A 121,896-nucleotide genomic window follows, 5' to 3' on the forward strand; every position below is an offset into this window, starting at 1 on the left:
AGTGTGTTCAAGATGTGGATGCACATGGTACTGAACCTAGTAATGGAGCTTAGAAAAAGTGTGAGGTATTTGATTCAGTTGAAAAGGTATTTGAATTCAGTCCCTGTGGGTCAGATGGACTTGGTTCAGTGAAGAAAGGGTTAATCTTGGTAATAGTGGGAAGTGAGAATTCCCAGTTGTTTGTGTTCGAACGTGTGTTAAAAGTTGGTGAGGAGATGAAAGGTGGTGATGTGGATATTATTATTGAAGGAAAAGGGAAAAGTGTAGTTCCTAAATTGAATGAAGAAAATTTAAAGTCTGGATTGGTGTCAGAAGCAGAGACAATGGCTTGGTAACACGGTGCCTGCGAATCAATTACAGGTTGATTTGGAATGTAAAGGTGCCTCACATGCTGTTGTTATTCAAGAGAGTGCTGTGAAGAGGCAGAATTTGAAATGCTGTTTGGACAAAGACTGATCGCTTGCAGAGTTTAAACTGAAAACTAATAGCATGAAGGGTCCTGAACATAAAACTAACAACTTGCTTAAAATTAAAGAATTGTGTGTAAATTCGGAAAATGGTCCAAGTTTGGAACACATTGTTGATAAAATAATTCCTATGAAAGGAGCATGCAACAGCCTATTCCCCACTGGAGAACAAGCTCACCACGTGGGAGTTAAGTGGAAAAGGGGCGAGGGTTGACAGGATGTCATTTTAAATAACAGGATCTGGTTTTAAGGGATTTTGACAAAGCATGTGAATATAAAGACAACCCCCATGGGAGATTGACTGTTAAGTTTGAAAGTAAAATAAAGATTAGTATTTGCATGAACTTTTGTAATATACAAGTAAGCTAAGATCACAACTCTTTAGTTTTTGTTTGCTGAAGAAAAGGGAATAAAAATAGGTGGTTATTAAATTGGAGTCTGATGCTACAAGAATTTAGTAAGGTACAAGATGTTAAGATATTAAAGGAAGTGACAATGTAATCGCTAACTGTTTAGATGCTGAATTGAATGTATAACTGTTTTACTCTGTAGTGAAAAAAAAAGACTCTTTTGTATTGTGTTAGATTCTGAAATCCTTTAAGACTCTGTATTAATTAATTTTTACCTGTTGGTAAAAATCTTAGAAGGAGGGGGGTGTTATGAATTTGCCACAGCTCTGAGGGGCTGAAGGGTACTATGTCGCCCCCTCCTTTTTGAGAATCGCAACATCGCTATTAATTCGGGTCTGGGACCCAGGAAATGAGAGAGAATCCACAATGTTTGGAATGTGTCCTGGCCTCAGCGAAACAAAACCACTGATAACGGCTATTGTCTCTTGGAGACGGAATTGTGTATTGACTACTGTACTATTCATTGAAACCCCTCAGGGGACAACCAGAGTGGGCTGGTTGAGGGATTGCATCATCCCAGCCTGATTGACATCTGAGACTCCGTGAGTAAGGATAAAAGAGGGTCTGGTTAACAACCCCTTCAGACGCACCAGGAGAAACGCTAGAAATCCCGTGACAGCATTTTATAGCGACAGCCGGTGGTGGGGGGCTCATGTGCGTCCTCCCTTGCCAGGGAATTGGCAGGCTCACCGTGGAAGAACGGCTTTAGCTAAAGGAGAGGCCACAAGTGAACGGCCACACCAACGAGGCTACGACAGATCGAAATAATAAAAGGAAAGCTGGCAAGTTTTTCTTCCAAATCTCTCTCTCTCTCTCTCTCTCTCTCTCTCTCCAACTTTTGCAAACCCAGCAGTTCCCAAAAGGCTGCAGCCTGCATGAACTGAGTGAACTTCATATTTCCATCGGACAATACGTTATCCCCTAGACAATGATAGAGCTTATTTCTTATTATTATTATACCTGCACTTTTAGATTTATTATTGACGATGTATATTATCTGTATATTTGCATTGATATTATTTGTGTGTATTTTTACTAATAAATACTGTTAAAAATAGTATCATCAGACGTCAACGGATCTCTCTATCTTTGCTGGTAAGTGACCCAGTTACGGGGTTCGTAACAACTGGTAAGAATGATACAGACACATATTGAATCAAGATGCACAAGATTTGATTGGTTAAAGAGACCTGTTGAGTTATGATGCAGCAGATTTGGATGGTGAGAGTGGGGGAGACATATTTTGTTTCAAAATCATCCCAGTTTGACTGGTAAGAGTGTCAGAGACACCTATTGATACAAGATGCAACAGTTGAAGGTGTAAGCATGTCAAAGACATCTATTGATTCAAGATGAATCAGATTTGACAGGTAAGAGTTAAGATACTGTTGATTCAAGATGTACTGGATTTAACTGGTAAGAGAATGGACCATATTGATTCAAGTTACACATGATTTGAATACTAAGAGTGTCAGAGACACCAATTGACGCAGCATGCAGCAGATTTATCTAGTAGGTGTCAGAGGCATTGATGATTCTTCATGAACCAGATTTGATTTATAAGAGTGTCAGAGACACATATTACCTCATGGTGCACTAGTCTTCACTGGTAGGAAAGTCAGCCACACGTATTCATTTAGGATAAACCTGAGTTATTGGTAAGAGGGTCGAGATACCTATTGACTCAAGATGCTCCAGATTTGACAGGTAAGAGAGCCAGACACCCCTATTGATTCAAGATGCACAACATTTGACTGGTAAGATTGTTAGAAACACATACTGAATCTAGAAGCACACACACAAAATGCTGGTGGAACACAGCAGGCCAGGCAGCATCTACAAGGAGAAGCACTATCGATGTTTTGGGCCGAGACCCTTCGTCAGGACTAACTGAAAGGAAAGATAGTAAGAGATTTGAAAGTAGTGGGGGGAGGGAAAAATGCAAAATGATAGGAGAAGACCAGAGGGGTGGTGTGAAGCTAAGAGCTGGAAAGGTGATTGGCAAAAGTGATACAGAGCCGGAGAAGGGAAAGGATCATGGGACAGGAGGCCTAGGGAGAAAGACGGGGGGCAGGGGGGGAATCTAGAAGCATCAGATATGACTTGTCAGAGTGGTAGAGATGACTACTGATTAAATCTGCACCAGATTTGGCAGGTAAAGTGAGTCAGAGACACCTATTGATTAATGATGCACCAGATGTGATTAGTAAGAGGATCACAGACATCTATTGATTCAAGGTGCACTGGATTAGACTGGTAAGAGAATAAAACACATATTGATTTAAATTACACAGGATTTGACTTCTACAAGTATCTGAAACACCTATTGATATGACTGTAAGAGTGACGGAAACAAATATTGTTTCAATATGCACCAGATTTGATTGGTAAGAGTGTCAGAGTGTCAATGTCTATTGATTCATGATTCACCAAATTAGACGTGATAGAATCAGAGATATCTAATCATTACAGCTGAACCAGATTTGACTGGAACAGTGTCAAATACACTTATTGATTCAAGCTGCAACAGTTGGGTGTGAAAGCATGTCCGAGACACATATTGATTCATCGTGCACCAGGTTTGATTGCTTTGAGTATTATAGATACCTATTTAATCAAGATGCAAAAGATTTAATTGTTAACAGTGTCAAAGAGACCTGTTGAGTTTTGATTCAGCAGATTTGGATGGTAAGAGTGGCAGAGACATTTATTTGTTCAAGATACATCACTTACTCATAAGAGCATCAATGACACCTAGTAATTCAAGATGCACCAAATTAGACTGCTAAGACAGTCTGGAATACCTATTTATTTGAGATGCAGCAGTTCTGTCTGGTAAGAGTATCAGAGACACCTCTTGACTCAGGATGCACCAGATTAATCTGGTAAGTGTCAGAGGTACCTATTGATTCATCATGAACTAGATTTGATTTGTAAGAGGGTCAGAGACACCTATTAACTCAAGATGCACCAGTTTTCACTGGTAGGACAGTCAGACACACATATTCACTTTGGATGCACCTGAGTCGAAAGGTAAGAGTTTCGAGATATCCATTGAGTCAATATGCTCCAGATTTGACATGTAATAGAATCAGATACTGCTATTGATTCAAGATGCACAACATTTGACTGCTAAGTTTGGCAGAGACACATATTGATTTTAGATGCATCAGATTTGACTCGATCAGAGCAGTAGAGATGACTACTGATTAAATCTGCACCAAATTTGACAGGCAACTGTGTCAGGGATACTTATTGATTCAATATGCACCAGATTTGGCAGGTAAGTGAGTTGGAGAGACCTATTGATTCATGATGCAGCAGATGTGATTAGTGTTACATATTCAGGCAACAATAAATATATGAGTTCGGCAAGGGGTTTTTATAACAAACAACACGTTTATTAAACACAGAAAACAAACACTAATGTAACTGGAAATCAACTGCGGTGTGGCAGCTCAAACAGTTCTTGAAGCGATATTGCAAAAACAGTTCTTTAAAGTGGTATTGCCAAAAGTTCGATATGCTCACAGTCCATTTAAAAGGAGAGACTTTATAAGACGATTTAAATTCTCTTTCACGTCACTTTGCTTCGATCCCCGACGTTGAACTTCCCACGAAGAATTTACGAAACAGAACGGCTTAAAGGCACTGACCTTTCCTTCCTCACTATCCTCAATCCTTTCTGGTAATCCCAGGGATTAACACGAAGATAGTCAACGAAATCCTTCCAAATAAGGATCAAACAAAGGTCGCCCCCGTTTCACCGTAGAAATCGATTCTCCTCGATCTTTAACTCGTATCTTCACTCTCCACTGATTTCTCGAACTAGCAGAATCGTAAAGAACCTGCTGGCAATGACCTTTTAAACTTTAGGCATTAGATAAAACTTCATCTTTCAACTAAACTGCGTCATCACATTAAATCACACAGTGGCATGAAGTCAACTTGGCAAATCCAACCACGAACTGCCCCCTCCTCACAGGGTGGGGTCTTCCTTTTAAAAAACCTGTCACATGATCTCTACTGGCGGGAAAATGACATCACTCCACCATCACAAGACCATCATCTCAAGTCCAGTATAACTTCAACCTCAGTCAGGTGACAAGGGCACCACTGTCGTGTCACGAGTACTTAACATTAGTAAGAAGATCACAGACATCTGTTGATTCAAGATGCACCAGATTTGACTGCTAGGTTTGTCAGAGACACCTATTGATTCTTCATGCACCAGATTTGATTACTAAAGAGTGTCAGAAGTACATATTGTCTCAAGATACACCAGATTTGATGCCTATTTATTTGAGATGCACCAGATTTGACTGGTAAGAGTTTCGAAGTCACCTATTGATTGATCATCCACCAGATTTGATTGCTAAGAGTGTCAGAAGTACGTATTGATTCAAGATGCAGCAGATTTGACACGTAAGAATATCAGAGACGCATACTGATTCAAAGTGCACCAGATTTGACTGGTAGGAGAGACAGAAAGACACATTGTTTCAAGATTCACCAGATTTAACTGCTAAGATTGTCAGTGATGCCGATTTATTCAAGATACACCAGATCTGACTGGTAGCACTCTCAGAGACACGTATTGATTCATCATGCACCAGATTTCACTGGTAAGAGTGTCAAAGAGACCTGTTATGTAATGATGCAGCAGATTTGGACAGTGAGAGTGGCAGAGACACCTTTTGATACAAAATCATCCCGATTTGATGGGAAGGAAGTGTCAGAGACACCCATTGATATAAGGTGCAACAATTAGACATGTAAGCATGTCAGAGAGACCTATTCATTCAGGATGCATCAGAGTTGATTGGTAAGAGTGTCAGAGACACCAATTGATTCTTAATGTACCAGATTTGACTGCTAAACTTATCAGGGACACCCATTGTTTCGAGATACACTAGATTAAACTCCTAAGAGCATCAGAGACACCTATTAATTCAAGATGCACCAGAGCTGACTGACAACAGTATCAGAGATACCAATTGATTCAAGGTGCACTGGGTTAGACTGGTAAGAGAAACAGGATTTGACTTCTAACAGTGTCAGAGACTCTGATTCAATCAAGATGCACCAGATATGACTGCAAGAGTGTCAGAGACAACTATTGATTCACGTTTCACCAGATTTTACTGATAAGAGTGCCAGAGATACCTAATGATTCCAGATGCACCAGATTTGGCAGGTAATTGTGTCAGAGACACCCGTTGATTCAAGGTGCACTGGATTTGACTGCTAACAGAATGAGACACATATTGATTCAAGTTAAACAGGAGCTGACTGGTAAGACTGCAGTGACACCTAATCAATCAAGTTGCACCAGATACGACTGTAAGAATGTCAGAGATACCTATTGTTTGAAGATGCAACATATTCCACCGGTAAGCGTGTCAGAAACACCAATTGATTTATCACACACCAGATTTGACTGGTAAGAGAATCAATCACACCTATTGATTCAAGATACAGTTGATTTCACTGGTAAGAGTGACAGAGACACCGATTGAATCAGGATGCAGCAGGTTTTCCTAGTAAGAATGTCAGAGGCACCTATTGATTCATCATGCACAAGATTTGATTCTTAAAAGTGTCAGAGACACCTATTGACTCAACATGCACCGGTTTCACTGGAAGGAGGGTCAAACACATTTAACTAGTAAGATTGTCAAAACACATATTGATTCTAGAAGCATCAGATTTGACTCATCAGAACAGTGGAGATGACTACTGATTTGATCTGCACCAAATTTCATATGCAAGAGTGTCAGGGACCCTTATTGATTCAATATACACCAGATTTGACTGATAAGGGTGCCAGAGACGCCTATTGATTCATCATGCATCACATTTGACTGTTATGAGTGTTGGCAACACTTATTGATCCATATGCACCAGAGCTGACTGTTAAGATTGCCAGTGAGATGTATTGATTCCAAAAGCAGCATATATATGATTGTCAGAGACACCTGAAGATTCAATATGAAATGAATCTGACTTGTAAATGTATCAGTGACACCTATTAATTTGACATGCACCAGATATGTCTAGAAAGAGTGTTAGAGATGCCTAGGGTTAAAGATGCATCAAATTTGAGTGGTAAGAGCATCAGAGACACCTATTGATTCAAGATTAACCCAATTTGACTTGTAAGAGTGTCAGAGACACCTATTGATTCAAGATGCACTGGATTAGACTGTTAAGAGAGTCAGAGACACTTACTGATTTAAGATGCACCAGCTTTGACTGCTAAAAGTGTCAGAGACACCTATTGATTCTAGATGCATCAGATTTGATTCGTAAGAGTGGTAGAGATGTCTATTGATTTGAGATGCAACATTTTTGACAGGCAAGAGTGTCGGGGCACCTAGTGATACAAAATACGCCAGATTTGACTGGCTATTGATTCTAGTGTGATGGGATCCTAAGGTTTATTCATTATGGACTGTGCCTTTAAAAAGGTGCTATTGATTGACAGAGAGAGAGGCACCAAGCTGCTCGTGAGTCGCTATGATGATGGTAGGGTGGAGCTATATATTGGACATGTTTGGATATATATAGGTCTTCTATACTGACTTCGCTTATATACCATTGTAGTACTGTATCACTTACCACATCAGCTTGAAGAAGTTTGTATTTTATATTTTCCACACTTATATCTGCACAAACTCAGGTAAATTGTTTGATTTATCTGGTTTTGTATTACAATATTATGTAGTTCCTAACAAAATATTGTTTGTTAACAGTGAAACCGGACTCCAAGTGTGTTCCATTTTGGCCAGTTCTTTTACCCGTTATGGGGTATGTAACACTAGATGCACCAGGTTTGACTGGTAAGAGGAATTATCATGGTGGTGCTCATGGAGTGAGGTTCAATTTGGCTTTGCTCTATTCCCTTTACTTCTATTACCTGTAGCCACCCTTATTAACTCTCTTTTATGCCTACACGAAAAGGCTTATGTTATAGACATCTTTTTGGACTTTGACTTTAGTTCGCTGGAAATGAATACCAGATCATGAGAAGCAAAAAACAGGAAAGATTCAGATCCTAATAGAAAAAAAGATAGTGATTCTAAACAATCTAAGTGGCCTCCATTAACTGTTGAAGCAATGAGGAAACATATATGATAAACTTACTCAAAAATTTGCCATGTTTGAAGGAGTTTTGAAGACAGTTGTGGATAATTTTAGATCACTTAAACATGAATTTGAACTGTAGCAGGCAACAATTTCAGAACTTGACAAAGGTGCTTGGAAAAGAGACCAAAAGATTACAACTCTGGAACAAAATTTAGCTTCAATGTCTCAACAGCTGGATTGTTATAAATTTAAAGTTACCAACCTTTAAAGGTGATCTGGAAGTCAGAATCTACGGATAATCGGCCTCCCTGAAGATGTTGAGGAAGGTGATCCTATCAAGTTCTTTTCTCAATCTTTATTTGATGTGTCTGGCACAGAAATTCTGGACAACCCTCCATTAATCAACCACGTTCATCGCTCATTAGATCCGAAATCTAATAAACCACGGCCAGTAATTATTCATCTCCATTAATGTTCATATCAAAGAACATTTGATTTACTTTGCTTGGCAGAAAGGCAAGTTTGAATTTAAATGTTTCATATTCCGCTTCACTGAAGATTTCAGCACTGAGGTTCTGAAAGAACGAATGGCGTATAAGCCTCTGATGTCAGAATTCTTTCAAATGGGTCTCAAACCAGCCCTGCTGTTTCCTCCTGGGGAATTGTCCTCTCTGATAATTCCTGTTGTCTCTTTAAGTTGTTAAATGAAGCTCAAAAATTTTTCAACCAGCAAACATCCTCTGCTACGGTCTCATTAAGGTTCCATTTTTCTTTGGCTTTCACTTAAATTTTTAAGCTATTTTCCGGCTTACTGATCAGGTCAGTTAGAATGAGAGGTTCTCTTTTTTGGTTTGTTCTGTAAATATTTTTAATATTTCTGATTAACTTTTCTGTCCCCTTTTGGGATTCTGTTTTTAAAAAATTTTTTGGAACTATTTAGTAATGTTTTGGTGGTCGATTTCTTTATTTTGAACAAAGACACATTTGCTCTCAGATTTTACATTTTAAGACATCATCCTGCCTTTTTCTTCCCATAAGACCTTATTTTCTTGCTGCGGCATTTTTAATTGTTTATGCATGAAAATAATCAACAACATGAACTGGCACTTGTATTCTCTTTTTTTCTGAAATGCTAGTATAATGTGCTCTGTTTTATTATTTAAACCTTTCTTTAAAAAAATTGCAGTAGTTTTTTTCTTGCTCTTTTTGATAATTTTCGTCATACATTTTTTGGATTATGGGTGGCTTTTCCTTAAAAACTATCTGTTGGGCTGCCATCAGGAGAGATGGGGGTAGAATTAGCTTTAGCTTATCTCTTGGCCAATCTCTGGCTTATTTCTGGGTCTTTGTGGGTGGGGGGAGGGGGTATCTCTCTTTTTAGATTAGATTTTTTCACCTGGGCTAATTCAAAACTGCTAAAATGTCCAATATACCATGACTTCTGGTTCCTCTGTGAACCTGTTTTACTCTTATAAGTTCATGAGTTTGTATTCTGGTTAAGCCTTTATGTAACATATTCCTGGTTTTACTATGATGGATAAAATTATTAACTTTATTTCATGGAATACGAACAGTTTAAACTATCCCATTAAATGGAAAAAATTTTCAAGGTATTCCATAGAATGAATGCCCATATTATCTTTACACAAGAAACTCATGTGAGGAAAGAGGATAATCAGCATTTTTTTAGGTTTTGGTAAGGTCAACAATACCATTTGGATTCCCAGGCTAAAGTGAAAGGAGTTTATATTTTTATAGATTCTTCAATTTCATTTGTTCATTACAAAACAATTTTGGATCCGAATAGTACTTTTGTTAATTATTGGCCTACTCTGTAATTTAAAAAATGGTTATAGTTAATGTTTATGCTCTGAATGTTAACTATACTGAATTTTTAAAACACTTATTTACATCCCTTCCCAATTTAAATGACTATTTGTTGATAATGGGAGAAGATTTTAATTGCTGTTTAAATCCTTCAATGGATAGATCTAAGTCTAATCAGGCACTTCCGAATAAATCGGCTACCTTTATTAATTCCTTTATCCTTGAGTTTGGAATTTCAGAAACTTGGAGGTTTTTACATCCATAGGAAAAAGTGTTTTCATTCTTTTCCCATGTTTATCACAATTATTCTAGAATTGACTACTTTTTTATTGACTCTAGTTTAATTCCCTGTGTTACTGACTGCAATTATGATTCCATTGCCATGTATGACCATGTGCTCCTGAAACTCTCCATTAAATTAATGGATACACCTTCTAGTTTAGGACAATAGTGATTCAATTCTGTATTACTACAAGACTCAGACTTTGTGAATTTCATTAAGAAACAGATTGATTTCTTCTTTAACAAACTCTACAGAAGAAATTTCCAGTGGGGTTTTATGGGATACTTTTAAAGCAACATCCATGGACAGATTATCTCATATTCTGCTGGACTGAAAAAATGAATTAATAGATTTGTATGTTGGTTGATAAGATTAAAGCAATTGACAAGATATACTCTATTGCTCCTAGTCAGGAGCTTTATAAAAAAAAGGGTCAAACTTCAGATGGAGCATAGTTTACTTTTAACATCCTCAATTGAAAATCAATTAATTAAGTTTAGGAGTCAATTTTAAATACATGATGATAAATCTGGTAAACTATTGACTCGTGAATTGAAATCTGCTTTGGTTAAACATCAGATTATTAAAATTTATAAATGAGATGGAACTATGACAGTTGATCACGATGACATAAACAAATCTTTTCAAAATTTGACACCTCCTTATATCAATCAGTATCTCCTAATGACCCCACTATAATGCACAAGTTCTTAAGGATATCACTTAATGAACATTTAGTATTAGATGCTCCTATTATGGAACAAGGAATAAAAGATGCTATTTCTTTGATGAATTTAGGTAAAGCACCTGGCTCAGATGGTTATACAGTAGAATTTTTTAAATCTCTACTATACTTTCTCCCTGGTTATGGATGTTATCTCCTTGGATTTTATCTTTAAGGATGCATTATTTATAGGTAAATTACCACAATCTTTTTATGGTACCTCTATTTCCTTAATTCTTAAAAAAGATAAAGATCCCACTGAATGCACATCATATAGTTCTATATCCTTACTGAATGCAGATTCTAAGATCTTTTATAAATAGTGGCAACTAGATTGGAAAATGTATTGCCTCAAATTACTTCAGTTGATCAGACCAGATTTATTAAAATCCACTATTTATCCTTTAATATTGGGATATTAATGAATATTGTTTATACTCCCTCATCTAGAACTCCAGAATGTGGCATCTCTTTGGATGCCGAGAAAGCATTCAATAGAATTGAATGGCCGTACTTATTTAGTATCCTTGAGAAATTTAATTTTAGCTCGCAATTTATATCTTGGGTTAAATTGATATATTACGCCCCTACTGCTTCGGTACTTACCAATATTATAAGATTGTAGCGGTGTGCTAAACGCAGCGCTAAAATTACGACACGGAGTCGGTAACTGCAGTCGAAGGAAAAAACTTTATTCGAAATCTTCAGCCTCACTTTTAACCCTCCCTCAACCTGCCCCCCCCGTGGCGCAGAGGCTCCAAAGCAAACCCCCGTAGGCTATCTAATTGTGAGCTGGTTCGGATGTGCCAGGAAATGGGTCGCCACATAACCCCCCCCCCCCAGAACCGGCGATACACCCCCCAATGTCCACAGTCTAGGCCAGATCCTGTTTGGGAGGTCGGCCTCTGCGCCGAGGCGCCGGAAACTCGGCCGGTTGCGCCAGGTCCACATGGGCCGGTTTGAGGTGGTCCACCGTGAAAACCTCCTCTTTCCCCCCAACGTCCAGCACGAACGTGGACCCGTTGTTCCGGAGCACCGTAAACGGCCCCTCGTATGGCCGCTGCAGCGGTGGCCGATGCCCGCCCCTTCGTACAAACACAAACTTACAGTTCTGTAGGTCTTTGGGTACGCAGGTCGGGTGCCGCCCATGCTGTGAAGTGGGTATGGGGGCCAGGTTACCGAGCTCGCGAAGTCTGCCCAGGACTGCTGCGGGATCTTCCTCTTGCCCCCTTGGGGCTGGTAGGAACTCCCCGGGGACGACCAGGGGCGCGCCGTATACCAACTCGGCCTACGAGGCATGCAGGTCGTCCTTGGGCGCTGTGCGGATGCCGAGTAGGACCCAGGGAAGCTCGTCCGCCCAGTTGGCTCCTCGCAGGCGGGCCATGAGGGCCGACTTCAGGTGATGGTGGAAACGCTCCACTAGCCCGTTCGACTGTGGGTGGTAGGCAGTTGTGTGGTGCAGCTGAGTCCCCAAAAGGCTGGCCATAGCTGACCACAGGCTGGAGGTGAACTGGGCGCCTCTTTCAGAGGTAATGTGGGCCGGTACACCAAAGCGAGATACCCAGGTGGCGATCAGTGCCTGGGCACAAGATTCGGAGGTGGTGTCGGTGAGCGGGATCGCCTCTGACCATCTTGTGAACCGGTCCACGATAGTCAGGAGGTGCTGCGCTCTGCGCGACACTGGCAGGGGGCCCACGATATCCACATGAATGTGGTCGAAACGCCGGTGGGCGGGATGGAACTGCTGCGGTGGGGCTTTGGTGTGCCGCTGCACCTTGGCTGTCTGGCAGTGCATGCACGTTTTGGCCCATTCACTGACCTGTTTGCGGAGTCCGTGCCAAACGAACCTGCTGGAAACCATCCGGACAGTTGTCCGGATGGAGGGATGCGCCAAGTTATGAATGGAGTCGAAAACACGGCGCCGCCAGGCTGTCGGGACGACCGGACGGGGCTGGCCGGTGGCGACGTCACAGAGTAGGGTCCGCTCACCCGGGCCTACGGGGAGGTCCTGGAGCTGCAAACCGGAGACTGCAGTCCTGTAACTCGGAATCTCCTCATCTGCCTGCTGCGCCTCTGCCAGTGCCTCAGTCTACCCCTTGGGAAAGGGCATGAACGGTAGGGCGAGAGAGCGCATCCGCCACGACATTGTCCTTACCTGAGACGTGCCGGACATCCGTTGTGTATTCAGAGATGTAGGACAGGTGGCGTTGCTGGCGGGAGGACCAGGGGTCGGACGCTTTCGTAAACGCAAAGGTAAGTGGTTTGTGGTCCGTGAACGCGGTGAAGGGCCGGCCTTCTAGGAAATACCTGAAATGCCGGATTGCCAGGTAGAGCGCCAACAGTTCCCGGTCGAAAGCACTGTACTTGAGCTCGGGTGGCCACAGGTGTTTGCTGAAAAACGCCAGGGGTTGCCAGCGACCTGCGATGAGTTGCTCCAGCACCCCACCAACTGCCGTGTTTGATGCGTCCACTGTGAGGGCGGTAGGGGCGTCCATTCTGGGATGTACTAGCATTGCGGCGTCAGCCAAAGCTTCCTTCGTTTGAACGAAAGCGGCGGCGGACTCCTCGTCCCAGGTAATGTCCTTGCTCGGACCCGACATCAGGGCGAACAGGGGGCGCATGATCCGGGCAGCTGAAGGGAGGAAGCGGCGGTAGAAATTGACCATACCTACGAATTCCTGAAGGCCTTTGATCGTGGTGGGTCGGGGGAAGTGGCGGACCGCATCTACCTTAGCGGGCAGAGCGTTTGCCCCGTCTTTAGTAATCATGTGGCCCAGGAAGTCAATGGTATCGAGTCCGAACTGGCATTTGGCGGGGTTGATTGTTAGACCGTACTCACTCAGTCGGGCGCAGAGTTGACGGAGGTGGGACAGATGCTCCTGATGACTGCTGCTGGCTATGAGGATGTCGTCCAAATAGATGAGTGCAAAGTCCAGGTCCCGTCCCACCGCTGGAACGTCTGTGCGGCATTCTTCAGGCCGAACGGCATGAGGAGGAACTCGAAAAGGCCAAACGGGGTGATGAGAGCCGTTTTGGGGACGTCGTCAGGATGCATCGGGATTTGATGGTACCCTCGGACGAGGTCTACCTTGGAGAAGATCCGTGCGCCGTGCAGGTTTGCTGCAAAGTCCTGAATGTGCGGCACAGGGTAGCGGTCCGGTGTGGTAGCCTCGTTCAGCCTGCGGTAGTCGCCGCATGGTCTCCAGCCCCCCGTCGCTTTGGGCACCATGTGCAGGGGGGAAGCCCATGGGCTGTCGGACCGCCGGATGATCCCCAATTCCTCCATCCTCTGGAACTCCTCCTTCGCCAGTCGGAGCTTGTCCGGGGGAAGCCACCGAGCGCGGGCGTGGTGGGGTGGTCCCTGGGTCGGGATGTGGTGCTGTACGCCGTGCCTGGGCATGGCTGCTGTGAACTGCGGTGCCAGAACCGATGGGAACTCCGCCAGGACCCTGGTGAAGTCGTTGTCGGACAGCGTGATGGAGCCGAGGTGAGGGGCTGGCAACTGGGCTGCACCCAGGGAGAACGTCTGAAAGGTCTCGGCGTGTACCAGTCTCTTCCTGGGCAGGTCGACCAGTAGGCTGTGAGCTCGCAAAAAATCCGCACCCAGAAGCGGTTGGGCTACGGCGGCCAGTGTGAAGTCCCACGTGAACTGGCTGGAGCCGAACTGTAGCTGCACCTGACGGGTGCCATAGGTCCTTACGGTGCTGCCATTCACGGCCCTCAGGGGGGGACCCGGTGCCCTGCTGCGGGTGTCGTAACTCGTCGGAGGTAAAACGCTGATCTCAGCCCCAGTGTCGACCAAAAACCGGCGTCCCGACCTTCTATCCCACACATACAGGAGGCTATCCCGATGGCCAGCCGCCGTAGCCATCAGCCATCAATTGTAGCGGTGTGCTACAAACAGCGCTAAAATTACGACACGGAGTCGGTAACTGCAGTCGAAGGAAAAAACTTTATTCGAAATCCTCAGCCTCACTTTTAAGCCTCCCTCAACCTGCCCCCCATGGCGCAGAGGCTCCAAAGCTCTGTGCTCGCAAACCCCCGTAGGCTATCTAATTGTGAGTCGGTTCGGATGTGCCAGGAAATGGGTCGCCACAAGATCTCCTTTTTTTCAATTGTTTTGTGGCAAGGTTGTACTCTTAGCCCATTGTTATTTAATATTGTCCTGGAACCATTAGCTATTGCTATTCGTGACTCACCTTCTATATTTGGCATTTCCTGCGGGAATGTGATACATAAGTTATCATTATATACAGATGATTTGTTACTATATATTTCGAATCCTGAGAAATCCATTCCTGCTGTTACATCCTTGTTCACTCAGTTTAGTAACTTTTCCGGTAACAAACTGAATCTTAATAAGAGTGAACTTTTCCCTTTAAATATGCAAGTTCTAATTTATAGACGTTTACCATTTAGATTGGTTATGGATTAGTTCACTTATTTAGGTGTGAAGATTACTGAAAAACATAAGGATTTATTAAACGCCAATTTTTTACCTTTAATAGACCAGGTCAAACAATCGCTTACTAAATGGTCTATATCACTGATTGGTTGAATTAATGCTATTAATATGATTATTTTACCTTAATTTTTATATCTTTTCCAAGTTGTACCAATCTTTATTCCTAACTTCTTTTTTGATACCATTGACTCTAAAATTTCATCTTATGTATGGCAGAATAAAAATCCTAGGTTAAATAAAAAATACTTACAGAAATCCAAAAAGAACTGTGGCTTGGCACTGCTGAATTTAAGATTTTATTACTGGGCAATTAATATTTGATATTAATTCAGTATTAATATTATTTTGGACACAAGATGTGGACAATAATGTCAGTCCACAATGGGTCAGCCTTGAATGTAATTCTGCACAAGGATTTTCATTGGTTTTCATCTTAGGGACTTTGCTTCCCTGGGTTCTTTCTAAATTGAATAAACAAATGGTTAATCCAATAATTAAATATATATTATGAATATGGTTTCAGTTTCATACATTTTTGGCTTGAATCAATTTGTTTTATCAAGTCCTATTATATCTAAATTTTTCTTTCAACTCTCTGTCATGGTTCAAGCCTTTTTGGAAAACGAAGGGTATAATATGTTTTCGTGATTTATTTTTGGATAACTGTTTCATGTCTTTTGAACAGTTGTCTAATAAATATAATTTTCCCGGATCCTATTTTTACAGATCAGAGAATTTTTGAATATGATGTTACTTACTTTTCCAATTTCATATCCAACTGATATCATGGAAAAAATTTTAGGCTTAAACCCTTACCAAAGGGATTTAATAGCAATAATTTATGATATGGTTATGGATATACAATCAAATATATCTGATAAAATTAAAAATGAATAGGAGAAGGACCTTCAACTTTCTTTACCTATAGAGAAATAAGAGAAAATATTACTCAATTAGTTAACTTTTCTTCTATTTGTGCTAAACATACGTTGATTCAATTTAAAATGGTACATAGGGCTCGTATGTCTAAAGATAAATTAGCTCATTTTTACTCTGATATAAATCCGATTTGTGATAGATGTCACTCTGAGGTAGCCTCTCTGACTCATATGTTTTGGTCCTGCTCTCTTTCAGAAAAATTTTGGAAAGATATTTTTGACACATTCTCCACAGTTTTTCACATTGATTTACAACCTCACCCTATCACTGCAATTTTTGGCTTACCAATGATTGATCTGCCCTCTGCAGCTTGGTGGATGACTGCATTTGCTACTTTAGTGGCTAGAAGATCTATTTTCTTGAATTGGAAAGAGATAAATCCTCCAATTTTATCTCAATGGTTTTCCCAAACCATATCCTGTTTAAACTTAGAAAAAATTAGAAGTGGTACCTTTGATCCCTCGGTTAAATTTGGAGAAACCTGGAGGCCTTTTATTCAATACTTTAATAGAATGTAATTTGACCTTTTCTGATTCCTTTATATTATTCACTAATTTGAGTAGAGGAGCAGCAATGTTGACGACACTAATGATTTTATTTGATATAATAGAATAGCCCAGGTTTGTTTAGTTCAGTTCTTAGTTTTGTTTAGTTTAGTTTACTTTGTTTTTGACTTTTCAATTTGGGTATTTTTTCATCTTTTTATTTCCTTGTATCTTGTTTATATTAAGGGTTTGGAAGGTCAATTATATTGGTGTTACCTATAGTTTTTACTCACATGTGTTAATTGCCAACAATGTAATCCCACTCCCTTTGTATCATTATGACCGCTAAGTATTCGTTTTTGAAAAATTCAATAAAAAGATTGAAAAAGAGAAGGATTTGACTGGGAAGAGGGTCAGAGGCATCTTTTGATTCAAGATGCACCAGATTTGACTGGTAAGAGTGTAAAAGGACTCCTGTTACATGAGGGGTGTATGAGATATGTCTAATAAGAATATCAGAGATACCTATTGCATCAGGGCACCATACATTTGAAAGCTAAACATGTCCTGGACAACTATTGCATTGGGATGCACCAGATATGACTGCCAATTTAGCAGAGATATTTATTTTATCATGATTACACCAGATTCGACTGGTAAGAGTGTCAGAGACATCTTTTACCAGATTTGACCATTAAAGGTGACATGGACAACTATTCTATCAGCGATCTACCAGATTTGACCAGTAAGCATGTTAGAGGTGTCTTTTACATCGGGATTGCAGCAGATTTGATCAGTAAGTGTGCCAGAGATACAATTTTGTATCAGCGATTTAACAGATTTAAGCAGTAAGAGATATTTATTACTTTAGTGCTGCAACATATTTGACCGGTAAAATGACAGGACGCCTGCTATATTTGGAATGCACTGGATTTGACCAATATATGCAGCACAGTCACTTATTCCATTAGTGATATTCCAGATTTGACCACTGTTTAAATTTTTTTAAAGTTAATACCTCTCTTGTGTGTTAGTCTTCCCCTGTAGAAAGTAAAGTAATCATGCTAATGATTGATCTGCTGAGTTAATTCTTGTTTTCACTTCACAGTTCAACATGTGTGTTCAGGGATGCTCTTTTGCGCATGACTATGTGATTATTTGAGTTACTCTCAGTCCTTGTCAACTTGAAATAGTCTGTCCATTCCCCATTGATCTCTTCAATCAATAAAGTGTGTTTACCCATAAAACTCATTGGAATTTTTTTATTTTACACTATTTTCTGTAAACTATTGTACACTATTTCCCTGACCCATTTGTCAGGAATCAACATTTTTTGAGATTATCAAACCTTCTCTTCTGGCACCAACAGTCATTCCAATGTCAGAATCATTTAGATGTTTAGTCTGAACAACAAGTGAGCCTCTTGACCATGACTATATGCTTTTATGCATTGAATTTCTGCCACAGGATCAGCTGATTAGATATGTGCATTAATGATGTACCTAATGACTGTATCCCTATTTTGATAATATATTTGACTTTGAGCCTACATTATGTGGAAACTATTTCTTAACCAGAAGATGAAAAATTGAAGATCTTGGCAGACAGGATAAGTAAAATTCCAAGGCATTCTACAAATATGTGAAGGGCAAGAGGACAAGATGTGAGAGAATAGAACCAATCAAATGTGACAATGGAAAGATACGTATGGAACCAGAGGAGACAGCAGAAATACTTAATGAATACTTTGCTTCAGTATTCACTACAGAAAAGCTTCTTAGTGATTGCAGAGGTGACTTACAGTGGACCAAAAAGCTTGAGCATAGAGAGTAACAGGATGTGCTGGAGCTTTTGGAAAGCATCAAGTTGGATCAGTCTCCGGGACCAGACAAGATATATCACAGGCTACTGTGGAAGGCAAGGGATGAGACAGCTTTGCATCATCAATGGGAACGGGAGAGGTTCCAGAGATTTGGAAGATTGCAGATGCTGTTCCTTTATTCAAGAAAGGGAGTAGGGATAGCCCAGGAAATTAGCCTAGAGTCTGACTTCAATGGTTGGTAAGTTGATGGAAAAGATCCTGAGAGGCAGGAGTTATGAACATTTGGAGAGGAATAATATAATTAGGAAAAGTCAGCATGGCTTTGTCAAAGGCAGGTTGTGCCTTACTAGCCTGATTAAAATTCCTTCCCCAACTAAACACTTTGAGGAAGGAATAGCAGTAGATGTAGTGTACATGGATTTCAGCAAAGCATTTGATAAGGTATCCCATGCAAGGGTTATTGGGAAAAGGAGGAAGCATGGGATCCAAAGGGATGTTGCTTTGTGGATCCAGAATTGGCTTGCCCACAGAAGGAAGGAGTAGTTGTAGACAGATCATAGGCTGTTGACCAGTGGAGTGCCTCAGGGATCTGTTCTGAGACCCCTACTCTTTGTGATTTTCATAAATGACCTGGATGAGGAAGTGGGGGGATGAGTTACTAAATTTGATAATGACACAAAGGTTGGGGGTGTTGTGGATAGTATGCAGGGCTGTCAGAGGTTACAGCAGGACATCCATAAGTTGCAAAATTGGGCTGAGAAATGGCATGTGGAGTTCAACCCAGATAAGTGTGAGGTGGTTCATTTTGGTAGGTCAAATATGATGACAGAATATAGTATTAATGGTAACACTTTTGGCAGTGTGGTTCAGAGGATCTTGGGGTCTGAGTCCAAAGGACACTCAAAGCTGCTGTGCAGGTCGACTCTGGTTTAGAAAGCATATGGTGTATTGGCCTACATTAATAATGGGATTGATTTTAGGAGTCAAGAGGTAATGTTGCAGCTGTACGGAACCCTGGTCAGACTCCACTTGGAGTACTGTGCTCAGTTCAGGTCGCCTCACTACAGGAAGGATGTGGAAACCATAGAAAGGGTGCAGAGGAGATTTACAAGGATGTTGCCTGGATTGGGGAGCATGCCTTATGAGAATAGGTTGAGTGAACTCAGCCTTTTCTTCATGAAGAGACCTGATAGATGAACAAGATGATGAGAGGCATTGATCATGTGGATAGTCAGAGGCTTTTTCGCAGGGCTTAAATAGCTAACGTGAGAGGGCACAGTTTTAAGGTGCTTTGAAGTAGGTACAGAGGAGATGTCAGGGAAATTTTTATGCAGAGAGTGGTGAGTGCATGGAATGGGATGCTGGCAACAGTGGTGGATGTTTTAAGATAGATACTTGGAACTTAGAAAAATAGAGGACAATTTCGGCACAGTATTAGTGTTAATTATAGTACATGACAGAAAGCAGAAGGTGGGAATAAGAGTCCCTTTCTGGGGTCAGAGAGTGTGGGGAAACTATATGGATTTTTTACCAGGATCCCACAATCTACATGAATAACTCGGATTAGTGAATTAAATGCTATAAATCTATGATTTGATAATAAGAGAAACTGAATGTGTTTGAGGAAGATGAATAGAGGGTTTAGGGGATATGTTCAGGGGTATTAAATTTCTATGTGTTATGCATTCAAAGATGTTTTTCTGCACATCAGTCTCTACTTATGTGCTGTTATACTGCCAAAAAAGGCATGAAATTAAAGAATTTATGATGTGGTGGGTTTGACTGATAAGAATGGATTAAGATAAATGGATCCATACCATAGAACATGCACCCGCTTGGTACAGGAGGTATCTAATAAAGTCATCACTAAGTGTATTTCTGTATATTTATGCTCCTAGACTGCCGTAGGCTATTCACTTTAAGGTTTTATGTGTTGTGTATTCAGAAATACTTTTCTACACACCACTATTGTGTGCCTTCAGATTTCTGTAAGTTCTTCCTGATGGTAGCAATTTTAACAAAGCATGACCTCAATGACGTGAGTCCTTAATAATGGACACTTCCTTTTCAGGCACCGCTTCTTGAATATATCCTAGATACTATTGTAGCTAGTGCTCATGAAGGTACTAACTCTCTGCAGCTTACTTCCATCCTGTGCAGTAACTTACTACCCTCACCGCATATCAGATGGTGATACAGCCAGTTAGAATACTCCACGTGGTATATCTGTACACTTTGCTTTTCTTGGACTCTGGTATAATTGCTGTCCTTTTGAAGTAGGTGGGAACTTGCTACTACAGCAATAAGAGATGGAAAATATCTTAAAATGCCCCCACCAGTTCGATGGCACAGGTTTTCAAAGTCCTATCAGGTACCCCATTGACACCTGTCATCTTGAAGATCAGCTTGATGTCAGCCTCTGAAACAGAAATCATAGGGTGCTGCAGGGATTCACATTGCTGTAGTCTTATTCCTCCTTTCAAAGCGAATATAAAAGATGTTGAGCTCATCTGGGAATGAAGCATCACTACTATTTATGATGTTAGTATTTGCTTTGTTGGAAGTAATGGCCAGCAGACCCTGCCAATGCTAGCTCTGAAGGCTAACTGGAAGGTGTTAGGTGAACACAAAGTACACTGCAGATGCTATGGTCAGATCAACATGTACAAACAAGCTGGATGAACCCAGCAGGTCGGGCAGCATCCATGGAAATAAGCAGCCAACATTTCCGGCAGAGACCCTTCGTCAGGAGTGAAGGGGGGGGGGGCAGCGGCCCTTTATGTATGTATGTATTTATCTATCTCTCTCTCTATCTATCTATCTATCTATCTATCTATCTATCTATCTATCTATCTATCTATCTATCTATCTATCTATCTATCTATCTATCTATCTATCTATCTATCTATCTATCTATCTATCTATCTATCTATCTATCTATCTATCTATCTATCTATCTATCTATCTATCTATCTATCTATCTATCTATCTATCTATCTATCTATCTATCTATCTATCTATCTATCTATCTATCTATCTATTTATTTATTAATTAAATTAGTTTTTCAAAACATCTTACAAATTAAAAACCCCAAATTCCAATGAGGAACATTAAAACAGTGCAAAATTAAGCATACAATAACAATATACTACAAAGGAAGAGAATTTAGCAAAAAAAAAAGCACCTGAATTAAAGACAAGTAAGCTTAGTGTCCTCCCCAAGCCCCACAACACAAGAAAAAACAACAGCAACTCCAGACCAACCACAACACAATATAGAGAGTATAAGTCAGGACAGCCAAACTCCCAGACTGTGAATACACTTAGCAACAGAGGGTAATAATGCCTTCTATCAGAGAAAAAAAGGAACTGAAAGCAAGGGACCGAAGAGAAAAAAACCCTAGTCAAGAGGAAGGTTATGAAAGTACTCGATAAAAGGTCCCCAGACCTTATGGAACTTTAGATCCGAATTGAGAACTGAATAATGAATTTTTTCGAGGTCCAAGCAGGCCATGATGTCGTTAAGCCATTGAGCATGAGTGGGCCGGGCAACATCTCTCCATCTGAGGAGGATCAAGCGTCTAGCCAGGAGAGAGGCAAAGGATAATATTCGGCATTTGGTCGGACTCAGACGTAAATCTGTCTCGCCCCAGAAACTGAACAAAGCAATTAAGGGGTTTGGTTCTAGGTGCTGATTCAGAATACACGATAATGTAGTGAAGACATCTTTCCAGAATTTCTCCAAGTTAGGACAGAACCAGTACATATGGATGAGAGAGGCCACGCCCCTCTTGCATTTATCACAGAGCGGACTAACGCTAGGGTAGAATCGAGTTAATTTAGATTTAGACAAATGAGCTCTATGAACAATCTTAAACTGTAAAAGGCAGTGGCGAGCACAAAGAGAGGTTGAGTTAACTGATTTGAGAACTGAATCCCAGCTCTCCTCAGATAAGGAGATATTTAAATCCTTCTCCCAGGCCATTTTGATTTTATCCACAGGGGCCCGTCGTAAGGCTGCTAGTTTATCTCGGATGATTGATATTAAGCCTTTACCTAGTGGATTCATGGAAAGAAATAAGTCCATAGCATTTTTTGCAGGCATTTCAGGAAAGTTAGGAATTAAAGGAGCAATAAAGTGTCGGATTTGGAGATATCTGAAAAAATGAGCATTGGGCAGATTGAACTTAACAGAGAGCTGCTGAAAAGAAGCGAAGCGATTATCAATGAAAAGATCTTCAAAACGTCTAATGCCCTTCCTATACCAAACCTGGAATGCTGAATCGTATGTAGTAGGTAAAAAAAGGTGATTATGAGCAACAGGGCTGGAAACGGAAAACCCCTGGAAACCATAGCATTTCCTGATCTGAGCCCATATACGCAATGTGTGTCTAACAAGAGGATTAGCTATTGATCTGGGCAGACTACTAGGGAGTGCAGAGCCAAGAAGTGCAGAGATAGATAATTCTTTAGTGGAGCTCAGCTCCATCGCCACCCAGTTAGGGCACTCGGGTTGGCCATGGAAGAAAGACCAGAAGGTAGCACAACGTATATTAGCTGCCCAATAATATAAACGAAAGTTAGGTAAAGCCATGCCACCCTCTTTTTTAGATTTTTGGAGATGGATTTTATTAACTCTAGTGCGCTTATTCTGCCACAGATATGACAAAATAATAGAGTCTAAGGAATCAAAAAAAGATTTAGGAATAAAAATTGGGATAGATTGAAATAGGTATAAAAATTTGGGGAGAACATACATTTTAACAACATTAATACGACCTATCAAAGACATAGATAGAGGTGACCATTGTACCAGACTCTGTTTTATAGCATATGAAAGATTGGCAAAGTTTTCACGAAAGAGATCTTTAAACTTCCTTGTGACTGTAATTCCAAGATAAGTAAATTGATTATGGACTACTTTAAAAGGGAGATCATGAAATGTTAGTTCTTGTGCTTCTTTATTAATTGGGAGAAGTTCATTCTTATGTAAATTAAGTTTATAGCCAGAGATCTGGCTAAACTGGTCAAGAAGTGAAAACATTGGAGGTAAGGATGTAGACGGATTTGAGCGAAAGAGTAATAAGTCATCAGCATAGAGAGAAACTTTATGCTCAACACCCCCTCTCCAAATCCCAGTCAATTCAGGGCAGTTTCGAAATGCTATCGCCAGAGGTTCCATAGCCAAATCAAAGAGAAAGGGACTTAAGGAGCATCCCTGGCGGGTGCCACGTTTGAGATTAAATACTTGGGATTTCTGAAAATTGGTTAAAACAGAAGCAGTAGGACACAGGTACAGCAATTGGATCCAAGAGATGAAACTTTGGCCAAGGTCAAATTTTTCTAAAACTGCAAAAAGGTAGTTCCACTCTATACGATCAAATGCTTTCTCCACATCGAGGGAAATAACACATTCAGGAATCCCAGTTGGAGGTGAGTATAAGATATTAAATAAACGCCGAATGTTAAAAAAAGGGAAACGGTTTTTAATAAAGCCTGTTTGGTCATCAGAGATAATGGAGGGAATGACGGTTTCTAATCTATGAGCCAAAACTTTAGCTAAGATCTTTACATCAACATTGAGCAGAGATCGGCCTATACGAGGAACACTCTGTTGGGTCTTTGCCCTTTTTTAAAAGAAGAATAATAGATGCCTCATTGAAAGAGGGTGGCAATTTGCCGTAATTAAACGAGTCAGATAATACTGAAAGTAACTGAGGAGAAAGAAGAGAAGAGAATGATTTATAAAATTCTACAGGGAACCCATCAGGTCCAGGAGATTTCCCTGAGGACAGTGCAGAAATTGCAGTAGATATTTCTTCTAGTGACATAGGCGCATTGAGTTTGGGTTTGAAATCAGATGAAAGTGAGGGGATATTCAGATTCTGTAAAAATTGATCAACAGAGATATTGTCATTCAGAGATTCAGAGGAATAAAGCCGAGAATAAAAATTTTTAAATGCGTCATTGATTTCTAAATGATCCGATGTAAAGTCTCTGTTCTCCTTCGGGATCTTTGTAATATGTTGTTTGGCTTTGGAACGCCTCAGCTGATTGGCTAGAAATTTACCAGACTTATCCCCATGAATGTAAAAGCGACTCTTGCTTTCGAGAAGTTGGTGTTCAACAGGTTGAGTAGACAGTAGATTAAATTTAGTTTGGAGTTCAACGCGCTTCTTGCATAATTCAGGGTTCTTAGTTTGGGCATATATTTGATCCAGTTCTTTAATCTAGTTAATGAGGTCTAATCGATCTGCACGGGATCTTCTGTTGAGATTTGCTGTGTAAGAGATTATTTGCCCCCTCAGATATGCTTTCATGGCATCCCAGACAATCTGGGATGGCACTTCAGGTGATGTATTAGTGTTAAAATAAAAGGTTATCTTGTAGCGGTGTGCTACACGCAGCGCTAAAATTACGACACGGAGTTGGTAACTGCAGTCGAAGGAAAAAAAACTTTATTCGAAATCTTCAGCCTCACTTTTAAGCCTCCCTCAACCTGCCCCCCATGGCGCAGAGGTTCCAAAGCTCTGTGCTCGCAAACCCCCGTAGGCTATCTAATTGTGAGTTGGTTCGGATGTGCCAGGAAATGGGTCGCCACATAACCCCCCACCCCCCCAGAACCGGCAATACACCCCCCAATGTTCACAGTCTGGGCCAGAACCTGCTTGGGAGGTTGACCTCTGCGCCGAGGTGCCAGAAACTCGGCCGGTTGCGCCAAGTCCACATGGGCCGGTTTGAGGCGGTCCACCGTGAAAACCTCCTCTTTCCCCCCAACGTCCAGCACGAATGTGGACCCGTTGTTCCGGAGCACCATAAACCGTATGGCCGCTGCAGCGGTGGCCGATGCCCGCCCCTTCGTACAAACACAAACTTATAATTCTGCAGGTCTTTGGGTATGCAGATCGGGTTCCGCCCGTGCTGTGAAGTGGGTATGGGGGCCAGGTTACCGAGCTTCTCGCGAAGTCTGCCCAGGACTGCTGCGGGATCTTCCTCTTGCCCCCTTGGGGCTGGTAGGAACTCCCCAGGGACGACCAGGGGCGCGCCGTACACCAACTCGGCCGACGAGGCATGCAGGTCGTCCTTGGGCGCTGTGCGGATGCCGAGTAGGACCCAGGGAAGCTCGTCCGCACAGTTGGCTCCTCGCAGGCGGGCCATGAGGGCCGACTTCAGGTGACGGTGGAAACGCTCCACTAGCCCGTTTGACTGTGGGTGGTAGGCAGTGGTGTGGTGCAGCTGAGTCCCCAGAAGGCTGTCCATAGCTGACCACAGGCTGGAGGTGAACTGGGCACCTCTGTCGGAGGTAATGTGGGCCAGTACACCAAAGCGAGATATCCAGGTGGCGATCAGGGCTCGGGCGCAAGATTCAGAGGTGGTGTCGGTGAGCGGGACCGCCTCTGGCCATCTTGTGAACCGGTCCACGATAGTCAGGAAGTAACGCGCTCCGCGCGACACTGGCAGGGGGCCCACGATATCCACATGAATGTGGTCGAAACGCCGGTGGGCGGGATGGAACTGCTGCGGTGGGGCTTTGGTGTGCCGCTGCACCTTGGCCGTCTGGCAGTGCATGCACGTTTTGGCCCATTCACTGACCTGTTTGCGGAGTCCGTGCCAAACGAACCTGCTGGAAACCATCCGGACGGTTGTCCGGATGGAGGGATGCGCCAAGTTATGAATGGAGTCGAAAACATGGTGCCGCCAGGCTGTCGGGACGACTGGACGGGGCTGGCCGGTGGCGACATCACAGAGTAGGGTCCTCTCACCCGGGCCCACGGGGAGGTCCTGGAGCTGCAAACTGGAGACTGCGGTTCTGTAACTCAGAATCTCCTCATCTGCCTGCTGTGCCTCTGCCAGTGCCTCAAAGTCTACCCCTTGGGAAAGGGCATGAACGGTAGGGCGAGAGAGCGCATCCGCCACGACATTGTCCTTACCCGAGACGTGCCGGACATCCGTCGTGTATTCAGAGATGTAGGACAGGTGGCGTTGCTGGCGGGACGACCAGGGGTCGGACGCTTTCGTAAACGCAAAGGTAAGTGGTTTGTGGTCCGTGAACGCGGTGAAGGGCCGACCTTCTAGGAAGTACCTGAAATGCCGGATTGCCAGGTAGAGCGCCAACAGTTCCCGGTCGAAAGCACTGTACTTGAGCTCGGGTGGTCGCAGGTGTTTGCTGAAAAACGCCAGGGGTTGCCAGCGACCTGCGATGAGCTGCTCCAGCACCCCACCGACTGCCGTGTTTGATGCGTCCACTGTGAGGGCGGTAGGGGCGTCCATTTTGGTATGTACTAGCATTGCGGCGTTCGCTAAAGCTTCCTTCGTTTGAACGAAAGCGGTGGCGGACTCCTCATCCCAGGTAATGTCCTTGCTCGGACCCGACATCAGGGCGAACAGGGGGCGCATGATCCGGGCAGCTGAAGGGAGGAAGCAGTGGTAGAAATTGACCATACCTACGAATTCCTGAAGGCCTTTGATCGTGGTGGGTCGGGGGAAACGGCAGACTGCATCTACCTTAGCGGGCAGAGGGGTTGCCCCGTCTTTAGTAATCCTGTGGCCCAGGAAGTCAATGGTATCGAGTCCGAACTGGCATTTGGCGGGGTTGATTGTAAGACCGTACTCACTCAGTCGGGCGCAGAGTTGACGGAGGTGGGACAGATGCTCCTGACGACTGCTGCTGGCTATGAGGATGTCGTCCAAATAGATGAACGCGAAGTCCAGGTCCCGTCCCACCGCGTCCATTAACCGCTGGAACGTCTGTGCGGCATTCTTCAGGCCGAACGGCATGCGGAGGAACTCGAAAAGGTCAAACGGGGTGATGAGAGCCGTTTTGGGGACGTCGTCAGGATGCATCGGGATTTGATGGTACCCTCGGACGAGGTCTACCTTGGAGAAGATCCGTGCGCCGTGCAGGTTTGCTGCAAAGTCCTGAATGTGCGGCACAGGGTAGCGGTCCGATGTTGTAGCCTCGTTCAGCCTGCGGTAGTCACCGCATGGTCTCCAGCCCCCCGTCGCTTTGGGCACCATGTGCAGGGGGGAGGCCCATGGGCTTTCGGACCGCCAGATGATCCCCAATTCCTCCATCCTCTTGAACTCCTCCTTCGCCAGTCGGAGCTTGTCCGGGGGAAGCCACCGAGGGCGGGCATGGAGGGGTGGTCCCTGGGTCGGGATGTACGCCGTGCCTGGGCATGGCCGCTGTGAACTGCAGTGCCAGAACCGATGGGAAATCCGCCAGGACCCTGGTGAAGTCGTTGTCGGACAGCGTGATGGAGCCGAGGTGAGGGGCTGGCAACTGGGCTGCACCCAGGGAGAACGTCTGAAAGGTCTCGGCGTGTACCAGTCTCTTCCTGGGCAGGTCGACCAGTAGGCTGTGAGCCCGCAAAAAATCCGCACCCAGAAGCGGTTGGGCTACGGCGGCCAGTGTGAAGTCCCACGTGAACTGGCTGGAGCCGAACTGTAGCTGCACCTGACGGGTGCCATAGGTTCTTACTGTGCTGCCATTCACGGCCCTCAGGGGGGGACCCGGTGCCCTGCTGTGGGTGTCGTAACTCGTCGGAGGTAAAACACTGATCTCAGCCCCAGTATCGACCAAAAACCGGCGTCCCGACCTTCTGTCCCACACATACAGGAGGCTATCCCGATGGCCAGCCGCCGTAGCCATCAGTGGCAGCTGGCCCTGGCGTTTCCCGGGAACTTGCAGGGCGGGCGACAACGGCGGGCTTCTGCGCCCCACCGCTGGTGGTAGAAGCACCAGTGTTCATTGGGCCGGGGGTTGGTGGACTCTGCGGCCGGGCCTGGTCTGGTTTGCTGCTGGGAGCGGGGCTGGGAGATCTGTGCGATGGATGCCCTGCTCACCTTCTTGGTGTTCCACAACAAGTCCGCCCGGGCTGCCACCTTCCGGGGGTCACTGACATCCGCGTCGGACAGCAGCAGGCGTATGTCCTCGGGCAGCTGCTTCAGGAATGCCTGCTCAAACATGAGGCAGGGTGTGTGTCCGTCGGCTAGAGACAACATCTCATTCATTAAAGCCGATGGAGGTCTGTCGCCCAAGCCATCCAGGTGCAGTAAACGGGCAGCCCGCTCGCGCCGTGAGAGTCCGAAAGTCCTGAGGAGCAGGGCTTTGAATTCCGTGTACTTGCCGTCTGCCGGGGGCGACTGTATGAACTCCGCGACCTGGGCCGCTGTGTCCTGGTCGAGGGAGCTCACCACGTAGTAATCCTGAGGTGATCCGGCGAACGTGGAATTGGGCTTCGGCTTGCTGGAACCATAGGTCCGGGCGCTGTGTCCAGAAACCCGGCAGTTTCAACGAAACCGCATGAACAGAGGCGGCGTCGGTCATTTCTGGTCCAAAAATCGTTTGGACCGTCGGGGTCACCCATTGTAGCGGTGTGCTACACGCAGCGCTAAAATTACGACACGGAGTCAGTAACTGCAGTCGAAGGAAAAAAAACTTTATTCGAAATCTTCAGCCTCACTTTTAAGCCTCCCTCAACCTGCCCCCCATGGCGCAGAGGCTCCAAAGCTCTGTGCTCGCAAACCCCCGTAGGCTATCTAATTGTGAGTCGGTTCGGATGTGCCAGGAAATGGGTCGCCACAATCTGATCCTTAATAAATTTTTAAAAATCATCATCCGATAGTAAAGTTGAATCAAACCGCCAGTGTTTATTCCTCTGAGGGAGACCAGGAAAGTTCAGAGAGAGAGTAATTGGGGCATGGTCAGAAATCAGTATACTCTGATAGTCACAAGAGTGGAATAAGTTGGTTATCGAGTAAGAAATAATCAATTCTAGTGAATGTATGGTGAACATGTAAGAAAAAAAGAATAATCTCTCTCCGTAGGATGGAGGAAATGCCATATATCAGAGATACCATAATTAGAGAGAAACGATTGGATAGCTAAGGCAGATTTAGTAGGTGGTCTAGTAACAAAGGACGATCGATCCAAATTAGGATCTAACCAACAATTGAAGTCACCCCCCAGTATAAGAGAGTATGAGTTTAAGTCTGGTAGTGAGGAAAAAAACCGTTCAAAAAAATTAACATCATCAAAATTGGGGGCATACAGGTTTGCTAGTGCAACTTTAGTGTTATATAGTTTGCCAGAAACAATAATAAAACGGCCATTTATATCAGATATTTTATTATGGAGTTCAAAAGGAATATTTGAGTTAATAAGAATGGAGACTCCCCTAGCTTTAGCGGTAAAGGATGAATGAAAATGCTGACCCGCCCACTTTGACAAAAGCCGGGAGTTATCAAAACAACAAATATGAGTTTCTTGAAGGAAAGCAATATCAGCTTTGAGTTGTTTGATATGTGAGAAGGCAGCGGCCCTTTAAAGAAGGTAGGGGGAGGGGGAAGGTGAAATACCAATCAGAGGAAAGATCAAAGGGTGGGGGAGGGATAACAGGGAGGGGATAGGCAGGAAAGGTGAAGGAGGAATGCAAGGGGAAAGCACTATGGGTAGTAGAAAGCAGCAGAATCATGAGAGAGGTGATAGGCAGCTAGGAGGCAAAGAGGAAGTGGGATGTGGGAAGGGAGAGGGAGGGAATTACTGGAAGTTGGAGAATTCGATGTTTGTACCAAGGGGCTGAAGACTACCAAGACAGTATATGAGGTATTGCTCCTCCAATCTGAGTTTGGCCTCATCTTGGCAGTAGAGGAGGCCATGTATGGACATATCCGAATGGGAATGAGAGGGAGAGTTGAAATGAGTGGCAACTGGGAGATCCTGTCTGTTGAGGCGGACGGAGTGGAGGTGCTTGATGAAGCGGTCCCCCAATCGGCGTCGGGTCTCACCGATGTAGAGGATGCCGCACCGGGAGCACCGGATGCAATAGATGACCCCAACAGACTCACAAATGAAGCGCTACCTCACCTGGAAGGACTGTTTGGGGCCCTGAATGGTGGTAAGAGAGGAGGTGTAGGGACTATTCACTGCAGCTGGGTCACCAGGATCTCCTTCCCACACCTGCAGTATCCAGTCCTGAGACTCTCAGACCCACAGTTCGCATAAAGTGGTTTAAACTGCAATTCAGTAAAGGCATAGAACTGTCAGGAGAGATAGTGAAGTTACAAACAAAATTATTTCATTAAGATTTAGGATTGGATTATCAGTGTGATTACAGTGAATGGTGACTTCAGCATTTCTAGTGGAGGCATGGCATAACATTTTGCGTAGCGTGTGCTGAAAAATGGTCAGCAGATAAGGAAGCAACTGATGAGTTCACTAAGTTAGCTTCTGATGAAAATTTAAGTCCCAAGCAGATCTACAATATGGAATAGGACTGCCATATTGACTCTCAAGTCAAGAGGATGCAGAATCATCAACAAGTTATAAAGCATCAAAAAAATCGTGGCATTAGTTGGGCTGTTTTAATGATGCAGGAACCCAATGGTGTAAATTGCTAGTAATCTGCAAAAAAACTATGTTCCAGAGCTTTCAAAAATATGATGCAGTTTCTAGTAGTTTACTGGCAGGCAAATAGAGGAACTTGTGGAAGAAATTAACATGAGAGATATGATTTATGGATTAGCTGATGCTTGGAAGTCAGAATAAGCATCAACATTGAAGAATGGATGGCATAGATTGTGGTCTGGTTTGATGTTCATCTGGTGAGGAAATTGAAAATAACTTCGAGAATTTAGGGTTTCAAAGCAAAAGCAGACTGTGTATGACCTGCTTTCCTATACTACAGATCTAAAAAATCGCACTGCAAATCATACTGAATGAAGGCTGGATGCAGATAACATCACAGTAGATGGATATAGTTGACAATGAATCGCCTGTTCATTATTATAATGATGCTGCAATCTTGCAGATGGTTGCATCCAGAGACAAAGGGCAACTGGGGAGAAAGTAATGATGAAAAAGATCAAGAGGTAGCAAAAGAATGTTCACTGATAGGTTAATTCAGCTGACAGGTGAACTGATAAAAGGTCTCGAGCAATGCAGTTTTATTACTAAACAAGAAATTATAAATGTGTACATGTTACAAGATAAACTAATTGAAGAAAAAGCAAACAGATTAGCTTGCAGGATACATTCAGAAAAATATAACAAAGTGTAAGACTCAGTGCAGTCAATTTCGGTTCACCCTGATGTGCTACCACAACCTTGAAGATGATCGGTCAGTTTCATACCACCAGCCATGAAGTTTTGTCTTTCAAGATAAAACACAAGACAATCCTGATGACAGCCACCTCCCACAACCACCCCCCACCGACTTTCAGACACGTAACTCTGCTTTTGTAGAATCCAACTCTTTACTTTGCAAGTGGCAATAACCAACTATCTGATGTAAGTAAATACGGATACCTTGTAAAGTATTTTGTCTATACTGTACTTCAGTAAATTTTACATGTTTTTCATTTATCATTTCTTTTTCTGTATTATCTGTGATCATCAAATGGGTTAAAGGTGTTTACTTATTTAATCCTAATCTAACCACTTGTGATTCAGTAAAAGCCAATAATCTGACACTGCACAGGTCCCAATCATTCCAGATTGGTGTAGCTCCAATTTGGAGGGATTCCTACAATTGATGTCACAAACAAAAATGTCTTTACCTGGTTGCTCCAGATGAGACTATTAGAGGATACTAAACATGGATGTTCCTCAGAGAGTTGAAGTGCATATCACATAACCAATGAAAGTTTACAACACTCTATTTACATAGAACATCGAAAACCTACAGCACAATACAGGCCCTTTGGCCCACAATGCTGTGCCAAACATGTACTAACTTTAGAAATTACCTAGGGTTACCCATACCCCTCTATTTTACTATGCTCCATGTACCTGTCCAGGAGTGTCTTAAAAGACCCTATCGTATCCACATCCACCACCGTCACCGGCAGCCCATTCCACACACTCACCACTCTCTGCGTAAGAAGCTTACCCCTTACATCTCCTCTGTACTTACTTCCAAGCACATTGAAATTGTGCCTTCTTGTGCTAGCCATTTCAGCCCTTGGGAAAAGCCTCTGACTATACATATGATGAATGTTTCTCATCATCTTATACACCTCTATCAGGTCACCTCTCATTCTCCATTGCCGCAAGGAGAAAAGGCCAAGTTCACTCAACCTATTCTTGTATCTTCTCTGCGCCCTTTCTATAGTTTCCATATCCTTCCGGTAATGACCAGAAATGAGCACAGTACTCATTTCAGTGGGATCTGACCAGGGTCCTATATAGTTGTAAAATTACCTCTTGACTTTACAATTTACACCTTGAAAAGCAAGATTTACAATTCTGGGTCAGCAGTAACTAACAAAGACTTATACAATTAATAAAGCGTCAAAACAGGAGCATATCTTCCCATATTAACCCATATCTTCCCTGAAATTGACAAATATAGGGACACAATTTTAAAGTTGGGCAAATAAAGCAATTAAAACTAACTAAAGGCTCTTATTGCTCTTCATTTAAGGAACCCACTGTGGTGGGTCACTGATACTTGTTAAGACAAATGCATCAAAACAAGATGTACTGCTACAAGCTTTTTATACTTCCAATTCAAAGATACAATGTTAAGAAATTGGAAAAGCAAATAAAGCTGCTCAGTTTCATATTGTGTTACAAGACTCAGGCAATTTGGTCATCCTCCAAAATGATGGCTGCCTTATGTGTTCCATCTACAACCACTAGTGGTCTCCTGACCGCACAAAGCAGTGATGACCAACTTCTGTCAATTACTGAAAAATCCCTACAAGAGGCAGATACAGGATCCAAGACTATAGCCAAAAAAATAATTTAACCACTCAGATTGTTCTATCTTTAAAAAGCTGGTTATATGCAAGCCCATTAATTGAATCAGCTCTAAAATAATTCTAACATACGTAAACACACACACACAACATAATTAATACAATGATTCTGTCTACTGACAATGAAAGAACAATTTATATTTTAGCTGCACTATGGCCTAAAGAATGGATTATTTCACTGCATGCAGTTTGGTGGGAAATGTACACTTCATGATACAAAGGTGCCTTTATTTGAGTTCTCCAGTTAAGAATGTTGCAGGATTCTACAGACAGCTCTGCTTAGGTCCCATTCAGGATGGGCAATGGGGTTTACTACCCTCTCATGCCAGTATGGCTTGCTTCTCCTCAGGGGTCTCCTCCAGCAGCTGAACAAGCAGTTCGTAGACAGGTTTGCAGACTTTGGCATAGCCCATCCGGGTGAGGTGCAAATAATCAAACATGTCATGGTGGGAGATGGTGCCATCTGAATGCACAAAGTCAATGTCAACATTCAAGAACTGCATTTTGGAGAACTTCATCAGTGATCTCTTCAGCAACGTGTTGACCTGTGCATTCTTCTCCCGCAGTGGGTTGGGCTTCTCTCCACGAGGCAGCAGACTCTGACAGAGGGTATCACAACAGGCAGGAGTTTAGAAAGTACATAGACTGTTTGCACTTGCACAGTTTATCCAAGGCAGAAGAAAAGTGGGATTTCTATTAAAAAACACTTACCAAAACCACCACCTTAGCCTGAGGCTGCTGTGTATTAATGAGCTGTACGATAGCTTCAATCCCACCAACCACCTCCTCAGCTGTGTGCTCATGATTGTTGGTCCCCACCCACAGGACAATCACCTGGAACGAATTGTATATAGATTAAGCTCCAGCATTTAGTTTACTTGCCTTCATTAACCATTCAGGCTACGTCCACACTAGACTGGATAATTTTGAAAACGCTGGTTTCACGTAAAAATGATAGGTGTCCACACCACGCATTTTTGAAAATACTTCTGCCAACATTAAAACGGATATTTTGGCGAATCTCCTCCTACTGCGCATGTGCAGGACACATCTGTCAAAAACAAGCGACATGTTTGGTGTCAGATCTCGTCGTGAAAGATGATGTGTGTTTGTTCAGTGACAGACTAGAAAAACTTAAACGACGGACAGCTGTTGGCTCTCACACACGACTTAAACTAAAAAAACCCACAAATACTGGAGCGTATGGAGGCAACTGATGGAGTTCACGGACAGTACGACCCGGCTGACAACGAACATTGAAAAACTGACGAACTCTGTTGCATTAATAAAGCACCTTGTTAAATGTTTAAAACATGTCTGCGTCAGTGTTATCTTGTATTTCCATACAATGTTACATTGGGCTGTTACACATCTATTGTCAGAGAAGTACTTGCATAAATAGGTAAACCACCTTCATACCAGCAAGGACAGAAAACAGGTATACTTATTTATTCAGTAAGTTATGGGTCAAAGTATTTGGTGAGTACATTTCTAACTCTTCTGGCTTCAGTCTCGTTGCTGTCTGTTCTGAAATTTTAGGTTGTGTTCAAGAAAACAATGAGATGGCGCGCTGCCCCCAGCACCATCTGTTCCGGCATGCCATGACAGTGGTTTTAGATTTCTCCGGTTACCCTGTCCACACTGCTCCGGTCAATCCCGTTTTTCAGAAAAGCTCCAGTTTTGGGGGAGGAAAACACCCTTTTACTGTGGACGGAGGGTCAAAACGAAGAGAAAAATATTCAGTTACAGATTTATCCGGTCTAGTGTGGATGTAGCCGCAGTGGCAACTTTTAAGTATGCTTGTACACTAACCACCTAATCAGCCAATTCTGTGAAAGCAACTCAAAGCATAAAGCTGCAGACATTGTGAAGAGGTTCAGTTGTTTTTCATATCAAACACCAGAAACAGGAAGAAATATTTCAATCACAGAACGATGTTGGTGCCACACCAATTGAATATCTCTAACAAAAACAGCTGAATTTCTAGAAATTTCACACTCAACAGACTGTAGAATTTAGAGATGTGTAAAACACAAAAAAAACATCCAGTGAGTAGCAGCTCTGTGAATGAAAACACATTGATAATGGGAGAATCAGAAGAGAATGTCCAGACAGGTTCAAGGCAACAGGAACTCAAATAACCACATGATACAACAGACAACGATCCTCTTCAGAGTGCAGTTGAGAATCTCTGAGTACACTTTGAACCCCTGAAGTGGATGGGCTAACGCAGCAAAAGACTACAAATGTAACCTTGGGAGCCACTTTATAAGGTGCAGGAAGTACCTAATGTACACTGTATATTGTAATAATCTCAATAACCCCAAAATCCAACTTATTTATCTCACAAACGTCAGAAAATCTGCAGATGCTGGAAATCCATGCAACATACACAAAATGCTGGAGGAACTCAGCAGGCCAGGTAGCATCTATGTAAAGAAGTACGACCGACGTTTTGGGACAAAACCCTTCAGCCGGATTAGTAAATTTCAAAGGTGGGAGGAGGGGAGAGAGAAAAACACCAGGCAACAGGTGAAATTTGGAGGAGGAAGGGTGGGCAAAGAGCTAGGAAGTTGATGGGTAAAAGAGACAGAGGGCAATGGGTGAAAGAAAAATGGCGGTGGGGGGGAGCACCAGAAATGGGGGGCAGCAAGAAGATAACATGAGAGAGAAACAAGGGAATGGGAGGCATTACTGGAACATTGAGAAAATTTGGTTCATGCCATCACGTTCGATGCTGTCCAGATAGAATAAACTATGTATGGCATTACCTTCACAGTGGATGAGGCCATGGCTGGACATATTGGAATAGGAATGGGTATTAGAATAAAATGGGTGGCCACTGAGAGGTCCCGCAGGTTCTGGTGGACACAGCATGCTCAGCGAAATGGTTTTCCAATCTATGCTGGGACTCATCAGTAAACAAGAGCCCACATCAGGAGCACCGAAAACAGAATATGACTCCAACAGACTCACAGGTGAAGTGTCATCTCACCTGAAAGGATAGTTTAGGATCCTGGATGATAGTAAGGGAGCAGGTCTGAGGACAGCAGTGGCACTTATTATCCTTGCAAGGATAAGTGCCAGGAGGGAGATCAGTCAGGAAGGACGAATGGACAAGTGAGTTGTGTAGGGGTTGATCCTGCAGAAAGCAGAAAGCAACGGGTTGCGAGGAAAGAAGCGTTTGATGATGGGGTCCCATTGGAGGTGGTGTAAATTTCAGAGAATTATGTGCTGGACGCAGGGGTTGGTGGGGAAGTAGGTGAGGAGAAGAAGAAGCCTATCCTGACGAAAGGTCTCGACCCAAAACGTTGACAGTGCTTCTCCTCATAGATGCTGCCTGGCCTGCTGTGTTCCACCAGCATTTTGTGTGTGTTGCTTGAATTTCCAGCATCTGCAGGCTCTAGAAGGCAGTCATGAGACCACACAGAGTATTATGTGCAGTTCTGTGCTCATTATTTTAGAAAGAATATACTGACATTGGAGAGGTTTCAATGAAGATTCACAAGAATGATTGCAGGAATGAAAGGGTTACTGTATGAGGAATGTCTGGCAGCTCTTGGGCTGTATTCCCTGTAATTTAGGAGAATGAGGGGGGATCCCATAGAAACATTCAGAATGTTAAAAGGCCTGAGCAGATTAGATATGGCAAAGTTATTTCCCATGGTAGGGGAGTTCAGGACAAGAGGGCACGACTTCAGGATTGAAGGATGTCCATTTAGAACAGAGTTGAGGAGAAATTACTTTAGTCAGAGGGTGGTAAATCTGTGGAATTTGTTGCCACGAGTGGCAATGGAGGCCAAGTCATTGGGTGCTTTTAAAGCAGAGATAGATCGGTTCTTGTTTAGCCAGGGCATCAAAGGGTACAGGAGAAGGCAGGGGAGTGGAGGTGACTGGAAGAATTGGATCAGTCTATGATTGAATGGCAGAGCAGTCTCAATGGGCCAATTGGGCTTCTTCTGCTCCTCTATCTTATCGTCTTATGGGTGTGAAATGGAAGAGATACACTTCAGGGCAACGTTGATGGCGGAGAAAGAGAAGACCCTTTCTTTGAAAAAGGGGGAAATCTCCTTCGTTCTAGAATGAAAAGCCACATCTTGACAGCAGATGCAGCAGAGATGGAGGAATTGAGAAAAGGGGATGGTATTTTTACAAGCAGTTGGGTGGGATGAGGTATAGTCCAGGTAGCTAGGAGAGTTGATTTATAATAGACATCGGTGGATAAGTTGTCTCCGGAGATACAGACAGTAAGATCAAGAAGGAGAAGGGAAATGTTGGAAATGGACAAAGTAAATTTGAGGGCCAGGTGGAAGTTGGAGGCAAAGTGGATGAAGTCAACATGTTCAACAGGGTGCAGGAAACAGCACCAATGCAGTTGTCAACGTAGTGTAGGAGGTGCAGGACATTCACCAGTGCAGGCTTGGAAAATAAACTGTTCCACATTGCCAACAAACAGGCAGGCATAGCTGGGACTCATGCGAGTACCCATGGCTACACCTTTTGTTTGAAGGAAGTGGGAGGACCCAAAGGAGAAATAGTTTAGAATGAGGATAGGTTCTGCTAGGTGGACGAGAGTGATGGTGGAAGGGAACTGGTTGAGTCTGGTGTCCAGAAAGAAACCGTGAGTTTTGAGGTATTTTTGCCTTCCTAGTGGGGGATGGGGGTATCTAGGGACTGAAAATGCCTAGGGAAAAATAAGATGACGGGGTTCTCTTTTTATTGTTCTCCTTTTATTTTTCCCCATCATACCTTGGGTTTAATGTTTTCCAATTCTCCATTCTCCAACCTCCACAAAATATGCCGTGTAGTATCTCCACCAATGCCAAAGTTGAGTGCATGGAGTGGTGAGAACAGTTCCTTCCAGATCTATTGCAATAGACAAGACAATTCTACATTTAAATGCGTTGGTTTCTGGATCAATTTAAACCCACACCAGGTTAGCGAAGATCCGAGTACCTTCCTTTTGTTTCAAACAAAACCAGCAAGAAGTAGGTTTAAAGAGGTGATTAAAATTGTTGTGTTCTCTTGTTCTTTGCACCATTAGAAGGAAGTTATTCATAAGAATAGGAAATAGAAATATGTCTTAAAATACCAGAGTACAAGAACAGACCTTTCAAACGGCTACTCTGTGACAAACTTATTCAGTCTTGCACTCATAAACTTTTGTTGGTTTTACCTATGGTGCACTGATGTTGAGCTTGAAATATTTAACTAAGTGTCCATCAGCCAAGTGGCAGAGAACCGCATTAACACTTGAAAGAAAGTTGGAAATTATAAACAGCACGGTATCAGGTGAAGTAACACAGCTCTGGGACACAACCATTGGGAACAGAATCTTGCCTTTAAATTTCTTCTGTTGCTTGACAATGCGCCAGCCCATCCTAAGCATTTGGACAGCATTCATCCTAACATGACAGTGCTTTTCCTGTCGCCTAACACAACATCGCTGATTCAATCACTCGACTAAGGTGTGATCCACATTCAAGGCGTTTTTTTTTATGGCAAACTATCTCTCAGACGCTGCAAGCAACAGGCAATTTTGAAAATCCTGGGAGCTTACCAACGGTGAGGGAATGGTGGAAGTCAGAAAACTTGCTACAAATGGCGATGGATGCGGACCCAGGTTTAGAATGGAGTCAGCACTTCAGTCGCTCCCTGCCATCAACCCTTTTTCCCTACAAGCAAATTTATGCTGAAAAACAAAATGCTGCCAAGCGAACAACCCTCACCACTTCCTTCAAACCAGTGGCATCTCCTGCTGCCAGCAGTTCTGAGAGTTCTGTGAGTCTTCCTTCACCCCTTGCTGTGCTTGATATGATCCCGACACAACACCCACTCATCCACCGGAGCGAACACACCTGCCACTGTTGGTGAGTACTGTTCCCCTAGTATGTTAACTTCCAACTTATGCTGAATATTACCTTAAATTGATGAAATACAATATGAATGTTGCCTTGTAGTACTGCTTTTGTCGTATTAGTATGAAAATGTGAATAAATTACAAATTAAGCATATTTAGGAAGCCCTCTGGAACGCATCCCTACTTTTTCCATTCAAGTAATTATTCATATCACATGTTGACTGTGAGGAACATATCTCCCACATATAACGAGGATAGGGTGTACAAGTATTTTCTAATTTGATGTCTGAATTCCAACACCTGCTGCATTTAATTTTTGAGTCTGTTGAAACTCATTTGAGATTTACACTCTACTAAATTACTCTTTCAGTAAACAGAGTGGAATAAGTATTTAATTTGAAACAAAACAGAGTTCAATTCTCGTTGCTCTAAGCAAAGTTACCCAAGTCTGCATGTCCTTGCAGGAAGCTCTTATAATTCCATTTTATATAATCTTGTGTAATTCCATCCTTCTTCACCCTGATGACAAAATTATTCCTCCTAAGACATGTTCTCTAGTTCAGGAAGCATCCTCTGCACCATCTCTAAAGCTTCCACATCCTTCCTATAATGAAGTGACCAGAACTCAACATAATACTTCTCAAATGTGTTCTAACAAATGTTTTTTAAAGCTTCAACATTACCTTGCAGCTCTTTCAATTCAATCTACTGACTAATTAGACCAACACTCTTGATAATCCTATCAACTTGCATAGCAAAGTTGAGGGATCTGTGGAGATTGACACCTCTGTTCCTCGACACTTCCAAGAATCCTGCCAATAACTCTTGAGTTCTGCCTTCAAATTTAGAACATAGAATAGTACAGCACATTACAGGCCCTTCGGCCCACAATGTTGTGCTGACCCTCAAACCCTGCCTCCCATATAACCCCCCACCTTATTCCTCCATGTACCTGTCTAGTAATCTCTTAAACTTCACTAGTGTATCTGCCTCCACCACTGACTCAGGCAGTGCATTCCATGCACCAACCACTCTCTGAGTGAAAAACCTTCCTCTAATATCCCCCTTGAACTTCCCTCCCCTTACCTTAAAGCCATGTCCTCTTGTACTGAGCAGTGGTGCCCTGGGGAAGAGGCGCTGGCTGTCCACTCTGTCTATTCCTCTTAATATCTTGTATACCTCTATCATGTCTCCTCTCGTCCTCCTTCTCTCCAAAGAGTAAAGCCCTAGCTCCCTTAATCTCTGATCATAATCCATACTCTCTAAACCAGGCAGCATCCTGGCAAATCTCCTCTGTACCCTTTCCAATGCTTCCACATCCTTCCTATACTGAGGCGACCAGAACTGGACACAGTACTCCAAGTGTGGCCTAACTAGAGTTTTATAGAGCTACATCATTACATCGCGTCTCTTAAACTCTGTCCCTCGACTTATGAAAGCTAACACCCCATAAGCTTTCTTAACCACCCTATCTACCTGTGAGGCAACTTTCAGGGATCTGTCGACATATACCGCCAGATCCCTCTGCTCCTCCACACTACCAAGTATCCTGCCATTTACTTTGTACTCTGCCTTGGAGTTTGTCCTTCCAAAGTGTACCACCTCACACTTCTCCGGGTTGAACTCCATCTGCCACTTCTCAGCCCACTTCTGCATCCTATCAATGTCTCTCTGCAATCTTTGACAATCCTCTACACTATCTACAACACCACCAACCTTTGTGTCGTCTGCAAACTTGCCAACCCACCCTTCTACCCCCACATCCAGGTCATTAATAAAAATCACAAAAAGTAGAGGTCCCAGAACAGATCCTTGTGGGACACCACTAGTCACAACCCTCCAATCTGAATGTACTCCCTCCACCACGACCCTCTGCCTTCTGCAGGCAAGACAATTCTGAATCCACCTGGCCAAACTTCCCTGGATCCCATGCCTTCTGACTTTCTGAATAAGCCTACCATGTGGAACCTTGTCAAATGCCTTACTAAAATCCATGTAGATGCATTACTCTCATCTATATGCCTGGTCATCTCCTCACAGAATTCTTTCAGGCTTGTTAGGCATGATCTACCCTTCATAAAGCCATGCTGACTGTCCCTGATCAGACCATGATTCTCTAAATGCCTATAGATCCTATCTCTAAGAATCTTTTCCAACAGCTTTCCCACCACAGACATAAGGCTCACTGGTCTATAATTACCTGGACTATTCCAACAACCTTTTTTGAACAAGGGGACAACATTCGCCTCCCTCCAATCCTCCAGTACCGTTCCTGTGGACAACAAGGACATAAGGATCCTAGCCAGAGGCTCAGCAATCTCTTCCCTCACCTCGTGGAGCATCCTGGGGAATATTCCATCAGGCCCCAGGGACTTATCCGTCCTAATGTATTTTAACAACTCTAACACCTCCTCTCCCTTAATATCAACATGCTCCAGAACATCAACCTCACTCATATCGTCCTCACCCTCATCAAGTTCCCTCTCAGTGGTGAATACCGAAGAGAAGTATTCATTGAGGACCTCGCTCACTTCCACAGCCTCCAGGCACATCTTCCCACTTTTATCTCGAATCGGTCCTACCTTTACTCCTGTCATCCTTTGTTCTTCACATAATTGAAAAATGCTTTGGGGTTTTCCTTTACCCTACTCGCCAAGGCCTTCTCATGCCCCCTTCTTGCTCTTCTCAGCCCCTTCTTAAGCTCCTTTCTTGCTACTCTATATTCTTTAATAGACCCATCTGATCCTTGCTTCCTAAACCTCATGTATGCTGTCTTCTTCCACCTGACTAGATTTTCCACCTCACTTATCACCCATGGTTCCTTCACCCTACCATTCTTTATCTTCCTCACCGGGACAAATTTTTCCCTAACATCCTGCAAGAGATCCTTAAATATCGACCACATGTCGATAGTACATTTCCTTGCAAAAACATCATCCCAATTCAAAATTTGACCTTACAAACTGAATCACTTCCCACTTTTTCAAGTTGCACTCAATCTGCCATTTCTCAGCCCAGTTCATTAAGGAGATTATCTTTAGGCAGATTTTTAACAAATACAGAAGACAGGACAGTTAACATTGGTTACAGTGAGAAGAATTGGACAGTGGTAGGTTCCAAAAACACACTGCTGGACATGATGCTAGGGACTGATATCCAATAGTATCTTAGATTAGCACGTAGTTGAAAGAAAAATGGAGGAATACGGGGCAAAGAAGTGTCAGAAGATCTTTGAGTAGTTTGGAAGGCTGAGGGGCCTGTAGAGTGTTGTATTGTTTGATGTTCTGTTTTCGATGAACCACAAACCAAAACAATCGCAACAGTCCAGGAATATTATGTTCACTTTAATCACTTCACGCTAAAATTGACTTCATTACTTTTATCTTATTTATATTATTTACTGTAAAAATTGTGTACAATTTATGTTTAATCCATGCTTTTCTTGTCAATTTTGTCTACTAATGCTATGTACCCACGGATTTCTGCTAGTGAATTCTTCATTACACCTGTGTATATATGGACATAGCAGATGACTATCAACTCAACTTATGGACTTTTAGTTTTAAGTCCACATTCTCAGGGCTACCAGTCACTAACACCCCAGGGATAGCTGGGAAGTAAAGAGAAGAACAGATCAGTGAGACTGTAGAGATACACACCTCATATTGCTGCAGAAGTTGTACCATGGAGTCCCCCACAAACAGAACATCTGGCTCCTTGTCCTTGCAGTCAGAGACAAACCGACTGTGCTGTAATTGGAAAGATCTCACTGAAACCTCAACACTAAGGCAAGTGCCACATAAACTTAAAGGCTTTAAAATAACTATCCTCAAATCAAGTCACTAAATAAAAAGGGGTAAATTTTCCAACTCCTCAGCTGAATAAGGCCAAATATGTTGTAAGAAAATAATCAGAGACAGCAGAAAACCCCTGGGTATCCTCAACTGTCTAACCATACATGACGAACAGAGCTGATCAGAACATAAGCCTTTATGTAGATCACAAACACAAAAAAAATCTGCAGATGCTGAAAATCCAAAGCAACAAACACAAAATGCTGGAGGAACTCTGGAGGGCAAGCAGTATCTATGGGACTGAATAAACAGTTGACATTTCAGGCTAAGACCCTTCATCAGGACTAGAATGGAAGGGAGTCAGACCAAGAAGTAGCAGGGAAGGGAGGAAGAAGTAAAAGGCACCAGTTGGTAAGTGAAACCAAGAAGTGGAAGAAGTAGAGAGATGGGAAGTTGATTGATGAAAGAGACACAGGGACAGAAGAGGGGGGATCTGACTGGAGAGGGTAGAAGACCATGGAAGAAAGGGAAAAAGGAGGAGCACCAGAAAGAGGTGATGGACAGGGAAGGAGATAAGGTTGGAAAGGGCAACAGGAATAGGGAATGATGAAGGAGAAGGGAGGTGGGCAATTACCAGAAAAAGAAATTGATTTCCATGCCATCAATTTGGAGGATATTCAGATGGAATATGAAGTGTGGCTTCACTGTGGCAGTAGAGGCGGAGGCCACATATATAACAGATTGGAATGGGAATTAGTATTCAAGTAGGTGGCTACTGGGAAATCCTGCTTTTTGTGGTGAAAGTGCTCGCCGAAGTGCTCTCCCAATCTACTTCAGGTCTTACTGATATACAGGAGGCCACAGCAGGAGAGCCAGGTACAATAGATAACTCCGGCAGACTCACAGTGAAGTGTCACCTCATCTGGGAGGACTGTTTAGGACCCTGAATGGTAGAAAGGGAGGAGGGTAGGATGAGGTGAGGCACCTGTTCTACCTGCAAGGATAAGTGCCAGGATGGAACTCATTGAAGAGGGACAAGGAAATCACATAGGGAGCAGTCTCTGTGGAAAGCAGAAAGTGCAAGGGGAGGGAAAGATGTGTTTGGTGGACATCATGAAGAATCATGACGTGGACATGGAAGGTGGTGGGGCGGTAGCTGAGGACAAGAGGAACCCTATCCCTGGTGGGGTGACGGGATGAGGGTAGATGTGTGCAAATAGAAGAGATGTGGGTGAGGGCTGCATTGATGGTGAAGGAGGAGAAACCCCTGTCTTTGAAGAGACGGGACAATTGTTCTGGAATGAAAAAGCCTCATCTTGAGAGAAGATGCGGCAGAGATGGAGTAACTGTAAAAGATATTAGCAGACAGAGAGATCGATAAAGGAAAGAGAGATGTCAAAAATGAACCAAAAACATTTGAAGGCAGGATGGAAGTTGAAGGCAAAGTGGACAGAGTCAATGAACTTCACATGGGTAGGAGAAGCAGCACCAATTCAGTTGTCAATGTAGCACAGGAAAAGTTGGAGAATGATACTAGTGTAGACTTGGAACATACACTTTTCCAAGTAGCCAACAAACAGGCTGGGACACATGAGAGTTCCTATGGCTACACCTTTGGTTTTAAGGAAGTAGAGGAGTTGAAGAAGAAATTATTAAGAATGAGGACTAGTTGGAGTAGCATGGAAGGGAGGAGAACTGGTTCAGTCTGTTGACCATAAAGAAACAGAAAGCTTTAATGTCCTTCTGATGGGGGAGGGGGAGAATAGAAGTGTAAAGGTACTAGATATCCATAGTGAAAATGAGATGGTTGGGGCCAGGGAGCAGTCACTGAAAAGACTGAGAATGGGTGAAATGTGACAGATGTACAACTGCAAGATAAAGTTTGCGAACCAAATGCAATTATCTGTTTTCTGCATTAACTATTGATGAAGATCTAAGACACCGTCTAACCCAATAACTGTAATTCTTGTCAATGCAGCATACACCATTTTAAACGTTCACGGCCTAGGTTCAAAAAATTATGTGAACCTCAAGGTTAATACCTTCCACAAAAGCTACTTAGGATCAATTTTGTTCTAATCAATGAGAGGTGATTGGAGGGTTGGGTTGTGGAGGTGCTCTGCCCTAAAAAAGAGATACGAAGTTAGGTTATTGACAGAGCCTGCTCTTCTCAAGAAAGATCTGTTTATGTGCATCAGACTGCTATCAAAACAATTTCCAGAGGGCCTTAGAAGAAGAAATGTAGAGATGCATGAAGCTGGAAAAAGCTACAAAAGCATTTCTAAAGATCTGAGTGTTCATCAGTCCACAGTAAGAGAAACCGTCTACAAATGGAGGAAACTCAATACTATTACTACTGTCCCTCAGAGTGGAAATCCTGCAAACATCACATCAACAGCACAATGAGCAATGCTGAAGGAGCTGAAACAGAACCCAAGGGTAACAGCAGTAATCTCTAGAGCCTGTTTATGTTTTTGCTCATGTATGAACTATAAGAAAACTGAACAAGAATGGTGTTTATGAAAAGACACCATCAAGGAAACTTCTCTCCAAAAAATAGTACTGCATGTCTCTAGTGCACAAAGATTACATGGATGTTCTACCAAGCTTTTGGACATTGTTCCATTGCCAGATGAAATGAAAGTTGAACTTTTTAGCAGAAATAAATGCTATGTTTGGAAGAAAAATTCCATTGCACACTGACACTTGAACCACATCCCAACTTGAAGGACAAGTGAATTCAAAATTATTTCAAGTTATTTTATACCAGAAGACACAGGAGCAGAATTAGGCCATTTGGCCCATTGAGTTTGCTTCACCATTCAATCCTGGCTGATCCTTTTTTTAAAATCTCTCCCTCAATCCCAGTTCCCGGCCTAATCCCCATAACCTTTGATCCCATGTCCAATCAAGAACCTGAATCTCTGCCTTAAATACACCCAATGACCTGGCTTCCACAGCTGCTTGTGGCCACAAATTCACCACCCTGTAATTTTATGGGAGAATGTCACGGTAGCAATTCATCATCTGAAGCTTAATAGAAATTGGATGATGCAACAAGACAATGATCTGAAACACAAGAGTATATCAACAACAAATGGTTTAAAAAGAAGAAAATCTGTGTTTTGGAATGGCTAAGTCAGAGTCCAGAGCTTAATCCTATTGAGATGTTGTAGCATGACCTGAAGAGGGCTGTTCATGCAGGGTATCCCAGAAACAGTTTTATATCCTCGCCATTGTGCAAGTCTGATCAGCAGCTACAGGAAATGTTTGTTGGAGGTTATTTCAGCTAACGGAGATTCTACTAATTATTAAAAACAAGAGTTTACATACTTTTTCTAGCCTGGACTCTGAATGAACAATGTGTTCAATGAAGACTTGAAAAGTACAATTGTTTGCATGTTATTAGTTTAGGCAGATTTAAGTACACGGATGAGAGGTGTATGGAGGGATGAGGTCCAGGTGCAGGTCAGCGTGACTAGGCAGAAAAATGGTTTGGCATAGCCAAGAAGGGCCAAAAGGCCTGATTCTGTGCTATAATGTTCTATGGTTCTATGGGACAAGGAAGCAACAGGTCATAATGAATAGCAGAATAGGGTTGAAGGCTGAATAGCAGAACAGGGATGAAAGGCATGCTGCACTCCATTCCTAAAATTGACCCAAGCAATCCAAAAATTACTTGCACATGGTGGACAGACCAGGCCCCACCTGTTTGAGAAAAAGGAATAAGTCAGCCTTACCAGTGATTTCCAACGATCATCTCCCTGCACATCCTCTGCACAGAGGGGAACCGCAGCTGTGTTAAGTTCCTCCTGACTCATCTTCTCCCTAGTGAAAAACGTTAGGAGTGAAGTTGGGAGCTGCTGCTCTGGTGAGGAACCAGCAACCAAAAGTCTCTGTGAGATTTGTGCTGCTCAGTTTGAAAGCGACCTGAAAATCAACAAGATGTAAATGTTAACATTGGAGATTCTGCAGATGCAGATGTTTGAACTGCAGAATAACAAACACAAGATTGTGGAAGAACTCAGCACATCAAGTAGCAACTATGGACAGAAATAGGGTCTATGCTTCAGACTGAGAACCTTTATCAGGACATAAAAGAAAGGGGTATCTGGTTTCTTCCCCCTTCCTTTTCAGCCTTGTTGTCTGTTCTCAACCCTTTTGCCCTGGAGGAACTCTTAGAATAATATTCAGGTCTCAGAGAACCATGTGTAAAAATTATTATATCTACAACTCATGGTATGTTATTGTGATCAGTAGGTGATAAAGTATGTAAAAGGGTTAACACTTCATTAAACAACAGCAGCCTGTTTTTCTGAAAGAAACCGCTGATGATCAACAGATGTAGTAAGCCACGCTGAGCATTATTTCTTCTTGAAGGGTTTCAGGATGCTTATCTCCTTGTGTAGTCATGCCTAGAGATAGAACAGCTCCAGTCTGTTAGTGTATGTTCTGACCATTATACCTATTTTGTAATTTGTCTTTTGGCACTGTCATGCAATAGATAAGTCAGACTCCTACTTGGTACATGTGCGGGTATCTGTACGAACATATATCTTCTGTAAAGGGAATTGTGAGTTAGCTGGTGGATTGGCAATTGTGAGTTGGCAGGAGCAGTCACAGACCGTTCCCTGTTTGAGTGACTAACTGAGTAAGCCCCGGGTGCGTGGAATGAAGAGTTTGTACTCACACAGTCTCTGAGTGAGTTCACCCAGATTCGACTTCCACATTTGGTTCAGTGAGCAGGTATCAACATAGGGACTGTGACAAGGAGGTGGGCTGAGTGAGTGACAGCGCGAACATCCTATCTATGGGAACCAATCGGCCCCACAAAGACAAACTGTCTTTGTCACTCCCTATGATACTGATGTGAGTCTCTGCCCCTCGCCCAGATCTCAATACAAGACCTTGACAGGACCCAGATCCAATCTGCCAATAAACTCGTTTAATGTAGGACAATTATTTGAAAATTGGACAGCTGACACAATGTGTCTGGTAAAAAAGGATAAAATTGATGTCTAAGAGTTATAGTTGGGTAAACAAATCAGGAAAATTGAACAGTGGATACTGTGCACAGGTATGTGGTAAAAAAAGATTACAGTCAATTAGGAATCAATGGGAGAACTGAGCAGCAGACACCGTGCCTATAAGTTCTATCATGTGATAAAAAGGTAGAGGAATTTTACTAGGCAAAAGGTATGTTGTTTCCAGGTAAAGAGAGAAATTTACTTGTTTTAAGTGGTATTTTACGTAAGAAATGGAGGGACAAAGTGTGGTCATAGGGAGGGACTTGGGAGGTGACAAGCTGTGAAAAAGCTGAAGAAACGGTCAGGAAAATGTAATAAATACAAAACCTTGATAAAGGAATAAAACCCGGGGGACAAGTAGGGAATGAAATAACGGGATCCCAGGAGCATGTCTGACTTACCAACCCTGTTTGATGAGAGTGACCACAATGAGGACTGGCTAGTGACAAGACCACCACCATATTGGGAGCCGCTACTAGCCGGGGATCTGAAAATTCATCAGGGTTCTCTAACACCATGGGAGGAAGGGTGAAACAAAGGGAGAGGGGAAGGACAGATACCCTGTATCCAACAATCCCAGAAGTTGAAACTGAAGTACCAATAAACACAGTCCCTGAGAGAGGTCCTCCCTTCGAACCTCAGAGACAGTTACCTACCTGATTGATGCCAAATCCCAGGGTGGGGACTGCTTAAAAAAAAAGTAGCGTTGCTTCCATGCTTTCTTTATAATAGCAACTACATGCTGGGCCCAAGACAGATAATCTGAAATAGTACTGTCCTTATCTGGCCTATATGTGAACCCAGACCCACAGCAACGTAGGTGACTCTTAAGTGCCATCAGAAATGGCCATTCAGTTGTATCCAACTTCTAACAATAATAAGGAATGAACCCTGTACTATATAGCCTACTGTATAATATGAGACTTTTCTGTTGTACTAACACTTTATTGAGCATGCTCTATTAGCTGCGTATTGATCTGTATACATGTGTTCAGTTTGGGTTCCGTAAGCAAAAACTCCTGTTAACTTAGCTCCAGTCTCTAGTATTTTTATTTATAGTTTTGTTGTGCAACCAATCACATACACAACAAATCGGTGACAAGGTTAATGAACCTACATCATATTGGAATGCCATGTTTTATTTGATCATGGTAATCGGAAGGAAGCAGGAGTTCAACCAGAGTCGGGAATGTCGAGAGACCAAAAGATACAGTTGGAGCCGCGACACATCCAGGTGAGACCACAGCTGGCACTGAACCCCAGGGCTGCGGGTCTGCCTGTCCCAGAGGGGAGATTTAAAAAAAGGAGAGATGCAGGCAACTAGCCAGAGTACATTAGGGACTAGCGGAGGTGGGGGGAGGGGGGGATGAAAAGAAAGCCTACTTATTACTGTCAACATTATGGGTGTGAAAACATACAGCCTACTACAGAGCTTGTTAACTGCTGAAAAGCCAGCTGACAAAACGTTCAGGAAAAAAGTAGGCACTCTCCAACAGCATTTAAACCCCAAGCCATTGGTCATTACTGAAAGATTTAAATTTTACAATTAGAGTCAAAGGAAAAATTAAAGCATTTCTGAATATCGTGCAGAATTGCACAAATTATCAGAACATTGTTAATTTGGAGAGGGTCTATCTGATGCATTGTGCGTTAGGTTAGTGTGTGGCATGCACTGTGAAACCACTGAGAAGGGCTCCTGTATGAAAAAGACCTTAGAAACATAGAAAATCTACAACACAATACAAGCCCTTCAGCCCACAAAGTTGTGCCAAACATGTCCTTACCTTAGAAAATACTAAGCTTACTCATTTCTCTATTTTTCTGAGCTCCATGTACCTATCCAAAAGTCTCTTAAAAGACCCTATCGTATCCGCCTCGACCACCATTGCTGGCAGCCCATTCCATGCACTCACCACTCTGAATAAAACATTTACCCATGACATCTCCTCTGTACATATTTCCCAGCACCTTAAACCTGTGTCCTCTTGTGGCAGCTATTTCAGCCCTGAGAAAAAGCCTCTGACTATTCACACGATCAATGTCTCTCATCATTTTATACACCTCTATCAAGTCACCTCTCATCCTCTATCGCTACAAGGAGAAAAGGCCGAGTTCACTCAACCTATTCTCATAAGGCATGCTCCCCAATCCAGACAACATCCTTGTAAATCTCCTCTGCACCCTTTCTATGGCTTCCACATCCTTCCTGTAGTGAGGTGACCAGAACTGAGCACGGTACTCCAAGTGGGGTCTGACCAGGGTCCTATATAGCTGCAACATTACCTCTCAGCTCCTAAACTCAATTCCATGATTGATGAAAGCCAATACACCATACGCCTTCTTAACCACAGAGTCAACCTGCGCAGCTGCTTTGAGTGTCCAATGGACTCAGACCCCAAGATCCCTCTGATCCTCCACACTACCAAGAGTTTTATCATTAAAAATATATTCTGCCATCATATTTGACCTACCAAAATGAACCACTTCCACTTGTCTGGGTTAAACTCCATCTGCCACTTCTCAAACCAGTTTTGCATCCTACCAATGTCCCACTGTACACTCTGACAGCCCTCCACACTATCCACAACACCCCCATCCTTTGTGTCATCAGCAAATTTACTAACCCATCCATCCCTCCACTTCCTCATCCAGGTCATTTATACACATCACAAAATGTAAGGGTCCCAGAACAGATCCCTGAGGCACTCCACTGGTGACTGACCTCCATTCAGAATATGACCTTACTTTCCAGAAGGCGCTAAACATCTCAATATCATTAGAAACAGCTGCATGAGGTGCTTAAGGTACAACAAAAATCCCTGGAATATGCTATGAATAAAATGTTACTGAGCAGAAAAGAAGGAAAGAAATGTTACCGTTGTGGGAACATGATGAACAGAAATGAAGGAAAGAAATGTTACTGTTGTGGGAACATGTCACATGATCCTGGGGACTGCTGGGTTAAATGCAGGAACTGTAGCAAACAAGGCCAGACTGGCAGAGTATGCAAAGTTAGTAAACAGGAAAAGGGCAAAATACAGAGAAACAAGAAACCCCAGAATGGAAAATACAACAAGGCACACAAAATGAAAGAAGGCAGTTCTGATGAAAGTGACTCAGACAGAAGTGAATTGTCTTGTCTGCAACTTCACAGCGTCGACAGGAAGACAGATATTGCCAATAAGCAGGATGATGAAGACTACCTGGAAGTAAAAGAGCAGATGTACCAGGAGAAGTTGACATCTCTCAAAAGACAATAACAGCAGTTACAGGAAGGCTCTTTGCAGGAGTATCAGAAAAGGATGAAGAAGCTAGATCAGGAGTGGGCAAACTTTTTGTCTTGTGGGCCACAAAGGGTTCTAAAATTTGACAGGGGGGGGCCGGACCAGGAGCAGATGGACGGAGTGTTTTGGTAATACACCTCATAAGAGAAAATAAAATATCATGGGATATGTAGAAAACATGTGCTTTAATTTCAATTGAAAAGGAACAAATGCATTACAACAAAATATCTGTCTTTGAAGTCCCATGGTATTTAGCTATTTATTGAAATGACTTTTAAAACACTGAAAATTAAATGAATAAAATACAGCTTTTTTTAATATTAACAGTTATTATTTTAAAGCACTGAAAATTCTGTTATCCTTCAAGATATTATCATCATCACTCTCCACCTGACTGTCTTTATTTCAAAAACGGTAGGAGATGCAGGTCTACTTGTCCTGCTCCTTCTTATTCAATTGTCCCGTGCCAAAACTCAACAACGACCAGCACAAGGACAGAACAGTGACAGCGCGCCAGTATGCAGAGCGCGTTATTTGATCTGGAGCGCATTTTTTATTTTGAGAACGTACGTGCACCTGCGCACTACTCATGTCAATCACTTAACAGAAATGACATGTAACATGTAAGGTTTATTGAAAAAAATATTTTCAAATGCATTTTTTACATAACACAACAAAGAAATTTATTTTTAATTTCAGTGGGAACAGTGTTGTTGGTCTCCCTTTTTAGCCAGCGCATCAAAGTCTGGATTTAGTTTTGTTGTGGTGATTCTCAGGATGGATCTGAGGTGTTGGTCAGTTAACTTGGATCTGTGGCTGGCTTTGTTGATGTTCATGACGCTGAACGCCTGTTCACACAAATAGGTCGAGCCGAACAAAGAGTAAAGTGCAAATGTGGAGTAATACGCTGCACCTCAACAAAGGTCAATGTGTAGCAGTGTGCTACATGCAGCGCTAAAATTACGACACGGAGTCGGTAACTGCAGTCGAAGAGAAAAACTTTATTCGAAATCCCCAACCTCACTTTTAAGCCTCCCTCAACCTGCCCGCCTGCGCAGAGGCTCCAAAGCTCTGTGCTCACAAATCCCTGCAGGCCATCTCCCTTAGCCGGAATGCTGGCTAATTGTGAGCCGGTTCGGATGTGCCAGGAAATGGGTCACCACAAATGTATATAGAGTGCGTCATCTATTGGGAAAACGCCAAAATTGCGGGGAAAAAACGTTAACAAGGTTTATTAATATAATTTCATCAAGTTCTGCGGGCCGGATTAAAAAGCTTAACTATGGCCCCCGGGCCGTAGTTTGCCCAAGCCTGAGCTAGATCAACAAGGAAGGAATACAAATACAGAGCTTTTTCTACAACTGGAGACATAAAAAGAGGAAAGGAATTACATTAGAGAGAAAAAAGAAGCAGACTCAGGAGCCCCCACCTCAGATCGGCTCAAGTTGCAACCACCTCAAGCAGCCTGTAAACACCATGAGTGAGGCTGAGACGGAGCAGCCATCTGAACAGCAGCAGCAGAAACAGACGGACAAACCCAAATCCCCCAGGGAGAATAAAGTAATCACAGCGAAGGCTCTTGGAAGGATACAAAATGGATATGGATTCATCAACAGGAATGATGCAAAGGAAGATATGTTTGTACATCAGACTGCTATAGAAAAGAATAACCCACAGAAATACCTCCGCAGTGATGGAGACGGTGAAACTGTGGAGTTCGACGTAGTGGAAGGGTGAAGAAGCAGCAAACTTAACTGGTCCCAGGAGTTCCAGTCCAAAGAAGCTGACATGCTGCGGACAGAAATCGTTATTGTTGCTGCAATCCTCACCACTGAGGTCCACCACGTAATTACCAACGGAACATTGAAGGTGGAGAGAAAGGAGATGGAGCAGAGTCAACAACAGATGGAGAAAACCAAGATCATCAAAATCAGCAACACTCTCCTCCTTCCTGAAGACACCTTACTTTGTTTGTCGTCACTATGGTCACCGCCCACAATATAGCAACCGGCCTCGGAGAAATTACTGAGGGTGGTGAAATAAATGAAAACCAGGTTGCTGGGGAAGAAGGTAAACCTAACAGAGGACAAAATCAATTCCATTCAAACAGAACAGCTTCTGCACAAGGTAAATCTTGAACCAATCACTTGCTCCATTGAGAATCATACACTTAATCCTTTGCAGTAAAGTTTCTTTTGCACATACATATTTTGAATCCTCAGCCAATGTGTCTTGCTTTTCACAAAGAAGTTAGGATGAGGCGAATTCTGGCAACAAACTGTAAGGTTTCTATTGTATTTTCAGACTTGTGCTGAATGTGCATCTGAAGGAATTCTCCCTCCGGAGCCAGACAGATAAACTGTATGTAATCTTTAATATCAGCAAAACTGTACTTTAACAGCAGCTTAGGAACAGTGGAACAAACAACAGGATTTCAATTAACTGCATCAAATGGTGAAAGACTAATAGTAAAGTACTGATCTTTCGGTGAGTCACTGGATTGCTCTGACTTTTGAATACAGGCATCCCCCGTTTTTTGAATGTTCGCTTTACAACTTGCTGTTATGAAAGACCTACATTAGTACATGTTTACCCCGAAAAAGACAATGACCATGAAACCTTGTGCTGACAGTTGTTTGCGCACCTGTGTACGTGCACATGCGGGTTCGTGCATACGTATGCGTGTATGTGTTTTTTTTTCAAATCGATTTTGGCTCGCTGTCTTCCCGTTTTTGTTAAGTTAAACTACACCGTACATACAGTATTTCTACTTTACATAGGGTGTATGTTTATCATATCATTCCTGCTTTTACTATATGTCAGTGTTATTTTAGGTTTTATGGGTCATTTGGTTTGATTTGGTAGGTTATTTTTTGGGACTGGGAACGCTCAAAAGTTTTTCCCATATAAATTAATGGTAATTGCTTCTTCGCTTTATGACATTTCGGTTTAAAATGGTTTCATAGGAACGCTCTACCTTCGGATTGCAGGGGAAACAACTAGTAGAGACAGCAGATCACCAACCACTTTTTTTGTTGATGATAAGTCACCTTTGAAGCAGACCATGAAAACTCCGGATGCTCAAGAGGTCAACTTTTTATGACTTTTATATGGAAATCTGTATTAAAACAAACAAGTTTATTGACAGGCGTTAATCAGGGGCAGAAAAGACCTCCCCAGAGACGAGTTATAATTATTACTATTACATTACTTTGTTATAATTTCATATTATTAAGTTACTAATTAAACAGTGGGTGGGCATTTGCATGTTAAGGGTACATGTACAGTATTTGTTTAACGTGAAAAAAAAGATATTCTTTTTAAATAAAAGGGGAGGAGTATACCATAAAGCCTACTGTGTAAAATGGGACTACTTTATGTCATAGTAATATGTTATTGAGAATGTGCTACTGGGCGTGTATTGATCTGTATATATGTGTTCAGTTCCGTTCCCGTTATTGAAGGACTTGATTAATTCAGCTCCTGTCTCCAGCGTCTTTATTAGTAGTTTTGCCGTGTAATTGGTCACATACACAACAAACCCGGATGGACAACCAGACCTCGACCGAGATACAGGAAACAACAACAGTAAAACCAGCCCTGTTGACCCTGCAAAGTCTTCCTTACTTACATCAGGGGACTTCTGCTAAAGTTGGGTGAGTTCTCTCACAGACTAGTCAAACAACAGCCTGACATAGTTGTATTGACAGAATCATACCTTACAGTTAGCATTCTGGACTCCACCATCACCATTCCTGGGTATGTACTGTCTCACCGGCAGGACAGACCTAGAAGAGGGGTGGTGACACAGTGGTGTACAGTAGAGAGGGAGTTGCCCTGGCAACTCTCAACATCGACTCTGGACCCCATGAGGTAAACACGGGTAAGGAAACCTCCTGCTGATTACCATGTACTGTCCTCCCTCAGCTGATGAATCAGTACTTCTCCATGTGGAGCAGCACCCAGAGGAGGCACTGAGGGTGGTAAAGGCACAGAATGTACTCTGGGTGGGGGCTTCAATGTCCATCACCGGGAGTGGCTCGGTAGTACCACTGCAGACCGAGCTAGTCGGGTCCTACTGGACAGAGCTACTAGACTGGGACTACAGCAGGAGGTGAGGGATGGATAAACAGTCTCATTCTCACCAGGCTGCCGTGGAAGCATCTGTCCCGGACAGTATTGGTAGAAGTGACCACCCCTCAGTATTTGTGGAGAGTAAAACCCATCTCCACATTGAAGAAACCCTCCATCGGTTTGTGTGGCACTACCACTGTGGTAAATAGGATAGACTTCGAACAAATCTAGCAGCCCAAGACTGTGCATCTATGAGGCACTGTGGGGCATCATCAGCAGCAGAATTGTACTCAACTACAATCTGTAACCTCATAACCCAGCATATCCCCCAGTCTAACATTACCGCCAGGCCATTGATCAGCCCTGGTTCAAGGAAAATTGCAGGAGGGCATGCCGAGAGCAACACCAGGCATTCCTCAATATGAGGCGTCACCCTGGTGAAGCCACAAGACAGGACTACTTGCATGCCAAACACCCTAAGCTGCAAGTAACAGACAGAGCTAAGGGGTCCCACAACCAACAAATCAGATCTAAGCTCTGGAGTCCTGCCACATCCAGCTGTGAATGGTTTGCCTGACACCAAGTGACCAGAGCACCTCTCACAGTGAATATGCCACTAAGTGGAGAAGGCGGATGCAAGAGGCATACAGGCTGGCATCACAGACAACTCAGAGGGAGCAAAATACAGCAAAGAAGCAGTATGACTGGAAGACTTATGGAGTGGAACTACAGCCAGGGTGTAGAGTATTAGTGCGGAACTTCAGGGACAGAGGAGGACCCAGGAAGCTCAGGTCTTATTGGGAGGAGCAAGTCTACATTGTAACCGAGAGGAAGCACAAGGACAGTCTGGTCTACTTCGTATGACCTGAGAGAGGCCCAGGAAAGACTGGAGTCCTACACAGGAACCTGCTACTGTCCTGTGACTTTCTGCCCGTGGAAGAAGATGAGCAGGGGAAAAAGAAAATGCGAAAGAAAAAGCCAAACACAGATAAGAAGAGTGAAAGGCAGGGAAAGCAGAAGGAGAGAGCCATGTACAGTAGTTCAAAGGATGAGAGTAACTGGAGATTCATCACCACACAACCAGCAGAGTCATTTGACCCATTCAGAAGCCAGCTAAGAGTGGAAACAGAGGAGTTCCAACCACACGCAGCTGACAGGGAACTGGAGCATATAGAAGGAGACTAGAACAAGTGTGAAGATTACAGTAGCATTACACAGTGTGGGTCTCCACACAAGTAGCGGAGGAGCACTTGAGATATCATCTGGCCAGAGAGGCCGGTTGCTGACACTTGACATAAAGATGGAGATGCATGTCATGTCAAAGACTACTGTACAGAGAGTATCTTTAAAGACTGACTCCTTTATAACCTACCACTATAACTCACGAGTTGAAGACATGAGTACCCTGGGAAATTTAACATGTTGGAACGACATTCATTTTCAAGGGGAGACTGTGGGACCTATAGTAAGGTGGAGCATATTGATGGACACTGGATACCCCCCTAATTTTCTTATATGATGGTCATATTATTTTATTGCTTTGGTTAGTTTGTTTATTCACAATTTGATTAATGTTCAGTTGCACTAGCAACAGTTATAGTTTAGTATGTTAATCAATGATTATGAGGAGCAAAGCTTATACAGGCACTTGGGCACAGCTGAGAAGTGTGCCAGACATGGCTATAAGCAGCACTGGGTCCCACAGTCAACTGTATTGGCTCTCTTCCTGTTTACCCTGTATTGTTCGGACTCAGATACAACACTGAGTCATGTCAACTGCAGAAACTCTCTGATGACTCAACAATAGTTGGGGGTATAGAGAGAGGATGAGAGGATGAATACAGAGCTCTGGTGGGGGAATCTGTCAAAAGGTGCAAACTGAATCATCTGCAGCTCAACATCAGTAAGACAGAGGAGATGGTGATGGATTTTAGGCAGACTAAGCCTGCACTGTCAGTGTTTATTGTCTGAGGCAGATATGGTGAGACCTACAAGTACCCGTGGGTGTACCCAGATAACAAACCTGACTAGAGCACCAACATAGAGGTTGTACACAAAAGGGCTAAAGTTGTCTCTACTTCCTGAGGAGACTGAGGTCTTTGGAGGATACGGGCCTCTCCTTCACATGTTCTACTAGTCTGATGTCACCAGTACAATCTTCTAAGCTGCTGTATGCTGGGAACCTGTGTAAATCCTGCCCTACTTTCTTGATGTTGTCGATCTCCTTGGCAATGTGCTTGGAGAGGGATATAGGTGCAGCATTCTGTGTCAATAATAGCACAGGTTCCCTTTCTCAGCTAGAATAAAATCTAAAGCCATACAAATCTGTAGGCCTGTTTGTCGGACAGCTGACATTTCCGTGATCACCTCAGCCACCTGAGTCTGGGTGCCTAACAGAGTACTAGCAGTTTCATTTTCCAATTCCTCCAGGGCAGCTGACAACTTAATGATTTCTCAGGAGTTCCTGGCCATGCCATCAGATGGGAAGGTAATTATCCAGAACCTCTCTGATTCTGTGATTCCCCGTTTCTGCCTCTGTCAGTGGGAGTGATCCTACAGCTCGGGCACTACCCTTAGGCTGGGGACTAGGTAAGCTAGATAACAGCACCCACTCCATTTCTTCTGGGGTGGCTGTGGGTCCCATCTGTTAATCACTTCCCCGGGTAGCCACAACAAGGCTTTATCCCCACAAACCCAATAGGTGACAGTCGGGCTGGGGAGAAGTCCGCCATTAACATTCTATTTATAGATGCTGCAAGTTCTGTTTCTCAGGAAAAGCTTCCCCTGGCGATTACAGTACCAAGTTGTATTTGTCACCCGGGCATGGGGCACATGTAGGTGTAGCCAAGAGGCTTCAGGGGAGGAAGTCATATTCAACAGGGACCTGAGGTGCCACCCTTCAAAACCCTGACACTTGCAATTGCTTGAGGTCCCCTTGCAATTCTGGACTTCACTACTCCAGGTGTTATTAGAGAATCCACAGTCAGAGAGTTCCTCCCTAGAATTGAGAGGGATCACTGACAACTGTACCATACTCTTCCCATGCGAGGGTACTTGTGCACATCAACATTCCCCTGCTTCTTGGTGTTTGGCATAGTTGTAGCAAAGGGACAGGAAAGTATTATGGGCAAAATCAAACAGTAGTGAATATTTTGGCCATGACACTTGGGAAACTACTCCCTGTGGGCCTTGGGGAAAAGATGGTTCTCACCTGTGGGGATCTGCCACGACTTCGGCGGCCACTACTCCCGCCTTTATACATGACTCTACAAGCAGTCCCCAGGTTACATATGAATTCCGTTCCTGAAACCGTATTTGTTGGATTTGTACATACGTTGGAACAAGTACATCTGGTATTATTTAGCATCAGTCAAACGACTGACTTAGTAAATATTTTACCTTTCTATGCTTATAAAACACTTAAGAAATGTATGTATTCCAATAATTAAACCACCATGTTGCTTGGTAATAATTGTAGCTTTCATCGGGGCAGGGCCTTTCACATGCTCCATTACTCTCACTTTATCCATTATCCTTTAAAATTGATCCGATCATTGACCGACTGTAGCCTAACGCTATTCTAATGAACGATGGCGTTTCACCTCTTTCCAAATGCTTTATTATTTGCACTTTATTTTCAATTGTGATCGCTTCCCGTCAATGGAACAGAAACAATGTGGGCATCAGGTCCCGACCTCCACCCTCTCCCGAGGTCTGCTAGGTCTCAAGGACCACTTGCACACCATCAATGGAACAGAATCACAGCAGGCGTTGGATCCCTACCTCCCTGAGGTCCACTGGGTCTTAAGGACCACCACACACCGTCAATGGAACAGAAACACTGTGGGCAGCGGGTCCTGAGCTGTGCCAGCACTCGAGGTCCACTGGGTCCTAACGACAAGACTAAGACAGGCTGAATGGGACAAGTGGGGGCTGTGCTGGGTTTGGGTATATGATCATCCACAATATTCCACGTGGGAATTTAAACTGGAAGTGGCAGTGTTTTTTTTTACGAGGTCGAGTTGCGATTTCGATATCAACCCGGCACGGAAGCAGATTGTCACTGGATCGAACTCGGAAACCTCCGTTCTCCAGCCTGGTGCTCATCTCACTGCGCCACGGAACGGGAGCTGGGGGGGGGGGGGGGGGGAAGTCAAGGTGAATTTTACTAAGAAAACTTTAAGCTAAATTTAGCATTGTCATGCTAAATACTGTGCCATGTGTTCAATTGCAAGTGGCATGCTGCCTGGGGAAGTATGTCGGTGGGTATATGACCGAGGGCGTATATCTGTTATGGAATTTGCTGTTCTGAATTCAGTCTTTGCCTCTACTCTCGCCAAATCTGGTAAGTTTGGTGTCGAGAAGTATTTGTCATCAGCCCTTTCATTCTTGAATTCGTCGCGGAGTTGCAAGGGTAAATTGTCTTCCTCGGATGGATGTGATGCAATTGGACCTCATGACGTGGGGCATTAGCGTATAAGTATGGAGAGGAAGAATGAATCTTTAAGTCTATTTGAGATCGGACATAGTCGCTTGTGCGTTCCAATCTGATCCTTTCTGAAGTAGATTTTACGTCAACCAGATCATACATTTCTTCAGCATTTTCTATTAACTCTGCTTCCACCCTGGCAACTTCTGCTTCTGGGTGTAGCATCAGCACTTCTAACTCTGACACCATCCTTACCCTTTCTAACTGGTTTTCGGCTTCTCTAGCAGCCGCTTCCATTTTCAATTTTGCTTCTTGTTCGGCGTAGAACGCTCGCACCTTGGCGGATTCTGCCTTAGGTCTTGAATGGGCAGCCTTACTTGATGATGCCCTACTGCCCCTGTCGCTGGATGGCAACGACTTGATGCTGGATCGAGTTGTCATTGCAGCACTTGAAACACCTGATAACACCACTTTTTCACTGTAGTGTTCTCACTCAGGTGTAAAAGGTCTCTGAACTAAACACCGAGGTAAACCGTAGTCAATGAAAACAGGATTGCAGTAAGATTAACCGTTTACTGTTCACTCTTCCACATTAATGTATGGTGAAAACTGTTGATAAAACAATACAAAATATATACAGTATTTGTTTCCTTCTTGATATCACATTTACATCATAAATACTTGCAAAAGTAAAACTATAACAACTATATTAAAGTGCAACATACAGTCAGAATCGACCTATGCCATCTACTGGCTTTAAATACACTTCAACACAAACTATCCACAACTCTTTAAATAACAAAAACATAAACCTTATCAACTGTCATTACTTTTAACAATCAGCGTTAACATTTTTAATTTTTTAATTCAACATATCGATTATCTCATAAACTTATGGTGTTGCTTCTATGATGTTTCTAGTGTGTAGAAAGAAAACTTTTCTCACGCTGATCCTGCACACACATAAGCCCCCTCCTTCCTGTTTCTCCAAACCGGTATTTTCCCACAAGACGCGGAGAAACCGGGTGTGACGTCATTGCACGCCGTGATATATCACAGACAACAAATTTGCTTTAAACAATCTTAATCTTAACTAGAAAATAATAACAAACAAATTACTAAAGCGAAAATATTATAAACAAATGCCATAAAGGCAACACAGTAGCATTGTTAATGGATGTTCTGAGGAGGTGAGGAAACCCTGGTATTCCCAAAGCGCTCCGTAGACATGAGCTACCCCGAGGGTGTATCGAGAGTCACTGTAGATGTTTGCACGTTTGTTGGCAGCCAGGATGCAGGCACGTGAGGGCAAATAACTCATCTTTTTGTGCTGACACGGCTGGTTGAAAGGCTGCCTGATCGAGCACCGTGTTATCTGTGGCCACAGCATAGCTTGAACATCTCCAACCTTGAGGGCCCGTGAAAGAACTTCCATCGACATACAAGGTTATTTCGGGGTCCTGCAGGGGTTGGTCTGTGAGGTCCTCATGGGTTGTAGTGAGAAGTTGATTTCACAGCACGCAATCGTGTTCAGAATTGTCTGTAACCTGTTAGGAAAGTGGCTGGGTTTGAAGTGGAACAGTGAGAAAATGTCAGCAGTGGGTTGCTCAGTAAGGCTGTCTCATAGAGATTTGGTCGTGCCTGAGAGAGGTGCTGTGTCTCTGAGGAGGTCAAAAGCTCCACCACCTGAGTGGGAAGAGAGCACATTTACAGGCTGATGTTACCAGGGTAACATCTTACTGTCTGATACTGTCTTCCCTGAAACTCCACCCATTGGGGTCGCGTTCGTTGGCATGTTTGTTCAGACCCCTCGAACCCCAAGAGGGCAATGGTGGCCCAGAAAGCCGGAATCTGTGTTCCGACATTATCTCATGATCGAGTGTGGAAGTGGAGGCCTCCGTATCAATCATAAATGGAAATTGAATTCCAGCTAGCTTATCGATTACGTTGGGTTTGTCTTGTGGGTTGCTGCTTACAACAGGCAACATTTTCCAGCGTCATTTAGCGAAAGGATTGTTCATGAAGAATGGGGTGACTGTCTGGTTTGAAACTGGGCGTCTCTGCTGTCCCCAAGGGCACCTTGCCTTCCAGTGTCCTGGTCGGCCACAGTTAAAACACAGTCCAGGCTGAGCTCCCCCAGTCACGGGCACTCGCTGGGGTGGCCCATTTCTTCACTTGGGGGATAAGGTCATTGGGGTCGTCCCCTTATTGACATCACCTGGCTGGGTCCAGGGGCATATGGGTCATCATGCGGGGGGTAAGGCCATTAAGGGAATTGATCCCAAACCCGGTTTCCTGGTTCCAACATATGTTACGATACCAGCTGTTATCTGACCCCTGACGGTGTCCCTCATCGCATAGGACAAATTCATGCTTAACTGCAACTCCGTTACAGGTGGGTCTAGACTCTGTGCTGGGATCCCCTCAGTAAACTATGTCCCATCGCATCCCATGGTTCATAGACAGGGATAACCGCCAGCTGACCTTGCTCCCCCACCCTGGGATTTGGCATCAATCAGGTAGGTAACTGTCTCTGAGGTTCGGAGGGAGGACCTCTCTCAGGGACTGTGTTTATCGGTACTTCAGTTTCAACTTCTGGGATTGTTGGATACAGGGTATCTGTCCATCCCCTCTCCCTTTGTTTCACCCTTCCTCCCACTTTCATCAAACGGTCAGTATGCCGGCATGCTCCCAGGATCTCATATCTCATTTCCTATTTGTCGCTTTTGGCCTTCAGCTTTATTCCTTGATCAAGGCTTTCCATTTGTTACCACTATTTTTTTTCCAGACCATTTTTACAGCTTGCTCCCCCCAACATTCCCCAATTTCTTACATAAGATGTCACTTAAAACACTTAAATCTCTCTCTTTATCATGAAACAACTCATACTTTTAGCCTAGTGAAGTTCCTGTAGCTTTTTAATCACACAACAGATCTTGTCCCACTTTTTTGTCTTTTTACCAGGCATGGTATCTGCTGCTCAATTCTGCTGGTTTCTTTACTAGACCTGGATTATTACCCAACTTTAATTTTTACCCGATATCTTCACACCATGTCTAGTATTGAATTTTCCTACTTCCTTTAACAGACTTTAATTTTTACCCAAGACCTGCCACTTATCCAACTATATGGTTTTTATCCTTTTTTACCAGCCACGGTGTCTACTGTTCAGTTCTCCTGGTTTTCCTGTAACCGACTTTAACTCGTACCCGATTTTAACTTTTACCCGACCCGTGCCACTTGTCCAATTTTCAAATAATTGTCCTACATTAAATGAGTCTCTTGGCAGATTAGATCTGGGTCCTGTCAAGGTCCCGCGTTGAGATCTGGGCAAGGGGCAGAGACTCACACCAATATCGTAGGGAGTGACAAAGACAGTTTGTCTTTGTGGGGCCGATTGGTTCCCATAGATAGGATGTTCGCTCTGTCACTCACTCAGCCCACCTCCTTGTCACAGTCCCTATGTTGGTACTTGTTCACTGAACCAAATGTGGAAGTCGAATCTGGGTGAACTCACTCAGAGACTGTGTGAGTACAAACTCTTCATTCCACGCACCCGGGGCTTACTCAGTTAGTCACTCAAACAGGGAATGGTCTTGGAGATTCTGTCGATGCTGGAAATCTGAAGTAACATTTGGAAGAACTCTGCAGATCAAGCAGTTTAAATCCTGTTTAATTCCTTCCATTGATGTTACTTGTGAGTTTTTCCTGTTTCCAGTTTTCTCCAGTGCTACAGTTTCTACCCAAATTCCAAAGGCATACATGTTAGGGTTACTATGATGATGCTAGAAAATACTGTTATTACTGTCGGTCAGTGGTGGAGGGTTTGGCTGAAATCCTCTGTATTTTTTTGTAGATTGCTTAAGAGTACCAAAGGCAACTAAGGTCAGAATTAAAGCCAGAACGGTCAGTGCACAGAGTGATAAGTCTTCAGACAAAGTCGGGAATCAAAAGCACACGAATGAATCTGCAGATGCTGGAAATAAATAAAAACACAAAATGCTGGCTGAGCTCAGCAGGCCAGACAGCATCTATGGGAGGAGGTAGTGACGACGTTTCGGGTCAACTGATGGAGGGTCACTACCTCCTCCCATAGATGCTGTCTGGTCTGCTGAGTTCTGTCAGCGTTTTGTGTTTTTATTTCAGGAATCAAAAGGTTCCTGGTGCAACTAGTTTACTAAGCTGCGTATATTTCAATTCAATAAGTACAGTATAGGTGGATAAGCTCAAGGCAGGGATCAACACCTGGAATAATGGAACTGTAACCCTTAGTGAGACCTGGTTGGAGGAAGGACAGAACTCACAGATCAATATTCTGGGATTTCACTGTTTTAGACACAATTAAAGGAGAATTGTCAGAGAAAATATCATAGCAGTTACATCAGTATAGACTGGTGAACTTGTCTAGTGAAGCATAATGGGTGGAACTGAGAAATAAGAAAGGTATGACCACATTAATGGGGTATATTACAGACCACCCAATAGTCCTCAGGATTTAGAGGAACTAATTTGTAAAGAGATTGCAGGCTGTTGCAAAAACATAAGGTTGTTATAGCAAGTATTTTTAACTTTTCTCATATTGACTGGGACTCCCATAAAAGGAATAAATGGATTACAATTTGTCAAAGTGTTCAGGGAAGTTTCTGTCATCAGAACTTATAAGTCCCAATGAGAGTGTGTGTGATACCGGATCTATTAGGCAATTAGACAGGCAATATAAGTTTGTGTAGGGCAGGGGTTGGCAACACGCGGCTCCGGAGCCGCATGCGCTTCTTCAATCTCTGTGCTATGGCTCCCTGTGGCTTTGGAAAATAAATTATGAGTATTTAATTAAAATATATTTCATGTTAGTTTGTTAGTTTTCGAAATGTAATTCTAAATTTGAAGATTATAGTGATCTTGTACAATCTAAATAAAACGTGTTTTTTGTCGCTATTAATATTAATTTTTGTCTGCCAATGCCTTTCACCCGCCAGTGCGTGATTTCTTTAATTTTTCGATCCAAGGTAGGCTAACTATGGAGAATTCTAAAAAAAGAAAAGTGACTGAAGAAAACAGAACGTTTAATGATACGTGGACAGATTCATTTGCTTTCACTGCTGACGAGACTGGTTTACCGGTATGCTTAATATGCAATGAGAAACTAGCAAACAACAAAAAGTCAAATGTCGCAAGATATTTCCAGAATAAACACGCAGCCTTTGCTCAAAAATATCCAGATGGAGATGAGAGAAAAAAAGCCGTTTCGGAACTGATGCAGAAGATTGATCTGAGCAAAAATCATTTCAAGAAGTGGATGAAGTCTGGAAAATCAACTACATATGCTCGTTTTGTTGCCGCTCAGGAAATGGTTTGCTGCTGGTGGACAATTTACGTTTGGCGTTTTTCATAAATACAAGGAGGACTCAAATAGACATTGAGTATTTTATTTAAAAGTAACCTTCAACCCAATGTCTTTTTTTCAGAGTTCAAAATGTAATTTCGTTTTCTCTGCAGGAGTTCATCGATTTCATAAATGCAACACATTATCATTTGTTTATACATAGCGTAAAGCTATGTAAAAAAAAACGTATGCAGTGTTATTTCATTTTAAATGTCAAACGGGTTTTGTGGCTCCCAGTGTTTTCTTTTCTGTGGGAAATGGGTCCAAATGGCTCTTTCAGTGGTAAAGGTTGCCGACCCCTGGTGTAGGGGAATACTTTGCATCTGCAATGCCATTAATTTCAAAGTACATATGCAAAAAAATAGGTCTGGTCCGTGTTCTAAGATTCTAAATTGGAGAAAGGCCAGTTCTGATGGTATTAAAAAGGATCTGGTAAGTATCGAAAGGGACAGGCTGCTTTCTGCCAAAGATGTACTTTCTAAGAGGGAGACTTGTAGAAGTGAAATTTTGAGAGTACAGAGGTTATATGTGTCAGTCAGAATAAAAGATAAAGATAACAGAAGTAGGGAACCTGGGTTGTCAAGAGTTACCGAGCTGCTGGTCAAGAGAAAAAAGAATGTGCATAGTAGATATAGGCATGCAGGAACAATGAAGAGTAATGGATTATTAGAAATGCAAGAGAAACTTAAGAAAAAAATCAGGAGGGCTAAAAAAAAGGCTTGGTTGCTCTAGGGAAACTACTGCTATGTTACCAGCAAAAGGATTGTAAGGGACAAAATAAATCCTCTAGAATATCAGAATGGTAATTCATGTGTGGAACCAAAAGTGATGGGGGGAGATTTTAAATAAAATTTTTGCATCTGTATGTACTCGGGAGACATGAGGCAAAGCAGCAACAACTTAATGGATGCTGTAGAGATTACAGAGGAGATAGTGTCTGTTACCCTGAGGCAAATCAGGGTGGATAAATTCCCAGGGTCTGACAAAGTCTTCCCTCAGACCCTAAGGAAGGCAGAGGAGAAATTGCTGGGCCCTACAGAGATGTTTAAATCATCTTTAGTGACAGGAGATGTGACTGGAGGATAGCTGAAGTTGTTTTGCTGTTTAAAAACGGCTCTAAATATAAACCAGGAAATTATAGACTGGTGAATCTGACATCGGTTGTGGGAACATTATTGGAAGGTATTTTAAGGGACCAGATATTTAAATAAACATGGACTGTTTAAGTCGTATAGCTTTGTGCAAGGTAGGTCATGGCTAACCAATGTTATGTTTTTTAACTAAGTTATCAGGGAAGTTTAAATACAAAGTACACTGCAGATGCTGAGGTCAAATCAACGTGTACAAAAGCTGGATGAACTCAGCAGGTCCAGCAGCATCCATTGAAACGAGCAGTCAACGTTTCGGGCTGAGACCCTTCGTCAGGACTGAAGAAGGAGGGGGCAGGGGCTCAATAAAAAAGGTGGGGGGAGGGGGAAGGTGCCAGATGAAAAACCAATCAGATGAAAGATCAAGGGGTGGGGGAGGGGATAGGCAGGAGAGGTGAAGGAGCAATGTAAAGGGAAAGCACAACGTGCAGTAGAAGAGGGCAGAATCATGAGAGAGATGATAGGCAGCTAGAAGAGGAGGCAGAGAGAAAGTGGGATGGTGGAAGGGAATTACCGGAGGCTGGAGAATTCGATGTTCATACCCAGGGGCTGGAAGACTACCCAGATGGTAGATGAGGTGTTGCTTTTCCAATCCAAGTATAGGGAAGTGGAATTTGTCTACAAGAATTTTAGTAAGGCATTTGATAAAGAAGGCTGAACAAGGTTCAGGCACTCAGCATTCAGGTATATGGAGGAATTTAAAGTGGGGGGTTATATGGGAGGCAGGGTTTGAAGGTCGGCACAACATTGTGGGCCGAAGGGCCTGTGATGTGCTGTAATATTTTATGTTCTATATTCTATGTTCTATGAGGTACTTAACTGGATTAGACACTGTCTTTGTGAGCGAAGTCAGAGAGCAGTAGTAGAGGGTTACTTCTCTGACTGGAGGCCTGTGAGTAGAGGAGTGTCGTGGGGATCGGTGCTGGGCCCATTATTGTTTGTCATCTATATCGATGATCCAGATGATAATATGGTTAACTGTATAAGCAAGTTTGCAGATGACACAAGAATAGGGGTTTAGTAGACATGGCTTGTAGAAGCATCTACATCAACTGGAAGAATGGACTAAAATCTGGCAGATGGAATTTAATGCATACACATGCGAGGTTTTGCACTTTGGTAGGACCAACCAGGGTAGTCTGTAGGTTAACACAGTTATCAGTAGGATACTAAGGAATGTGGTAGATCAGAGGAATTTAGCAATACAGATTCACAATTTATTCAAAGTGGCATCACAGTTAGATAGTGTGTAGCGAAAGCCTTTGGCACTCCGTACTCTAAATCAGTGTGTTGAGGATAGGAGAAGGGATGTTATGTTGTACTGTATAAGACATTGGTGAGGCCTAATTCTGAATATTGTGTGCAGTTTTGGTCACCTACCTACAGAAAAGATGTAAATACTTGAAAGAAAAAATATATAGGATCTTGTCAGGAGGACCTGAGTTATAAGGAAAGAGTGAATAGGTTAGGATTATATTCCTTGGATGATGGAAGGGGTATGGAGGCCTATGGTTCTGGTGCAGGTTGTCAGGAGTAGGCAGCTTAAATGGTTTCTAGATTGTCCAAAGGCTGTTCTGTACTGCAACTCATCCACGCTGTTTGTACACATATTCCACAACCAAAGGACACAGGAGGAAGAGGGAGCACCCAGATGTCTTGGTACATACCAATGACATAGGAAGGAAAAGCAAAGAGGTCCTGAAAAGAGAATTTACAGAACTAGTTAGAAAGCTGAGAAGAAGGATCTCCTGAGTAGTAATTTCTGGATTGCTGACTGTACCGTGCACTAGTGAGGGTAGAAACAGGATGATCTGGCAGATAAATGCGTGGCTGAGAAGCTGGTTCAGGGACAAGGCTACAGGTTCTTGGATCATTGGAATCTCTTCTGGGGGAAGACAAGACCTGTTCAAAAGTTACAGGTTGCACCTGAACTCAAAGGGGACCAATATTCTTGCGGGTGGGTTTGTTGTAGCTGTTAGGGAGTGTTTGAACTAACTTAGCAAGGGACTGGGAACCAGAGTGAAGGGACTCAAGATAGGACAGAAGATAAAGAAGTAAAGATAGTGTGCAGTCAGACTGTCAGGAAGGGCAGACAGGATGGGAAATAGTTGCAGCCAACAAGCAGAGTATCAAATCATTAGGGATGCAGAGTTAGAAAGGATAGCAAATACAGTACTCAAGGTGTTATATCTAAATGTGTGTAGTATAAGAAGTAAGGTGAATGATTTATTGCAATATTACAGATTGCCAGGTATGATATTGTGGCCATCACTGAATCGTGGCTGAAGGATGGTTGAGCTGGGTTCTGAATGTCCAAGGTTACATGTTTTATTGGAGGGATAGGAAGGTAAGCAGAGTGGGTGGAGTGGCTCTGCTGGTAAAGAATGGCATCAAATCAGTAGAAAGATGTGACATAGGATCGGAAGATGTTGAATCCTTGTGGGTTGAATTAAGAAATTGCAAGGGTAAAAGGACATTGAAGGCAGTTATACACAGGCCTGTTAACAGTGGCTGGGAGGTGAACCACAGGTTACAACAGGAAACAGAAAAGGCAAGTCAAAAGGGCAATGTTACGGTACTCATGGGAGATTTTAACATGCAGGCTGATTGGGAAAATCAGGCTGGTAATGGATCTCAAGAGAGTGAGTTTGTTGAAAGCATAAGAGATAGGTTTTTAAAGCCTGTCACTAAGCCTACTAGAAGAACAACTATACAGTCAACTCCCCTTATCCATGGGAGACTGGTTCCGCAGATACCAAGAAACGTGGATGCTCAAGTCCCTTATTTAACCTGTCCCAGTGCTGTGGACTTTAGTACCCAGCAGAGCTTGGGACCCGCTGCCCACAATGTTTCAGTTCCATTGACGGAAAACGATCACGTTTGAAATTAAAGTGGAAATAATCAAGCGATCGGAAACAGGTGAAACGCCATCGGTCATTGGAAACGCATTAGGCTACAGTCGGTCAACGATCAGAACAATTTTAAAAGATAAAGTGAGAGTAATGGAGTATGTGAAAGGCCCTGTCCTGATAAAAGCTACAATTATTACTAAACAACGCAGTGATATAATTATTGAAATACATGATTTTTAAGTGTTTTATATGCTTAGAAAGGTAAAATACATACTATATACAAAGACAAAAGTTTGACTGACTCTAAATAATAGATGTACCCGTTCTGACTTACTTATAATACCTGATACAAAGTAAATGCTATGTAAATAGTTGTTATATTATATTGTTTATGGAATAATGACAAGGAAAAAATGTCTGTACATGCTCAAACAATGAGTGCTGGAGATTGAACTTCCAATTTTTTTTTGGATCCCCATCCGCGGTAACGTATACACATCCTCCCGTATACTTTAAATCATCTCTAGATTACTTATAATACCTAATACAATGTAAATGCTATGTAAATAGTTGCTATACTGTATTGTTTAGGGAATAATGACGAAAAAAAGTCTGTACATGCTCGAACAACGATTGCTGGAGAGAGAACTTCTGGGTTTTCCCAATCTGCGGTTGGTTGAATCCGCGTATGTAGAACCCGCAAATATGGAGGGCCAACTGTACTGGATTGGGTCCCTGGGAACTCAGCGTGGTCCTTAGGACCCAGTGGAACTCGGGAGCCGGTGCAGCTCGGGACCTGCCGCCCGCAGTGTTTCTGTTCCATTGGCAGGAAGCAATCGCGATTCAAAATAAAGTGGAAATAATTAAGCGTTTGGAAAGAGGTGAAATGTCATCGGTCATTGGAAAAGCCTTAGGCTACAGTCGGTTAACAATTGGAACAATTTTAAAGAATTAAGGATGAAGTAAGAATAATGGAACATGTGAAAGGCCCCACCCTGATGAAAGCTACAATTATTACTAAGCAATGCAGTGGTTTAATTATTGGAATGCCTATGTTTCTTAAGTGCTTTTCATGCATAGAAAGGTAAAATATGTACTATATACTAAGACAAACGTTTGACTAACTGACACTAAGTAATACCAGATATACTTGTTCCTACTTGCATACAAATCTGACTTAAAGACGGACTCAGGAACGGAACTCGTTCGTAACCTAGGGGCTGCCTGTACAGGAATTTCTGGAAAAAAATTAAAACAGAGTTGTCCCTTCCCAATGTCGCCCTTGGAATACAATTCTGCCATTGATCTCTTGGATCTAAACCACCACAGGATTCCAACCCAAGGTCCATGGTCATCTAGTTTCAGGAGGATAAAATTAAAGAGTTGGTGCTTCACTCTGCTTGAAAATACTGAGAGATTTATTACGATGGGAAAAGAGTATTTTTTGATCAAGACTACCCGACCGAAATACTTATGAAAAGAAAGGCTTACTCCTCCATCAGAAAGATGCTTTAAGGAAAGGGGCTATGGTTCTAGACTCTTTATCCAGCCAAACTTTGAGTGTTTTTTGGCACTGGACAAGTCATCTACAGTAACACATTGGAGGCAAAGGAAGACCTGAAGAACAGGGGATTTTTCCTGGACAGTCCCGGGATCGTGGCTCCGGTGAAAGGCACAGCCATGGCGAAACTGAGGCGGCTTTCCTGGGAGACAGCAGGTGCAAAATCCCATCCGGATTGAGAAACATGTCTGAAACACATCCAGGAAAAGCTAAAGGAATTTCGACACAACAAAAGTACTGCATGAGAGCTCTCAAAAGTATAGTGATATAGCTAGGTCAGTAAAATCACTTGTACCCTAACACCAAATGATAATTGACTTTGGATTAAGAACTTAAAAATAGAATATAAACAATTTTTCTCTGTAAGCTCGTATTACTATAACTGACCATAAACCTGGGAGCTGATCTTTGATTTTGTTCTTTTTTTGTGCACAGTCCTGATTTCAATTATTCAGAGGCATCAACCTGCACTAGGAGGGGTATTAAGGGCTTCCCCTCCCCAACTTAGAAGTTTAAACTTCAAAGATGGAAGTCACAGATGTTATATGTATTGTTTACATGTTAAATGTTAGCTTGTTGTACAGACAGAAGTTCATTTGTTTAGGTCATCTAGGGATCTCTCTTACTGGTGTGGAATGCTGTATCTAAAATACAAAGTAATCACCCTTAATGTCAATAGGTTACAGAACATGATCAAAAGGAGTGAGGCTATAGCTAAAATGAAGACAGAAAAGCAAGATATAATTTTTTGGCAAGAAACTCACCTTTCAAAGATGGAAAATAAAAAGTTATGCAAATTGGGATTTAAATATTTTTTATTACTCTTCTTTTGAGAGGGGAAACACAAGGGGAGTTGCAATATTAATCTCAAATAAAGTAAATTTCCAGTTCTCCTCACAGATTACAGACAAAGAAGGGTGTTATTTACTGGTGAAGGGTTTTATTGATAATAAAGAAGTTTCTCTACTGAAATATGAAAATATGAAATATCTTTATTGTCATTGCATAGTACATTTTGTCATGCACAAATACAGCGAAAATGAGTTTGCAACTATTGTACTCAATGCTATAAAACAATAAACAAATAACAAATAAAATCAAGTAACTAGTAAGTACAATGTCCAGCAGTACAAAAGCGCAACTCAAGATGCATGACAGCCATAAAACCAGTATTAAAAGTAGCAATATAACAAATTTATGGATGATGCTTGATCAACTGGCGAAAAAGCTGCTTATAGTCTAGAAGTGCGGGCATAGAAAATCTTACTATGTCTGCCAGATGTTAGAAGTTCAAACTGTTTTATGGGTGTGTACTGCCCTTACAAATGCTTGCATCTTTCCTTAGGCAGCGTGAGCTGTAGGGTTGGGAGCTGTGTCCCGATGATCGTCTGTGCGCTAGAGATGACCCACTGAAGTGCTTTCCTATCAACTGCTGTACAACTGAGATACCACACAGAGATGCAGTGTGTTAAGATGCTCTCAATGGTGCAGTGGTAAAAGATCACCAGCATCTGTTCATGTAGACCAGCTTTCTTTAGTGTCCTGAGGAAAAACAAGCGTTGCTGTGCTTTCTTAACTACTTGTTGTAGAGTTAGTGGACCACGTAAGGCCTTCTGAGATGTGTGTTCCCAAAACTGGAACCTCTCTCCACTATGTCTCCGTTAACGTAGACTGGAGCTTACTGGTCATCCCGTGACTTTGCAAAGCTGATAATCTTAGTCTTTGCTGTATTAAGAGACGGGTTGTTCTCTGAGCACAAGTTCCGTACCTCCGCTCTGTACATTGATTCGTCTTTGTTGGGAGATCAACCCGATCACTGTTGTGTCGTCTGCGAATTTGACGATGGTATTTGTGTTAAATGCAGGTACACAGTCGTAAGTGAAGCGGGAATAGAGTATGGGACTCAAACACAACTTTGTGGTGTACCAGTGTTCAGATACAACTGAATGCTTACAGACCACCAGGAAATGATAAGCAGCTGTTTTTAATACGATAGCTATGGAAACATCTGATATGGTAATATGTGGGGAGGACTGGAATATTCAATTACACCCTTCCCTGGACTCCTCCAACAAAAGAGATAAACCTGGAAACATCACATGTCAAAAAACTGCTCAAAGAAATAGGCATGATAGATATATGGAGAGAGTTACACCAACTTGATAGACGGTTCTCCTTATTTTCTCACCCCCATTCTATGTACTTGAGAATATATTTTTTATATGTTTAATTCAGAGAGACACAGAATTATAAAATGCGATATAGGGGTAAGAGACATATCTGACTATTCAGGGGTTTACTTAACATTACACAGAAACAAAAAAAATAGGTGCAGGAGTAGGCCATTCGGCCCTTTGAACCTGCATCGCCATTCAGTATGATCATGGCTGATCATCCAACTCAGAACCCTGTACCTGCTTTCTCTCCATACCCCCTGATCCCTTTAGCCACAAGGGCCATATCTAACTTCCTCTTAAATATAGCCAATGAACCGGCCTCAACTGTTTCCTGTGGCAGAGAATTCCACAGATTCACCACTCTCTGTGTGAAGGTTTTTCCCCATCTCGGTCCTAAAAGGCTTCCCCTTTATCCTTAAACAGTGACCCCTCATTCTGGACTTCCCCAACATTGGAAACAATCTTCCTGCATCTAACCTGTCCAATCCCTTTAGAATTTTATACGTTTTAATAAGATCCCCCCTCAATCTTCTAATTTCCAGTGAGGTTAAACCTAATCAATTCAGTCTTCTTCCTAATTGGCCACTGTTCAGATAATAATCTGTTTTCCTGTTCTTGCAACCAAAGTGGATATCCTCACATTTATCCACATTAAATTGCATCTGCCATGAATTTACCCACTCACCTAACCTATCCAAGTCACCCTGTATCCTTCTTAGCATCTTCCTCACAGCCAACACCGCCGCCCAGCTTCATGTCATCTGCAAACTTGGAGATGCTGCATTTAATTCCCTCGTCTAAATCATTAATATATATTGCAAACAACTGGGGTCCCAGCACTGAGCCTTGCGGTACCCCACTAGTCACTGCCTGCCATTCTGAAAAGATCCCGTTTACTCCCACTCTTTGCTTCCTGTCTGCCAACCAAATGCTCTAACCACATCAATACCATACCCCCAACACTGTGTGCTTTAAGTTTGCACACTAATCTCCTGTGTGGGACCTTGTCAAAACCCTTTTGAAAATCTAAATATACCACATCCACTGGCTCTCCTCTATCCACTCTGAAGATTCGTCAGACATGATTTTCCTTTCACAAATCCATGCTGACTTTGTCTGATGATTTCACCTCTTTTCAAATGTGCTGTTATCACATCTTTGATAACCGACTCTAGCATTTTCCCCACCACCAATGTCAGACTAACCAGTCTGTAATTCCTCGGTTTTTCGCTCCCTCCTTTTTTAAAAAGTGGGGTTACATTAGCCACCCTCCAATCCTCAGGAACTAATCCAGAATCTAAGGAGTTTTGAAAAATTATCACTAATGCATCCACTATTTCTTGGGCTACTTCCTTAAGCACTCTGGGATGCAGACCATCTGGCCCTGGGGATTTATCTGCCTTCAATCCCTTCAATTTACCTAACACCACTTCCCCTCAGTTCCTCCAGTATTTCTCTCAGTTCCTCCATCTCACTAGATCCTCGGTCCTCTACTATTTCTGGAAGATTATTTATGTCCTCCTTAGTGAAGACAGAACCAAAATAGTTACTCAATTGGTCTGCCAAGTCCTTGTTCCCTATGATCAATTCACCTGTTTCTGACTGTAAGGGATCTGCATCTGTCTTGACCAATCTTTTTCTTTTCACGTATCTATAAAAGCTTTTACAGTCAGTTTTTATGTTCCCTGCCAGCTTTCTCTCATAATCTCTTTTTCCCTTTCCTAATTAAGCCCTTTGTTCTCCTCTGCTGGTCTCTGAATTTCTCCCAGTCCTCAGGTGTGCTGCTTTTTTTTGCTAATTTATATGTTTCTTCTTTGGACTTGATACTATCCCTAATTTCCCTTGTCAGATACGGGTGCACTACCTTCCCTGGTTTATTCTTTTGCCAAACTGGGATGAACAATCTTTAAATCCTTGCCATTGCATATCCATCATCAACCCTTCAAGTATCATTTGCCAGTCTATCTTAGCTAATTCATGTCTCATACCTTCAAAGTTACCCTTCTTTAAGTTCAGAACCTTTGTTTCTGAATTAACTATGTCACTCTCCATCTTAATGAATTCCACCATATTATGGTCACTCTTACCCAAGGGGCCTCGCACGACAAGATTGCTAACTAACCCTTCATCATTGCTCAATACCCAATCTAGAATGGCCTGCTCTCTAGTTGGTTCCTCAACATGTTGGTTCAGAAAACCATCCCGCATACATTCGAAGAAATCCTCTTCCTCAGCACCCTTACCAATTTGGTTCACACAATCTATATGTAGATTGAAGTCACCCATTATAACTATTGTTCCTTTATTGCATGCATTTTTAATTTCCTGTTTAATGCCATCCCCAACCTCACTACTACTGTTAGGTGGCCTGTACATAACACCCACCAGCGTTTTCTGCCCCTTAGTGTTACGCAGCTCTACCCATTTTGATTCCACATCCTCCAGGCTAATGTCCTTCCTTTCTATTGTGTTAATCTCCACTCCAACCAGCAATGCTACCCACCACCTCTTCTTTCCTGTCTATCCCTCCTGAATATTGAATATCCCTGGATATTGAGCTCCCATCCTTGGTCACCTGGAGCCATGTCTCTGTGATCCCAACTATATCATATTCATTAATAACTATCTGCACATTCAATTCATCCACCTTGTTACAAATGCTCCTCGCATTGACACACAAAGCCTTCGGGCTTGTTTTTCCAACACTCTTAGCCCTTACACAATTATGCTGAAAAGTGGCCCTTTTTGCTTTTTGCCCTGGATTTGACTGCCTGCCACTTTTACTTTTCACCTTACTACTTTTTGCTTCTACCTTCATTTTACACCCCTGTCTCTCTACACTTGTTCCCATTCCCCTGCCACATTAGTTTAAATCCTCCTGAACAGCAGTAGCAAATGCTCCCCCTAGGACATTGGTTCCAGTCCAACCCAGGTGCAGACCGTCCTGTTTATACTGGTCCCACCTCCCCCAGAACTGGTTCCAATGCCCCAGAAATTTGAATCCCTCCCACTTGCACCATTTTTCAAGCCACATATTCATCTGAAATATCCATTTAGACAACAAACCCAAAGATACCTTGTGGAGACTTAATACTAGTCTTTTGAATGATCCCCTATGTTTAAAATACCTAAAGAAAGAGTTTGAAGATTATATGATATTTAATTATAATGTAACAATATCCCCAGCACTCTGGGATGCTGCAAAAGCTGTTATTAGGGGTAAACTCATAGTCAGCTAAGAAGAAGAAGGAAAAAGAGAAACAAATCAAGGATCTTATTGAAAAACTACAATTTTTGGAGAGTAACCACATGGAGTATAATGACAGAAATGTCTTAAATTTTCGATACAAAATGAATTCTGAATAATATCTATGAAAATGATGTTGAGAAGAGAGCTAAGTTTGTTAAACAAAATTTCTAGGAGAATGGTCCCAAATATTAGTATTACTTGCACGAAGAATACGTAAACAACAGGCTGAGAGATTTATACATAGGGTGAAAGACCCCCCCACCGACTAATAAGATGCTTCATAAATTGGAAGTCATTCAAAAATCTTTCGAAATGTACTACACAAAATTATAGGCTCAACCCAAAGCTGCAGAGTTACCAGACATATCTAATTTAACATCCTTGGATTTACTATCTGTAGGAACGGAGCAAAATAACTCAGGAGATAACAGAAGAAGAAATAGGTAAGGCTATATCAGCATTAAAAACAAATAAAATGTCAGGTGCTGATGGCTATCTAGTGGAATGGTACAAAACTTTCAGAGAGATAATAATACCAATGCTTACGAAATGTTTTAATTATGTTCTCGGAGGAGGGGAGACTCCATTGTCCTGGAATCAAGCAATAATTTCAGTAATTCCTAGAAGTGGTAAGGATCGAACTGAATGCAGTTCCTACTGGCCCATATCTGTTCTAAACAGAGAGTACAGATTATTTGCATCAATATTAGTAAAAAGATTGGAAAATATAATTCCAGATCTAATTGACTCAGACCAAACAGGTTTTGTAAAAAGCAGGCAAATCCTGGACAATGTGAGAAGGGCCCTTCATCTCATTGACTATATGAGCAATAATAACCTGGAATCTGTAGTTATTAGTCTTGTTGCTGAAAAGGCCTTTGACTTGGTACGATGGGAATATCTCTTCTTGGTACTTAAACAGTTTGGCTTTAATAATCAGGCAGTTGGATATCTGAAATCTTCATACTCTTCCCCTACAGCCATAAATAAAATAAATGGGAATTTATCTAAAACAGTATTTCTTGAAAAGGGATGTCAACAAGAGTGCCCCATAAGCTCCACGCTTTTTGCTCTTTTTATCGAGCCATTGGCCCAGGCAATTAGAGAAGACAAAATTATAACAGGTGTACTGATCAAAGAAACAGAATATAAGATTTGTCTATATCCGGAAGACATTCTCATTACTCTTAGCAATCCCAGTGCAGGTTTACCTAAATTATTATCCACTGAATAAATTCGGTTCCTACTCTGGCTATAAATTAAATTTACATAAAACTTTAAATTTACCCAAACTTTAAATTTTAATTACAAACCACAAGAAGAAGTTTACAGAATGAGTAAATTCAAACAGAAAGGTAATATTATTAAATACCTAGGAGTGCAAATACCTAAAGACTTGTCTACTATCTACGAACATAATTATATTCCCATAACAGCTGATATTAAGGCAAACTTAAACAGATGATCATTGCTGCCAATGAATATGTATAATCGAATAGAAGCCATAAAGATGAATGTATTACCTAGACTGCTCTTTCTTTTTCAATCATTGCCTGTTGAAGTACCTTTTAAGTAATTTAATGAATGGAAAAGAATGATTTCAACATTTATTTGGGGAAAACTAAAACCAAGAATTAGATTTCAAACATTACAGCTGCCTAAGGATAAAGGAGGATTTGCTCTGAAGACTGTTACAGAGCAGCACAGCTGTGCAGTCTAGTCTGTTGGTGTGACCCTAATTGTGAGGCAAAGTGGAAGGATTTAGAACAAAGTCTAATAAATATCCCTCTCCAATCTTTACTGGGGGATAAAACACTCCCAAAGAAGCATTTTAAATAAACTGACTAGGTGGACAACAGTCCCTCTAAACATCTGGTAATTAAAAGACCCAAAATTTGAAAGAAATGTAAGAATACTACGTTGGGTGACACATGACACAGAATTCCTTCCAGCACAATTGGATGGTAGATTTACACATTGGACAAATAAAGGAATCACCTCATACTGTACAATATCCTCCATTAAGGTTTGGAGTCCTTTCAACAACTCACAGAAGCGTCTCACTTAGAGAAACAAGACTTCATTAGATATCTTCAACTAAGACAATATTTCAATAATATTAAAACTATTGGAGACAAAGGGCTAAGTCTGATTAATATATTCATTGACGAGTATAAAGGTAATATTAAAAAGGAACTGATAACCAGGATTTACTTGGTTAAACATATGCAGAACACATTCGACTACCTCAAGCTCAGGTCTGTGGAGGGAATTCACCTTTAAGAATACCTTAAGATTTTTCATAATGCCAAAAATAGAGGTTACAAAGTAACAGACCTGAACAAGGTCAATATTGGAGAATGTGTGATATTATGTTGGCTGCTCATTTTCATATTTTCTGGGAATGTCCAAAGATTTTGTCTTATTGGTTAGATGTGGTAACAGAGATAAGGTCAATAATCAGCCCAGAGATTAATTTTGACTTTAATGTTATTTATTTAGGTAATGTACCAAATGGGCTCAAAAAACATGAAAGTTATTTGTTACAAATACCAGAATCCAGTAAGAAAGCGATTACCAGGAAATGGTTAAGCAAAGAGTCTCCTACAGTCTTGCAATGGATAAAAATTGTACAAGAAATTTATGTTATGGAACGATTGACTTTCTCTCTGAGAAATGCCACTAAAAAATTTGAAAGATGCTTGGAAAATGGACATTTTATTTGAGTCTGAAACGACTTCTTTGCAGTACATTTATCTGGTTTGAAGAACTTTGCTTTATTTCTTCCTATGAGGGAACCTGCAGAATGGATTTTAACATCATGGATCTTAAAGCCCCCGGAGTCTTTGAAGGACAATTATGGACATAAAAGTTTGGTTAACCTTGATACAGCAATGTAACCCATTTCTCTATTCATTTTTTCTATTATAAGATACGGATTTTACTTCACCTATGATGACCCTGTCTGTCTGTTTGCTTTTATCCTGTTTGTTCTGTATGGGCAAAACAATAAAGTTTTAAAAAACCTACAGAGAGCAACTAAAAAAATCAATAGAAGGTAAAAGATGAAATATGAAAGCAAGCCAGCAAATAATAACCAAGTGAAAAGTAAACGTTTTTTCAAGTTTGTTAAACATTAAAAAGAAATGTGAATGGATTTAAGAGCACTAGAAAATGAGGCAGGAGAAATAATAGTCGGCCCTCCTTATCCGCGAGGGATTGGTTCCGCAACCCTTCTTGGATACCAAATTCACAGATACTCAAGTCCCTTATTCAACCTGTCTCAATCTGGTGGACCTTAGAACCCAGCAGAACCCCAGACCTTGCTTAACCTGTCTCAGTGCAGTAGACGTTAGGACCCAGTGGCGGAGCTCTGAATCCGCAGTGTTTCAGTTCACAAAAATAATCACAATCACGATTGAAAATAAAGTGGAAATAATAAAGCGATCGGGAAGAGGTGAAACGCCATCAGTCACTGGAAAAGCGTTAGGCTATGTTGGTCAATGATCGGAACAATTTTAAAGTGAGAAAAGCCCTGCCCCAATGAAAGCTAGAATTATTTCTAAGCAACGCAGCGGTTTAATTATTGGGTTTTGGGTTTTTGATCCTTCACATCAACCAGGCACAGATGGAAAGCGCGCTCGGGAGCGATCTGTCACTGGATCGAACTCGGGAACTTCCATTCCTGAGCCCAGCACTGAAACATACGTTCTTGTGTTTTATATGCTTAGGAAGATAAAATATATACTATATACTAAAACAAACATTGGACTAACCAACACTAAATAATACTGGATGTACCTGTTCCGACTTACTTATTATTCCGCTTTTTTTAAAATCCCAATCCACGATAACCTACGCAAGTCCTCCTGTATACTTTAAATCATCTCCAGATTACTTACAATACCTAATACAATGTAAATGCTATGCAAAATAGTTGTTATACTGTTTAGGAAAAATGACAAGAAAAAATGTCTGCACATGCTCAAACAACAAGTGCTAAAAGAGCACTTCTGGGTTTTCTCAATTTGCGGTTGGTTGAATTCACGCATGTGGAACTCATGGATAAGGAGAGCCGACTGTAATGGGGACAAGGAGATGGCTGATGAATTAGGTGAGTATTTTGCGTCAGTCTACATTGTGGAAGACACTAGTGTTAATGTTGTAGTGTGTGAAGGAAGAGAAGTGGGTGCAGTTACTATTACAAGAGAGAAGGTGCTCAAAAAGCTAAAGGTACATAAGTCAGCCAGAGGAATTGTACCCTAGTGTTCTGAAAGAGGTAGCATTACAGGCTATTGTAGCATTATATTACCATATAACAAATACAGCAAGAAAACAGTCCATCTTGCCACTTCTAGACCGTGCCGAATTCTTACTCTCAACTTGTCCCACCTACCTGATCAGCCCGTAACCCTCCATTCCTTTCCAGTCCATATACTTATCCATTTTTTTTTAAATGACAAAATCAAATCTGCCTCTACCACTTCTACTGGAAGCTCGTTCCACACAGCTACCACTCTCTGAGTAAAGAAGTTACCCCTAAACTTTTGCATCTTAACTCTCAACTCATGTCCTCTTATTTGAATCTCCCTACTCTCAATGGAAAAAGCCTATCCATGTCAACTCTGTCTATCCCCCTCATAATTTTAAATACCTCTATCGTCCCCCCTCAACCTCCTACGCTCCAAAGAATAAAGACCTAACTTGTTCAACCTTTCTCTGTAACTTAGGTGCTGGAACTCAGATAACATTCTAGTAAATCTCCTCCGTACTCTCTCTAATTTGTTGACATTTGTCCTATAATTCAGTGACCAGAACTGTACACAATACTCCAAATCTGACCTCTCCAATGCCTTGTACAATTTTAACATTACATCCCAACTTCTATACTCAATGCTCGTATTTATAAAGGCCAGCAACCAAAAGCTTTCTTCATCACCCTATCCACATGAGATTCCACCTTCAGGGAACTATGCACCATTATTCCTAGATCACTCTGTCCTACAGCATTCTTCAATGCCCTACCATTTACCATGTATGTCCTATTTTTGATTATTCATACCAAAACGTAGCACTCAAACTTATCAGCATTAAACTCCATCTGCCATCTTTCAGCCCACTCTTCTAACTGGCTTAAATCTCTCTGCAAGTTTTGAAAAACAACTTCATTATCCACAACGCCACATACCTTAGTATCATCTGCATACTTACTAATCCAATTAACCACCCCATCATCCAGATCATTAATGTACAGGTTTCCCCGCTATTCAAAGGTACAGCATTCCTTTGAAACAGTCTGTAAGCCAGAATGTCGTAAAGTGAAGAAGCAATTACCATTTATTTATATGGGGAAAATTCTATGAGCATTTGCAGACCCAAAAAATAACCTACCAGATCATGCCAAATAACACATAAAACCTAAAATAGCAGTAACATATAGTAAAAGCAGGAATGATCTGATAAATACTCAGCCTATATAATGTAGGAATACTTTTCTACAATTATTGAAGCACTGTCCACTTCAGCGAAAATCTCATGCACTCTCGGCAGCACTTGCAGTAAAAACTCACGGCGCAAGCACTCCCGGCAGAAACACTCTTTCCAGTAACCTTTAAGCTATGAAGCTACATACACATAAACATACACAGCCTATATAAAGTAGAAATAATGTACGTCCAGTGTAGTTTCACTTACAGGAATCGGGAAGACAGCGAGCACACTGATGATGGTGTGTTAGGCTGAGTCGTCGGATGGTGGGGTGGTGGGATGTAGAGGAGTCTGGGGTGTCATCTCATCGTTGTCTGTTTCCATCAGGGTAGACAGGTCATCTTCTTCTATGTCTGTCTGCCTCAATGTCGAAGGTCGAGTTTCGTGATCTGCTGTGGTTGATGTGGAAGGCTTGAAAAATGACAGTATGCTTCACTGCTTAGCCTTGTGCATTTTTCTATCATACAGTTCTTTGTAAGCACTCAAACCATCCTGTAAATATGCCTAAACATACGTAACCTTTCAAAGTTAAAGTCATACTTTTCCGCAATCATTGCAGCATTGTCAATCACAGCGAAAATCTCACGCAATTGCTTCCCATTCAGTTCCTCGATGTCTTCACTTTCGGGCTGTTTGCTACTGCATTCGGTTTCGATTGTTATCCTTTCCTCGTCATCAGCTCTTCATCTGTCAGTTCTTGGTCATGGGATGCCAAAACCTCTTCAACATCAAGTGTAAGGTAAGGGAAACAAGTAGAAAAGTTATGGAAACTATGCCGATTAAAGAGGATGAAGGACAGGTGTTTTTAAGGAATATAAAAGTAGATAAATCTCCAGATCCTGACAGGATATTCCCTAGGACCTTGTCGGCTCTGACAGAAATATTCCAAACTTCACGGCGCTGGCTTTTATTCCCTAGCACCTGCCCTCTCCGGGCGGAAATGATGTCAGAGGTACATTACCAAAATCTCTCCCCGCGCGCTGGCTATTTGTGAGCTGGTTTGCCTGCGCAGAAAGTGGGTCGCCACATAACACCCCTCCCCCCCCCCCCAATGTCCACAGTCTGGATCACTCTCTGTTTGGCCGTCTGCCTCTGCGCTGCGGTGCCTGAAGCTCGACCGGTTGCACCAAGTCCACATGGGCTGGTTTCAGTCGGTCCACCATGAAAACCTCCTCTCTCCCCCCAATGTCAAGAACGTACGTGGACCCGTTGTTGATCACCTTGAACGGCCCCTCGTACGGCCAAGGGTGTCCGCCCCTTCATACAAACACAATCTTACAGTTCTGCAGGTCTTTGGGTACGCAGGTCGGGTGCCGCCCGTGCTGTGAAGTTGGTATGGGGGCCAGGTTACCCAGCCTCTCACATAGTTTGCCCAGGACTGCTGTGGGTTCTTCCTCTTGCCCCCTTGGGGCTGGTAGGAACTCTCCTGGGATGACCAGAGGAGCGCCGTATACCAACTCGGTTGACAAGGCGTGTAGATCCTCTTTGGGCGCCATGCGGATTCCGAACAGGACCCAGGGAAGCTCATCCACCCAGTTAGGTCCTCTCAGGCGGGCCATGAGAGCCGACTTCAAGTGACGGTGGAAGCGTTCCACTAGTCCGTTCGACTGTGGGTGGTAGGCAGTAGTGTGGTGTAGCTGCGAAACCATCAAGCTGATCACAGCCATCCACAGGCTGGAGGTGAACTGGGCACCTCTGTTGAAAATCATGTGGGCCAGTACCCTGAAGTGTCCTACCCAGGTTGCAATCAGCACTCAGGGGCAGGAATCAGCAGATGTGTTGGTGAGCGGGACCACCTCTGGCCACCTCGTGAACTGGTCTACCACCGTTAGGAGGTACCGCACTACTCGGGACACTGGTAGGGGACCCACGATATCCACATGAATGTGGTCGAACCTCCGGTGGGTGGGTTCGAACTGCTGCAGCGGGGCTTTAGTGTGCTGCTGCACCTTGGCTGTTTGGCACTGCGTGCACGTTCTGGCCCATTCACTGACCTGTTTGCGAAGTCCATGCCACATGAACTTGCTGGAAACAAGTCGGGCCGCTGTCCTGATAGATGGGTCGAAAACTTGCCGCCTCCACGCTGGGCTGCCTGGACGATGGGGCGAGGTTGGCCGGTAGCCACGTCGCACAGGAGGGTCCTATCACCTGGGCCTACGAGAAAGTCCTGCAGCTGCAAACCCGAGACTGCGGTCCTGTAGCTGGGCATCTCGTCATCTGCCTACTGCGCCTCCGCCAGTGCTGCATAGTCCACCCCCAGGGACAGGGCCTGGACAGCTGGTCTGGAGAGTGCGTCCGCCATGACGTTGTCCTTTTCCGAGACATGCTGGATGTCCGTTGTGTACTTGGAGATGTAGGACAGATGTTGCTGCTGGCGAGCCGACCAGGGATCGGACACCTTCGTGAATGCGAAGGTCAACGGTTTGTGGTCCGTGAACGTGGTGAACGGCCTGCCTTCTAAGAAGTACCTGAAATGCCGGATTGCCAGATACAGCGCTAACAGCTCCCAGTCGAAGGCACTGTACTTGAGTTCGGGTGGTTGTAGGTGCCTGCTGAAGAACGCCAGGGGTTGCCAGCGCCCCTTGATGAGCTGCTCCAGCATCCCACCGACTGCTGTGTTGGATGCGTCCACCGTGAGGCAGTCGGAACGTTTGTTCTGGGGTGCACCAGCATCGCAGCACCTGCCAAGGCTTCCCTGGCTTTAACGAAAGCGGCCCCAGCCTCCTCGTCCCAAGTAATGTCCTTGCCTTTACCTTGACATCAGGGTGTACAAAGGGCGCATGATACGGGCTGCTTAGGGGAGGAAACGGTGGTAGAAGTTCACTATACCAACAAACTCCTGCAGGCCTTTGACTGTGTTGGGCTGGGCAAAGTGGCAGATCGCATCTACCTTGGCAGGCAGAGGTGTTGCCCCGACTTTGGTAATCCTGTGGCCCAGGAAGTTGATGGTATCGAGACCGAACTGGCATTTGACCGGGTTGATCGTGAGGCCGAAATCACTCAGGCAGGAGCAGAGCTGGCGGAGGTGGGACAGATGCTCCTGGCGATTACTGCTGGCTATAAGGATGTCGTCCAAATAGATGAACGCAAAGTCCAGGCCGCGTCGCACCACATCCATTAGCCGCTGGAACGTCTGTGCGGCATTCTTCAGGCCGAATGGCATTCGGAGGAACTCGAACAGGCCGAACGGGGTGATGAGTGCTGTTTTGGGGATGTCTTCAGGGTGCACCGGGATTTGATGGTATCTCCGGACGAGGTCTACTTTAGAAAAGATTCTTGCCCCATGCAGGTTTGCTGCGAAGTCCTGTATGTGCAGCACGGGGTAGCGGTCTGGAGTAGTAGCCTCGTTCAGTCTGCGGTAGCCACCGCATGGTCTCCAACCCCCGGCTGCTTTGGGCACCATGTGCAGTGGGGAGGTCCATGGGCTGTCAGACCTCTGTACGATCCCCAATTTCTCCATCCTCTTGAACTCCTCCTTCACCAGGCAGAGCTTTTCTGAGAGGAGCCGTTGTGCACGGGCGTGGAGGGGTGGTCCCTGGGTCGGAATGTGGTGCTGTACGCCGTGTCTGGGCATGGCTACCATGAACTGCGGTGCCAGAATCGATGGAAAGTCCGCCAGGATTCTGGTGAATTTGTTGTCCGACAGTGTGATGAGTCCAGGTGTGGGGCCGGCAACTTGGCTTCACCCAGGGAGAACGTCTGGAAAGTCTCGGCATGTACCAGTCTTTTCCCTTGCAAGTCGACCAGCAGGCTGTGAGCTCGCAAGAAGTCTGCCCCCAGGAGTGGTTGGGCCACGGCGGCCAGTGTGAAGTCCCACGTGAATTGGCTGCACTGTGCGGGTGCCATAGGTCCGTATCGTGCTGCCATTTGCAGCCCTCAGGGTGGGTCCTGGCTTCCTGTTGCAGGTGTCGTACCCCGTTGGGGGCAAGATGCTGATTTCTGCTCCGGTGTCGACCAAGAAGCGGCGTCCTGACTGTTTGTCCAAGACGTACAAGAGGCTGTCCTGGTGGCCAGCCACCATAGCCATTAGCGGCAGCTGGCCCTGGCCCTGGCTCTTGCAGGGTGGGCAACAATGGTGAGCTTCTGTGCCCCACCGCTGGTAGTAGAAACACCACTGTTCACTGGCCTCCACACTGTATTGTGTGAGCCCCCTTGCCGGGCCTGGTCTGGTCCGCTGCTGGGCACGTGGCCTGGTAATCTGACTGACGGACGCCACGCTCTCCCTCTTGGCTTTCCACAGCACGTCTGCCCAGGCTGCCACCTTCCGGGGGGGGGGGGGGTCACTGAAATCTGTGTCGGTCAGTAGCAGATGTATGTCCTCGGGCAGTTGCTCCAGGAACGCTTGCTCGAACATGAGGCAGGGTTTGTGTCCATCAGCCAGGGACAGCATCTCGTTCATCAATGCTGACGGCAGTCTGTCTCCCAAACTGTCCAGGTGAAGCAGGCGGGCACCCCGCTCACGCCGTGAGAGGCCAAAGGTCCCAAAGAGCAGCGCCTTGAATGCTTCATATTTGCCTTCTTCCAGGGGCAACTGTATGAAATCCGCAACCTGTGAGGCTGTCTCCTGGTCAAGGGCGCTCACTACGTGGTAGTAACGCGTGGAATCAGAGGATATCTGCTGAATCTGGAACTGGGCTTCTGCTTGGCTAAACCACACGCGTGGTTGCAGCGTCCAGAAAGTCGGCAGTTTTAGCGAAACTGCGTGAACAGATGAAGAGTCAGTCATCTTCGGTCCAAATCCCGTTTGGACCGTCGGGGTCACCAATGTAGCCATCTACTACTTACAGAGCTAGAAACGACGACCCGCACTCGGTAAGTCATTTCGAGACTAGTTTATTCAAACTTCACGGCGCTGGCTTTTAATCCCTAGCGCCCGCCCTCTCCGGGCGGAAATGACATCAGAGGTACATTACCAAAGTCTCCCCGCGCGCTGGCTATTTGTGAGCCGGTTCGCCTGCGCAGAAAGTGGGTTGTCACAGTATATATGATTATTTGGATAGACAGGGTCTGATTAGGAACAGTCAACATGGATTTATGCGTGGAAGGTCATGTTTGACAAATTTTATTGAATTTTTTGAAAAGGTTACTAGGAATGTTGACCAGTGTAAAGCAGTGAACATTGTCTATATGAACTTAAGTAAGGCCTTTGACAAGGCTCTGCATGGAAGCTTAGTTAAGAAGGTTCAATCGTTGAGTATTAATATTGAAGTAGTAAAATGGATTCAACAGTGGCTGGATGGGAGACACCAGAGAGTAGTGGTGGATAACTGTTTGTCAGGTTGGAGGCCGGTGACTAGTGGTGTGTCTCAGGGATCTGTACTGGGTCCGATGTTGTTTGTCATATACATTAGTGATCTGGATGATGGGGTGGTAAATTGGATTAGTAAGTATGCAGATGATACTAAGGTAGGTGGCGTTGTGGATAATGAAACAGGTTTTCAAAGTTTACAGAGATAAGACAAAGTCAGCAAGGTTTCCTTCAGGGAAAATCCTGCCTGATAAACTTGTTGTAATTCTTTGACGAGATTATGAGTAGGATACATAAAGAGGATGCAGTGGATTTTTTATATTTGGACTTTCAGAGGGCCTTTGACATGGTCACATGAAGCTCCTCACCAAATTAAGAGCCCATGGTATTACAGGAAAATTACTAACATTGTTAGAGCATTGGCTGATTGGTAGGAAGTAGTGAGTGGGAATAAAAAGATCCTTTTCTGGTTGGCTGCCAGTGACTAGTGATGTTCCACAGGGTTCAGTGCTGGGACCACTTCTTTATGCTGTATATAAATGATTTAGATGGTGGAATAGACGGCTTTGTTACCAAGTTTGGAGATGATATGAAGATTGGTGGAGGGGCAGGTAGTGTTGAGGAAACAGATAGGCTGCAGAAAGACTTAGATTAAGAGAATGGCCAAGGAAGTAGTAAATGAAATACAATGTTGGAAAATGCATGGTCATGCGCTTTGGTAGCAGAAATAAATGTGCTAAATATTTTCTAAATGGGGAGAAAATCTAGGAATCTGAGATGCAGAGGGACTTGGGAGTCCTTGTGCAGAACACCCTGAAGGTCAACTTGCAGGTCAATTCGGTGGTGAGGAAGGTAAATGCGCTGTCAGCGTTCATTTCAAGAGGTCTGGAACACAAGAGTAAGGCGGTGATGCTGGGGCTTTATAAGGCACTGGTGAGACCTTACCTTGAGTATTGTGAACAGATTTGCGCTACTGATCTTAGAAAAGATTGGCTGCCATTGGAGAGGGTTCAGAGGAGGTTCACAAGGATGATTCCAGGAATTTGCTGGCTCTAGGCCTGTACTCACTAGAATTGAGAAGGATAGGGGGGAGGGGGAATCTCATTGAAACTTTTGAATGTTGAAAGGCCTAGACAGAGTAGATGTGGAGAGGATGTTTCCCATGGTGAGAGTCTAGGACAAGAGGGCACAGCCTTAGGATAGAGATGTGGAGAAATATCTTTAGCCAAAGGGTAGTGAACTTCTGAAATTTGCTGCCTCATGTAGCTGTGGAAGCCAGGTTGTTGGCTGTATTTAAGACAGAGGTTTATAGGTTTTACAAGGCATCAAAGGTTATGGGGAGAAGGCAAGGAACTGGGGTTTAGGAGGAGATAGAAAAAAAACGATGCTATGATTGAGCAGACTCGATAGGCCAGATGGTCTAATTCTGCTCCTATATCTTATGGTCCTATGGACATAAATACAAGCGTGTGGATATGTAGAATTTAGGCTAAGAAGAGAGTCTGAGCTAAATATAAGACACTATGCAAGTTTGAAACATGCTGTGGGGGAGTGAGGAGACATAATCTACCACTAGAACTAAAAGAAGGGAAAATAAAAGGTTTGTGTTGAGACTAGACAGTAGTTGGGTCAAACCATTGACTGTTTCCCTCCACATCTGCTCTCTGACCCACTGAGTTTTTCCACCAGTAGTTTGTTTTTGCTCCATTATTAATTACATTAGCTACCAGCTCCGCTGCCTCCCAAGATTTTTGGACTTGTACACCAAAGTTACACTGTATCTCCATACTCTTCAAGAAATCCTATTCATAGAGTATGTTCCAGCCAGGAGTATGTAGTGCCAGAGTACATCACCTCGGCATTAAACATCATCCGGTACTTCTCTACTCATTTTGCCTTCACACCAGTATCTTCCAGTAGCTTGCAAACTTAATGTCTTCTATATCCACATCCAAATTATTCATATATATTATGCACGGCATGGGTTCCAGCACCATCCTTTCGGAATACCGTTAATCTTAAGCAAAAATTGGAAAACCAATCCTCCACCATCACCCTGTCTCAAGATAGTTCTAATCTGAATTTACCAACTTGCGTTGGATACCATGAGCTTAAATTTTCAACCAATCTCCTATGTGAGACTTTATCAAAAGCTCTACCGTAAATCACAAAAACAGCACTGTTATCAATACACTTGGTTACCTATTCATGGTCCAATCTGAACGGTCAGACAAGATGCCCATAACAAACCTTCATCTCTGATTAATCACTGCCATTCCAAGTGATTCTATATCTAGTCTCTAGGATTTTGAATAGTAACATCAGTCCTGCCGAAGTTTTACCACCTGAAACATCAACTGTACTTATTTTCCATACATGCTGGGCTGCTGAATTTCTCTAGCACTTGTGTTTGTTGCTTGGATTTCCAGTACCTGCAGATTCTTTTGACAGTGCTACTGTTGTTCGGCTCACAGGTGTGTAATTAACAGGCTTCTCCCTGCAGCCCTTCTCAAAAACAGGAATGGTACTGCAATAGAAGCATGTAACCTATCACTCCTCAGGATCTAGAACTTCTCCCCGCCACCCACCCCATCCCACATTCTATTATTCTAAACCCATCAGTATCCCTGTGTCCCAGTATAACCTGGGTTCCTCTCACACTGGGTCTTGGCCTTCTCCTAGGAACTTAAACGATAAAACTCCACAGATGATGATGGGTCATCCTCGCAAATTTGAATCTCTACCTTCTGGGGGAACAGTTAATCCTTAGAATCAAATTCTAAAATTCTTTACTAGGTATTTACCATTCAGCCCATTGAGTTATGCTAGCTGACAGAGCAATCTGTAAGTGACATCCCCTCTCGCACAATTACAGCAAAACAAAAAAAGCTAATTATCAATACAGGAGGAAGAAGCCAGAGGTCCATCAGCCAGTCTTCATTATTGGAATGTATTATTTTGGGAAGAGAGTCGTTTTAAATTCCTTGGTGTTAACTTACCAGATGATCTGTCCTGGCATCAGAATTTAACTGTTATCACAAAGCAGGTATGACAAGACTTCTACTTGATTGAGTAGAATTAGCATGTTACCAAAAACTTTAACAAATTTCGATAGATGCAGTGTACTGATTGATAGCCATGGCCCTCCCCACCTGAGAGCAAATTTACAAGGAGTACTACCACAAGAAAGCAGCATTCATTATCAAAAATCTCCACCATCCAGACTATGTCCTCCTCTCTCTGTTGTAACTGAGAGGAAGGTACAGGTGCCTTAGATTTCCCACCGCCAGATTCAGAAACAGTTACTACCTCTGAATCATCAGGCTTTTAAACTAGTGTGGATAACTTCATTCACAGTTACTCTGAACAGATTCTACATAAAAACACTCTGATAATAAATTTACTTCAATCATTGATCCCTATAAACTGCCCATCAGCTCCACCCTGATTTTCTAGGCATTCAGCCACACAGGCCAATTAACCTATCAATCTGCACACCTTTGGAAAGTGGGAAGAAAATCCACTGTCAGGGAGAGCATATGATAGGTATATGGACAGGAAAGGAGTGGAGGGTTATGGGCTGAGTGCGGGTAGGTGGGACTAGGTGAGATTAAGGGTTCGGCACGGACTAGGAGGGCCAAGATGGCCTGTTTCCGTGCTGTGATTGTTATATGGTTATATGGTTATACATGCAGACTCCACACTGGAGCTTCAAGGCAGTAGAAATGCCCACTGCATTACTGTGCCAATCTTCTCCAAGCATTTGATACATGATGTTCAGTGTTACATTCATGCAGAAATGATGGTCAATTACTCCAAAGTTAATGCCAATTTCTGTCAATCTTAATCCAATTTGGCTGCTCCTTTTCGATTCACTAGTAATTTCCAGGCAATGGCAGTCACAGTTTGAATAGTGTTGAGATAGGTTAAAAAAGTTATTAGACTTTATTGATCCCAAAAGAATTTACAGTGTCACAGTAACATCATAAGTTCACAGATATGCAAATACTTGTACGGAAGAATAAGGCTATATCCACACTACACTGGATAAATCCATAACTGAAGCTTTTTCTCTTCATTTTTACCCTAAAATGACATTTTCATCCCCCAGGACCGGAGTTTTCAGTAATGCTCTCCAAAGTGTCTATTTTTGAAAACGCTGCTCAGGCAGATCAGTGTGGACAGGGTAACCAGAGACTTCTGAAAATGCTGTCAGACGGCAGCATGCTACTTCACTGTTTTCTTGAACTCAACCTAACAATTTCAGAACAGACGGTAACGAGACTGAAGCCAGAAGAGTTAGAAATATACTCACCAAATACTTTGACCCATAACTTACTGAATAAATAAGTATACTCACTTTGCCCTGTTTTCTGTCCTTGCTGGTATGAAGGTGGTTTACCTATTTATGCAAGTACTTCTCTGACAATAGATGTGTAACAGCCTAATGTAACATTGTATGGAAATACAAGATAACACTGATGCAGGCATGTTGTAAACATTTAACAAGGGGCTTTATTAATGCAACAGAGTTCATCAATTTTTCAATGTTCGTCATCAGCCTGGTCAATCTGTAATATTAAGAAGTTAGCATCTCGTAGGCCGCCTGTGACCCTGGCTATTTTTTTAAAGGACATAGCAGCTATAAGTTTGAGAAAAAGAATATAAATGCACAAATGCTTTCCCATAAGATAAGCAAGATAAGCAATTAGAGGGAGTGACTATTTACAAGGGCAGCAGACTTTGGGTGGTGGACCTGTGTCTGTCTGCATCCAGACATAGTAGCAATTAAAACTGTTATACGAACAATTTATAACTGATAAAGTTAACAATACTCATCTGTACAGAAACTAAGGGGGTGAACCCACATGTATCCGTGTTTGTGACTGCACGTATATATTTGCTTCAGGAGGGAGACAGACCCTGGAAGCAGCCTCTGAGAGAGATTCTCTCGAGTAACTTGCTAATAAAGAGTTAAAGTTACTTTCACCGTGGTATGTGGTGTCTTTGCATCAGGTAAATCAAAAGAACCTTATAAATTTGGCACCCCAGATGGGATCTCAAGACAAGGTACATCCGTTAAAGACGGTGTCAGTGGTCAACTCTGTGGCAGCGACCTGAGGTGGATGGGCCCACGAGGTAAAATTTGCCTCGATCCCTCTCATTAGTTGACAACTTTGGTGACCCTTTCGTTTGACGGGTGTACCTTTGACGAGCTCCTGAAGAACCAGTTGAACTACCCCAGTACTACGGTAACTCAAAAGGAGATGTTTGAGTCCTCAAGATCAAGGTATAAGGTGAGGTTCGAGTCCTCACACTTAATGTATCTGGGGTTAGAGTCCTCAAAATTTTGAAGTATAGTGGATAATATTGTTTGACAGTGCCTGTCTTGGACACCCTGCCTTACAGCAGTTGTTAAGAGGGGAAATCCCCCACACGAAGGTCAGGACCCTGAAATGGGTGCAGAGAGACAGGGCACTAGGTTAAAAAGGCTGAATAATTTGAATTCTGAAATGGATCAGACCCTTGATAAATCGGGACCTGATATAATTTTATTTAAACTTGGAAAAGAAAACCTAAAGGATGAAAAGATTTTCAGACTGTCGGCGTCATTAGATAGAAAAACTAGGGAATGAGATATGGCCACTAGGTGTCAGCTGGGATTTGGATAAATGTATCAAAGCAGAGGAAGCACTATGGAAATGGGTCTGCAGAAAGATGGAAAATATTAATGTCGACAGGGAGAAAAACATGAAAGGAAAGAGAAGCGGGGAAATAAAAATGGTGATCACAAAGGTAACCCAACACGTCTGGTTTGCCCATTATTTCAAAATGATGATACAGATGAAACTGAGAAGGACTGGATGATCCACCCCACTGCTCCCAGATACCCCACAATCCCGCGCACCTCTCAAAAGGACGTAACAACCCCACCCCACGAACAGTACTGTGACCCTGTTGCAACTCGGACCAGGAGTCAATCAAAACAGAACAAACCCTCTAGTAAACATACCACCAAGAGTTCAAGCAAGCGATGGAACATTTTGGTGGGTGACGGTCCCTTGGTTGACCCCGATACAGACACTGGCTATGACCCAGACATGATGATGATGACCCGTTCAAAAAAGTCAAATCGAAATCCAGAGGCGAGTACCTTACACAGCCCACCAGTCCCAAAGACCCAACACATGGATCCCTGTCTTCACCACCAACCAATTTCCGCGGCCAACCTATGCCTAATAGAAACCCTAACTATGGACTTCCGCTGCCCGGGTCGCAGCAACCACTCTTAGCGAGCGTTAGGGTTACAGGATGCTACCTCCGTGGCAGCTCTGATCATTGGCAAAGGGAATGTCCCAATCACCAACAACAGTCCAGGCCCTTGGATCAGCGGCAACCATTCACCACCCATAACCTGTTTTCTGCCTGACTAGTTGATCAGCCGGACACTGGCTTGATGTTCCTCATCCTCACTGATAACCCTGAAGAGGAGCCCATATTTAACCTACTAAGTAGAAGGTAGCAGTGTCCCCCTTAATGCTCGATACTGGAGCAACTACGTCAACACTTGAATTTTCCTGCATCAATCAACATGGTTTCAGGATGTCAGACACCTCAGTGACCCTGGTTTAATGGGACAAGAAAAATCTTACCTACTGATGAAACCCTGAGTCCAATATGGGGACCAACAGAGTACAATTCAGTTTGCTCAAACCCCGGACCTCAGAGTTAACCTAGCAGGGAGAGACCTGCTGTGCTCCCTCTGACTTAGAACAAAATGTCTTGAAGCTGGAATTACTATTAGTGGTCCCGACTCTAGAAGGACTTTTTGGATCTACCATCCTCCTCGGTGGTGGGCTGTGGATCTTCAGCACGAAGGTTTCAACCCACCCCTGCAGGTGCCTGACCCACATGTAACACTGGCATATGACCCCTCAGGGGTCTCACAGGAATTAGAAAGCCAGTATGCCCCCTTAGTGGGCAGCTGGATCAGCATTACAGTTCTAGGAGACGTAAAGGGTAAGGAGGGAGCAGCATTATTAGTTCAGGTACCTACTGAGCCAATTGGGTTTTGTGTCCCCCGTCCCCCCCCCCATCACCCTGCGGAACACAAACCAAAGCAGTTAGGGTTTCTAGCCTGCGGACTGGGGAAACAGGCAGACACCAGCCTCCTCGCTACTCCCCAGATGTTACCTGATGGAATTTTGACTTATTACCTTACTCCTTTTTCGGTACCGTGTTCAACGTCACCAGTTTCACCGCCCTGCCTCGGATAAGCCAGCCCCTGGCTGAATCAAGGATGAGATAGGACTAACCTCTGTGACTCCAGTGCAAATTCAGGTGGAATAGGAGGTACAGCTGCCCTACATTCCACAATAACCCCTTCTGAAGGATGCTGTTGACAGTGTCACTTCCTTGGTGGACTCCTTTTGCAAACAGGGCACCTTGGTCCCTTGCCAATCACTATGTAACACCCCTATGCTACCCGTTCCCAAACCTGGACAGACAGAGTGGCGCCTGATACAAGATTTACGGAAGATAAATGAAATAGTTGAACCTTTACATCCTGTTGTCCCCAACCCCACCACCATTCTTAGTGATGTCCCTGCAGACTCATGTACTTTCACTATCATTAACCTGTAGCATGTATTTTGGGGGTTTCTTCTTTTTTCTTCTGAGTATGTAAGCTTTTGTTGACGGGCTTTTGGGGAGATCGGTGCGAGGGGGTCAAGAGAGAGGACGCAATGCTGTAAGCTGGGCGAGGATCGGACCCCAAGCGGGGGTCCGAGGGCGGGAGGTACTCCGAGGAGGGGGGATGAAGCTAGATGTGCTTGGTTGACCACTCGGAGGGTCCTAAGCTGCGAGTCAAGGAGTTCAGAGGGGATCGAATGGTGGCCAGAAGACTTCAGAAATTGAGCTCCAACGGTTGTGCACGGAGTGGTTTGGACTTTGATAAGTTTGGCGCCTTTTCTTTAATTTTTCTCTTCATATATACTGTATCATTATTAATCATTTAGTTATAGTAACCTTTATAAATTGTACTCATTTAATCGCATATGGTGTACTGTCTGTTTTTGGGCGAGGTGGGGACATCACACAGCATCCACACCAGCTGATTACCCAGTTTGGCGGGGCCGAAGGCTGCTCCCCCTAGACAAGAACGAGCTGAGCGAGCCTGAGGTGACCCGGGGGTTACACTTGTATTTTTTGCAATTCCCCTGTCCCCCAAATCCCAGTATTTGTTTGTCCTTACTTTCCAAGGCCAGCAATACACTTGGTTTAAGAAGTTGGGGTTAGAGGCCCTGCATAGTTTGGGGTTCAAGTCCCCTGGTTTAAGAAGTTGGGGTTAGAGGCCCTGCATAGTTTGGGGTTCGAGTCCCCTGGTTTAAGAAGTTGGGGTTAGAGGCCCTGCATAGAGTTTGGGGTTCGAGTCCCCTGGTTTAAGAAGTTGGGGTTAGAGGCCCTGCATAGTTTGGAGTTCAAGTCCCCTGGTTTAAGAAGTTGGGGTTAGAGGCCCTGCATAGAGTTTGGGGTTCGAGTCCCCTGGTTTAAGAAGTTGGGGTTAAAGGCCCTGCATAGAGTTTGGGGTTCGAGTCCCCTGGTTTGGGAAGCGGGATCAGTGTTCTGCTTGGGGTTTGGGGTTAGAAGCTCCAGGGCAATACATATTTAATTTGATTAAGGTCTGGTTCCAACATCTAACTGAAACCGCATCCTGCCTTAGACTGGTTGTTAAGAGCAGAAATCTGCCACGCGAAGGTCAGGAAACTGAAGTGGATGCGAGAGTAAGTTACCAAAATGGGCCAGACTCTGGATAAATCAGGAACAAATACACCGTTATGGAAAATGTGTAAAGAATTCCCTGAAAACGAGACAGATTTAAGGAGACTGAGCACGCGGATGAATAAGAAGTTGGGGAATGAATTTTGGCCATTAGGGGGAACCTGGGATCTTGAGAAGTGTAAGTGAGCAGAGGGACAGGTGTGGCGACAGAACGTCTCACAGAAATGGAAAGATCTAATTACGCGTGGTATACCGTGGCCAGTGGACTTAATGAGCGCTCCCACCAGACCTCCTGGGAGGTGAATGCAAGAAATAGAAAGATACCCATCAATGGTAGTAATGGAAAACCCAGGGGCTGGCTGGTACTGAAGGCCTTGTGTGAAATCTATGATGAGCAGCGTAGGACTGATGATCATAATGTAAAACTTGGTGATAAAAGGCCGACGCCGGATATGACTGGGCTGCAGACCCTAATTGACCCTAATGAGGACACTGAGGAGGAGGAGGAGGAGGAGCAGTCACTTCGCCTGCGGGGGCTATGAATCCCATTCCACCTGTACCTTCAGAACCTTCCGCCCCCTGAGCCCTTGACCCATGATCGTACCCCCCCATGCACTCCTGACCCCCAAGTCCACGGTTCAGCGACCCCATTGCGGCCCGTACCCAAGCTAAAACCAGGAAAGGGGACACAAAAGGTACTAAACCTGTGACCCCTAAGAACCGCAAGGTTTGTAAATTGACTACAAGATGGAAACTCTATGTGGGTGACGGCCCATTGATAGACCCCCAAGGGGACGAGTCTGACCCTGACTCAGATCTTACCACCTCCAGTGATGATACTGACCCAAGGATAATACTGATGCTGCCCTTGCTTGACAGTATCGTGATTGGCCCTAACCCACCAAAGATCCAGGTAGATCCAAGCCCCCCACCACCCGACAGATGCCAATGCGAGAGGTCCCTAACCCTCGTCACAATCCAGCCCAGGCTGAGGATGCTGTGCAAAATCCCTTGACGGTTTCTGTGTATATCCCCTGGAAGCCCAATAAAATGCTGGCAGTGATGCTGGGCGCCCCGGACAAAGCAGAAACCGGAGGAGTTTATTGAATATTTGCTGAGTACTATTAAGATCCCTGAGGGATCTTTTTAGTTTATGCTGTATGGCCCTCACCACTACTGAGGCAGTACAATGGCGTGCTAATCTGGGGGATAATGGCCCTTTAGAAACCTGGGAGGATTTGGTACGGGAGGTTCCTGGTGAAAGAGAGCAGACGGAATGCATCTGCTGAGCTCTCCGAAGGGCTCTGCAACAACTTTTAGATCTCACTAGGGTGATGGAGACCCGCACGAAAAAGGAAGAGGACTATCCTGACTTTTTTGACCTTTTCTGCTCCATTTATGCAGCGGATGTGGCATTTAACACTGAAGAGCCCTCCCTACACCAATGCCATCCTTATCCAGTGTCTCCCAGAAGAGGTCTCGAAGGCCATAAAGACCCATACCTTAGACTGGGCTGACAAGACCAGATGCCAGATGGGGCACCTGGTAACCCATTTGTGGGCGCAGGGCAAATCTGCGCAACTCTTGTTAAGCGAGAAATGGTGCAGCGCCTTCCCCGTGCTGATGGGGGAATAGGGTAACCAATGGAATCTGTGATGTGTACCCACGGGTGAGTAGAGGACTATGGAAATGAGTATTATGAACATCCAAATGGACATTATGGACCTTCCCATCGACCCTCTCCCAGGGATCCCCAGGGTTTGCCCAACAGAATGCCGCTGCCTGCAGATTACTGTTTCGCTTGCAGCGAGAGGGGCCATTGGCAGCAGTATTGCCCATGAAGGGGTGACCCCTGCCCTTCTCGTTTCCCTGCGCTAGCAACCTGGACCACACGGAATAGGCCCCCTTATACAACCGCCAACCCTTTCCGACAATGACGGGAGGCAGGCAAATGGGACTTTCAAGGCCATCCACACAACCTGCCAGTCCTCTCTCTGTCTGCAGAGGACGAACCAATTTTTCACCTCGGGTCCATTCCGTATGCATACCCTTCCTCCTTGATACCGGGGCCACCATGTCCACCCTGGACCATGATGTTTGCATTCGATACGCCTTCCCCCTTTCCGACTCCCAACTTCCCTTTTCGGGGTTGTCAGCTCCGGTGCAGGAGTTCCAGATGACCGAAGAACTCCCCACTCGCTATAACCACCATAAGTCCCTTATCATTTTTGCGGTGACCCCCAATTTGGGCGTCAACCTGGCAGGAAGGGAAATACTCTGTCGGTTTCCATCCCACCGTCACCTGCACCAGTGATGGTCTCACCCTGACCGAACCTCCTACCCATTGGGTGTTCTGGCTTCACGTTCCCCCGTAATGGTGGGCGTTGGACCTCGCCCACCTCCCCTCCTGCTCACCAGTCGTCCTCGAGCCCCCATACACTCCCCGTGTGACCCTTGCGTACGTCTCTTCAGGACGCTCAGAGGTCTTGTCAGCCTTATTCGCCCCACACCTGGGAACTGAATTCCCAATTCCAGTCTTTGCCATTGTGACTGCGGAGGCAGGCACAGCCATAGCTGCCTGTATCCACAACTTCCTGTGGCAGCAATCCCCTGGAATAAGTCCCCATATAACCCTCCGTGTAAATGAGGGTCATGCAGCTAAGGACTTGGGCCCTGCCGTCTTTAGGGTGCTGCAGCAGGCAGACCCTTCCCTGAAAGGAAACCCGCAGTAAGTGGAAAGTGGTAGCATTCTTTTCTTCAACAAGCAATCTGACACCTCAGGAACCCTGCACCACCATCAGCCTCCAACTGACCCCTGCTGTGAACCCCCCCTCAGATATGGGCAACCTCCAAGACCGACATAGGCTTTACCCCGGTAGCCTCAGTCCAGATACAGGTACAGCCCAACTCACGATTGCCCCGGATCCCACAGTACCCTCTCAAAGTGGAAGCCGTTCAGGGTGTCCACCCGCTTATTACCTCCTTCTTAGAACAGGGCGTCTTAGTCCCCTGCCTTTCGCCCTGTAATACCCCGATCTTAGCGGTACCAAAGCCCGGCTGCCCCGAGTGGTGTCTGGTGCAGGATTTAAGGGCAATTAATGACATAATCCCTCCCCTGCATGCCGCCGTCCCCAACCCCACAACCATTCTGGGCCAGATACCCGCCACTGCACGGTGGTTACCATTATAGATTTACAACATGCCTTCTTCTCCATACCCTTACCTGAGGATTCAGGTAATCCTGAATTATTTGCCTTCACTTTCCAGGATCGCCAATACACCTGGACCCGACTGCCCCAGGGCTTTAGGGACTCCCCCACTATTTTCTCACACTAGCGACACTCAGCACACCTGTGAGGAGGACACAAACTATCTCCTCCATGCCCTACATTCCCTGGGATATGTGATTCCTCCGACAAAGGTGAAACAAACTCAGACACAGGTGAAGTTTTTAGGTGTCCTGCTTAGTGCCACAGGTCGGGCACTTATGGCTGACAGAGCTCCACCCATAACCCAGACACCCTCTCCACAGACTCCAAAGCAAATGCGTAAATTCTTTGGGCTGGTGAACTTTTGCAGGCAGTGGATCCCTAACTCTGCATGCCTGACTAAGCTGCTCACCCCTTTAGCCTCTCCAAAGGCCCCCCACCCCCCCGATAATGGACGAGCACCAATCGGCCACTTTTAACTCTCTTAAGGCCTCCCTTTCTGCCCCACCTGCACTGGGTCGGCCACTGTATGACAGGCCTTTCTACGTTTCCATTGTCGATTTATGTGCAACAGCTATTCTCACCCAGACACATGGGGACCGGCGGCGTCCGGTTGCCTATTATTCAGCACCGGTAGCCCAGGGATACCCCCCCGTGCACTCAAATTCTTCCTGCCGTTTACCTTATGGTCACCACAGCATCCAACTACATCAACCAGTGACGGTCTACTCTTCCCATGCGGTAACTACCCTTCTAACCACGCACCAAACTCAATATCTCACTCAGGTGAGACTCAGCCGCTACGAGATTGCTCATCTCCATAATCTGTTGCCGACATTCGCCTATTGCACCACACTTAACCCTGCTACCTTTGTGGATCACCCGCCCGACCTTCTATCCGAGCCTCCCACTCCTGCGTAGAGCAAAACCACTTCCTCATTTCCCCGCGGCCAGACCTCCAGACAATCTGGACCTGATACTTTTTGTGGACGACTCGTCCTCTGTCTCCCCGGACGGTGTCCGGCAATCGGGTTATGCCTTTGTGACCCCACACACCACCTTGGAGGCGGCAGCCTTCCACCCACCAGTCTCGGCCCAACAGGCTGAGCTTTTCGCCCTCACTCGCGCATGCATCCTCGCCTTGGGTCAGACAGACAATATTTACATGGATTCACGCTACGCTTTTGGGGTCACTCACAATTTTGGCATACAATGGGCACAGCGGGGCTTCAAAACGTCGGCTGGCAAAACCACTGCCAACTTTGACAATTTGCTCCAAGCCATCCAGCTCCCTGGGAAGCTTGCAATTATTAAATGTGCCCTCCCGTTAGTAAAGGCAATGTCAGAGCCTTGGCAGCCAAGAGAGCCTCCTCCTCTAAAACAATAACAGTGGATTCGGCCCTGCGCCTTCTGCCTGCCAGGCAGCCGGTTGATAGCCCAGGCATATCCGACATCGCGCGATTACAGGGGGACGCCCCTGCGGCAGACATTGATGCTTGGAAGAAACATGGCTGTATTATTAATAATGCAATGGGCCTCTGGCAGACCCCAGCAGGTCAGACTTGTATTCCTGATACTCTCCTGCCCGTCCTGGTCGACCGCCTCCACTCTGACACCCACCTCGGCAAGGAGGGAATGTGTATGTTGTTGTTAAAAACATGGTGGTCCCCCAGTTTGAATGAGGCAGTGGAGAGACGGGGGAAGGGGTTACATAATTTGCCATAAAGTAAACCCAGGTAAATCTGTTAGATGTGATAATGGGTGCACCCCAACCCCAGCAGGACCGTTTGACAGATTACAAATGGACTTTATTGAGTTACCTAAGGTGAATTGTTACAGGTGCAGTTTAGTTATAATTGACGTCTTCAGCAAATGGATTGAAGCCTTCCCCACAACTAACAACAAGGCTTCTACGGTAGTGCAAATACTGCTGAAAGAAGTTATTCCTCGTTTCGGTATCCCAAAAAGGCTATCATCTGATAACGGCCCGCACTTCATTGGGAAAGTAAACAAAGAACTTAGCAAAATACTAAAGATTGAACAACAATTCTACTGCACCTATCCCCCGAGCCACAGGAATCGTGGCACCCTGAAGGTCAAACTAACTAAATTGACCCTTGAAACAGGACTAAGTTGGCTTAGTCCTTCCCCGGCACTGTATCACATGCGCATTACACCTCAAACCGGTACCAGGCTAACTGCTGCTGAAAATAGTGTACGGGCGCCCAAATAGAACTCCATGGGGCAGTGACCACAACCCCCCGCCAATACAAGTAGATCTACAAATGGTGGGCGAGGAACTGCAGTGTTACTTCAAGCATTTAACTTTGTCTCTTAAGTCCCTACACACTCAGGTGAAGGAAGCCTCAAGACCTGTTCCTGACAGAGAAGGCGAGTGGCAGGGAGCAGAACCAGGAGATTGGGTGTTAATAAGGAACTGGGATCGACCCAAGCTGGGACCCCGGTGGAAAGGACTGTACCAGGTCCTCTTGCAGACCCCCCGTGCTGTCAAAGTGAAAGGACAAGAACGTTGGATACATCTGAGCAACTGCAAGTGCTGGACCCCGGATCCGCTAGGAACCACAGATAAATGAAGAGACTGATAAACGGACTTGATTGAACAGTTGTGTGTTTAAATTCCTCTTTTTCCTTGTGGTGCCACATCCTTGAAACTGTACTCTGGTAATGTAAGATAGGATGCTGTTGGTTATATATATTCTTTTAGGGATAGTGGGGTATAGGGCAAAGCTCATTACAAAAAATCCTTAATCTACTTAATAAAATTATTGCCCAAACCAAATTGTTCTGAAGTGAAGATACGGGCATTCGACACGATCAAAGGCCTTTTCTGCATCTAAGGAAACCACCGAGCCGTCCACTGCCTGTTGCTGACATCCCTGAATCATATTAAGTAATCTTCTGATATTGTTAGATCATCTACCACCTTTTACAAAACCCGTTTGATCCTCTTATAAAAGGTTACACAGTTTCTAATCGCAACGCTAAGGTTTTAAATAAGATTTTAAAATCAATACTTAACAATGAAATAGGCCTGTAGGAGGCACAATCTTCGGGGCTCTTTCCTTTCTTAAGAATTAGGGAGATATTAGATGGTGGGAGCCGACCACAATTACATGAATGATTGAACATGTTTAGCATAGGCTCTGATAATAACCCTGTGAATTCTGTAGAATTCACTAGTGAGTCCATCAGGACCAGGGCCTTCCCATTTTGGAGCTGTCTCACAGCTTCCTGTATCTCATGTATAGATAACGGAGCATTAAGGAGGGACTCTTGTTCAGAAGAAATGCCCAGGAGATCTAAATTCCTGAAAAGGACTCCATCCTAGATTGTCCATCATTACATTACTCAGATTGATACAGTTTAGAATAAAAATTCTTGAACACAACATTAATCATTTTAGAATTCCTAGCGAGGGCTCCTGTCCCATCCCTAATTGAAACAATAGTCTGAGAGGCACTTTTCTTTCTAGCTAAATAACCCAAATACCTACCTGGTTTTTCACCATGTTCAAACAATCATTGTTTAGCAAATGTCAGTTTTCTTTTGGCTGCTCGTGTAAGTAAAGAGTTTAGTGTACAGCGTAGGGCATCGATGGACTACGAGCTGATTTGGAATTAACAGATAGGAAAGTTTTAAATTCGGAAGTAGTCTATAAATTTAATATCTTTTGGAATAAAAGGATTCAGCCTCCAATGTCTATATTGTGCTGAATTATCTTTGGGCTTAATATTTAAATATACTGCTACGTGGTCAGAAATAGCGATATTTCCAATTGTGCAGGATACAACTAAATCTAGGAGAGGTTTGGGGGGATAGAAAAAAGTCTATTCTGATGTAACACTTGTATGGATTAGAAAAAAATGTGAAGTCCTTGTCTGAGGGATGTAACAACCTCCAGACATCCACAAGTCCTAGTCTCCACATAAGCCCATGATTTGTTTCGACTGTGAGGAGAGCAATGAGGGACCACTAGGCACTCTGTCCATCAATGGGTCCATGAGAAATTAAAATCCCCACCTACAATAATGTTTTGTATTGAAAAGCTTGTAAGTTTGGTAAAAGCATCTATTAGGAATTTGAGAGGATGAGTTGAGAGGACATTAAACATTGAGAATACCATATTCCTCTCCATTTATTTAAGCCTTAACAATCACAAATCTCCCATACTTATCCTTAATGCAGTCTAATAACTTAGAAAGTAAGTTCTTCCTAATTAAAATGGCCACCCCCCCCCCCACTTCTCCTGGTATTAGAAGATGAAAAATAGACTTGATCAAATCCACTCTGTTGCTGTTTTAGATGTTCTTTATAATTCAAGTGTGCCTCCTGCAGTAAGGCTCTATCCACCCTTTTGTTTCTCAGGTTTAGTAGGATTTTCTTTCTCTTGATTGGTGAGTGACTCCCCTTAATGTTCCAAGTGCACAATTGTAATATGTTACTGGTCATAACCCTTTAGAACAATCATGTGACTCCGGAGGGAAAGAAACCCGACTTAAGATCAGATGAGCAGCAATAAGTAAATAAAAATTTAAAAAACACACACAAAAAAACAAAGCACCAACAGCGCTGAACGAGAGAACTTACCCCACACTTAAAGGTGATATCTGAACCTTCTAGTCCCCTTCTAGCAGATTTTGTAGAGATGGGGACTGAAAACTTCAACCAGGTCCTCAACCGCCCTGCCGAAATCAATGATGAGGCCATTGCTCACCTACCTCAGGTGGAGATCAACCTGGACCTTGACAACCTCCCCACAGAAGAAGAAGTCAGAAAAGCCATCAGGCAGCTCTCTTGTAGCAAAGCACCAGGATCAGATGCAATCCCTGCTGAAGTCTACAAAGCAGGAGGCCCATTCATGATGCAGAAGGTGACTGAGCTCTTCCAGTCTACGTGGAACGAAGGAAAGGTCCCGCAACAGTTGAAAGATGCCAGTATAGTCTACATCTACAAGAGGAAAGGCAACCACCAGTCTTGTGACAATCACCGAGGCATCTCCCTCCTGTCCATAGCTGGGAAGATCTTGGCTCACGTCCTGCTTAATCGCCTTCTCCAACACCTTGAGCAAGGTCTCCTCCCAGAAAGCCAGTGTGGCTTCCGTGCAGAGCGTGGAACTGTCGACATGATATTTGCTGCACGCCAACTCCAGGAAAAATGTCAAGAGCAGCACAGCGACCTCTTTATGACCTTCGTCGATCTGACCAAGGCATTTGATACGGTCAGCAGAGATGGCTTATGGAGGATAATGGAGAAGTTTGGCTGCCCTAGCAGGTTCATCATGATTGTTCGGCAGTTCCATGATGGCATGTTGGTGAAAGTTTTGGATGATTGTGACGAGTCAGAAGCCTTCCCAGTGATGAACGGTGTGAAGCAAGGATGCGTTCTCACCCCTACACTCTTTAGCATGGTCTTCTCTGCTATGCTGACTGATGCCTTCTGCGATTGTCAGGATGGTATACACGTCAGATACAGGACTGGTGGTGGGCTATTCAACCTCCGGCATCTACCGGCTGTTACAAAGGTAAAGGAGACCGTCATCGGAGACCTTCTATTCGCTGATGATTGTGCCCTCAATGCCAGCACAGAGCAGAAGATGCAGCGAGAAATGGACTGCCTCTCACGAGCCTGTGACAACTTCAGACTTACAATCAGCACCAAAAAGACCGAAGTTATGTACCAGCCCGCACCCAGAAAGCCCTACCAGGAACCACACATCACAGTAAAGGGGCAGAAGCTACTGGCAGTCGACAGCTTTACTTATCTGGGCAGTACTCCATCACGAGCGGTGACCACAGATGTAGAGATCAGCAACAGAATTGCCAAAGCCAGTGCCGCCTTTGGGAGACTCCTTGGGAATGTATGGGAGCGGAGAGGACTCAGCCTTACCACCAAGCTGAAGGTCTACCGAGCAGTGGTTCTCACCACCCTCCTCTATGCCAGCGAGACCTGGACTGTCTACAGCAGACACGCTAAACAGCTCAACAACTTCCACTTGAGCTGCCTCCGCAGACTTCTCCACATACGATGGCAGGACAAAGTCCCAGACATGGAGGTCCTGGAGCGGGCTAGCACCCACAGTGTCTACACCCTCCTACAGAAAGCCCAAGCCAGATGGGCCAGCCATGTCGTCAGGATGTCTGACAGTCGACCACCAAAACAGCTGCTGTATGGAGAGCTGAGCCAGGGCAAGCGCTCAGTTGGAGGGCAGGAGAAACGTTTCAAAGACTGCCTCAAAGTGTCCCTCAAAGACCTCAACATCAATCCCAGTAGCTGGGAATCGCTTGCTCTGGACCGCCCAACCTGGTGGAGCAGGACCACTAAAGGAGCGTATGCAGCAGAAATCAGACGCACCGCAGAGGCTCAGAGGAAATGCGCCACGTGCAAGGCTCGAGCTACCTCCACTTCCACTGCAGCACCTACCCTCATGTGTCCCACATTGGCCTCACCAGTCACCTCCGGACCCACAGTCACAAACCCTCCACCTGACAGAAGTCGTGGTCGTCTTCGACTCTGAAGGACGAACAACAACAACAGCACCCTCTGCCCCACTGCCAATATAGTATTTAACATAGTCAAAAATGAAAATGGCATAATTTACCAATCCACTGATTTGTTACCATCATGTTTAAACTCCTTCAGGCTGGAGCAGCACCGCTAATTTAAACAAATAATGAAACTGTTTTAATCAAAACAAGCTCATTACCCATCCTATAAGATAACTTGCCATCAAGGAATGAAAAGGTAAAATGAAGCGATCATCGAGGATGTTATCGTCCATAACCAGGGTTACACAATATACTGTATACATTCATTAGCCCAACATGTCCACATAGGTTTTAGCTTTGCCGGGAGAATCAAATATCTTGGTGGTCCCGTTGCGGGTGATTTTCAGCGCCGCTGGGTATAGCAGAAAGTACTGGATTCCGGATTCTTTACCGCTTCTTTACCGGGTCAAGTTCCGTGCACTTCCAAATAATGGCTGCCGAAAAATCTTGAAAAAGCATAAGCCTGGATCCCTCATATATTAAAGCCTGGGCATCAGTTCAGCAGCATCTCGAAGCCTCCATCACTGAAATTATGGAGCCACACAAGGACAGGTTGAACGTATTGGCCTGGGCCAGGTTTTGGCGCCAGCTTTATGTGAGCTCTTTCCACTTTAATGCATCCAGCCTTGGTTTCCAAATCAAAAAAAATAAAAAAGCCAGCGCTCAAAAAACTTTGCTGGCTGGCTGCATTCTGTACCTTCAGGTAGACCAATGATCCATCTGTTCTTTCTCCTTCCTCTGTTCTGAAGATCATCGATATGATCAGACAGGCTTTGAACTTGCTTTACCAGCGCCCGGATGCAGCATTGGGCTTATCAGTTACAATCTCTACCACGGAGACTTGGTCCTTGGCCTCGGTCGTTCTTTTATCAGGATTTTTAAACTCCAATGTGTGGTTCTAAAGTGTTAGAGAGAGTGGACCCAGCTTCTCGTCCATCATTTTGGATATGTTCTCTGTAAATTCCTGAATTATTTGATGAAAAGCAGGGTCCAACATGTTAGCATAGCTAGCAGCAGCGAGCTCCCCAGCCCCAGGCCAGCACTCTGTGCAGTCCATCTTGGCTGCCTTTTTAGTACCTTTCGATGACATGGTGTTGAAGCAGCTCAAAAACAATACTCATCAATGTTCATGTCATTAAATCCGACACTTGGGCATTTAAAAAAAAGTTGAATCGGATAGGTTTATATGCAGAATTGTCAGTGTAGCAGTGCTGAGCTCAGCAAAACAGACCTTTCACTACATCGCCATCTTGAAAAACCAAACGAGTAATACTTTTAACCATCTCTAGATTATAGTATCTATAATATCTAATACAATGGAAATGCTATGTAAATAGTTGTTACACTGTACTGTTTAGGGAATAAGGACTCTTTGGAGGAGGCTCAATAATAATAAAGTCAGGATCTGTGGAGGTTGAGGGCTGAGGACCACTTCGGCAAGCGACATGCGACCTTTCAAAAGATCTAAGACTTCTACTCTCTCGGCGAGAGATAGCACTTTACACTCCCTCTTAGCCTTTGAGGAATTGCTTTGACAACGTAATTGCTTTTTCGGAGACATTTTTACACAGAAACTATGTAGGACTGAACAGGACGCGAGGCAAACAATGCTAAAACAAGTGCTGGAGATCTGCGGTTGGTTTAATTTGCGCATATGTGGAATCCACGGATAAGGAGGGCCGACTGCACTTGTTCTTACAGAAACGTACAACATTCTATGCACATCAGTCTACATGCACTTATTCATTTTTATACCCCTCTTTTTTTGGAAATGCAACTGTGAGATCAGATAGTAACCTTTCTAGCATTTTCTGTTTTATTTCAGCTACCTAGGCAGCATGTTCTATTTCAGTTCCAGCAGAGATCACCGGAGGAATTCAGCACTGTACATGAAGGAGGCAGAGGTAGGAAAAAATCAGGCATATAATTCAAGCAACACACACAAAATGCGGGTGGAACACAGCAGGCCAGGCAGCATCTATAGGGAGAAGCACTGTCGATGTTTCGGGCCAAGACCCTTCGTCAGGACTAACTGAAAGGAAAGATAGTAAGAGATTTGAAATTAGTGGGGGGAGAGGGAAATCCGAAATGATAGGAGAAGACCGGAGGGGGAAAGCAAGCGTGAACATTTTAAATTTGAGTCACTTCCCAATCAGAACACCAATGAATCTCAGCAGATTTACTCTCAATACAAAGTAGGCCTCACAATGACGCTTGAGAAACCTTCGTTGACTTTACATTTATTATTTATCCTCAACAGGAAGGCATTAGCGTTAAGAATATAAAAGGTGAAATAGACACACATTATTATAATAGTTATACCACATGAAGTTCTGCATTTTAGTGCGGAAATAGCATTAATTAGACCAATTTCACACGAGGCATGAACACTGTCCCAAGGCAAACCGTCAGAATCAAATATTCTCAGATATAAGGCAGCAAGCACATTTTGGAGAGGAATTATCACTGGATTGCCTCAACAGTGGTCCCAGACGCACCTATTGTGTAGTACAATTTCTCTAAGACTTTACCCTCCCTTGAGAAAGGTGCAATATTTCTCAAAATATAAACAATGGATTAGCGAATTAAAAACAGGCCTTCGAAAGAAAACCCGACTAGAATACGGTATCCGAATGGCTGTTCCCTCTTGGGCCTCCTGTAATATCTGCAGACATATTACATCAATTTTTACCCACCCTCTCCGAAATGGGTTTACCGCATACTACGCCCTAGACATCCCCAGCGCAACAGTAGCTGCGGCAACACAAATCCGGGTTTAGGGTTGAGGTGAAAGAGATACCTGCGGGACGAGATGCCGAGGCTGCAGTCGTTCTTCCCGTCACGTCATGCTAGACCTGCCTCCGAGAGAGGCGAGAAGGGGCGGGGAGAATTGGATAGCTCCTCTGACTCCACCCTACCCCGTCAATCAACGGGCTTCGACGCAAAAGCCGCCTTCGATATGAATGCAAACATCTGCTGCCGTTGCTCCGCCTCTCGCTGACTGTAGCCGCAGCTGGACGTGATTTGTAGGATAGACTGTCAATCATACTGGATTCTTCTAAATAAGCCGTGATGAAGTTTGTGTGGAATCGGCTGTTGCAGGTAGCTATCATTTTGTTATATGCACTCATAACATTGCAAATGTTGTAGATAATAAGTACAGACTTAAGCAACACACACAAAATGCTGTAAGAACATTTAGCTCAGGCAGTATATACGCTATGTAAATTAGTAAACAGTTGACAGTTCGGGAAGAGAGCATTTTTCAGGAAAGGGAAGATGCCGTCGGTCAGGAAATGCGGGATATCCCAGTAGCCACCCATGCAATTTTACTTCTTATTCCCATTCCAATCTGTTATATATGTGGCCTCCGCCTCTACTGCCACAGTGAAGCCACACTTCATATTCCATCTGAATATCCTCCAAATTGATGGCATGGAAATCAATTTCTTTTTCTGGTAATTGCCCACCTCCCTTCTCCTTCATCATTCCCTATTCCTGTTGCCCTTTCCAACCTTATCTCCTTCCCTGTCCATCACCTCTTTCTGGTGCTCCTCCTTTTTCCCTTTCTTCCATGGTCTTCTACCCTCTCCAGTCAGATCCCCCCTCTTCTGTCCCTGTGTCTCTTTCATCAATCAACTTCCCATCTCTCTACTTCTTCCACTTCTTGGTTTCACTTACCAACTGGTGCCTTTTACTTCTTCCTCCCTTCCCTGCTACTTCTTGGTCTGACTCCCTTCCATTCTAGTCCTGATGAAGGGTCTTAGCCTGAAATGTCAACTGTTTATTCAGTCCCATAGATACTGCTTGCCCTCCAGAGTTCCTCCAGCATTTTGTGTTTGTTGCTTTGGATTTTCAGCATCTGCAGATTTTTTTTGTGTTTGTGATCTACATAAAGGCTTATGTTCTGATCAGCTCTGTTCGTCATGTATGGTTAGACAGTTGAGGATACCCAGGGGTTTTCTGCTGTCTCTGATTATTTTCTTACAACATATTTGGCCTTATTCAGCTGAGGAGTTGGAAAATTTACCCCTTTTTATTTAGTGACTTGATTTGAGGATAGTTATTTTAAAGCCTTTAAGTTTATGTGGCACTTGCCTTAGTGTTGAGGTTTCAGTGAGATCTTTCCAATTACAGCACAGTCGGTTTGTCTCTGACTGCAAGGACAAGGAGCCAGATGTTCTGTTTGTGGGGGACTCCATGGTACAACTTCTGCAGCAATATGAGGTGTGTATCTCTACAGTCTCACTGATCTGTTCTTCTCTTTACTTCCCAGCTATCCCTGGGGTGTTAGTGACTGGTAGCCCTGAGAATGTGGTCTTAAAACTAAAAGTCCATAAGTTGAGTTGATAGTCATCTGCTATGTCCATATATACACAGGTGTAATGAAGAATTCACTAGCAGAAATCCGTGGGTACATAGCATTAGTAGACAAAATTGACAAGAAAAGCATGGATTAAACATAAATTGTACACAATTTTTACAGTAAATAATATAAATAAGATAAAAGTAATGAAGTCAATTTTAGCGTGAAGTGATTAAAGTGAACATAATATTCCTGGACTGTTGCGATTGTTTTGGTTTGTGGTTCATCGAAAACAGAACATCAAACAATACAACACTCTACAGGCCCCTCAGCCTTCCAAACTACTCAAAGATCTTCTGACACTTCTTTGCCCCGTATTCCTCCATTTTTCTTTCAACTACGTGCTAATCTAAGATACTATTGGATATCAGTCCCTAGCATCATGTCCAGCAGTGTGTTTTTGGAACCTACCACTGTCCAATTCTTCTCACTGTAACCAATGTTAACTGTCCTGTCTTCTGTATTTGTTAAAAATCTGCCTAAAGATAATCTCCTTAATGAACTGGGCTGAGAAATGGCAGATTGAGTGCAACTTGAAAAAGTGGGAAGTGATTCAGTTTGTAAGGTCAAATTTTGAATTGGGATGATGTTTTTGCAAGGAAATGTACTATCGACATGTGGTCGATATTTAAGGATCTCTTGCAGGATGTTAGGGAAAAATTTGTCCCGGTGAGGAAGATAAAGAATGGTAGGGTGAAGGAACCATGGGTGATAAGTGAGGTGGAAAATCTAGTCAGGTGGAAGAAGACAGCATACATGAGGTTTAGGAAGCAAGGATCAGATGGGTCTATTAAAGAATATAGAGTAGCAAGAAAGGAGCTTAAGAAGGGGCTGAGAAGAGCAAGAAGGGGGCATGAGAAGGCCTTGGCGAGTAGGGTAAAGAAAAACCCCAAGGCATTCTTCAGTTATGTGAAGAATAAGAGGATGACAGGAGTAAAGGTAGGACCGATTCGAGATAAAAGTGGGAAGATGTGCCTGGAGGCTGTGGAAGTGAGCGAGGTCCTCAATGAATACTTCTCTTCGGTATTCACCACTGAGAGGGAACTTGATGAGGGTGAGGACGATATGAGTGAGGTTGATGTTCTGGAGCATGTTGATATTAAGGGAGAGGAGGTGTTAGAGTTGTTAAAATACATTAGGACGGATAAGTCCCTGGGGCCTGATGGAATATTCCCCAGGCTGCTCCACGAGGTGACGGAAGAGATTGCTGAACCTCTGGCTAGGATCTTTATGTCCTCGTTGTCCACAGGAACGGTACTGGAGGATTGGAGGGAGGCGAATGTTGTCCCCTTGTTCAAAAAAGGTTGTTGGAATAGTCCAGGTAATTATAGACCAGTGAGCCTTATGTCTGTGGTGGGAAAGCTGTTGGAAAAGATTCTTAGAGATAGGATCTATAGGCATTTAGAGAATCATGGTCTGATCAGGGACAGTCAGCATGGCTTTATGAAGGGTAGATCATGCCTAACAAGCCTGAAAGAATTCTGTGAGGAGATGACCAGGCATATAGATGAGAGTAATGCATCTACATGGATTTTAGTAAGGCATTTGACAAGGTTCCACATGGTAGGCTTATTCAGAAAGTCAGAAGGCATGGGATCCAGGGAAGTTTGGCCAGGTGGATTCAGAATTGGCTTGCCTGCAGAAGGCAGAGGGTCGTGGTGGAGGGAGTACATTCAGATTGGAGGGCTGTGACTAGTGGTGTCCCACAAGGATCTGTTCTGGGACCTCTACTTTTTGTGATTTTTATTAATGACCTGGATGTGGGGGTAGAAGGGTGGGTTGGCAAGTTTGCAGACGACACAAAGGTTGGTGGTGTTGTAGATAGTGTAGAGGATTGTCAAAGATTGCAGAGAGACATTGATAGGATGCAGAAGTGGGCTGAGAAGTGGCAGATGGAGTTCAACCCGGAGAAGTGTGAGGTGGTACACTTTGGAAGGACAAACTCCAAGGCAGAGTACAAAGTAAATGGCAGGATACTTGGTAGTGTGGAGGAGCAGAGGGATCTGGCGGTATATGTCGACAGATCCCTGAAAGTTGCCTCACAGGTAGATAGGGTGGTTAAGAAAGCTTATGGGGTGTTAGCTTTCATAAGTCGAGGGACAGAGTTTAAGAGACGCGATGTAATGATGTAGCTCTATAAAACTCTAGTTAGGCCACACTTGGAATACTGTGTCCAGTTCTGGTCGCCTCACTATAGGAAGGATGTGGAAGCATTGGAAAGGGTACAGAGGAGATTTACCAGGATGCTGCCTGGTTTAGAGAGTATGGATTATGATCAGAGATTAAGGGAGCTAGGGCTTTACTCTTTGGAGAGAAGGAGGACGAGAGGAGACATGATAGAGGTATACAAGATATTAAGAGGAATAGACAGAGTGGACAGCCAGCGCCTCTTCCCCACTGTTGCAAAAATCCATGAATATGCTTTGTAGAGCAGGTGAACAGTATTTGTATAATGAACGCATCTAATATTCATGGCCAAATCTCCTTTGGCACTCTAAGAAATTTGCAAGTTTTTGTTGTGTTGTTCTAACTCATCACTGAATTGGCCTTGATGGCAGCTCAGGACTCTTGTAGCTGGAGTTTGGATTAGAAGTCTATCTTAGAAATATAGAAAACCTACAGCACAATACAGGCCCTTCAGCCCACAAAGCTGAGCCAAGTATGTCCTTACTTAAAAATTTACCTAGTGTTAACCATGATCCTCTATTTTTGTAAGCTCTGCTTGTGAATTGCCTAGTAATGGGCTTGTTTGTCAAAGGATCTCTGTATATTTATGATATATTTGCTCCAATATTAGTCTGAGACACTTCAGCTTTAGGAAATATCGCAGTAACAAAGAATGATGGGTATTACCGTGGTGATCCAAACTGGTTTCACAAGTAAGTAATAGATTCACATCTTTGGTCAATTGTTGTAGATTAAGTATTAATTCCAAGGTCCATGCACTTTATCTGAAGAAATATATTGATAATTAATACACCATAAATTTTGTAACCATTTTTCATTTGCAAAAGATTATACCTGAGGATCTTTCTCCTCCTTATCCTGCCCACACCATGTTTTTTATGAGTAAATCTTTACTTTTTTGCTTGTTCTACAAAGTAGCACAAAATGATCTTTGAAATTCTCCACAAGTCAACTGGTGTTGTAATCTATTCCAGATGTAAAGTGTCAACCTGAATGTCCATTTCCTTCCACAGATGCTACCTTAATCTACTGTGTTCCTCTAGTTAATTGCATTTTGGTTCAGATTCCAGCATCTGAGAGTCCCTTGTTTCTTTTTTCTTGATGGGATTTAGTGTCATTTAATTTTGTAATTGTGTTTCTACATAATAATTACTGGCCCAATAACAATATTATTACCAGCAACATTTTTCATATTTGATGGAATATTATTTAGAATGCTTAACAAACAAGAAGTATTTTCTGTGGTGGTGAACAGTTCTTTCTGAACAATTAAACACCTGATTATTTTGCTCAGAAGTTCCATACTTTCAGTGAATCGGTCTTTCTTGTCACCTCTTGCTTTAGTTAATACTATATTGACTTGTTGCTTTGTTCTGATACAGCAACAATGAATACAGAATTGAGACAGTTTTTTAATAAACAAATAAACATTTATTTAAACTCTGCTCAATAAAAATGAAAAGTAAACAAACAAACAACTAACTTAACCGGAAGTTAACTGCTATACAGCAACTTGAACAGTTCTTAAAGTGATAAATGCAAAAATTCAAATGATTTAAACAATCAATTAGGAGAGACTTTCCTGAAGTAACAGATTCCTCAATGATGTGACGATACTGCTGATCCCAGCTGAAATATGATTTGCCCAAAGACTCCTGTGAAGGAAATAAAAATGATTTGAAGGAACTGACCTTTTCCTTGGCAAATAATACTGTGCCTAACCCTTTCTGCTCTTACAATGCAGGAGTTATCTCAGATGCAGGTTACTATTCCCAGAACGACGATCCAATAAGATCCATCCTGTATTAAACCACCAATGACACCAACTTTTACTGGATCCTTCGGGTTTCCGTACTTCAGTAAATCTTCAGTCTTCAATAGTTAGACTTAAAAGATACATCAAACATAACTAACAGCGATTTTCAAAACTGCCGGCACAATGACAATGTACCTTACAGTAAGAATTAAACTCCACTTTAAAAGAAAACTGCATCATGAAACCAAATACACAGCATAATGGAGTAACAGAGGACTTAAATGACGTCCCAGTAAAAACTTCTGCGTCACAGCAGGCTTTCCCTGTTTTATACCTGTTGGAACAGGCCATCATCACATGACCTCCCACTGGTGGGAAAATTACATCATGTGACCTCATACTGGCAGGATCTACATACAAGACCATAACATCATGCCTACCAGATAGTTACATTTTGGTCATAAGCCAATCACAAGATACCCACGGGGGATGTAACAGCATACACTCCCTACTTGACACGAAGATATTTTGTGCAAGTGAAAAAGCTTGATTTAAAATCCCTCACCTATCCTGTAAAATGAAAAGGATTAATCTACTAGGAGAATTTTGAACTCTTGTCTACCTTTGATTAACTTTCCCTTGAATTAAGAATGAGGACTCCGCCTCCTAGCTTCAGACATGTAAGTATTTTCTCAGTTTCAGAGACAAAGACCGTATTATTAAGCTTGCGAGAAAAAAAAGGCTCTTTCAGTATCAGAATCCAGACATTCATTTTTTTGAAGATTTTCCACGCAAAATTGTTAAGAACCGTGCTGGATCTGCAACTGCTATGAAATCAGCGTATGAAAAAAAGCTTTTTCCACTGCTTCAATATCCAGCAAAATTGAGGCTCTTTGTTAAAAAGTCTGGTTTTCATATTTTGCTGATCCACGCGATACATTAAGTTTTATTAATTCTTTATCTGACGCATCCGATGACGAATCTGAAGCTTGAATGATTTATAATGGTTTGATTGTCTCGCGGTGTAAGGAGTGATGAGATTGAAAGATCTGATGGTTACATAAGTCTTTATCTTAAAATACATTTTTATCCCTGAAAAAGACTGGTTTGGATGGCTTCAATTTCTGAAGACATAGAGGCAGAACTGTTGATAGACTGTAATAAATTTAAACCATTTAGAATTTTTTTCTGCAGCATTTAAATGAATTAATCTTTTTGTTTTGTTTTGTATGCTTTTGTAAAGATTCTTTAAATTAATTATTTGGATTTCTTTATGTTTTGAAGATAGACCAGACAATTTAAAGATGGCGATTGTTTTTCTTCTGTGCAAATATTTCAAGAATTGTTTTGGATGTGTTTTTCTTCCCTTATCTAATGTTACTTTCAATTGAAGGTCATTTTGTTTTACAAGAAAAGCACTTTCCTTCCAAGTTAATTATATTGAGATATATGTCGACTGTAATGAGTTTTATGTTCGGTAGAGGGAGACAGAGACTTTTTTTTCTCTTTTTTTTTACTTAGGTAGGTGGAGTTTGTATCTGCATACATCTATGCCTTCTTTGGAACTTGCATCGATTGATATTGACTTGTTTCTGGCCATATGTTTGTGGTCATATTTAGTTAAAGTATTAGAAAAATTTGGTTTTGGTAATAATTTCAGTAGACGGATTCAAATGATTTATAAGAATTAAGAAAGAGGTCTATGTCTTTGAAAAAAAATGTACCTCTTACCTTCTCCCTTATATTTTCTTCCGATTTTCTTTTAAATTAGCTGTCTTCATCTTGGGGAAAAGTCTGTGACTGTTCACTTGTTCTATGAGTTATACACTTCTATCGAGATAATTCTCCTCCTCCAAAGAGACAAAATTTTATCTAAAGATACTTCTCCTTTCCTAATGTATCTATCTGTATCCCCATCCCAGAGCATGCTCCATATACCTATGATTCTATGTAAAAACAAACCACCTGTGACATGTCATCATACTTTCCTATCAGCAACTTCAAATATGGTCCCTTGAAATTCCCCTCTGGGAAAAAAAAATCTTTCACTCTCCATTGACTCTCTTGTGTTTGACCTAGTTGAAATGTTATTATTCTGCCATGAACTCTAAAATGAGGAATGTGCTCTCATTAATGTTTACTTACATTTCCTCTTCTGTTGTAGGAAAGCACAAGAGAACAAATGTGAGTTTACAGAAGAACCTCTATGCCAGGGACAGAACATCATCAGCTTACAGATGGGAAGTAACCAAGGAACATCACAGGCTGGAATGGCAAGCTATGGACTTGCCAGGCAAATTACCAAATTACCAGTTAAAAAAAAATATCAATTGAGCACTCTTTGAAAAGCAAGGTTTTAACCATTTCAAAGTGAATATAAGTTCAAAGAGCCCAATACACTAAAACATTCAATGAAATAAATGGTGTGATTTGGACAGGTAGTATTTATTACGTGGAAGTCTAAAAAGATATCCTTTGTCCTTACGAAGTCTTGCTTCCCTCCACCTGATATGAACTATAACATTTGCTTTAGTATATGAACCTTTCCATCACACATTTAGCCTTTAAAAATTACCACTAACTGCAAGGACTGCTGTCATATTGCTAACTTGTTGCTTTCTTATGTATGTGGGGTAGAGCAGATGTATTACAGAATGCTGGCAAAGTTTATTGGTTGTATGGCTTAACAAATCTGCTATATGTTGTTTCATTTTAAATCTCATCACAGTCCAGTTGGTAAAAAGATGTCATTTTTATCAATAAAAAAAAATCTGTGAAGATACTGAAGTTTGAAGACACTAAAATTGTCCCTTTTTTCATATTGAGTCACTCTTGAAATAATTAGCACATTGATAACTGAATATTTTGTTAAATGGACAAAGTAATTTAAACAGAGCACCTAATTATCATCATAATAATGACCTTTTAGCAATCATGAAAATTATGTTGCTGCTCAAGTTATTATGTATTTCGCGAGTTGCTTCATATGTTCCAAATATCATCAGTCATATATTTTTGCTTTTTGTCACATGCTAATTTATAAGGGATGTTACTTCCTGGTAAACCTGTTTTTTAGTGCAGCATATTAATATTAACTTGCACAAGTTTGAGCACAATTTAGTATTTGGAATGACAGTATTTATGTCCCGAGGCAATAAATGGCTGATGTTGTAGGGTTATTAATAGCAGGTTATATTGTAGGAAGAATCAAAATTTATAAAGTCAGATTATTTTAAGTGTCCCTGCTGAAAATGATGTACTTATTTTTTGCCCAGTGACAACAATATGTGTGACCATAAGATATAGGAGCAGAAGAAGGCCATTTGGCCCATCAAGTCTGCTCCATCATTCAATCACGTGCTGATCCAATTCTTCCAGTCACCCCCACTCCCCCATCTTCACCCCATTCCCTTTGATTATCTGAATAATCACTACTTATCTATCTCTGCCTTAAATGCATCTGGTGACTTGGCCTGCATAGATGCTCGTGGCATAAAAATTCCACAAATTTGCCCCTCTCTGATTAAAGTAATTGCTCTGTATCTCTGTTCTAAATGGATGTCCTTCAATCCTGAAGTCGTCCCCTCTTGTCCTAGAATCCCCTACAATGGGAAGTAACTTTTCCATTTCTAATCTGTTCAAGACTCTTAACATTTGGAATGTTTCTATGAGATCCCCCTCATTCTCCTGAATCCAAGGAATACAGCCCAAGAGCGGCCAGATGTTCCTCATTTGATAACTCCATTCATTCCTGGAATCATTCTTGTGAATCTTCTTTGAATCCTCTCCAATGTCAGTATATTCTTTCTAAAATAATGAGCACAGAACTGCACATAATACTCTGTGTGGTCTCATGACTGCCTTCTAGAGCCTCAACATCACATTCCTGCTCTTATATTCTATAGATCTAGAAATGAATGCCAATGTTGCATTCGCCTTCTTCACCACTGACTCAACCAGCAGGTTAACCTTTAGGATATCCTGCACAAGGACTCCCAAGTTCCTTTACATCTCTGCGTTTTGAATTCTCTCTTCAAACAATAGTCTGCCTGTTTATTTCTTCCATCAAAGTGCATGACCATGCACTTCCCAACATTGTATTTCATTTGCCACTTCTTTGCCCATTCCCCTAAACTATCTGTCTCTCTGATTCCTCGACACCACGTGCTCTTTCACCTTTCTTTGTATCATCAGCAAATCCATTAATTCCCATAGTCCAGATCATTGACATATATTATAAATTTCAGTGGTCCCAACACCGACTCCTGTGGAACTCCACTGGTAACCAGCAGTCTGTAACTTCCCTGTAATTCCATGGGCCTTTGTCTTGCTAAACAGCCTCATGCATGGTACTTTCTCAAAGGCCTTCTGAAAATCCAAGTACACCACATCTACTGCAACTCCTTTGTCTATCCTGCTTGTAATTTCCTCAAAGAATTGTATTAGGTTAGTCAGGCAGGATTCCCCTTCAGGTAATCATGCTGGCTTTGGCCTATCTTGCCATGTGCCTCCAGGTTCTCCGTAATCTCATCCCTAACAATCGATTCCAACAACTTCCCAACCATTGATGTCAGGCTAACAGGTCTATAGTTTCCTTTCTGCTGCCTCCCACCTTTCTTAAATAGCAGAGTAACATTTGCAATTTTCCTGTCTCATATACACACACACACACACACACACACACACACACACACACACAGAAAAACACTGAAATAGAGATAAACACAGTCATGTACAGAAACTTACACAGAGAGAGAAAGACGCAAACAAGCACACACACATATAAATACATGCTGAGACAGACCCAGACACACACACACAGGTGCTCACACATAAACACCGATACAGATACACAAATGCAGCATCACAAACACACACAAACATAGATACACACCCAGATACAAAAACACAGACATGAACATAGAGGAACACACAAACACAGATATAAACTCACACACAGGATAAGCACACTCACAGGGAACAGACATACATGCACACTATGTATAAACACACACACACACAGACACACACACACTCACACACACACACAGATAAAGACACACACACACATACACACACACACACACAAACACAGACACACACACATACACACACATACATACACACACACATACACACACACAGACACACACACAGACACACACACATACACTCACGCACACACACACACAGACACACAGACACACACACACACAAACACACACATACACACACACACACACACGGACAGACACACACAGACACACACACACACACACACACACACACTAGCACACTCACACACTCACGCACACACGCACACAGACAGACAGATACACACACACACACACACACACACACACACACACACACACACGGTTCATTAACTCAGAAATTTTCAGAGCGAACTGGGCCTCAGTTTGCACAAAGCAAGCGACAGTATTTTTCTCCTTAAACTCCAGAAGTTTCAAAGTGATTGCATTGGCCAACATGTTCGATATTTCTGGAATTTCCTTAAGAGCATGGGGTCACTGTAAACTTAAAAAACACTGGACCAAATAACAACAGCACAAAAAGATCATTACTTATCTTTTCACCTGTTTCTTTTTTCGAGCTCAGCTGGCGAGTGATCTTGGTCCCAACATCAGCAGAAGCAATCTCATCCCTCTGGTGGTTCAACAAGTTCACTGCTTGATGTAACAGTTTATACGGCCACCGATACAAAAGAACAATCAGTTTGATAGACACTCCAGCCACTTTAATTAAAGAAAGGAATGTCCTACCTGGTCTGTTGGAGCCAAAACTTAATACAAAGATAATTACCACCAATCCACCAATTTATGCTTTAATTAAGAAAGGAATGCCCCATCTAAATTTCCTTCAGGTACTGCCTTTCGTCGAAACCAAAAGGTGTGAAAAATCAAGAGACATCTTATGTAGATCTCTGTGAACTCCAACCCTTATCTTGCTCCAAAGAACCAGCTATGAGGCATTTATTCAAACACAAACAAGATACACAGACACAGTCAGTACTTAACCCATTATTTACAGAAATCTGAGAATCCCCCAATTCCCTCAAACTTTATCATTTCCTCCTTTTTATTAATACATGATAACTTTTCAGAACATATTGTCACTTCTACAGCATGATACAAAATATACCCAACTTGCTCCCTGTTCTACTTGCTTAGCACAGCTATGGCAGAGAGACAGAAAGGTGTTAACCAAGGGGTCTCCTGAGACAATGGCAGGTCCCCTTAGAGTCATTAAAAGCAGCACTAACCAGATCCATGTTTTAGTCATCAGTTCTGCCAGTAACACGTTTACAGTCCATGTGATGTATCCACTGTAGCTGCCCTTCCACATTCACCACCATAGGTGTTAAGAGTAGCATTTGGTACTGTCCTCTCCACCTCGGTTCCAACTTCTGACGATCCCGGTTCTTAATCAGGACAAAATCTCCAGGCTCGATGGTGGGGTAGTCTCCCTTAGGCTGGGTGTCACCCTCTCGATAGTCCTGTTGTACCTGTGAAGCTTTGGAGAGTTTTAGTTAACTTGCATAAGTATTTTCCCATTTCCTCCCCTAGGGTATGCATTATCTATTTTATCAAGGAGGGGATGAGTTAACCACGGTGTCCATGGGGTGTGCATAGGCTTTCCATAGATGATTTCTGCTGGGGATAATCCAGTTTTAGTTGAGGGTGTAACTCTCATATGGAACAAGGCCAGAGATAAAACCTTAAGGCAGGTTAGTCCAGTTTCTTGCATAAGTTTAGTTACCTTATTCTTTTAAGGTTACATTTGCTTGTTCCACTATATCAGCTGCTCTTGGATGGTGAGCACAGTGAAATTGCTGTTTTATTCCCAATTCTTTACAGATTTTCTCATTTATCTTAGCAATAAAATGAAGTCCATTGTCTGAGCTTATTGATTCAGGCAATCCATAATGGGGAATCACTTCTCTTAGAAATATTTTTACAACCGTACTATTAGTGGTGGGTATAGCATCCATCTATCTGCTAAATACATCTACTATTACCAAGCAATATTTACAACAATGTACTATAGGTAGTTCTATAAAATCAAGTTGCAAACAAGAAAAATGGTCCACCAGGCAAGGGGGTAGTTCCAGAACCACAGGACATCCCTTTCCAGCATTTTTTTAAATATGCTCTGGCTCGTTTTTTCAGATGCTTCCTGGAAATCAGGGTACCAGGGCCACCAGAATATTAACAATTCCCTCCTTGCCCAAGTGTGCACAATTGTTTACATAATGTATCAATATAGTTAAGAACACGGGGAAACCTGTCCTGCGGGGGTTACCCATAAATTGGTCTGAGGTTCAAGATGGCAACCCATTTGGGACCATAGTCTGCACTCTCCTTCAGGGGCTTCCCCCTGGAATTTACGTATTTTCCCTCATATCTGACATACCCATGCTTGGGTTTTGTCTAATAAGAACCTGTTGGGCTCCCGAGGGGACTAAAAGTGCGGGCTCCAAGGCTGTCCGTTTAGAGGCTGCGTCAGCCCGAGCATTACCCTTAAATATCTCATCAGATTCCCCAGTATGGGCTGCATATTTAATAATAGTCAAATCTCGAGGTAGCTGTAGAGCGGTGAGTAAGTTGTTTACAAAGGTAGCATTACTAATGGGGTGGCCAGAGGAAGTCAAGAATCTCCAAAATTCCGTAGTTAGTGCATAGCTGGAATCTGTATAAAAGTCTGCACTTTAGTCTGTTGCTAGGATACAGGCATGAGTCAGAGCAAACAGCTCAGCTTTCTGGGCGGAGACAATCGCTTCAAGAAAAAAGCTTATTCAATTACTTAAACGTCCGTCAGTATCTCACACCAGAACACCATTTCCCTGCTGGATCCACAGAGGAGCTTCCATCCTCATAAGATGTCGCCTCGGGCTTGAGGGGGTATTGCGGAAGGTATGGGAAAGTCTGTCTCTTTCACGCTGATCCGGACGGGGGAAGGGGGGCAGTTGATGCGGCTGACTTCATGGCCTGAAATTGCCCAGAGATAGGGTACAACATCTTGGATTCGGTCAATATTAAAAGACTGTCTTACCAGATGTCCCGTCACTACTTCCAAGTATCGGAGATGGCCAGCGGGCAAGTCTCGCCAGTCTCCTTTGGTGCTGGAGGCTTGTTTCGTCAGGGCGTAGGCAAGGAACCCTG

At 43.3% G+C, this 121,896-nt stretch overlaps 1 protein-coding gene, 1 long non-coding RNA gene and 1 pseudogene across 4 annotated transcripts; 2 read left to right on the forward strand and 1 right to left on the reverse strand.

Annotated features, from left to right (window-relative positions):
* Window positions 1-31,444: 31,444 nt before the first annotated feature.
* On the reverse strand, window positions 31,445-108,378 carry LOC132385329 (platelet-activating factor acetylhydrolase IB subunit alpha2-like). Of its 3 annotated transcripts, none has more exons than XM_059957348.1 (6): window positions 108,205-108,378; window positions 46,669-46,858; window positions 42,794-42,883; window positions 38,024-38,140; window positions 33,986-34,108; window positions 31,445-33,873 (listed from the first exon to the last, which is right to left on the reverse strand). In XM_059957348.1, the coding sequence occupies exons 2-6, from the start codon at window positions 46,747-46,749 to the stop codon at window positions 33,595-33,597; spliced, it is 690 nt and encodes a 229-aa protein (XP_059813331.1). In that variant the 5' UTR covers window positions 46,750-46,858; window positions 108,205-108,378; the 3' UTR covers window positions 31,445-33,594. The 3 variants fall into 3 exon arrangements, with proteins under 3 accessions (XP_059813331.1, XP_059813333.1, XP_059813332.1); XM_059957350.1 differs by having other exon boundaries at window positions 46,669-46,756; window positions 108,205-108,277; XM_059957349.1 differs by lacking the exon at window positions 108,205-108,378 and adding an exon at window positions 54,217-54,236.
* LOC132385335 (Y-box-binding protein 1-like) lies at window positions 52,716-53,659 on the forward strand (annotated as a pseudogene).
* Window positions 108,379-108,441: 63 nt separating the features above from the next.
* LOC132385330 (uncharacterized) lies at window positions 108,442-118,011 on the forward strand. The gene is made up of 3 exons (XR_009509155.1): window positions 108,442-108,506; window positions 109,542-109,631; window positions 115,878-118,011. It is a non-coding gene; the product is annotated as an uncharacterized LOC132385330 (long non-coding RNA).
* Window positions 118,012-121,896: the final 3,885 nt, after the last annotated feature.

This window comes from Hypanus sabinus, chromosome Y, assembly GCF_030144855.1.
Source record: "Hypanus sabinus isolate sHypSab1 chromosome Y, sHypSab1.hap1, whole genome shotgun sequence".
Taxonomy (NCBI): Eukaryota; Metazoa; Chordata; class Chondrichthyes; order Myliobatiformes; family Dasyatidae; genus Hypanus; species Hypanus sabinus.

Excerpts from the sequence above, each read along its gene's own strand:
- LOC132385329 (XM_059957348.1), bottom strand. The coding sequence starts at position 46,749 with ATGAGTCAGGAGGAACTTAACACAGCTGCGGTTCCCCTCTGTGCAGAG. Across the intron at positions 42,884-46,668 it reads ATGATCGTTGGAAATCACTG|CACAGTCGGTTTGTCTCTGA; the intron begins GTAAGGCTGACT and ends TTCCAATTACAG. Across the intron at positions 33,874-33,985 it reads AGGCTAAGGTGGTGGTTTTG|AGTCTGCTGCCTCGTGGAGA; the intron begins GTAAGTGTTTTT and ends ACCCTCTGTCAG.